This window comes from Adiantum capillus-veneris, chromosome 1, assembly GCF_014529385.1.
Source record: "Adiantum capillus-veneris isolate H3 chromosome 1, ASM1452938v2, whole genome shotgun sequence".
NCBI lineage: Eukaryota > Viridiplantae > Streptophyta > Polypodiopsida > Polypodiales > Pteridaceae > Adiantum > Adiantum capillus-veneris.
Genome location: NC_140931.1, coordinates 166,521,160 through 166,665,338, shown reverse-complemented (window position 1 = coordinate 166,665,338; position 144,179 = coordinate 166,521,160). Strand labels below are relative to the sequence as shown.

At 43.0% G+C, this 144,179-nt stretch overlaps 1 protein-coding gene across 1 annotated transcript; it reads right to left on the bottom strand.

The window, feature by feature from the left end:
• Positions 1-40,511: 40,511 nt before the first annotated feature.
• Positions 40,512-141,730, bottom strand: LOC147465966 (uncharacterized). Its single transcript, XM_086522978.1, has 5 exons — positions 141,488-141,730; positions 73,777-73,946; positions 73,419-73,691; positions 71,173-71,816; positions 40,512-42,993 (listed from the first exon to the last, which is right to left on the bottom strand). The coding sequence occupies exons 2-5, from the start codon at positions 73,939-73,941 to the stop codon at positions 41,268-41,270; spliced, it is 2,808 nt and encodes a 935-aa protein (XP_086379104.1). The 5' UTR covers positions 73,942-73,946; positions 141,488-141,730; the 3' UTR covers positions 40,512-41,267.
• Between the last annotated feature and the right edge of the window lie 2,449 nt (positions 141,731-144,179).

Below are 144,179 nucleotides of genomic sequence, written 5' to 3'. Positions count from 1 at the left end.
ACTCGTGGTTTAGAATATTATTGATTGCAAAGAGTATTGGAGTGAGTTTAGCAGTGCCATGGTGACACCAGTTCCTACCAAGCGGCTCATATCTCAATAATGGTTAAGCCATAGGAAAGTCCAAAAAGACTCCATTATTAAGACCATAGTTCTTGGTAGTGTCCCCCATACATTGCACGCATGCATGCCAACCAAGATAATAAATTCCCAGCCCACTTACCCTATTGCAATAAACAACTCCAACCTTTCATAGATTACTCAAGGACCATTCTTCTTGCACAAGGAAAGAGAAACCTTAGATATAATACCAATGTCAGAGAATCTAGTATTTTCTTTGTAGCACAACGATAGTAGATTATGAAAGGTGAGTTTCTCTTAAGAGGATTCTTTAGAAGAGAACTAGGAATTGAAATGGGATGATTTCATTGCACCAATGATACTCATTAAAACATTGAATCATGTACATAACTCAAAAAAAATAACAAATTTCAGGTTGAAAACTTGTTGAGGACTAGATTTTCTTGGAGCTGATCCCCCCTATGCATTATAATTCTCTCTCAAAGAGAGCTTTGATTACAACACAAGCTTATGCTCTTGCAGAGATTTCCATGAACCAAGAAGATGGTGAATTTCATGATTCGATGGTGTAATCCTCCTTCCTAATCCCTACACACCTCATCAAGGAGAAATAACTATAGGGTAAGAGGTAGATGAGGGTAATGATAAGAATTCTTAAGCAAAGAAGCAATAAGTTTTAGTATGGTTTCGGGTATGGTGTGGTGTACGAGCAAGTAGGGTGGTAATGCAAGGGGGTAGGTAGCAAGAGCTACATGTTTGATTGATGTACACTGCATCCAAAATGAGCCACCAATGCACATAGAAAATGAAGAGTAGTCATACAACTTGTGGGAACAAAAGTCTCTTCATAGAAGTCAATGTCTTTCTACTGTGCATAACCTTTTGTAGCCTTGTAGTGGTCGATCTCACCATCCGGCTTACGTTTCAACTTGTAAACCCACTTTGTACCAATGGCCTATTTTCTAGGAGAAAATATACATAAAGTCCATGTGTCATTCTCTGTATGTTCATCATACTCTAATTGCATGGGAGCCATCCAATTTTGTATGCTTCATCAAAAGAAAGAGGCTCCTCTTCATCACATAAATTAGAAACAGCCAAAGCATACCAATTTGATGCATAAGATGCATGGAAAGAACCAAAGCATAACAATATAATTCAAAAGATGCATGGCAAGGACCTGAATGAATACGACTAGACATAGGTGCATCTGGAGCCCAAAAAGAGCAGTTGGGTCACAAATCAGCACAAAATCTAGCTAAGAGGACACTGTATCAAAAAGAGAAACAGATAGGGACTAGAATGCTGACACTAATCAATACAACAAGAGAAAACCTAGTGATGGGAAGCAAGCACATAAAGTCACCACCAATCATGTGGTTGAACACTCCAGCAATCTGAAGATTTCTTTTCCAGTGTTCAAAGGTGGAAAAAGACATGATCCCGATGTGCATATTGAGGACTTTGAACAATATGCAGAACTTAAATACATTGAAGAAGATGAATGGGGGGAGTATTTTCCACAAACATCAAAGGAGGCAGCACAAAAATGGTATTACCATTATCTAGCTTGTCGTATGAGATCTTATAACAAGATTATAAAGGCTTTCAAACTAAAATACTCAAACAATAAGGGAGATGAGGATATTTTGTGTGAGTTGAAAAATTCAAGCAAGGGAAGTTGTTTGTCAGAAGCTATGATTATAAAGGCTTTCAAACTAAAATACTCAAACAATAAGGGAGATGAGGATATTTTGTGTGAGTTGAAAAATTCAAGCAAGGGAAGTTGTTTGTCAGAAGCTATGTCAAGAACCCCCTTTTGAGAAACGAATGAGAGCCTAGTTTTTGAACGGCTTCAAAATCAAGAAATTGAGAGAGCAGGAAGCCCCAACACCAACAAAGAATTCAATGATCTAGTGCAAAGAGCTTTGAAACTAGAGCAACAAGCAAACAAAGAAAAAAGGGCATAAGTAAGGGCAATCTAGTGAAGAACAAGTCTTCCACAGAAGAGGACTGCATTTCAAGCTCCAATTTGACCTCATTTGAAAGTAAATCATACGAGAAGGGGAAGGGAAAGAAGAAAGGGTCATGGACCAGGAGACTCAAGGAAATGTCCAAGAAAATTGTAAAATTTTCAAATACAAGACCTTCAGTCAAGAAGACAAAAGTCTAGTGCTTGAAGTGTAGATCCAAGGGCTGATGAATGTTCCCAGTGCACTTATTGCAAAGCCTATGGTCACGTATGGAATAACCATGGAATAAGAATTTATCACTTCAAGAAAGGTAAGGACCTACCAATGACTGCACTAACCAACCCTGAAGCACACAAGGTAGACGGGACCAATGGGTCCAAGGATAATGAAGCTAATACAAGTAATGGTACTGGCAGAGGGAGATATCAGGGAGGCACTGGTAGGGACAGAGGATGGGGAAATTATGAAAAAAAAAACTAAATGTTTATGAATGTGGCAAGTTTGGTCACTTTGTTTCCCAACCTAGAAGGTTTAAGCTAGAAACTCCATACTAGAAGGCACCAGAACCAGTGTCAGTCAGGGTGGTAACCCCAAAGTAAAGGGGTAGTCATTGAAGAGATCTCATAGGAGGAGGAAGACAAATAGACTATTGAGACCAGAGGTAGCAAGTACTGATTGGTTGTTTCCTATAATGGTAGTCCCTGAGAAGAATAGGAAATTGAGAGTAAGTGTGGACTACAAAAAATTGAATGCCCAGACAATTAAGGATGCTTTTCCATTACCATTCATAAATATGATGCTAGATGAGATTGCAAGAAGACACAAAATGTATAGCTTTATGGATGGCTATAGTGGCTACAATCAACTAAACATTGCACTTGAGTATAGGTCCAAAAACTACATTTATCACTAAATGGGAGGCATTCATGTATCTGGTGATTTCATTTGGGCTATGCAATGCTCCAGCAACTTTTCAGCAATGTATGATAAAAAAATTTAGTGAATTTTTACATAATTTTTTGGTCATCTTCGTGGATGAATTCATGGTTTCTTCCACTAAAAAGAATGCACTTATTGTGTTTGGAAATGGTGTTTGAAAGGTGCAAAGAGAAAAGGATCTATCTAAACCTCTTCAAGTTAGTATTCATGGTCTGGAAGAGACAATTTTTGGGATATATAGTGTCCTGGAATGGAATGGAAAATGATAAGATCAAGTACATTCAATAGGCGTTTGACTTGAGTTCACTTTTGGGATACATAAAATTCTATAGGAGTTTTTTTCATATGTTCAGATCCAAGGTATTACCTTTATGCAAACTAACCAAGAAAGGAAAGAAATTCATCTTGATTGAAGAATGTAAACAAAGTTTTTAGTGCTCAAAAAATGTGGTCAATAGGAAACTAGTACTTTGCCAGGCTAACTAGGATGTTATTTTCCATGTACATGTAGATGCTTCTGGCATGGCTATGGGAGCCATACTGGCGCAGCCTGATGGGAAGATAGACTACTCGGTCTACTTTGCCAGTTGTTGCAAGTTCTGTATAGCTAAATAGGGGTACTCAACAATTGAAAGAGATGCATTGGGGATGGCATTCAGTGCTACCAAATTCAGACATTATTTATTGGGCAAGCTATTTCACTTCTATATAGATCATCAAGCCCTTTTGTTTAATATCAACAAGGTTAGGGAATAACCTTGTTAGGGAAAAAGGTTATTTTCCATAAGCTAGGGAAAACACACTATGGAGCAGACTTTCTTTTCAAAAGCACAAAAGGTTGTCCAAAAACTTCATTGAGGAATGAGCCAATATATGTTGAGTTATTCCACACAATAGCTAAAGAAGAGCTAGACCCAAAATGGTAGGACGTTTATGATTTTCTTTAGCTGGGGAAGTTTTCAGATGACTGGTCCCAAAGTAAGAGGAAAGCACTAATCATAAAAAGACTGAAATTCACTATCATTACTGGAGCACTTTACAAACTATGCATTGATGGTGTGCTTCGTAGATGTGTGTCAATGAGAGGAAGAATGCAAGTGAGCACTAAATCTCATAATGGAGATATTAGAGGGCACTTTTCAATTGATCTCACATATAATAAGATCCTTTAGGCAAGATTATGGTGGCAAACTATGATGTTTGATGTTAGAGATTTCTACAAAATGTGTGATATTTTCCAGAGGATGGGAAGGCCAACAATAGCTGATATGATGCCATTGAATCTAGTGTATTCACCACTGTGAATTTTCATGAAATGGGATTTGGATTTTATGGGCCATTCAAGAAAGTAACTCCAAGAAAGAATAAATATATTATTATGGCAACTTGTTATGTATGTAAGTGGGTTGAAGTAAAGTCCTTGTCGGATTCACCACTAAATCAACAACTAAATTTTTGTATGAAAACATCATATGCACATATGGATGTCCACTAGAAATAGTTTTAGATCATGGAACACACTTTATCATGAAACTATTCAGATATTGACTAGGATGTTTTCAATAAAGCATTAAAAATCCACACCATATTATCCCAGGTACAATTGCCAAGCAAAGAGCAGCAATAAGATGATCAAGAAAATCCTCACTAAGATAGTTTAGAAGGAACTGCATAAGTGGGACACTAACCGTCAATTATCATTATGGGCCTATAGAATTGTCTACTACAAGGTCACTACTGGTATGACACCTTTCAAGATGGTGTATGGCACAAAGACAAAATATCAATGGAATTTTTTATTCCTAGTTTAAGAGTGGTAGTTGAATATGGAATGAACTTTAATCTTAAGTAGAGATTGGATGAGCTTTTATGATTGGATGAAATCATACAGAGGGCCATGCTATAACAGGAATTAGTCCATTAAAGGAGGAAGCACTAGCATGACCATAAGATATAGGTGAGAAATTCAAGAAAGGTGATTTGGCATTACTTTATCAGTCCAAGTTGGGACCTAAGAAATCAAATCTGAAAATAGCTTGGTCACGAACTTATTAGGCGGATTGGGTGGTGTGAAATGGTATAGTAAGACTCAAAGATTTGTCAGGGCTACTGCTACCAAGAGTATACAATGGGGCCAAGATCAAGCTATAATATGCCAGAAAAGAGGAAATTCTAGTAGAGCCACTACTAGAGGTAGCACCTAAATTAGGTAATGAACCTTTGATTTTTTTTCATATCAGACCAGTGGGGAGACAATTCTAGAACTAGTGCGGACTCAACCTTAGACTAGTCTCAAAGCCAATAAGCCAGTTCGAAACTAGTGGGACAATTTAGTCACATCAGCTAACAGTCACCAACGAAAAATAAATGCCACAATAATCAAAAGGATCTTGTCAGTAATAATGATAATAATGGGCCACTGCATGTGTGACACGTCACAAACTGTGCACATCATATTGAGAAGGCCGAGGAGTGGTGCATTTATGGCACGTGTGCGTATAACTATGTGAAGGTTGTGCATGTCCTCACTTTACTCAAATTATCCTATGCCACTTACATTGTAACCTACACAACCTCTTCAAGCTCGAAGCAACAGAAAATACCCTCAATAGTTGCAGATACACTACCCAAAACCCCTCTCTACTCTGTACGGATCTCTCACCACAAAAAGTAAGTCTTCTTCTAGCCAAACATATTTGTCTGAGTTGTGTATGTGCAGAAAGAAAACCTCATAGAAAATGCAAGACATTTTAGACACCATGACAACAAAAGCCAAGATTTTGAAAGCTTCTGCAGCAAAAGCCATAGGAGTTGTAGCACACAACAAGATTGTCAAATGTGTGTTTCAAAAGAAGGAGCAGACTCTGTTAAGGTTGTGGCACTTAGATTTTGTGGTAGAGGCCACAGCACTACCATTCAATGCAGGAATCACTCAGCAAGTGTTAGGCACATACCAAGTTGACAAGGGCATAGCAGTGATGAATTGCAAAACACTAGAACTGACACCTAGTGAGTTGGCCCACGTGTTCAAAACTCCAGATGCACCAAAACCCACATCAACCATAGCTAATGAGGTTAGCATATTTTTGGAAGAAGACGGTCAAGCCAAAAAGAAGAGGAAGGATGGTGCTCAAGGAATTCCAGTAGCAGCATTGGAATGCACTACATCATATAAATCAATTGTCGAAACCGTCAGTTTAAAGAATAATCCAACTTATCTGTCTTAAAAAAGTTGTTTGTCATGTTATTGGCTAAGATTTAGATTCCAAAAGCCAGTATCCACATAAGCCAGTTCTTATATACCAGCATAGTGCAACAGACTTCCAACGAAATCCAAAAATTTGTTTGAAGCCTTGTATGTTTGGTAGGTTTCTTTATTGGGCAGATTTGGCGCTAGTGCATGTTAATGTTTAGAGGATCCGGGATAAGGTGACCAAGGAGAGAGCACCAAGAATCACAGTAACATCCTTTGAAGAGACTAAAATAGGTCAAACAACCAAGACTAGAACTGAGCAAGCAAAGGACACTACAACAAAGCAATTTGAAGGCAAAGGAAAAGAGATGGTGAAAAATGGAGCAAAAAAGTTCCTCAACCCAGATAGAGACGGTGTCAGGGATAATGGATTTGCGAGGTGAGTTGGGTCAACACCAGGCTGCTCGCTATGGGAAATAAGAGAGACAAGATGCACAACATAAAGCAAAAGACTTTGACGACACCTTAAATGCTTGCGGTTAATGACACTTGTAAAGTTAAGAGAGTTTAATGCTCCCAAACTCGACCATGATTGCAAATTTTCCACTTATTCCTGCCACCAATAGAGCTTGTTGAAGCCAAAAGAAAATATATGGGAAAAAATCCCTACTTGATGTCCTTGTAGCACTAATGCCTTCCTTGCCGTATACATAATGCTTTAATCTCTCAAGTACGATAGAGAGAGGTTATCCTCTCTCCGTCTTGCCTTACTGCTCGTCATGCCATAAAACACCTCTTCCCTTTGCTATTTACCCTCATGATCACATGCCCTTGCTACTTCCTTATCCACCAAAGTCAAGAGAATGAGATAGCCGCCTTGATTTTCTTGTGTCCTCGTTACTCCTTTCCGTCAAGGACCTTGGTTCATAGCTGAGCTTATTGACCTTTGCTTGCTTCACTAAGTCGACAAAGAGAGACGGATTGTGAGTGAGCTTAGTTGAGCGAGAGAGAGAGAGAGAGAGACAAAGAGAGAGAGAGAGAGAGAGAGACAGAGACAGAGAGAGAGAATGATAATGTTTTACGACTTTGTATCCTCCTGCTCTTCTCTTCCCTTCCACCCAATATTTTCTTCATGCCTTTATTGATCATGACGAGAGAGATATATATCAAGCCCCTCAACTTGCCGAGGTTGAGAGAGAGAGAGAGAGAGAGAGAGAGAGAATTGAGGCCGAGTTTCCTCCTCCCTTCTCCTTCTTCTCGTTCTAGAGCTTGCTTCGATCCTCACTAACTGAAGAGCGAGAGAGAGAGAGAGAGAGAGAGAGAGAGAGAGAGAGAGAGAGAGAGAGAGAGAGAGAGAGGGGGGGGGGGGGGGAAGGGGGGGGGAGAGCGAGAGAGAGAGAGAGAGAGAGAGAGAGAGAGAGAGAGAGAGAGAGAGAGAGAGAGAGAGCAAGATTCAAGGCCGAGTTTCCTCCTCCCTTCTCCTTCTTCTCGTGCTTATTCCCCTTCCTTATCTTTCCCCGCTTATCTCTTTTAACAAAAACCCCTTTTCCCTAAGCAACGATGGCCCCATTGTTGCTAGGGGCATATGAACCTAAGTGATGATGTGGTAGGTTGCTAGATGGAGCAGCACGGAAATCACTGTGAGCAGCAGCTCCTTGATTGCTTATTGCCCTATTACATGCGCCGCATTCTAGAACCCAATCGATACCCAAAAACTCCTAGTTGGCACACTCACTGAGGCGACCAAACTGGTACAGAACAAGCCCCTGTGGAAACTTGAACTCCCAGTATCTTGGCAACCCGAGCTTCATTTGCTGATCTAAAAAGATGAGCACTTCAGGCCCATGCATTCACTTCATCCTTGATCCCTCATCTGCAGTTGCTCAATCCGGTACAGATCTGCAACCAATCCCAACTTCAAATTGGCATAACTTCTTCACCGTAGCTCCAATTGACGAGCCGTAAAGACAGGCCCATAGACCACCTTGAGAACTACAATTTTAATCCATAAAATTCATTTTTAGTCACCTCAAACATAATCACTTTTAGCATTAAAAACATTGGTTATCGCCCTTTTAAGCCGCATCTTGCATACATTTAGCATCAAACGTTGCCTCCTGCTATCAATCCTTAGCCATTGCTCCATATGCATATAGGCTTCAAAGAGGCTAAACTTGCATCCCCTGGCCCTTTTTCTCATTGTGGAAGCAGAGCGGCACAACAAGGGGGTCATCTAGCAAAAAGCAAAAAACCACAAAATTCCTAAAAGGATTTAAAGCCAGAGTACAAAATCCAACAAGAAGTAAGAAGTCTCTAGTAGATACAACCCAAAGTCAGGAAGGTGGGAAAACTCATACATGGACCACTGAAAAAGATAACACTGCTGAACAAGCCCAGACTACCACTGTTTAGCCAGCAGAGGATCACACCCACAGTTTTGCTCACACTCATCATTTTGTAACCATTGATTGTAATAAATGTCTTTCCGACATTGATTTTGATTTGAGCCATTCATTAAGTAACGGGACTCAATTGAGTTTCCAGCTTGTAATCCCGAAGTAATTTCACTTGCTGATGTAATTAGTTAGAGATGTTCTCACCTCCAAGGCTGAGGTATATAAGCCAAAGTTTTTGTAACCTAAGGAATTCAGATTATTAATCAAAGTGAGTTTTTGGAGCGCCGTGACTGTGTCTGAGAGAGAGTAAGAGAGAGAGAGATTCTTATCTACTTGCTACGCGAGCTACGGAGCCGCCATTGGAGAAGCGACACCGCCATTGTGTTAGCAACGGCGAGAGCTACGCACAGATACCAAGAGTACACGCTATCGGCTTCTATGTGTGGTAAGTTCCTACGAGCTTCGGTGTGAGTTTTCTTCCAACTCGTGTGTCGGAATGGAGCGTGCAGCATATCTATAGAACCACAACGAGTAGAGCTACACATTAGTACCATCGGGGTCAAGTTTTGATCACCTGTATTTTTCGGCCTGTCTTCATACGCGTTTACCACACGGAGTGGTTATAGGTTGATTTTGCAGTTCAAGTCTTTAGGTTGTTGTTCTTACCTAGTGAATAGACTTCCCCTTGAGTTTGAGATCGATTCAATGATTCTAGATCCTGTTTCGTATAGCATTCGTTCGTAGTACGGATTTCAGTCACTTGCGTATTTTAGTACTTAGATTTGATTTCCTTAGTAGTGATTGTCATCAGAAGGTCGAGTAGGTGATTTGACACCCACCTAGTTGTTTCCATGCTCCTACGGGTCAAGCTCCGTCCTCGTCTGACAAATTCTGTTGTTGGTTGAGTTCTCGCTATTTAGCTTCCGCTAGCGGCGTAACCGCCTTAACATTTGGCGCCGCTGTCGGGGACGAGAGCCCTAAGTAGGTGACCTTAGACTAATCCTACGAGGTGAGTTGTATAAACTACTTTGTATACTTTAGTTAGAAAAGATCTAGGAGTGGTGGACTCCAAAGATCTCGAGAGATACTAGGAAGTGGGGTATTCCTGGGTCTTCCGTGTTGACAGTATTTTTAGTTTAGCTTAGATTTGTTTGTTGTTTTGTTGGTGTTGAGTAGTTGTTGATAGAAGAAGAATTTGCTAGTCCGTGAGTGGCAGTGGATCTCTTTAAAATCACAATTACCAAACCCATTTTTGGATTAGGAATAGCTTAGGTAGGACTTCATTTGATCCTGATCTGGAGCTAGTAATCATTGGAGTATTTGCTTGATATGGTTGATTGCATGTTAGATCACTAAACCGTCGAGTTAGTAGTGAAACTTGCAATAAACAAAAGTCAGAGAAATTTTCTGTGTATCCGGGAGTTGCTGAGTACTTGAGAAAGCTTTATGAAGGATTCTGTGCCAAAAAAAAATTGGAAATCTGCAACTTTAGACATCATACGCGTATGATGTCTAAATGACCAAACAGAGACCAAAACAAAAATTTTGACTTTACCAGAGTGTTCAAAAGGGGGGTTATACCCTAATTTCAACTTAAAACAAGAGTATTAACACTCAAGGAAACCCAAAAAGACAAGTCGGAGTCCAAGAAACGCAAAGAATAGGAAATTTTGAATTCAGATCTTGTTTTTACATTCAAACCTGACAAAAACACTTGAAACTCAATTATAAACATTCGAGAAGGCTTAAAACCAAGAATAGTCCAAATCTGGGAAAAAAGACATCATACGCGTAGAATGTCTTTTAGCACATCCACTGCTTATTTTTGATATCTGACCTGACAAGATTGTTACAAAGACTGTAGAAAGCATAAATATCAAGTCTTGACCCAAATTGATGAAAAAGACATCATACGCGTATAATGTCTTTGACCTAATTTTGGACATATTTTGATACTTTGCCAACACAGATCCATTGTAATAGCTGTCTAGAGGTTATATTTCAAGTTTCATCCCATTTGGATCATAATTGACCCAAAACAAGTCAAAAGCGGAAAATTGCCAAGAAAAGCCTAAATTAGCCATAACTTGCTCAAACAGAGTTCAAACTGAATTTTGTGAGTGGACAGAGCATAAGGGGGCTACTGAGAGTGAGCATAACCAAAATAGTCCAAATCTGTGAAAAAAGACATCATACGCGTATAATGTCTTTTTCAGCATAACTGCAACAAAATTCTCACTTGATGAAACAGAAGTTGCCCAACTGACAAGATTAAACAATTGACCAAGTATCAATCAGTTTGGATCAATTCTAACCACAAAAACTTGGGAAAACAAATTGCCGAGACGGAAAAGTTAAAGTCCTTTAGGGGAATTGATGAATTTGAGATCGGGCAGGAATCTCCAGAATAACCAACCAAAACAAGGGGAACAAGCAAGTGTCATATCAACCGAGGGAAGTGTAAACCAAAGTTGGGTGCAACCATTAGAGCCGATCTTTGAAGGAAGTGTTTCTGATACTTCTTCGGAGAGATCTTACAAGATTTTCACCGAACACTTGGAACACTTGAACCTGAACAACAGAGAAAATATGGCAGCAGGATCATCAAACCCTCCCGCCACAATGAAGCTATTGTTCATAAAATATCAGTACGACAATGAGCAAGGTGCCAAGATCTACAAAGATGGAATGGACCGCTATTGTGTAAAGATAGAAGAGAGACCTAGTGAGTTCAAGGACTTAGTGCCTGTGAGCTATAGCGGAGATAGATATCTAGATGACGAGGGTACCATGTACTTGGTAGTCCTAAACCCTAACATTGTGGACAAGTGGGGATTGATGGGCACCAAAGCCAAAGTAGATGAAGAACTCGAGGAGAAAGCACCAATAATGAACTTCCCTGATGCGAGGTTAAGAAGAGAGAATGAAACTACAAGGATCAACACTGATAACATCTATGTGGGGCTATACAAATATAATAATGGGGAGCAAGATCTCTATTATAGATGTGAAGAACCCTACACCGGAGAGTTGACAGACCAAAAAAGACTTTATGTCTTTACCTACACAGAGGGATCGGAAGTGAAAATTGCCGCTTACGACAAGTATGGGAGGCAATACTCAACAATGGGCAAGAAAGAATTAGAAGGATATACATACTTTGGGGGACCACTACATCAGTATTATGTTACTTCTAGCTCACAAAGACCAGCACCAACAAATGGAGTGCAAAACCCAATGACAACAGGAGGACAAAGAACTCAGGTTGCTGACTCTTTCAGTCAACCTCAGTACTCGAAGCCCGGACCAATGGGATCATTACATTCCAGAGAGTCAATGGATACGAATCGAGGTAGTGCAGTTCCAATCCCCACATATACCACTCCAGGTCCAAGGTTCGAAGCGGAACCATCACATTTACCTCCTAGTAGTAGATTCAGGGCAGGGGAACCGACAAGGGTAACCCATGAAGTCCATGATGCTAGAGAAAGCTTTAGCCGGGACACAGGAGCAATGAGATTGGTAGCAGACCATAGACGTATGAGACCATCTCAAGTAGCGAAGTGTATGCCAAAGAAGTATGGTGGTTCAGGAGATCCGTATGCACATGTGTCACTCTTTAAGCAAGTCTTAAGAGCTGAGCAGATAACGATTTCCATACACAATACGAGGGATTTGGTCTTACTCTAGAAGGTACGGCATTGACATGGTTTCAACCACTGAACATAGGGGGATTCCATGACATTGACCATTTGCTAAGAGAGTTTGCTGAGGAATTCTCAAAACGAGGGATTAAGCACAATACGGTCTCACAAATATATGCTTTTAAACAGAGAGAACACGAAAAAGTGAAGGAAGCTTCACTTCGCTTCAAACAATACATTGAGAGATGTCCAGTACGTGAACGACCACAAGATGACAGACTATCTGTTCTCTTTATTGAGGGATTGAGAAACGACACTCTCAAGAAGGACTTGCACTTGAAAGCTTGTACAAGTTTCGAGCAAGTAACGAGAGAAGCATTGTACTTAGTGGATAACTGTACGGTTTATGGAGAGGTGTCAGCGGATACAGATTTTGCATCCAGTAGCTCTTCCTCCGTAGCGAGCGAGACTACCACTAAAAAGAATGTTCAAACAACAACCATGCCAAATGTAGAGCAAATGATAGAAGAGGCTCTAAAAAGGATGGCACCATACCAAAAACCATTGCCAAAACCACTGAAATGGTGTGCTATTGAACAAAAATGGACAAACCATCCAACAGAGGAGTGCTATTACAACAAAGGGTATGTAAGGGAGCGTCAGTATGCACCTCCTGCTCAATTAGCACACCTCAGGTACATCCAGTACCTCGATACCCAACGGGAAATGTACCAGGACCTATGGGGATAGAAAGACCGCAACCGGTATTGGGACAACAACCACCTTTACCAGGAGCAAGACCAGTGGGCATTAGATATGCACCAACCTTAGAGAATCAGGAAGAACAAGCCTAGTGCCTGTTCAAGCCTATTATGAAGAATCTGGTGCACACATGTCTCCAACTGTGTATTACCCACCAGAAGAACCCAAACAACCAGAACCATGGGGCATGATTGGGAATGTTGGAATACCAACAGTTACAAGTGCTTCTGATGAAGAGAGATACAATTTGGACGCAAGAACATTGATGTTCATAGCTCATGGAGGGTTAACAGGACAAAGACCATCCTATCCACAAAGGACGAATCAAGTGGGACCAAGACCAGCACTAGGACCCTGTTACAAGTGTGGAGGTGACCATCTGATGAATGTTTGTCCACATACGGAAATCATTAGAATTAACGCTTATTGCACTGAGTGTGGGGTTACTCACTTCATTGAGGATTGTTCAAAGAATCTAAACAAAGTGCAAAAGACGACGTTGAATATGCTAGAAACTATTCCTACCAGCAGTGGGTCTGAAAATGAAACTTTGATACCAACGCAAGTTGTTACTAGAGCTCAAGCTAAGAAAACCACTAGAGAACCTAAGAATGGAAAGTTAGCGACTAAAGTGGTTAGTCAAGGACCGCGGAGTCAAAAAAGCACATGGAAAGCTAGAAAAGCACGCATGAAGTTGAGAAAAGAACGTGAAGACGCTATTCTAGCTGAGGAACTAAAGCGAACTAAAGATAGATTAGAAAAACTTGAGAGTCAAAACTGGAAACGAGAGATGAGCCCGGAAAGAACGAAACAAAAGAGTATCAAAGAAACAACGATCTTAAGCTCAAGGGGATCAGTGCTAGTCGACAAAGTACACGAACCATTGGATGCTCTGATGAGAGCTTACGAAGCTAGATTAAAGAACAACCAAACACAAGAACAGAGGTGGATGACATACCCAAACGCGGAATTGGAAAAGCAGAGACTTGAAATGTGCCAGAGAATGATCGAGACTGCACAAGCCTTATTAGAACCACCAAGAGAAACAATGAATTGTGGAACAGAAAACCCAATTCAGCAAGAGACTATCATTTCACGGGTAGCTGAAAAGACTCCCAGTGCACAAAAGCCTGAAAATACACACAAGGATGACCACATAGTAATGAACACAACCGATCAGGAGATAGAGAGTTTTCATCCAGTCATACAGAGGTCTTACGGAAGAGATGAGGATTACAATGAATTTTGGAAACAAGTGAGAGAGGCAAACTTTGTAAACGAGCTAAGTTGCCAAGCTAATCAGACAAATTGGGAAAAGGACATCATGAATCCTCCCATAGTGGAATTTGAGGCAGGATCTCAAGTGGACTTGGATCTGCAATCTTACTGGGGAGATGGGGGCTCTGTTAGAACAATGGAGATCAAACCTCATTCATTGAAAACCTTACCTTCATACTTAGGAGAGTATGAAGCAAAATCAAAGATTAGAGCACTTCCCTCACGAAGAATTTCATCAGAAAAAGTCATGGACTCGCAAGGATTGATAGAGATCTTGTCAACACCAGTGACATGCACTATCACTCTAGCTGAGCTTTTGAGGCTAAGACCACATATGTGGACCACTGTAGGAAAATGCTTTGAGAAATTCGGGATAAAAGAACCAACATCGAGACTGAAAGAGGGTATACAAGAGCTGATCAAACCACAAAAGAATGCTAAGCCTGTACCCTTAAACAAGGTCGGAGAGTATTGCAAAGGTGAAGAGGGGAATACAACCTTACCAGTTGAATTCCAAGGCGTGAACACGATGGCAATACTAGACAGCGGAGCTGGGGTAGCCATTGCTACAAAAGAAATCTGGAAAAAATCGGGGAAACCAGCAATAAGGAAGACTAGGTTGAAACTCCAATTAGCAGATGGACACATGGAGAAACCTATGGGGTTATTAGAGAAAGTCGTAGTGACTTCTTGCGGCATTGAATACGAACATACTTTTGCTATTGTCGATTTTGGCAAGGAGAATAACTATGATATCATACTGGGAAGACCATTCATGAGACAGTTGAAAATGGTCCAGGATTGGGGCTACGATCACATATACCTGAGAAATATGGAAACCACTACACGTGTGAACCTGAAAGACCATAGCTACAAAGATGTGAACCGAACACCGGTAGAGGAGTTTGATTCAGCTACTTTGGCGGGATCCGAATTTCCAGCTTGGTTAGGTAAGCCCAAGGAGTTATGGATGTGTGGAGCCTCGAAATGTGGAAGTCTGAGGCGAGAAGAATATGTTTTAGAAAGGGCTATCGAAGACGAAACTTATATAGGAGAACCCTTTCCAGAGGACACGCTTGAACCATTAGAATGGACACACATTCTAGCAACCCTAGATGTTTGTGCAATTCCGGATGGTCCCACAACGAAATTTTGCGACAAGGACGGGTACGACGTGGTTCCGTACTTCATGTTGAGAACTGTACTCGAAAAAGAAACTGAAAAGAACGATACACTGGAAAAGGAAGATGAAGAAGAGGTGTTTCACGACATTCCCGATCATCCAGAGTGGGGAAATGAAGCAGACAACGAGTCAACGGACAATTCAAGCGGAAACGAAGAAACTATAACGGATGTCGATTTTATGATTTTCCGAACCAAACTAAACAACGCCAGAAACGCTATAGAGCAAAGAGAAAAACAAAGGGGGTTAGAACCAATCCGATGCCTAGAATAAGAGGAAAAAATCAATTCCTAATGCTAGTAAAGGCGAAGATTGTGTTAAGGACAAGATTTCTGGAAGAATGAGAGGCAATGATCAAAAGAGCTTACGAAAAGACAAAAGAAGCTCAAGAAATCAAGTTCAAAGGAATGAAACAAAAACTGAAACAGAAAAATCAGAAAAGAACAAGCGCAACAGAGAACACACGGAGTCCAAGTTAGAACGTAGAAACAAGTACAGAGAGCTCAAGAAAACTCTGAAAGAAGTTTGGACGACAGAAATTGAGAGTGGAGAGGACGAAAACGCCAAAATCAAGGAAAACATGGATGTTCCCTCTCACTATAGGAAATTCACAATAGAGGATAGGAAGGTGGTATTAACCCAACCTATTCGAGAGAGAAAGGAGAACGAATCTTATGACGGACCGGAGGATGCAAAAAAAGTTGATTTAGCAGCTCCAGGTGAGACACCTAGACCGGTGTACATAGCCACAGATTTGTCTCCAGGCGAGGAAGAGAGACTTTTGAGTCTTCTCAGAGAGTACAGGGATGTGTTTGCATGGTCTTATAAGGACTTAAAGGGAGTTGACCCATCGATATGCCAACACACAATCCCACTAAAACAAGATGCAAAGCCTAGCAGACAGAGACCATACACATATAATGATACGTTTGCTAAGCGAATCAAAGAAGAGATAGATAAGCTAATGGAAGCTGAATTCATATACGAGATTGAACACACCGATTGGGTATCTCCGATTGTGGTGGTACCCAAGAAGAACGGAAAACTCCGAGTGTGTGTCAACTTAAAGAAAGTGAATGCTGCAACAATCAGGGACAATTATTCCCTGCCGATAACTGATCATGTTCTAGAGCGTGTATCAGGGAAAACAGCATACTCCTTTCTTGATGGTTTTTCAGGATATAACCAGCTAGCCATAGCACCGGAAGATCAACATAAAACAGCTTTTGCAACGGAGTGGGGAATTTATGCTTATCGGGTTATGCCTTTTGGTCTAACCAATGCTCCCGCAACCTTCCAGAGGCTGATGACGCATGCTTTCAAAGAATACTTAAGGTTGTTTCTAGAAATATACATGGATGACTTATGTGTACATTCTCTTCTGAGAGATGAGCATCTAGAACACCTAAGAAAAGTATTTGAGAAATGTAGGACATATCGCATTTGTCTCAATCCTGAGAAATGTGTGTTTATGGTCCGACAGGGCAGAATTCTGGGACATATTGTCTCACAAAACGGAATATCCACGGATTTAGAGAAGATAAAAGTTATAGTGGATATGCCTAGACCAACCAATGCGAAACAAGTACAGAGCTTTATGGGACATTGCGGATATTATAGACGATTCATTTACATGTACGCTATAATAGGCCAACCACTTTACAGGCTAATAGTGAACTTTGAATGGACAGAGGAGTGTGAGGAATCATTCAAGAAATTGAAAGAGGCACTCATTACTGCTCCAGTCTTGAAATCACCAGATTGGGAGAAGATATTCCATGTGCATATAGATGCTTCGGCATATGCAATAGGATGCATTCTGGCTCAGCCAGAAGAAGGAAACATGGATTTTCCTATCTGTTACGCCAGTCGACAGCTCAACAATGCAGAGAAGAATTACACCACAACAGAGCGAGAAGGATTAGGAATGATATATGCTGTGAAGAAATTTCGGCATTATCTTCTAGCCAACAAGTTTGTGTTTTTTACGGATCACCAAGCCTTGCTCTACCTAGTGAATAAACCATGCAATACCGGGAGAATAGTGAGATGGTTCATTATCTTACTGGAATTCGACTTCACGGTAGTAGTAAAGAAAGGAAAAACACATCTTAGAGCTGATCATCTTTCGCGATTGACGAATGGAGAAGACCCTATAGGAGTAGATGACGACATGCCAGACGCGTACTTGTTCAACATAGAAATGATACCGAAGTGGTCTCAAAATGTCGTTAGCCTATTAACCTATGGAGGAGAGTTTGATAGAAGAGAATACAACCAGAAACATATTGCTATTCAGCAATCCAAGAATCTTCAATTGGTTGCAGGAAGGTTGTATCAATTGGGAAATGATCATGTTTTACGACTATGCATCAATCCTGAGGAATATAATATATATCTGCGCGAAGCACATGTTCAGGAATGTGCATTTCATTGTTCAAGAAGGAACACATATAGGAATTTGTTACAATTGGGAGTCTATTGGCCAGGAATGAAAGAAAGCGTACATGAATATGTCACTGTATGTATTGTATGTTCATCAAAACCGCCAGCAGAGTATTCGACATTATATCAGATAATGATCGCTCCGGAATGGAGTCAGTATATTGTTGAATATCTCACAAATAGAACTTTCCCAGAAGGAACGTCAAAAGCTCGTCAGAAATCTGTAGAGACAGAAGCTAGAGATTACGCTTTAATAGGAGATCAACTCTATAAGAGAGGTAAAGACAACCAGCTTAGGATTTGCGCATCAGAGTCTGAGTATGTGATAATCCTGGAGCAAGCTCATGGAGGAGTAGGTGGAGGCCATTTCTCAGGTGATAAGACAGCAAAACTTGTCTTAGCCGCAGGAATATGGTGGCCAACATTACATATGGACGCTGAGGAATACGTTAAACGGTGTGATGACTGTCAGCGGACCAAAGTACCACTTAAAAGAGATGATATGCCGCTTAGACCAATGATGGGGGCAAGAGCTTTTGCAAAATGGGGGATTGATTATGTCGGACCCATTTCACCTCCTGCATATAAGACTCATGCACAATACATCGTTGTGGCTACAGACTATCTAACAAAGTGGGTCGAAGCAAAGGCAACTCAAAAAGCAGATGCCAGGACCACGGCACAATTTCTATATGAATACGTCTTTGTACGATATGGATTGCCAATAGAAATTGTGAGTGATCGAGGCACACATTTTATAAATGAAGTGATAGAGATCCTTCTAGATGAATTCATGGTAATCCATAGGAAATCAGCCCCGTATCATCCACAAGCAAACGGACAAGCTGAAGCAACAAACAAAACCATATGCACGGTCCTTACGAAGATTGTATCTGAGTCGAGAACTGACTGGGACCAGAAGTTGCATTCAACATTATGGGCATATAGGGTAGCATATAAAACATCAATAGGAACGACCCCATATAACATGGTTTTTGGGCTAAATGCTATCTTACCAATAGAATTCTTGATTTCAACCTTAAGGGTGGCTAAGGATCTAGAGTGGACAGGGCACGAGCTTTCTGATAGAATAGATGACCTGGAAAAGCTAGACGAGCTTCGCCTAAAAGCAGTAGCTTCTATCTACGCTCAAAAAAGGCGACAAAAGGAATTTTTTGATAAGCATGTGCGGACTAAAGAGTTTAAGGTTGGGGACTATGTCCTAGTTTACACTCTGAAACAGCATGCTAAGAAGCTTAAAAAGCGAGGGATGGGACCTCTGGTGATTAAAGATCTATCACCAAGTGGAGCCGTCAAGCTTGCTACATTAGACGGAGAAGAAATGCCCAATTGGATTAGTGGATGCAGAGTGAAAAAGTATCTTTTGCCGCTAACCCAAGACATGCTTCTCAAAATACATCAAGAAAAGCTGCGTGTCCAGAAAAAGAAAAAGATTGTGGAGGAAGCGCAAGCCGAGGCGAAGGAAAGAATGGAGAAAAGAAGACTACTGCGTCAGAAACAGCGCAATGAAGGAGCAATACGAATAAACGCAGTCAGTATAACAGAAATGGATAATGACAAAGAAGAACCCATCATTGAATGCAAAGTAGGAACCAACCAAATCAAAGCCAGAGCACTATTGGATTCAGGAGCTCAAACTAACCTACTTTCACTCAGTTTGTATAGACAATTGACAAATGACACTAAATTACAAACTGCCAAGCAAGAGTTAAAGAGTTACTCTGAGAATTCAATCAAAACTGTCGGATGCACAGTTTTACATATACAGATTAACCAGTATGTGTATCCTCATATGTTTTACGTGGTTGAAGACCAAGCTACACAACATCCATTATTGCTAGGACAACCATGGCAGAAGCAATACAATGCAATGATTGACTGGAGTTCTAAATCAGTGCTTATCAAATACGAAGGTGAAAGTCAATCAGTTAAGTTCACCAAAGGAGCAGAGCCAACTCCAAAGGAAGAATCCAAGAACAAAGGTAAACAACAACCAAGAAAAAGAAGAAGCAATGGCAACCAAAAGTTTCTATACAACTGGATTGCTCTTCGACGAGGAACTCTCAACATTGGATAAGGAAGACAAGCAATAATATAACAGCTCAACCTTGGAAAAAAACGGAGTCAAAGTTGGTATGGAGACCAAAAAAGGTTGTGCCAGAGAACACAAAGGTGGAAAACAGAGTCTTCAATACCAGACAACAGAGTGATTCCAGACAATCAAGGACAGTGAAACAGATCTGGATTCCAAAGAAGTTCATGACGGCACAAAGCTATAGCAAGCAAATTTGGATCCCAAGGATTTGTAAACAGGAACTCCCTTCAGTACAATCCACGGAAACTCCTAGGTATTTCAAGGCGAGGAAATCAACACAAAGAACAAAGCAGGTTTGGGTCGCAAAGAGTTTGTGGCAAGCACAAGCGAAGCGGAAGCAGATTTGGATTGTGAAAAAGAACAACAAGGTAAAGAAGAATCCATCTACTGATTCTACTACCGCAGTGCCAAAACCAACCCAAAACCCGACCACCAATCCTTCAATCAAACAAAGAGCAGCTTTATTGGAAAGACTGTTGTATCATCACTCTACAATTGCATTGGGAACTTATGACCAAAACAACTACAATGCTTCGCCCACGGACACTTCATAGTCGTCCAGGAGGACTCAGACTAGGAGGGGGGGAGGTATACAAGTATACAAGAGCTACAAAGCAGCTACAAGCGACAAAAACAAAGAAAAACAAAAAATTATATTACAAGGGCAGTGTCTTACATGATTTTGCAATTTTTATATTTGATTGCGGATATTGATAATATTTATGCCCTTATATACCTTGTTTTGCAACAAGAAGAGATCAAATGATGAATTTGGGTCTCTAGACGTGTAGATATCACTAAATAAGAGTGTTTTTGGAGCTAAAAGGTGGAAAAAAGTGGTAATCCAAGTCCAGAAATCACAAATAAGTGTATATTCATATACACAAGGTTACCAGCTATTTATTGTGTATGTTTGGAATTTTTTGGCTTCAATTTGCTATTTTTCTTTATTTTTTATGATTTTCTTAATAAAAGTAAAAGAAAAATAAAAAAAGCAGGTGAAACGAGATCAGAAAAAAGAAAAGAATAGATGGTGATGATCCTAATGACAAGGGCAACTCATGGTAAAAATTGGGTACAATTCTGAAAAAGTTGCGGAAAGCCCGAAATGACAGAATTTTGGCAAAGTGGACAGATTTCTCAGAAACAGGTCAAACGGAGTCCAAATTGAGAAATTTCAAATCCTAAAGTGCATTTCACGACGAGATAGGAGCACATGTCAAATTTGGTAACAAGTGACCCGGGAAGTCCGAAGTTAAGTATTTTTCACATCGCTTTCAAGCTCATTTCCACTATTACCTTCTTGGAGAGAGCAAAGAGCACACAGGAGCATCCAACCTTCTACAGCCTTCTACGACTGCTACGAGAGCTCAAAGGACACCAGACATGAGAGGTAGATTCGTTGCCATAAGTTTTTGATGCTTATCATTAACTTTTGTCGCGAAAACTGGCCAAAACCAAGAAACAAGAGCAGACAGAGAATGCGGTAGAATGCTAGGTAGTGGCACAACCGCCTAACCAAACCTTGCAAGAACTTATAGGTGGGTTACCCTAGTATAGAAGATGGGTTTCTAACACTCAAAGCTCGAGAAAGAACGACTGGAAAAACCCTAGGTCAACAGAGCCTGCAAGAGGCAAACAGGAAAAAGTTGTCGAAACGACACAAAACTTCTCAGGAAGCTTAACAACATCGAGGGCAATGCAACCATGGAGTATCTCCACGTTTGGACCACCAAAAGTAGGTCGGAACAACTGATTCAGCTGCGGACACACAAAGTGTCATTTTGGCATAACGGTTGAAATTGACGACCGAATGAAATGAAACTTCACAAGCAGCTTCAAATATACATGGATGACTTATGTTTGCAAGCAAAACCCAAAAGAAAGCTGATTTACTTACCGATGGTGAAAAAGACGCTTTCGGGCAAGCAAATGGAGAAAGATGGAGAACGGGGAGCCAAAGTCAAGTTCAACCAAATAGATGGCTTCACAACATATCCAATGAGCTGGAAATGCAACTCTCCAGAAGAAAAGTTGAAGAAATTCAACCCCACGGCAAAGAGACGACTTCGGAGACTGAAATGCCTATAAGGGGGCTTTTTAGCTAAACAGATGACTTTTTAAGTTGAAAACTAGTTAGCAGGGCTTAGGGCACTAGCACAAAGCATTCTTTGCACAAAAAGACCAACATTTCAAGAAAAGACATCATACGCGTATGATGTCTCACAGCATGAATTTCACATCCATTTCAACATTTGAGTGCATAGCCTCATTCCACATGTTAATCACATCCTATGAACCAAGTATCATGAGAATTGGAGTTAGAAAACCCAAGGAAAACCAAAAAGACGCAAAGTAGGCCATAAAATTGATTTTTGGTCCTAATTTTGTCAAAATAACTCCAAACTCATTGAAACTTTGAAGGATTGTTGATTAACACATCTACAAGCTATCCGGAACCAAAAAGCACCATTTTGACACAAAAGACATCATACGCGTATGATGTCTATTTGCACTTACAGAGCCAAAACTGCTCAAATTGTCATCATACATCCATTATATATATCTATTACATGCTACATATGAAATTTGGAACCATTTGGTCAAGAGGATCACCCCATTAGCCCAATTGAGGGAAAATCCTTCACCTAAAGCCTATTTTTGGCCCAAATCCAACATACTCAAGTCCAAACCAAGATTTGAGTAGAGACAGTCCTTCACTAGTACATGGGGAGTCCACAGAACCAATCCCATGCAAAATTGATGAAAAAGACATCATACGCGTATAATGTCTCCAGAGCCATTTTTAGCCCAAAATCTATCCAAACTTCATAAATCCACTGAATAAGCCAAATCCAAGCTTATAGAGAAATTTGGTCCATAGATACACTAAAAGACATCATACGCGTATGATGTCTCACTATGTGATTTTGGCACCTCAGGGCTTCAACCACCAAACAGAAGTGATCTACATGCCATTTGAAAGTGAACCACCAAGTTTTATCCAATTTGGATCATAAAATCCAATTCCCTTTCAAAATTTTGCCAAGAGCCGGAACTGGACTAAACTGGCCAAAACTTGACCAAATGGGATCCAAACTCAAATCCAAGCATATGATAATCATGTATACACTATCAGCTACAAGCACAACCAATATGAAGTCATTTTGACACAAAAGATATCATACGCGTATGATGTCTCCAGCATGATTTTGAGCCCATTTTGCATATTTTTTCACCTACCTTGCATCCTTAGGCCCTGAATAGCTCATGTTTCAATTTTCAAGTCATTTGGATAGTTAAAAGCTTCATTTCGGCTTTCAGTACTAAAAAGACGCTAACTTCTGAAATTGGAGTTACAGGATCCATGGATTTCGCCAAGTCATCGGCAATGAAGAGAAAAAGACCGACAATCAAAGATGCTCTTGCAGAAGCGGAACCCTTTGACATTCCAACAGAAACCCTCAAGCCAACGAAAACTTGGGTGGAGGAAGCAGTATTGGAGAAAGAGGGAATAAAGATCTACCAGGGGACTTTCAGAGATCCTCAAGGGCAAGCGGTGGATGTACCATTGATCCCACAGGAATTGGTAGATTATAGCAGGTCAGAAGACATCAGCAGGTACCTGGAAAGGGCAGACTTGCACAGTTTCTTCACCTCGAGACCATCAGGTGTGGATACAAGAAGAGTGTACGAGTTGGCAACATCCATTCAGAAGGATGGAAAAGCCACATTGACAGCCATGGATGGAGAGAAAGTAGAAGTACAGATCACTCCACAGCTCATTGCAGACGCATTGAAGCTGCACAACAAAGGGAGCTCTGTCAGGGAAAGAAGGGAGGCCATAGAGGTCTATGGGCCCAAGAAACAGAATGCAACCTATGGAGATATGGCAGACCCAAGAGCGGCAACCCTTTGCCGACTGTACAACCAGTTTCTCCATGATTGCAGTAAAAGACCGCAAAAGTATACGACACCACCCCATGCCATTGCGACCACCATCACATGGGCATTAAAGAGCAATATGTCAAAAGAGGTGAATTACGCTCAACACATCCACGAGCAAGTAATTGCCATGCACAACGAGAAGCCAAAGTACATAGGAGGAGCGGAAATTCTGACGAGAATAGCTTATGAAGCTATTGGAGCTAGAGATCAGTGGCCAAAGGTTCCCTCCCAGAATGAGTGGCTTAGATTAGCCGACGAGGAGGAAGAACAGCCCGAAGTATCCAAGAGGGCATCCACAAGAGCACGCCGGAAACTAGAAGTAGTTTCAGAACTTGCAGAGGATGTGGACAAGCCGCTTAAGAAGAAAGTAAAGAAGAAGGTTGCTCCCAAGCAAACCAAAAGTCAGAAAGCGGCAAGAATGGAAAGACTAGTGGAGCAGTTTAGAGCGGAAAGAGCTCTAAAGGGTGACTTTGAAGAAAAGTGGGTGCCAGACCCCACTAAAGTCGGAACTAGCTCGGTCAGGCCACATATTGATCAATACGATCAATATATTAAAGCTTATGAGGAGTCAGAGGCTATTCTGGAGCAGCAACCTGTCGAGCCATACACTGAAGAGGAGGTACAGCAATTAAAAGCTGAGCTGAAAAAAGACGACAAGGGGAAAAGGAAAGTAGATGAGTCTACTAAGCCTCAAGAGATAGACGAGCAAGCCGACAAAGGGAAAGCCAAGGAAGCTGAGGACAGATATCCCTCTATGACTGATGTACCAAGCCCGAAGAAGACGGAAAAAATTGTGGAGGAGACCACAGTAGAGGTGGACACAGATGATTTGGAAAAGCCAGAGGCCGAGACCAAAGAAAAGAAGATAGATCCAGTTCAGCAAAAGAGAAATGATTATGAGGATCTGGTAGCTATAGGATACACTGAAGAAGAGGCCCTTGAGGCAGTTTATGGGATCACCCTACAAAAACAAGATGAACGGAGAGGGACGGAGGAAAAGACAAAGAGTAAAAAAGAAAGTGAAGAGAAACTGGACGAACCGAACGTACTAGAAGAGCCAAAGCCAGTGGAGGTGGTGGCAGAAAGAGCTTTAGAGTTGACAGATGAAGATGAAAAAGACATGCACATGGTGCATGAACTGCTCAGCAAGATAAAAGAAAGATCCAAGGCAAAGGAAGTAGAGATGGAGACAGCCAAACAAAGGGAAGCGGAGTTGCAGAGGAAATTAGAGAATTCTATGACTGAATCTGAAAGTCATAAAGCATCAATCTATGACGCGGAAAACGAGAGAGACGGCTTGATACTCCAGCTAGCCGAGGCTTCAAGAGAAGTAACAAGTGCACAGGAAGCAAGGGAGCGGATAGAGGATGACTTGGAGGCGGCTAAAGATGAGCTCATTGAGCTAAGGGAGAGAGTCGAGCTCCAAGAAAGAACAATCACTAGACTCGGGACTACCCCTAGAGCTAGCAGAGCAGGAACCGAACAAGAGGGAGCTATCGTAAGAGCTTTGGAAGACCAGGTCCGAAGCTTACAAAGAGAGCTAAGATTAGAGCAAGTGCAAAGGTTGCACATTGCGGAGGGATCATTGGCCGCAGAGGAGAGGCTCACATTAGAAAATCAAACACTACGGACAAAGAATGAGGCCCTCCGCAAACAGCTCCAAGATCTACAAGAGCAACAAAGAAGAGAAACAGAGACACCACAAGAAGAATCAGGTGAAGCAGCCATAGAGCTACCAGAAACTGGAGAGGCAAACACAATTGAAGATCCAGCCCCAGCTCAAGAGGTGGCCTCGACTTCAAGAATCTCTGAAGAAGAAGAACAAAGGCTCCATGACCAAATAGAAAAGTCACCAGAGGAGAGTGCCAAGGCAGAAATGGAATGGGAGAGGAGACTCCTAATCTCCATTAGACTTCAGGGACTAAACACAAAATTGCTCCATGAACAGTGGATGCAACCCAGCCTGCCTTTCCCTTTGATGAAATTTGAAGTGCTAAAGACGAAAAAGAGAATAGAGGAGGAGCAGTATGTCGCTCTTTACGAAGGCGACATCACAAAGGAGGAACAATCAAAGAAGATAGTAGATTCACAACCTAGATGGAGGAAAGGTTGGCTGAGCAAATACCCAGCCTACCTCATCTACTTGGTGGAGGCACCAAAGGAGATTCGGGAGGATGCAACCTTCTGCCCGGTGCCAAGAGTCAGAAACTGGAAAGAGCATGGCAGGATTGCAGAAAAGAAGCCAAATTGGCTTAATTATCCCAGGATGCCAGGACCAAAGGCAGAAGAGAGAATCGGTAAAGCCTACATGGTGAAAACCCTAACGCGCACCATCAAGCTCATTACTGGCTCTCCTAACCTTTCATGTCAGATGATCAAGAAAATCTGCAGGACTCTCTTAGCTTGCATTGAAGTGTTCGCGCCAGATAAAACCACGACCTCGAGTCTACTATCGACGGCCGACACAGTGACTGATATGATGTACGATCTTTCATTGCAGCCTTCTCCAAAAGTGTTACACCTCCTATACCAAAGGATTATGTTTTTGCCTAGCTTCCACATGCAAACATTCGAAGAAGCTTTCTACACCGGATTTTTCACCCACGAAAGCAAAATATTCGGCCCAACCTTGACCATCGGCAACCTACGATACGAATCATATTTGCAGATGCTCAAGACGACAGGACTTTATTGACCAAGCATAAAAGTCATGTCAGGGACGACATGAACGCGGAGGGGGGGAGTGTTGAGCCAGCAGAGGATCACACCCACATTTTTGCTCACACTCATCATTTTGTAACCATTGATTGTAATAAATGTCTTTCCGATATTGATTTTGATTTGAGCCATTCATTAAGTAACGGGACTCAATTGAGTTTCCAGCTTGTAATCCCGAAGTAATTTCACTTGCTGATGTAATTAGTTAGAGATGTTCTCACCTCCAAGGCTGAGGTATATAAGCCAAAGTTTTTGTAACCTAAGGAATTCAGATTATTAATCAAAGTGAGTTTTTGGAGCGCCGTGACTGTGTCTGAGAGAGAGTGAGAGAGAGAGAGAGTCTTATCTACTTGCTACGCGAGCTACGGAGCCGCCATTGGAGAAGCGACACCGCCATTGTGTTAGCAACGGCGAGAGCTACGCACAGATACCAAGAGTACACGCTATCGGCTTCTATGTGTGGTAAGTTCCTACGAGCTTCCGTGTGAGTTTTCTTCCAACTCGTGTGTCGGAATGGAGCGTGCAGCATATCTATAGAACCACAACGAGTAGAGCTACACATTAGTACCATCGGGGTCAAGTTTCGATCACCTGTATTTTTCGGCATGTCTTCATACGCGTTTACCGCACGGAGTGGTTATAGGTTGATTTTGCAGTTCAAGTCTTTAGGGTGTTGTTCTTACCTAGTGAATAGACTTCCCCTTGAGTTTGAGATCGATTCAATGATTCTAGATCCTGTTTCGTATAGCATTCGTTCGTAGTACGGATTTCAGTCACTTGCGTATTTTAGAACTTAGATTTGATTTCCTTAGTAGTGATTGTCATCAGAAGGTCGAGTAGGTGATTTGACACCCACCTAGTTGTTTCCATGCGCCTACGGGTCAAGCTCCGTCCTCGTCTGACAAATTCTGTTGTTGGTTGAGTTCTCGCTATTTAGCTTCCGCTAGCGGCGTAACCGCCTTAACAACCACTAGACCTGAGGAGAGGCACCAAGCCTTGGGACAGTGGCTCAAAGCCCAATCAAGCCTAGATGCGAGAGTACAGTAAAGAGAGAGAGAGAGAGAGAGAGAGAGAGAGAGAGTCGAGACTGAATTGCATTCTCCCTTCTCCTTCTTCTCATTTCAGAGCTCACTTTGCTCCTCACAAAGTGGAGAGAGAGAGAGAGAGAGAGAGAGAGAGAGAGAGAGAGAGAGAGAGAGTCGAGGCCGAGTTTCCTCCTCCCTTCTCTTTTCTCTCATGCTTATTCCCCTTCCTTATCTTTCCCTGCTTATCTCTTTTAACAAAAACCCCTTTTCCCTACGCAACGATGGCACCATCGTTGCTAGGGGCGTATGAACTTAAGTGATCATGTGGCAGGCTATTGGATGGAGCAGCACGAAAATCATTGGGAGCAGCACAAAAATCATTGGGAGTAGCACCAAAAGGGAGCATCACTGTTTGTTGAGCACTCTTTCTTCCTTGTTTGGCGTCATCCGATCCCTCTTGTGGCCGGCACGAGCTTCTCCTTGCCTCCCCTGCACCTCCCTCGCTGCATGCACCTCCATAGCATCCCATTTCCCCTTTGTTCACACCCTTATTAATTTAGGGCGGCCATACTTTTCTTACCTTGGATGGACCTCCTCCATTTTTTGCCTTTGGGAGGTCCTTGTCCAAGCTCGTCAAGAATCTAGATGCTTTTGTAAAGGCGCCACATTTGACATACATAACAACCAACGTGTTGCCCATAATAAGCTCTCTCTCTAGCCCCTTTTGTACAGTCTCTCCGTGTAATTCTCTTCCTCTATCTGAAGCCACCATGCTACTGCAGGCTTTCAGGCCACATATGAAAACATCTCTAGTGATGCCATCATGCCCCATCTGCTCAAAAAAAAAGTCAAGTGCATCCTTCACGCACCCAAACTCCACATATCCAGCAATAAACGCGTTCCATGAGACATTGTCTTGGTACAGAAGGTTGTAAAAGACCTTTTTTGAATCCTCTAGTGCACCACTTTTGGCATACATAATGATCAAAGCACTGCCTAACTCCGCATTTAGCATGCTCATCGACCAAGGAACTGCTAAGCACAACATTTAGACAACTTCCTCTCCTTTGGATCCGGTTAGAAAGCCAAATCTTCTTTGCCACAACTATGTTTGACATTCCTTGCATCACCTTTAGCATAAATATCTAGCAAGGCATTATTAAAGACATCATTTGGCATAATTATCAACTTGGTTCACATATCCACCAAAATATTGTTGTTGAGATCCATTATTGCCAACCAAGCACTGCCAATCACCACTTAAGGCATATATCTCAACCACGGTAGTGCCAAGCAAAATTCTGCCATCATACCTTGCTATCAATGCATTGCATGAGATGAAATTCTACACAAGATTCTCCTTGACCTCTTATTGCCCTATTACGTGCACCACATTCTAGAACCCGATAGACATCCAAAAACTCCCAGTTGGCACACTCACTGAGGCGACCAAACTCGTACGGAGCTTGAACTGCCAATATTTTGGCAACTTGAGCTTTGATTGCCAATCTAAAAAGACCAATGTGCACCACAAGATGAGCACTTTCGGCCCATGCATTCACTTCATCCCTGATCCCTCATCTGCAGTTTCCCAATATGGTACAGATCTACAAACAATCACAACTTTAAACTAGCATAACTTCTTCACCGTAGCTCGAATTGATGAAGGCCCGTAGACCAACTTGAGAACTACAATTCTTATCCATAAACTTCCATTTTTATTCAACTCAGACATACCCACTTTTAGCATTAAAAACATAGGTTATGGCTCTTTTAAGCTGCATCTGGCATACAATTAGCATCAAACCTTGCCTATCAAGCCCTAGCCATTGCTCCATATGCATATATGCTTCAAAGAAGCTAAACTTGCATCCCTTGGCCCTTTTTCCCATCATGGAAGCGGAGCGACACGACATCCATCCCCTCTGAACCTGCACATCCTCCGGCACGTGACAATCGTCTTTCCCTTGAATTTGCATCATCAAAAGCTTTATCAAACATATTGTCCGATGCATACATATCCTTTGTGCACCTATGTTTTCAAAACAATGCGGATTGTTGGCAGTTTTTGGTAGCCCTCCTCTTAGCGTCTCAACATGCTATCTACAACTATTTGACATGCAAATAGTTTGGCGTAGCCTCTCAAAACGCCTACAAAACACTAGAGAGGTCTGTTTTTTCCAGTGTCTCAAACCGCCCCTCTAGGTCAATATTTTTTGCAATGCCTTATGAGTAGTACCTATTAAAATGTTGCCTTTTGAGCAAGGCTTGCCAAGGTGGTGAAGAAAGAGCAATTTTTCACAGTTTTCTCAAGGTTTTCTCACCAACGGTTGGAGGAAAGAAAATTTTCCCAAGATTTTTAAAATGCTATTGTAAACTAAATGTTTCTAGGTGTGCTTCATGCCTTACAACTGGTGGAAATTCACAAGCTCTCACAGCATGTTAAAGCACTGGTACAGCATGGAGGATCTTTTGAGATACATCTAGAAAGAACCAATCCATTGATTATGAAAATTTGGATAATGGTTTGGATTTTTTGCATCCTAATATGCAGATTGATCCGAGGCATTTTTTATCAACTATAAGTGATATCTTAAAGGACCATGATGTTTTTTTATTATATGGGCATTTTGCATATTAGTTTACATGCACCACCTCTCTTGGATGTGTATGCCCGATATGTCAGTTTAGTGGTTCAAATACAGTTAGCAATGAGGCAAGTGATGCAAAACATGAGATCTACTTTGAGAGTGTGGTACAAGACTTTGGAAATTGTTTTTAGCAGTTCAGTGTCATAGATTTGTTCAAAATTTGTTTGTTATCAACACAACCATATATTTTTTTATCAAAGCCTTGTTTTAGCATATCAATTGTGTCAGTTATTGCCATGTCCCAAAAAATTTACCAAAAATTTTGTACAGGTTATAGACACTACCACATATAAGTGGTACAATCTCCCAAAATTTGTTCAGTCCTCATCCCATTTATAAACCCCTTCTCATGAGGTTATTGGGTAATTGTAAAACCCAAGGTTTGGCAGTAAACCAAAAACTCCATCTTTCAGTAGCTATTTTTACTTATACCCTATGTGTTTGAGGGGGGTTTCATTGTCATAGCACCAGGTTGTGGGTATACCAAAACCATTGGTTGTGAGAGAACCTAAAACTCATGGTTGATGAGTACACCAAAACACTCAAAGTGTCATGAGAATGGTGAGTCTAGTTTGGGCTTGAGGGGGGGATTTTTGGGTTTCAAGCCCATCACCTATGAGAACATGCCCATGCCATGCAAACGAGGTCAATTTAGTGGAGTCTTACATGACAAGTTTTCATTTATATATATTATAAAGGCTTTCCAAAAAATAACAATAGAATACACAATTAGTTCTAACTGTGTTGAGCTCTCTCTTCTCTCCCTTGTTTTTTGCTTTGCACGTCCCCAAGCTACCATGGTTCTCCACCGTCATCATTCACCATAGCGTGACCTATCAAAATCTTGACTCTTGACGATATATCGTGCCATCTTTGTAAGCGACCTGTTTTTTCTTTCAACAACACCATTTTGTTGAGGCATATGTGGGATTGTACATTGGTGTTTTATCCCATGCGTAGCTAGAAATACATTAAATTTATTAGACAAATACTCCCCCCTCTATCTGAACGGAGGGTGCCCATAGTACATTTAGAGACATTTTTAAACATAACCAACAAATTTTCAAAACACATGAACACTTTGAACGTAGATTTAAGTGGATACACCCATGCATTCCAAGAGTAATCATCAATGAAAGTCATGAAGTATAGAAAATTACTCAAGGATTCAATTTGCATAGGCCCACAAACATCACTTTGCACACATTAGAAAGAGAATGGGGTTTAGAAGGGCCTCTTTATTTGTTGACAGTTAAAGAAAGTCAAACCTTTGACAATAAGAAAGCAATCAAAGGACAGCTTTTGAATTCAAATAGGCAAAATTTTATTTGAATTCAAATTTATTCCCAAAAATGCAATTTAAAATCTAGTAGGTAAAACCATATCATGTAGCATATCTATGGAAATATCTGAGCTCATAAATTGACAATCTATAATCTTCGCTCAAATTTGAGATCATATGTAGGAGTTATGGAAGGCCAAAAATCATAAAATTATACATCTTCACCTTTTGAACACTCTTACACCTCCTTACACACCCACCATTTTTGTACACATGCCATGCACCTATTTATCAAAATGTTAATCACCTCCATAATCTCATGGCAAATAAAGAGGCCCTCCTAGACCCCAGCCTCTTCCTAATGAGTTGCTTCCTGCATGTAGCCCTCACTGAACCATCCTTTCAAAAATTTGAATGTTTCATCGTACCCAAAATACAGCCTTCACAAACATGCTTAGAAGGTGCTTCAAGAGGCGGCAAAGAAGCAACCATATCAAATTTCTACAAATGTAACAAACTGACAAAATTCAAATGCCCAAAACATGCATGCCAAAGTTTGGCATCCAAAACAACCTTTGAATCCAGAACTATATTTGAAAAATTCTACCCACACTTATCATACAAAGTGATCTTATACATTCCATGGAAGAAAATGCCAGATGCAATGATTTATCACAACTGAGATCATGAATTATACATATATCATCGACAAATTTGACAATAAGACCAAGTCTTACAAGTGTAGATATAGACAAAATGATTTTGATTCGTGGTACATAAAGTGCATCAGCAAGTGTGAAAGAACTCTGTCTATTGAGTTTGGAGTCATTTGAAGTTGATTTGCTACTGGGTCTGCATGTGGATGTGTGAAAGGATTAGAGGAATGAATCCAAGTTTCTGATAGATAGAACGCATATTGAATGTCAAAGTGGAGGTGTACTATGTTTAGACAAGAGATTGACAACCTCTTAGTGTGCCTCCATGCCCTATTCAACTCACTAACTTCGCAAGATTGACATTTTAATCTTGGTTTCATCTCTTTTTGACATGTAATAGGTGTTGATGTTATGGTCCCAAGACATTGGCGTTGTTGCCAAGGATTGAGGACCTAGACTAGTGTGAGCACACTCAAGTTCGACACGTTACCTTAAGTAGATTAGTAGATAAGATAGGTTAGAAAAGAAGATCAAGATTTTTGTGGTCTTCTTTTTGTGTGATTCTGGTGAGTTTCTTGCCGCAAGAGTGTTAGTTAGTTATGGTAAGTGTTTTAGACAGGTTTGGATCTTAGTGCAAGATTTCATTGACGATAAGAGTGGTAAAGCTTGCACTAGGCTAGAAAAATGCAAGAAAATGAAAAAAAATTCAAAGTTTAGTTAGGGGATTGTTTGTTGAGCATCTGAGCCTATTCTCAGTTGATTTCTTTTGTTATAGGAGTAGGGTAAGTAGACAAGTTTGACAAGTCCTCTCATCATTTTGGATTTGCATATCATTGAAAAGATGTTTTGTCAAAGTAGTGAAATCTCAAAGGGAGGATAGTGCATCTTTGAAAGTTGGTGATTTAGGACATAAAATGCATGTACAAGAGTATGGAATACACAATCAAAATTCTCAAAAAGTTAGTCATCGGCTTCTATGAGAGAAAATCATGATTTTCTCCTGTAGATAATAATTGGAGATAATTTTGTGTTTGATGCTTGACCAGTGTGTTTAACTTACTTGCTTACGTACATGAATGAAGTCTTGTTGCAAGTTGATTTATAGAAGGTGAGAAGGAGCCAATTAGGGGGGTGTCAAGAGGATTAACCACTTGTTGACTCCAAACAAGCTACATGCTGGTAGAAGTTACTAAAAGAGGGTTATAAAGACCATAAATCTAGGAAAAGGCTAAAAGTGCATTCTAGGATTATTCCTAGAAAAAAATTGCGTTTTCTCCCTTTTGTCAGCTTTGGAGCTTAGAAGTCTACAAGGTTGAGATCATGCAATTACCTTGACTCAAGAAGGCCATCCATCAAGTCCAAAGTGAATTTGGGCATCAAAAATGAGTGTAGAACCAAAAGTTGGCCTTTAGACCAGAGAAATTGTTTAAATTGTGCTTGTGGTCATATCAGTTGTTCAATTGGGGTAAAAAATGACAATGTACTCTTGAAGAAGCGTAGAACACTCTGGGATTGACCAAAGTTTGAAAAAGTGGTCAAAAGCAAGACTAAAAGGGAAAATCACAAAAATTTTCTTCAATTTTTGATAGACATGAAATTTTTGGCTAAGTTTTATACCAAGAGCCTATTTTAGGGTGAGAATCACATCCATCTTGTTGGCAATACAATTGGGTATTTTTTCAGTCAGAGTAGGGGAAAATTGTAATTTTCTCCTGAAGTTTATCTATCTCAATCATTTTGAATCAACCCTTGCACCAGAGGAAGACTTCAAGGTAAGGAACACACCAATAGAGTCAAATCCAAAAAAAAGTCCTTGTGCATGCCAATTTCCATCTGGAAAGTAGGCAAAAAGTGGGTTAAATGACCCCTAGAACCATCAGAAGGGTCTAAACCTTAGGATTGTTGCAAGATTGAGTTGTTGGGAGTGTGTGGTATGCATGTGAGAGAGTAAAATATATCAAAAGGCCTCTAGGGAGGAGAAAATCATGATTTTCTCCCACAGAGTGCAAGAAGCAAAGTTTTTTAGCAAACTTTGGCTCCACTCACTAAAATAAGATATGTAGAGCATTAATGGGTCTTGATGTTAAATAAAAATTATGCATGAATTCTTGTAGTTTGCTAAAGTTTTGTATACATCAGTTGTCGCTTGACATAATTTGACATAACTCCATCAGTGCTCTAGTTTTTGCTGAGTCTTGTAGAGGCAGGGAGATTGATGCACGAGAAGAATTGAAGTGTGAAAAAAGCTCCAAGGGATCCAAAATAATTATAGGTTATAAGTCAGGTTTGAAATTCCTAAATTGTTATTGCACATCCATCATAGGTGCTATGTTTGCAAAGACTTGGGAAACCTTGAGTTTTGAGAGAAAGTTGAGGTTTTCAATAATGGCATTGATAGTGGAGACCGATGTATTGATGAGAGAAAAGTTTCCTATCTTAGGACTGATAATCTTGATCTTGTAGATGCCATAAGAATGATCGGAACCAAAGATAAAGTCTAGAAAGAAAACAAGAGAACTCCACTGGAGAATGACCCAAGAGCTGTGGAAACGAGTTAGGGAAGCGAAAGATGGGAGCTTGACTCTGAAATCAGCACCAATCAAAGAAGTTCGATTTGACAGACCATCCATGAAACAAGATAAACAATTGTTGTATGGAGATTGGGGATCGGAACAGTCAGACTCTACAAAAGCTAAAACCTTGCGAACACTACCATCTTACTTAGGAAAGAATGAAGAGAAATCAATGGCCTGCAAAACAACAAAACTAGAAAGGAGAAGATAGATTTTGGATGTGACTAATGTAAAATCCATTATATCAACACCAATTCAATGCACAATCACTTTGGGTGAGCTACTGAAATTGAGGCTACACCTATGGGAAGTTATACAAACTACCATGGGAAGGATGGGATTAAAATGAGCATCTCAAATGAACCTGGAAAAATTGCAAAACGAAGCGATACAGACTAAACTTGTCAAGTCAATACCTATGAATAAGGTCGGAGACTATTGTAAAGGGAATGAGAAAAACACAACCCTTCTAGTACAATACAATGATGTAACAACTATGGCTATTTTAAACAGTGGAACAAGCATAGCCGTAGTAACCAAAGCTGTTTGGGAAGCCTGAGAAAAGCTAGCAATTAGGCAAACAAGAATGAAACTGCAATTGGCAGATGGACAATACAGAAACCAATGGGCCTACTAGAGAATGTGATAGTCACCTCCTGCGGGATTGACTATGAGCACACTTTTGCCATTGTAGACTTTGAGAAGAAACTCAATTATGAAATCATTTTGGGAAGACTGTTCATGAGACAGATACAATTAACCCAAGATTGGGACGATGATTATCTCTACCTGAAACAAGTAGGGGCAATCACTCGAGTGAACTTGAAGGACCGTGCTTACAAGGATGTCCTGAGGACACCAATACAAGAATTGACTATGAAACTTGTGGAGAAACTCAACTGTCATCACTCCAATTTGGATGTGTGGCTTCTCAATCGGGTAGTTTACGAAAGGAAGTCTCCGTTTTGGAAAGATATGTAAATGATGCAGATTATATACCAGACCATTCCCTGAACATTTGTTTGAACCCTTTGAATGGACTCAGATCCTTGCCACCATGGATGTATCTATTAATGAATCTACACCTACACACTTTTATGACGAAAAAGACTATGATATAGTCCCAATCCAAATGGTATCTATTGAGATTATCGAGAAGAAACATGTCTTCTCTAATCACTATTATGATGCTACAAACAAGTGGGAAGAAGAACTAATTACAACAGAGGGATCGGATTTCGAGAAGGAGCGGATAAGGGCCAAGCTTCTACTCAAAGGAGAGGAAGAAAGATTTTTTGAATTTCCAAACCAACACCGAAGACGCCAACAAAGATACCGGAAAAAAAAAGACCATAACTTAAGAAAGAAAACTACAAAACCGCCATTGGAAAACAAAACTCAATTCTTGATGAAATTGAACGCAATAGACTGCATAAAAGACAAGATAACTAGAAGATATCCAAATGTAGAGCATGCAAAGATACAAAACCAAACGAAATCAAGGTCGATTAAGCCAGATAAAATCAACGAGAAAGAACCTATGATGACAAAGATGGAGAAAGCAAAATAAAAAGAACTAAAACGAATGTGAAAAGAAGTATGGACTACGAAAATGAAATTGAATAGTGACAAATTAGAAAAAATCAGTATTCCAACTCATTAGAAGAAATGCACTTTACAAGACCGCAGGATCATTGTAGAGAAACCGTTACGACAGTCAATGGAACTGGGGAAGTCCTATGAAGGGACGGAGAATCCCAAACAAATTGACCTTGTAGAGCCTGGAGAAGAGCCAAAACCGGCATACATAGCCAAGGATATGTTGCAAGAAGAAGAGGAGATTTTCATAAGGGCGTTAAAAGAATACAGGGGTGTTTTTACATGGTCTTATAAAGATATCAAAGGGGTGGATTTTGCCATATGCGAGCATACTATCCCTATGAGAGATGATGCTAAGCCAAGCAGACAAATACCATACACCTATAATAAGACCTTTGCCAAAAAAATCAAGGAAGAGATAGAGAAACTCCAGGAGACTAAGTTTATCTATGAAATTTAACACACTGATTGGGTATCACCAATTGTAGTGGTGCCAAAAAAGAATGGAAAACTTAGAGTGTATGTAAATCTCAAAAAGGTAAACTCCGCCACCGTATGCGATAACTATCCTCTTTCCATCATTGATCACATGCTAGAATGAGTAGCTGGAAAGAAAGCCTGTAGCTTTTTGAATGGTTTCTCTGGATACAACCAATTGACTATCAAGCCCAAGGACCAACATAAAACGGCCTTCTCCATGGAGTAGAAAATTTTTGCTTATCGAGTAATGCCTTTCGGATTGACCAATGCATCGGCAACATTCCAAAGGCTAATGAGCCATGCCTTTAAGGAGTATCTGCAAAATTTCTTGGAAGTATATATGGATGATCTTTGTGTGCACTCCACAAAACGAGAAATTCATTTCAAACATTTATGATGTGTCTTTGAGAAATGTCGTCTATATAGGATTTGCTTTGAGTTCATGGTAATCCATAACAAATCTGTACCCTACCACCCTTTAGCAAATGGTCAAGCAGAACATACAAACAAAATTTTGAGCTCTATACTAACCAAAATTGTTAGTTCGGGTAGAACGGACTAGAAAATGCATCTTCACTCTGCCTTATGGGATTATCGAGTTTCCTTTAAAACAACTTTGAACACGACTCCTTTTGATTTGGTCTATGGCTTGGATGCAATATTGCCAATGGAATTCTTATTACCCACATGCAGAGTGACAACTGAATTGAAATGGAAAGAGCATGAGTTTTCAAAACGACTCCAGGACTTAGAACGCCTAGATGAACAACATTTAGCAGTCATTGCCCACATATACGCACAAAAACGAGAACAAAAATAATTCTTGGACTTGCATTTCTTGACTAAACTTTTCAAACCAAGGGATTTAGTCCTAGTTTACTCGCTGAAACAACATATACCTAAGTTCAAGAAAAAAGGACATGATCCTTTTGTCATTGCAGATGTTTCACTAAGTGGGACTATCAAGTTAGCCGTTGTAGATGGAGAAATCATGGAAAGTTGGATTAGTGGATGTCGACTCTGCAAATACAACCTTCCCTTAACTAATGAACTTCTGCAGAGAATGCATGCATCCAAGGAAAGGAAGCTTAAACGACAACAAATTATTGAGGAGACTCAAGAAGAAGCTCGCATTCGAGTTCTAAAACAAAAAGCTGCAAGACAACCTATTCTCCAAGTTGTACCACTCAATACTCTCCACATTCAACCCTTATTAGAGGATTAAGTCGAGACTAATGACGAGTGGCTGGATGGTCTTGATATGCGAATCAATGTGAATCTGAACGAGGATTACAAAGTCAAAGCTTTATCAGATTCAGGAGCCCGAGTCAATGCAATCAACTATTCGACTTATCGCAAAGCAACCACTCAACCACTTGAGTATTGTCGAGCCACGGTCAAGGGTTGCAACAAGAGTGTCACTCCTACTTTAGGGAAAATCAACTTGAATATTATGATTCATGGCTTCTCTTGCCCTTATACAGCGGAAGAGTACACACTAATGCCCATATGTGATCTCTCCCAAAGCCACCTCTCTTTGTAGTTGGGCTCTCGTCTCTCAACACTCATCATCATATCAACTTTTTTTAGGCATGCTCCCAAACTATGGTCTCCCACTAGATTGAGAGTGGGAAAAAGTTGTGAGTATTGTTGTGTATCGTCTCTATCAATATTCGGGTGAGCTTTGACAAGGGGAGTTTTGCTCTGCTAGAAGACTATGCAACTCTTCTATATACACTCCATTTCTCTCTGCATAAGTGGTATCTCAGATAACAATGTGTTGCATGATGAAAACTACCATTAGTGTAAGTAAAATCTACTGCCAAAGATATTTGAGCATGATCAATAGCCACTCCACCAGGTCTCGACGAGACTGATAAGTCATGAATGTATGGTATAAGTGATGTGGGAGCCAAAACATAAACCATAGTGCTAGCATTATGTCTATGAGGGAAGCAAGTGAAGGTGCCTAAACCGAGTATCTATCAACACCATTCAAAATAGCAAATCTATGTGATATGCCCATCTCAATCGGATATCTCCCATACTCTGTAAGTTCCTCAACATGCCCTCAGGTCCTAGAGAGCCCCATCTCTATGGAGTCTTAACTCTCTCAACATCTCCTTGAAAGTGTCAAAGAATGATGCCCAATGACATGATGTCCTAGCATTGAAATCCCCAAGTAAGATGACATCTCCATCCCTCGAGAACTCCCAAACGTCCTCATCTAGTCATGCATGGTGATTGCCCCTTGGGCGAAGCATAATGAGATGTGCTAGAAGGGAAGTAACATATGGCAATGTAGAGAGCTCTATCCTCCTCCGCTCTAACTCTAACCCACATATAGCAGGCACTCTCATCTCTACGAACCACCTAGATGATAGGATGCAACTCCTCCCAAAACAACAATGCTACCCTTGATATTGTGCCTGTTATGAGCCACTTACCTAAATGTGCCCTCCCATCTATATCCAATCACCCTAGGGAGTGTGTTCTATGGACTCTAATGCATCTCCGAATAGAAAATGATGTATTTCCTCTAAAGGAATCCTCGAAGGCCCCGATATCCAATTGTAATTAGTCGTTGCAATTCCATACAACAAGCCTTAGGTTGACACTATAGAAGGCGAGGTTTTGTCTTCTCTGGCAGCTAAGATCTCGGGCATGCATTCTTTCATGTGTTCTAGTAGAACGAGGTAAGATCATCTCCCAAGAAAATCCTTGTTTGCTTTAATTGAAAGGAATGATTAGAGCGCATTCCTTGGAGGTTCCTTGGAGGTTCCCGCATCACCTGCTCCTTTCTTGCCCACTCTCCATACTTCACTATGTTTTGGCTACATAATTCCTATACGTACAATGAGTCTTTTCACTTCCTTGTCCACATTGTGGGTGTCCTTGACACCAGTAACTTGTACATGCAAAGTACGCACTTTCCTCCTTTGCTCTTCCTCAATTGTCATGCTGATGATAGAGGTGGGCGTGGGCATTTCATGTTTACCTTTTTTGGCCACTTGGAACCCATTGGTCCGCTTCCTCTACTTGCTTTTTGGTGCGAGTGAGCACCTCTACCGATGAAGAGGTCTCTACCATGGATGGCTCGATTTCTCATCCTCCAAGCTTGGTCCAGCAGCACGCACGCACACGCACATGCACAGATGACATTTTGGGTGCTGATTTTGAGCCACAGGCCACAATGGCCTCTTTTGAGGCATGAATATTCTTCCTTTCTTAATTTCTCAATTCTTGTTTCAAAGGAGCTGCTTTACTTATGCCAAAGACCAGATATCCTTGCAAAAAGGCATCCCATTCACACTTAATGAGGTACAGTTTAAGCTGCTAACTAGCAAGTGCCATTCATTACAAGAAAACATGGGGTTTACTATGCAAGCATCACATAAGAACCAGACACGTGAAAATAGGAAGAACCTACTAATAGCAGCCAAACCTTTGCCTTGTTAATTTTGGCAGATTCATGTATGTCCCGTCAGTTTCATCTGATGAAAATTTGAGTGAAAGGAGATCCTTTCCTCCAACAGGACATCCCAAGATAAAACCATTTGCACAACCTCATGTTTCGATCCCACAATCAAAAAATTTGGCTCATTGCCTTTGAACCTTTGGTACATGTCCTGTTCATTCTGCAAAAAGGGCAGAATCAGCAAAGACGAATGAAAAAATTACTGAAAATCGAATAAGAAACCTTCCAGGGGAGAAAAATTACAAGCTCCCCAAGAATTAGAATGTGTATATGTATACCATAGAATAACATGCATAAATTGCATTTTCTAGATGATTACTGCAGGCTCTAAAATTAATAGTGCTTGTACAGGTAAGCAGCAGGATTGCTTGTTGATTAAAAGATCTCTTCAGAGCCCCCAACCCCTTCGAGCTTGGGATCTAGTCTTCCTCTGCAGATAAGGCAGCCCTTGCATATGAAGGCAGCCTTACTAGCTACATTAGTCTAATTTAGACTCAAATTGAACTGTACAAATTGGCATGCTGCTCAGCAAATGAATTATGGTTCATACGAGCTCAGGCTCTTTCAGTTGCAGTGCAGATACTTCAGTCTTCCAGGCCCAACGAAGTTTTAGGAGTCGGAGTTCAACATCAACGTGATGCTCGATCAATTCAAAATTCCCATAAAAATGAACCAAAACCACCTCAAAAGTGGTAAAACTTTGGGCCTTTGAATGACTGCCTCTTGGAGTGTCAAAAAGAAACCCATGCATTTCCCGCATAGGCCTCCATCATTCGCACCCGACCAGTGCCACCTCACAATTTGCATGCCTCGAGTGAGGTACACGCACACAGCCATGTATTCATCCTGCTCACAGCTTTAGACAAAACCCTAAGGAAAGCAATTTCTTGTCTTCCACATTCAGCTCATTCAGAATTTCTAACTTTCCAGGACTGACTCTATTGCGCCGCTTCATACAAGTTTGAAAGCCACCTGTGATTCCTATTTTTTCATCACAAGCAAAGAAGTCCTTGCCATTAATTACAATATCATCAAAAATTTCTGACGTCTTTGAAGTGCTCTCGCTACCATGTTCTTCTTTCAGCTCCACAAAGCGCTTTTGAAGTTGTGTTGCCACCTGAGGTTCACTGGGCCCAAACAAAGAATCTGAGGAGTCATCTGACTGAAATTCAGCTTCGTCAACTCCTGGCAAACTCAGAGATAAGCTTTTGAATCTTCTCTTTTGCTTGCCGTTACCGTATGGGGCATGACTCCAAATTTTTTGCTGCTTTATTGATGACAATGTAAGGTCAGCACCATAATCACCAGTTCTTTCCGTTGCCAGTAAAACATTTGGGCTACTGCTCTCTGCTCTGTCACAGCTCTGTTCCTCATTTAAGTGTTTTAATGCCAATTGAGGCACCTTAAGTTTAACATCAGGGGAGTCGGTCCTCTGCAATTGGAAAAAATCTCTTTCGGACCTCATGCTCATTAGGCCTTGTAAGCCCTCTTCTAACTCTGGGTCCAGTGAGCCACCATCTATATCTGTAGATCGATTGACATTATGTGCCTCTCTGTGACCATTCAGCAGGTTATGCCTAAGTATGTCGTAGTCCTCAATGACCTTCTCACAGACGCTCTCTTGTACACTACAATCATCATTACACTTTTTGCCACCTGTAAGCCGACTTCTCTTCTTGCCCACAGAAGTTCTTTTCCTTCTTGGAGCCTCTGAGAATATTCCAACGCTCTCGTGCTTTGAATTTTGCGAATATTTCTCTTTGACAGGAAAAGGTGTGGCATGCTCATTCCTCCCTTGAGAGAAGTTGGTTACTGCACTCTCACCCCGAAAAATGCGGGCTGCATCATCATAAGCAAGTGCCGCTTCTTCTTCCGTTGAGAATGTACCAAGCCACAACCGTTTACCTTCTGGAGTACGAATTTCAGCACCATAGGCACCCCATGGACGCCTGCGAACACCCACGAATTTTGAGCAACAAACACGCCTAGGCTGGGTTTGTAAAACTGATGCACCGTGTTGTTCTGCCTCTGTCTCCAGATTCAATGTTGTCTCTTCCCTTGCCTGATCACAGAATTTTTGAGCTAAACAACTGGGGCTAGGTGAGCCTTTTGTTTTGCCATCCTTGCCTTCCCCTACTGAGACGGCTTCATTTGCTGTGAGGTAGCTAATTCCCCTGATTTTCCCTCCACTTTTAATGCTCACAGAAGGAGGCTTCCACCCAACATAACGTAAAATGTTTTCTTTGTTAACCTTCATGGCTATGAGTTCCACTGTCTGAGTACCAAATTTGTTTATCCTTTGACAAGAGTGGCACGGTTGTGGAGCACAATGGACCCTTGTGCAACACCTTGATCCATCCATTGCAGCCTTCTCACAGATTACAGCCTCATCGCTAGAAGATTTTGAGCTCCTGCTTACCCAAAGATCTGCTTTTTCAGAAAAGTGATGAGAAACAGAGGTTGCCATCATAAGAGAAGAAAACGTCCCCAAAGCTGGAAGCAAGCTAGGAAAGTTTTTTCCAGAGTCGACTTTAGTTGAAACAGAACCATCAGTCTGCATATGTACTTGACAGAACCTGTGGAAACTTGCTGCATTAAATCACAGTCTCATTCCAATCAAGTAAGACAAAGATATGAAGGCAAGATTGCTAGAAGGCTTTGAGAAAAGACAAAATAGTGTGGTAGCATATTCCTAGTCATGAACACAAGTGCTTGCGTCTGCGCACACATGCAAACACAAGCTCAGATGCTATAGGTGAGATAGAGAAAGAAAGAAAGATCTTTTACCTCTATGAGAGACCGAAGTCAAGCCTATGAGAAAAATCAAATGTACATGTGTGTGTCCTCCATCTATTGGGAAAGGATAAAAGTACAAAGTAACAAAATGTTGTGGGAGGGGGTGATTCATGGGAGGTTAGGATGCGAGTTACATGGTGGGAGGTGGACGGCTGGTGGAGCTAGAATATTTTTAGCTACGGGTACAGATAAATGAAAATGATTTTCTTGCACACAGAAAGAATTTATGAATGTATTGGTACTAATTAATTATTTAAAATAGATGAGTAAATTTTCCAGTGCAATGTGCTAGCTGGAAATTTATCTGTGTCCGAATAGTATGATAAGCACAGTAACAAGGAGCGGGCGGAACGGAGGATATAAGTACCATAACGGCGTTCCAAGCATCTCCAACCGGGGAAACGGTGACGGGAACGGAACAGCGTTCCGGTTCGGGAACGTAACAACAGAACGGCATTCCAGCCGGGCGGAACGTGGTGGCAGATTTTGAATTTGAAAAGCAGCGGCAGAATTTGAATTTTAAAAAGTGGCGACAGTTTTGGGTAGCGCCCATTTCATTTGGGCTTTGGGGTGGTTCACACTAGAGATGTGTGTGTGTGTGTGTGTGTGGGGGGGGGGGGGGGGGGGGGGGGGGGGAGGGGGTCTTCACTCTTTTTTCCTATAAAAGCTAATCCTCACCCCTCACAATTTCATAGCCCTCACTCTCCCCCATTGCTACTTGAAGCCACTCTCTCGAGTCTCACCCTCCCTCTCAAGCTTCAAGCTTGAAGCCACTCTCGAGTCTCACTCTCACACCCTCTCTCAAGCTTGAAGCTTCAAGCCACTCTCACCCTTTTTCTCAAGCTTGAAGCCACTAACGCGCACAAGCGACATGTTGAAACTTGAAACATGCTTGAACATGATTATAATTGTCCAACTAGGTGTTAGAAGCTTGCCTTATAGTTGTTTCCTAACTTATAGGCTGTTTTGAGGCTAATGTCAGCGTTTTTTGGTGGACCATTCCGGCGTTCCCATTCCGGTCCCCGCCTATACGTTCCAGTACCGTTCCGGAGCCCCCCGTTCCCGTTCCAAGTAACTTTGATGATAAGTAGAACAATAGCCCGACGTAGTGGAGATCAATTCACAACAAGCACATGAATACGATGGTGTCCCTACTTCGCTCACAAAAGCTATAATTTAATATTTTTGCAGTGGCCGCCCAAGAAAGTGGCCGGCCGGTCTGCCGGACATAGTGGAAATATGTCCCGACGGGAGCCTACAGACTAAGTCGGGAAAGACATGAAATTGGCCAAGTTATTAATGCTCCAGATTGGCTTGAAAACCGGGTTTTAACGCTCGTTTTTAAGAGTAAAGTTTAAACCTTTTAAACTAAGTGACTGAGCCAATTTAAAAGGGGCCTAATTTAATAAACATTAAAAAAACTCAACTTCTAGCGTGAGAAATCTGCACCGAACCAGCTTGAGCAATTTTCGAACTCTCCCGCATGTAGCACCATCTAGTAAACTTTCCCTCCCTGCTTGGCCTTAAGAATGGAAGTGCTACTTATTGAGAGGGGTCTGCCAGCAAAACACACCTGCAAGAGCTCTCTCTCTCAGCACTACGCATAAACGACACTTGCAGATTGTCTTCCAACAATTGAAGCAGCATAAACTTCAAGTTACTGCTAGGAAGAGTAAATTTTTCTTGACCAAGATTTACTATGTGGGACATATAGTCTCTCATAATCAAGTACGCATGGACCCAGCAAAGGTTCAAGCTATTTCAGATTGGCCACAGCCTACTTCGGTTCATGATGCCCGAAGTTTTCTTGGCCTTTGTTCCTACTACAGACGCATTATTTTCCATTTTGCACATGTTGTTGCACCTCTCCACAATCTTACAAAGAAAAGATATCCTTTATGTGGGGTACTAAACAGAAGGAAGCTTTTGAAAAGCTTAAGAACCTTCTTACCCATGGACCAATCCTCATTGTACCTGATCTTCGAAAACCATTTGAAGTATATTGTGATGCTTCAAGAGATTGCATTGGCTCAGTTCTTTATTAAGAAGGCCACGCAATAGCTTATGAAAGTAGACGAATACGTGATGCAGAGCTTTATGCTTCCATCTATGAGAAGGGCAATTATTCATGCTCTCTCAATATGGAAACACTACCTTCTCGAAGACGATTTTACTGTCACAAAGTGATGACATGGCGGACAGCAGAAACCCTAATTTCTGCCAAAAACCCTAAAATTCCTGCAAACCCTAATTTCTGCCAGAAACCCTTTTTTTTTTTTTTTGGAAAATGATGAGCGACGCGAATTTTGCTTTTGCTTTTTTTTTATAAAAAAAAGAGAAAAGACTCTCTAAGAGAGAGAGAGAACTGATGCTTTTGATTTTAAAAGCTTTTGGGGCTCTGCTTTTGGGCATCCCTTGTAACCTTTAAATTAGTGGTGAGGGCCTCACTTCTCAAGGCATCTGGACGCAGAGTCTGAGAGTGAAACCCTAACCGCTCTCTTGTACTTTGATGATTGATTAATATAAAAAGAAATACCGAAAGGGGCGCCAGTCTTTGGGGCCAATATCTCTAGGCACGGAACTCCGCCGGGCCAGTGCAAATCTATTGTGATCTGTGAATTGTTTTGAAGTGGTTATTTGGTGCTGTCGCGGTTGATTCTTGACTTGGAGTGTCCAAGTCTGTTACAGTGGTATCAGAGCACGGCCGATTTCTCTTCTACGGGAAATCCGATCCCCGAATTTTTTTCCGCGGCACCTATGGCTTCAGGCAATGATCAGTCGACTCCCTCTGCATCTGGAGATGCGGGCTGGGATCACAACGAAGATTCTGACAGAGAGTATGGCCCGCCTCGGCCTACTCAGGCGGAGCAAAGAGAGATGGAGCGTCGTCAATTGATTGGCGATGCAACAAAGATGATGCTCAATTTTGCCAAGGACCCAAAGATGGCAAAATATATGAACCAGACCTCTTTGAAAGAGGTACAGATGGAGTGGCAGAGAACCACAACACCACTCCCGAAACCCGCTCTCAAGAAACCTTCTGCCTCCAAGAAAATATACGGAGCAGGAACTGGAGAACGTGGTTGATGCACGGATTGCTCAGCTTTTCGACGTGCAAAAGAAAGATAAAAAAGCACGGCAAAAAGCAGAAGAAAGGCACTGACTTCCCGGGATATTTGGGTCGTCGGTTGACATTTGACAAGGCAAAGAAACGGAAGAAGCGTGTTCGATTTGAAGGAGTACCCAATTCTTCTTCTTCTTCTTCTGACAGTTCTTCTAGCTCCTCGGATTAGAGCGAAGAAGACAGAAAAAGCAAAAAGCGAAGCAAGACACAGAGCTTCGGAAAGGGCAAGAAAAAGGCAAAGAAGGCTACATCTCGCCCAGAGACTGACAGTTCTACTGAGGACTCGTCTACAGACAGCTCAGATTCCGATGACGGAAAGTTTTATGCGAACAAGAAGAATTTTTACAAAGCCAACCTGTATGACTTTCTCGAAGATAAAAGCAAGAAAGTCCGAGAGTTTAAGGAAGGTGGCCACTAGATCAAGTTTGATACTTTTTCAGGATACTCGGATGCTTCGAAGGCTGTGTCTTTTTTCAGCAGTTTGACATCGCTTTCGCGGGAGGACGCTATTCAGAGCACTCCAAGATTCGGAGAGCTGCCTCTTACTTTAAGGGGAATGCTCGTACTTGGTGATCCACGCTTCTATTAAGCAAGACTGTGCCAGTTACATGGCTGAAATTCAAGAGGCTTTTTATTTCTTCTTGGTTGACTCAAGAGTTTGAGCGAGATATACGAGCTGCTTGGAACCATCTCCGGATGACCAAGAGCGATACAGTGAATTCTTATTGTGAAAGATTCTGGAGCTCTTTTCTACCCGCCTCTTCATTCAAGAAGATCTCGTTCAGAGAACAGATTGAGCGGTTTACCTTGGGTTTACCTACAGAGATCCGAAATCACTCCTTGGAACAGAAGTCAGCTTCTGTTCAGGAGTTGATGAGTCATGCGAAGCGGGGCTTTGCCATTCACTCTAGCAGTCTGGCCTACCCCACAGATGAGGCCATGACACAACGAGCCGAATAGACTTCTGGGAATGAAAGTAGAAAGAAAAAGAGCAACCCAGAGAAAAAAAAAAGGATGCACGACCCAAGCTTACTCATGAGGAGAGAGCTCGCTTCATCAGAGAGGGGAAGTGCTTTGGATGCGGGGAACATGGACATATTTCCGCGAAGTGCCCTGATAAGGCACAGAAAGAACAGAATGATAAAGACGACGACAAGTCTGAGAGTTCGAGAGCAGCTGAGGAATGTGGCAGAAAAGACAGATAGAAAAGCAAAACTGGTACCACATGGCGTGGGACCTGCACCGAATCTAATGAATGAAAGTACAAACTTTGCCGCTTTCGGGGCAAAGTGAAGGATCAGAAAGCTCTTTTGAAGGAGCCAAGGCCAACTTCTTTTCACTTGGAATTGGCGGCTCGATTTGGAACTACGCCCGACAGACTGACGCCACAGGCGGAGGTAGTTCGACTGGCACCCGGATGGGATGTTGCCATTACACCGAGCATTGGCAAACTTCGTTTGCAATGACAGGGGTGTTCAAGGCACGCAAGTGACGTTATACTCATGATCCCTTGGTACCACAAGAACTACGCCGTGGTTGACTACCGGGCCGAGAAAGCGACTTTATAAATGAAGGGCTTAGAGATTGTACTTGATGAACTTCAGTTTCTTACTCATTCTTTTGGGAGAGAACTGAACGCTAGATAAAGGTTGAATATGTTTTGACCTGATCAAAAGAACGCCAAGATTTTTCTCTACACTCATGCCGATTACTTTTCAGAGGGCCTGAAGATCAGACCGTTGATCTGATACCTGGAAGCACGCCACCGAATCGGCCACCTTACCGTGTGAGCCGAGTACAGAATGAAAAGATTATGAACCCACTGAAAGACCTCTTGGAAAAGGGTCTTGTCCAGCCTAGTACTTCACCGTATTGCTCTCCAGTGTTGTTGGTTTTGAAGAAAGACAGATCTTGGAGAATGTGCATCGATTATAGCACTCTCAACGAAATCACCATCAAGAACAGATTTCCGATTCCTAGGATCAATGATATACTCGACAGGTTACACGGATCCTCGTGCTTTAGCAGGATTGACTTGAAGAGTGGATATCATCAGATCAGGATAGCGCCAGGAGATGTCTACAAGACAGCTTTTCGGACGACTTTTGGGTTATTTGAGTTTTTGGTGATGCCTTTTGGCTTAACCAATGCTCCTGCGACATTTAACCGGATGATGGATAGGATTTTTCGAGAGTACAGGCTTATTTGTTGGCACTTTCTTTGACGACATCATTGTTTTCTCGAAGAATGAGGCAGAACACAGAGATCATCTGCTTCAAGTCTTTCAAGCATTACGAGATCACACGCTAGTGATTAATGCAAAAAAAAAAAAGTGAATTTTTTCCTAACAGAGATACACTTTTTGGGACACATTGTGTCAGCAGCAGGAGTGCAAATGGACCCGGCCAAGATAGAGACTATCCGTGATTGGCCCGATTTGAGGAATGTCCATAAAGTTGGAAGCTTCTTGGGACTGTGTTCGTACTACAGGCGGTTCATACGAAAGTTTGCAGAGGTTGCTTCCCCTTTGCATACCTTGACACAGAAAGGAGTACCTTTTTCGTGGGGACCCACAGAGGTGACTGCCTTTCAGACATTGAAAGAGAAATTGACTACGGGACCTATTTTGACTTTGCCGGACTTGCAGAAGTCATTCGAAGTATATTGTGATGCTTGTGGTCGTAGTCTGGGTGCGGACTTGATGCAAGAAGGCCATGTCATAGCTTACGAGAGCCGTTTGTTCTCTAGGCCGGAGATGACAGCACAGATCTATGAGAAAGAGCTTTTGGCGGTTATCCATGCTCTTACTCAGTGGCGGCATTACCTACTCGGAGCGGATTTTACTGTCTTTACAGACCATCAGATTTTGCGCTACTTCTTGTCACAGAAGCAGCTTTCGGAAAAACAGATGCGGTGGGTGAACATCTTGTCACAGTTCCACTTCCAGATTGTCCATGTGCAGGGACAGAAGAATGTGGTGGCAGAAGCTTTGTCTCGGAAACCGTTGGTTCTGGCTATTTCCGCGATACATCATAGGAGCTTCGAGGATATGGTCGATTAGTATGCCACAGATACAGGTTTTGCAGATATTTTCACACGAATACGAGATGGGGAGACAGTAGCTGGCTACTCCCTTCGGGAAGGCTACTTGATGAAAAAGACTATGTTGTGCGTTACACAGCCGTTGAGGGAAAAGGTTATGACTGATTGCCACTGTCCACCTTTTACGGGTCACCGCGGCATTGCTACCACCATGAAAGGGGTAGAGAGAGATTTCTTTTGGCGGAGACTGAAGAAGGATGTGGAAGAGTTTGTGCGCAGTTGCTTGGTATGCCAGAAGGTCAAGTTTGACAGGCATAAGGCACAGGGATTGTTACAGCCTTTACCCATACCCACCCGCCCCTGGGAAAATATTGAAATGGATTTCATTTTTTTTTATCTCTCGAGAATACAGAATGATCACGATGATTTTCCGATTACATGGCACGCCTGAGACGATTGTCTCCGACAGAGACCCCAGATTTATGAGTTTGTTTTGGAAGGCAATTTGGGAGAACATTGGCACGTGGTTGCAGTTCTCGTCATCGTTCCACTTGCAGACTGACGGGCAATCTGAGATTGCCAATTCAGTGATTTTAGATTTATTGAAGTCTTGTATCTCGCATCAGAAGACTCAATGGGAAAAGAACTTACCTTTGGTGGAATTTGCCTACAATAACACGATACACTCTTCGACGGGGAAGACGCCATGTGAGATTGTTGAAACTGCTGCGAAGGTTCCATCCTTCCTGAGCACGAAAGATTAGATATTTGAAGCGGATGAATATTCGCGAGATTTGGATACGACTTTTGCCAAGGTTCGCGAGACTTTACAGAAGTCTCAAGAACGACAGAAAAAGGCAGCGGATCGCCATCGTCGCGACTTGAAACTGAAGGAGGATGATTGGGTGCTCTTACTTTTGAGAAGGCACGCCTAAGAAAGAAAAAGGGAAAGGAGAGGCTTTTTCCAAAGCTTAGTATGTGATACTACGGACCTTTCCAGATTACTGACAAGATAAATGATGTCTCCTTCCGATTGAAACTGCCAGATACTTGGAGGATTCACAATGCATTGCATGTGAGTCTCTTGAAACCTGTTAAGGGTGATGTGCCTGATGATGGGGAGCCTGATGAGCAACCCAAAGTGGAAGAAAACGAGGAGATCCTTGTTCCTGAACAGATTTTGGCACATAATGATACGAAGAAAGGTAAAGTCCGAAGGCGGTTCTTGGTTTAGTTCAAGAACTTTCCTGCATTTGATGCGAAGTGGATGGAGGAGGAGGACCTAGCAGATACTCCTTGGATTGTGAAACTTTACCTCGATGTTTTGGTTTAGCATAGTCTACTCCAAACGGAACCCAGAAACTCAGCTTGGCCGAAGATCTGGTGCAGTGGGATGCACAAGAGGGGAGTTACTCCACTCCTTTGTCAACAGATGCCTCGATTTTGATACTAAAGTCACTGATGTCTCTTTGAGCTTCAGGGATACTGAGAGCTAACAGTATTCTGCTGGATGACTTTATGAAATGGAATTCTTGATTATGATACTGATTTGTTCTTGACTTCTTGTGAGTGCAGGAACTGATAGACGAAATGACTGCAGCATTTTGGTCTGATTGATCTCGAATAGACATGGTTGCAATAGGGGTTAGTCAATCGGACATCGATGAGGTCCCGATTGGACCTAGATGTGATTGCTAGCTACATTGCCGATAAATCATGGTCTAAGATCCGAATGAATGTTGAATGTCATGTGATGTCCTGTGATGTCTGGTGATGTCCTGTGATGTCGTGTGATGTGACTGTCGATTTTGTACATGTGCTAGATGTGTGTTCCTAGTACGTAGGTACTAACAGTCAGTGTCTGCTAAGACGGTTTATGGCTTTTGTCGGTTTTGCAGGCGTAATCGCGGTCGATTACAATGCTTTCAAGAGGGGGGTATGTCACAAAGTGATGACATGGCGGACAGCAGAAACTCTAATTTCTGCCAAAAACCCTAAAATTTCTACAAACCCTAATTTCTGCCAGAAACCCTTTTTTTTTTTTTTGGAAAATGATGAGCGACGCGAATTTTGCTTTTGCTTTTTTTTTATAAAAAAAAGAGAAAAGACTCTCTAAGAGACAGAGAGAACTGATGCTTTTGATTTTAAAAGCTTTTGGGGCTCTGCTTTTGGGCATCCCTTGTAACCTTTAAATTAGTGGTGAGGGCCTCACTTCTCAAGGCATCTGGACGCAGAGTCTGAGAGTGAAACCCTAACCGCTCTCTTGTACTTTGATGATTGATTAATATAAAAAGAAATACCGAAAGGGGCGCCAGTCTTTGGGGCCAATATCTCTAGGCACGGAACTCCGCCGGGCCAGTGCAAATCTATTGTGATCTGTGAATTGTTTTGAAGTGGTTATTTGGTGCTGTCGCGGTTGATTCTTGACTTGGAGTGTCCAAGTCTGTTACATTTACAATCAAGACAGATTCTCTCTCAACGTAAGTTGTTTGAGAAACAGATGCGGTGGGCCAATTTTCTCTCCGTATTCCACTTTCAAATTCTACACACTTCTGGATGTAAGAATGTAGTTGCAGATGCTCTTTCCCGACGGCCCCCAAGTAAATGCTATAACGAGCATACATCATCAGGAGTTGGAATCTCTACCCGAGATGTACCTTGACGACTCCAATTTCGGTGAAATCTGACAACAGCTACAAATTGGTACTGAAATTTTTCCCTACTCTATTAAGAATGGTTATCTTTATTTTCATCAAGCTCTCTGTGGCACGACCACTTAGAACAAAGGTGATGATGAAGCCCATGCTTCTCCTTACGCAGGCCATAGAGGTATAATGTCTACCATACAAGCCTTAGAAAGATATTTTTATTGGCCAACACTACAAGCTGACATAGATACATACATTAGAGAATGTGTACCATGCCAAAAGGCTAAGTATGATTTCCATAAAACTCCTGGCCTAATTCAACTCGTACCAGGACCCTAAGAAAATATTGCCATGGATTTTATAATGGATTTTCCACAAACCACGAATGGAAATAATGCAATTTGGACTATTATAGACAAATTCGGTAAGCAAGATCATTTCATTCCAGTAGGAAAGACCATCAAAGTTGATCACATGACCAAGATCTTTCGGGCTCGGATTTTTAAGCATCATGGTATGCCCAAAACGATTATCAGTGAGAGACCCACAAATGACCCTAAGAACTTAGGAACTAAGCTGAATTTTTCTTTAGCTTATCATCCTAGACAGATGGACAAAGCAAAATCGTTAACTCCACAGTCCTAGACATTTTAAAGTGCTATATCTCGGATAATCAATAGGAATGGGAGAGGTATCTCCCTCTCGCAAAATCTGCCTATAATAACACTACACCTCTACTAGAAAAGCTCCCTTCGAGGTTATTTACAGCAAGCCACATCTTCCTCGAATCCTTCTCATCAAGGATAAAATATTCACAGCTGATGAATTTGTTCGAGACCTAGATACCGCAAATGAAACACGCTATCCGTAGATCTCAAGAAAAGCATAAGAAAGTATGGCTACGAGTGCTGTCACGATTAGATGCCACATTGGACGAAGATTTCATTTGTCTCGCTCTGTCCGACAAGGATGTCTCTCTGCACCTGACACTTGCAAGGTCTTGCTATGCCACTAAATGTCTCACTAGATTTGTTGAATGAGGAGTATGTAGATGACACTTTTCTCTTTGCAAGTTATGACACACACTTTCGACAATTTACAGGATGCTCTAGTCACAAGATGGGCACCACGTGCCAATAGAAAAGAACAGACTGAACCAACTTTTGAACAAACCTTTAGCACTTCAATAACAACTGAACTAAAAGAGAGAGAGCACACGCGACACAGAGTGGCGGAATTCCACCCCAGAGAGTATTGGCCCCAAACCTTGGCGCCCCTTTCGGTATTATTTTATATTACATCCACACAATACAAGCCGGATTTCCAGACTCTGCACCTTCTCCAGGAAGCATGCCAAAGAATGAGCCCATGGCCTCATATTTAAAGACCATAGGCCCAAAAGCAATTTACATGAAAAACCTTCAAACTCAAAAGCATCTGGTCCAAAAGCAATGCCCAAAAGTTGCCAACGTAAATCACGAAAATCCGTACAATTGCCACGTCAACAATCAATGCAAAACGCAAAAAGACGAGAAGTCTGCCACGTCATCACGTCAACGTGAAATCCGGGTTCCGTACAACTGCCACGTCATTAGACCAACGCAGATTGCGGATATCCATACAGTTGCTGCCGCGTCATCAACTCCACGCGACGCTCTGCGTGTGTGTGTGTGTGGGTCTTGCTTTATTTATATGCCTTTATGTCACTTGGGCCCCATCGGACAAGGTCCCATAAGTTGGCAGGACTTCTTCTTCTGCTGTTGCTTGTTCTTCTTAGGGTTTAGGCCCCTCGGCCGTGATCTGAAGATTGGCTCAGTGACTTGACATGTTAACAGTTTGTGACATGCACTCATCAAATGGCACAAGTCTTTTGGTTTCCTTGTAGAAGTTGATGGGGATTGTCAATGGGTTGTGTAGGACGATTTCACATGGGTGCCCAGAGGACAAACTTACAGATACTTGGGTTTTCATGTTGGCATTGATGTGTCCTACAAGTAGCAGCTTAGCAAGGTTTATTACTACATCTTGCATGAATCTTCACTTTAGAGTCATGGCACATCAGCTCTGCCTAGTGCGTAATGTAACGGGATGGCACCACATACCAACTGAAAAAGAACAGACTTAACAGACTTGTAAGCACTTCAAACAACTGAGTTGAAAGTAAGAGACTTCACACGAGACAATGAGTGGCTAGTTCCACCCTAGAGTGCACTGGCCCCAAACTGTGGTGCCCCTTTTGGTGTTTTTTATATTGCTTCAATGAGGTACAACTCCTATGGCTCTGCTCTGCATCTCCGACGAGTACAATGCCAGAGTAAGAGCCCATAGGTCTTATTTAAGGCCCTTTGCCTACCAAAAGTAGTTACATAAAAACCATCACTTCTAAAAGCATTTGGTCCAAAAGCTAGCGTCCCCAAGGGCTATCCGTACAACGCTGCCACATCGCTAGTAGCCAACGAAAATTGCAAAATTTCATGCAGCTACCACGTCACGAATCTTTTACACAATTTGTGTGTGTGATTTGGCCCCATCGAACATGATGCAATAAGTTGGGAGAGTTAGAATTTTTAATCCTAACCCCTTATTTGTTTTCGGGCGTGGCAAAACTTTACAAGTTGGTGAGGACTTCTTCTTCTTCTTCTTCTTCTTTTGCTAGGATTTAGGCTCCTCGACCAAGATCTGCAGGTTAGCTAGGGTTAGGCTCAAGAAGTCCTACGAAATGGGAATATAAATAAATATATAAATAGACTTAGATATAGCCTATATTGAAAACTTAATAATGAACAATTCTCATCAACCATTATATACACTTGTGACTTGTGACCATGGACTTGACTATTCGGGCTTCAAAGTTCGCTTCACAACAATGATACATCATACAATCAATTATTAATTATTGATGTACCACGATTCACATCAAGAGTTAAAGTCTAAAGACCAAGGCAGACTTCCATTTGAATAAAAGAGTACAAATTGCTGTCCACATAGTCGCATGTGGCATGAAACATGAAAGGAGAATACAAAAATGATTGCAAGAGTCTGTATGTGTGTGGTGGTTGAGGGGGTTGGGGTGGGTGGGTTGTAACTATGTTAGAATTTGTAAATAGTTAATTTATTTGCGAGAAAAGAATTATCTAATTAGTTGTGTGCACATCAGAATAGATCTAGCAGTTCTGGGGCCTCAAGTGCGCCCAAGTTTGCGCTAGAGCACCTCAGGGAGATCCTAGCAGAAAATACCATGAAGCCTTGGTGATTTGGAAATCGGGTCTTCAATGAAGGGGTAGATAGTAGCCTCAGATTTTAGGCTCAGAAAATTACGCACGCTAGTGCAAGCACAAGAATGAAATGGGGTCCTTAGAACAACAGTAACCCTAAGGCTTGAATTATTTTTACGATAAGTCAATTAAATTATTTTGAATGGTTTGTGATGGACCAAATGGCCGTACAAGTGCGAACAGGTAATGCCAGAGCACTATCGGTACGGCATTGTACTGAGGAGCAGCTAACATTTCATTAGTAGCATCTGTGTGTGCAGTTGTGAGTTAATTTGCACATTTCATTAATAGCCTACGGACTTTTAAATGTGAAAGTTGAATGGTTTTAAAGTTATTAAGTGTGCCACTTGGCACACTTACCAATGCAAACTACCCCTCTCACTCACTCTCACCCTCTCTCTCTTTGTCACAAACGGGAGCGCATAACAATATAAAATATACTCAGATAAATAGAATTTATCTCTTAATATTGAAGCCAAAGGATATAGAGAGAAATAGATAGAGAGAGAGAGAGAGTGAGAAGATCGACACGGTACTGGGGACCAGAAGATGGGCTGATCCCCCCCCTTAAAGAGAATTCTTTATTAGAGAGAATCTTTTTACAAGCACAAGAACCGGAGAAAACCCCTCCGTTCTAAATCTCTGACTCGATGGTCGTTCCTTCCCGTAAGGGAAATCCGAGACAAGCTCTCAATCCTTTTTCCGTCTGTACTCGGAGTTGAGACTCCGCAGACAATTTCCGAACTTCCCAAGCGTAGGCCGAAGCCTTCTCGCTTCTCCTTCGCGATGAAGTACCTGCAAACACACACGCAAACACGCGACAACAATTCGTATGGCGAATCCACAATAGATTACTGCCGCTCTTACGCAGGAAAAGCGACTTCCGTGCTTCGTAGTCTCGCGCGATCTCTCGTGTCTTCTGGCGGCAGAGTCTTCTCTTGCTGGCGTTGGTAACTTCCTTTTCAATGAGGGCATGTGGTGCTTTTATAGCTTCTTCGCCACGGCACGAATAGCTGCTCGCGTAGAGATCGCGGCCGGGTTTTTTTCATATTTTTTTTTCAAAAAAAATTGTTTTCGTTGTTCTACCAGAAAAAGAGAAAGAGAAAATGCTGGCTGATCTGTTGCCTTATTTATCGGATGGCTGTCCACTTATTAAATGGGCGGCCAACGTATTTTAAAATAGTCTGAATCTGCCAAAAACTCAATAAAACCTTATAAGTTAAAAACAATGCTTTCACAGCACTTCCCAGGCGTCCCTGGATGCAACCACATGCACAAATGCAATGCAGACATAGATTCCTCGCGGGAAAGCGTTTGCTCTTCCCGGAAAACTTGTTCAAATTTTCCGCTTTTTAAGAAAAGCTTCTCAGAACCCATCTTTATTCTTGTGCTTGCGTCTTTACGCGTATTCCTCTTTCCAGTTCGGATTTCCTCTAGACTATGGATATCCCCTTTCTGATGCACCCGTCACCCACCTTGTGACGCATCAGGAATACCCATCACCTAGTCCTTTTCTACCGAACTTACGGTACAATCTCCTTCACGATTCTCTATGTCACCCATCCTATGACGCATCAGAGATGTCCGTTCCTGGATGGTCGGATACTTCTTTACTGATGCTCCCTGTCACCCATCCGTTGTGACACATCAGAAGTACCCGTTCCTGATGGCCTTACAGATATTCCCTTTCACAGTGCTCCTGCCAGTACTTTGAATGACGCACTAGGGATACTCTGTACTCGGATGTCTCCAGTGAGAAAAACCCTCTCACTTAAAATTCCAATAATTCATTTAGAATTATTTTCTTGGTGTTCCAAGCGAGAAAACCCTCTCACTTATAAATCCAATAATTCATTCAGAATTATTTTTCTGTCAAATAAACCCAATTTAGCAACACTCTTCTGAGCGCCCCCTCTTCCTTCTGGCTTGATAAGAGCCCCCCCTCCCCCTCTTCTCAATGTTGGCAGTGTTCCTATCTCCCCTATTGTGAGTATGCTCTACGCATTGGAGCCCTCCATGGAAGCTTGAGAGCAACCCCTTGCAACATATGTAGTGGCCTCGTCCTCCCATTGTTTAGAACAAGGGTTCTCATAGCCATAGCCAACTTTTAGTGAAGTTTCATCACGAGAAGTTGCAACAGGCACTCTCTTCGTAGAGTGTGATGGCTGTAAATTCTCTGTTTTCAGCCCCTAATCATCTCTTTTAGGGTGAATTTCAGCAACATAGAATCTAGTTCTTCTCTACCTACACTACGCGTACACAAAGTTTGGTGCGATTCCATCGCAAAAAAGATCTCTATCTCGGCTTTGGAAGGTGCTCAAGTAACATTTTCAAGTTGTGTAGAAAATTACAGCAAGCATTTGTGTGCCTTTTTGCGTGTTTCTCCCTTGTTTTTGTTGCAGGAATGATTATGCATAAAGGGACACAGTTAGCAGAAGGTAGACTCTCATTTTCGAGAGCTTCCGTTGAGTTTTGTGGAAGATAGACTCTTGTTTTCAAGAGCTTCCCAAAATCTCATAGCAGAGGAAAAATCCTCTCAGTATTTAGAGAGTAGCTCTCGCACTCTCTCAGTCAGAAGCAGAAAAGAAAGAATAGAGGATGGGCTATTGCTCCGTTCCTGTGCTTGTAAAGATTCTCCCTTAGTAATAAAGATAATCTCTTTATGGGGGGGGGACCAGCCCATCTTCTGGTCCCCAATGAAGTGTCTCTCTCTCTCTCTCTCTCTCTCTCTCTCTCTCTCTCTCTCTCTCTCTCTCATTCTCTTGAGTATTTGAAGTACAATTAAAGGTCAGTTTACGCTTCCGAATTTTTGTGACAGTGGTATCAGAGCAAGGTCATCTCTCTTTTTTAAGGGATTGACGACTCTTGGCAGACTGCAGAAATGGGAGGACGCGAGATAGAGTTTTCTCTCCTTCATCAACAAGTGGCAGAGTTGCAAAAAGCTCCCCCCCATCCAGAAATCCAAAAGATTCTCCATACTCTTGAGAAAGAGAAGGAGAAAGTGCTGATGGGGTCGGGAGAAATCCCGCAAAACCCAAACCGAAGAAAGATCCTTTAATTGGAACTTCCCGCACGCACGAGAGGCAGAGGAAACCTCGAGAACGTCATGTGCGGTTTAATCCAAAGATTCAAGAGCAGGATCCTCTTGATTCTTCTCAGTTTTCTTTTTTGAAGGATCTGGATGACAGTCGCTCCAGAAGACATGTTTCTTGACGATCCGTCGTAGCAAGAAGTGCATTCAAGGGAAAGGACTCCTGTCCACAAGGAGTCTAAGCATAGAAAGAAGGAGCACCATAAGAGGAAGCACCACAGGCAGAAAACATTCAAGTCAGGAGACACAGATGTAAAATTCGATCAAAGCTTCGCCTTGTTGTACATGAAAGGCACCGCCAGCAGTTGGTGGTTAACCCTGATCCTAGAAAATCACAAACCCCAAGATTGGACTGTTTTCAAGAAGGACTTCTATGCACAGTTCCTTCCTCCGGACTATGAGGAAGAGGTAAAGAAAGAATGGAATCAACTCTCACAGTCAGAAAGCAAAACTGTTCCACGCTATGTGGATAGGTTTTGGGACGTTCTCTTGAAAAGTCACTCCATTCAAGAAGATTGAAGATTCGAAGAAGATGCGCAAATTTGAAGCAGGATTGCATGAAGCCTTGCAAAAGGCTATGAATCTTTACCCTCGAGGTAACTTGTAGATACTTATGGAATCTGCTCGCATAGCTGATAGAATACATGACAAGGGTACTCCCAGGAAGATGGCCTATCATGCCAAGCAGAAGACTCTCCGTGAGCAGCCTAGCTCTACTTCTTCTCAAAAGAAGAAAAGAACCGCCTCCGAAGCAGAAGCAAAGCCAAATCAGCCCAAGAAAGGGAAATATCTCTCTCCTGCTGACTTGAACCTACATCAGCGAAGGAAGATGCTTCAAGTGCGAACAAATTGAACATATGAAGGGTGATTGCCCTACTAAAGCCCCGCAAGCACCCTCTTCTAATGCAGTCCCAGATGTACAGGGGAATACAACCAAGGATGGAAAAGAAAGAGCTCTTATCAAAGCATGGGGTAGTATCAACAACCAACGGGCTCTTATTTCGTTTGATCGTGGCAGTACAGACAATTTCATCTCTACAAAGCTAGCTGATGACCTGAATTTACAACCCAATCGTTTTGGAGTTTCTATTCAAGCACAATCTGCTTTCAAAGGGCAGAACTCCAGCTCTACTCCAATCATAGGGAAGCTCAATTTACAGGTCGACAACTACAAAGATCAAGAGTCTTTCTTATTAGCTTCACTTGAAGAATGTGATGTCATCTTGGGAATGCCTCGACACTACAAGATGCATCCCATTCCTGACTATGTTCGGAAAACTTTATCCTTTGATCATAAAGGAAAGGAATATCTTGTACTTGCGGATGCAGGTGATTGGCGTATCCCCATCGCCAATCACATTGCAATCAAGAAAGTAATGAGAAAGTGTGTTTCTGCGTACTTAATTTTTGCAAGAGAGAGAGACGAGTCTGCTTCACAACTTTCTTCCTCTTTAGAGCAAAAAGGAATTAAGTTATTAGAAAGTTTTAAAGATTGTTTTGCAGATGAACTTCCAAATGAACTCCCACCTTCTCGACCTGAGGATCGTACGATTGATTTGATCCCAAGAAGTTCTCCTCCAAATCAGCCCCCTTATCGAGTTAGTCTAATGCAGCAAGAGGAAATCCTCAAGTAGGTTAACGAACTTTTGGAGAAGGGCTTAATAAGGCCTAGTACTTCTCCATATTGTTCACCAATCTTGCTAGTACAGAAAAAGGATGGCACATTCCGCATGTGCATAGACTATAGATCTTTAAACAAGACCACAATCAAGAATCGATTCCCAATCCCTCGATTGATGACATCCTTGATAAGTTACAAGGAGCAAGTGTCTTTAGTCGTATAGACTTGAAGAGTGGGTATCATCAAATCCGCATAGCTCCTCAGGATGTGCATAAGACTTCATTCAGAACAACCTTCAGGTTGTATGAATTCTTAGTGATACCTTTTGGACTCACTAGTGCACCAGCCACATTCAACAGAATGATGGATAGAATCTTTCACTCATATAGAAGATTTACATAAGTTTTCTTCGATGATGTCTTAATCTTCTCAGAGACGGAAGACGAACAATATAAGCATCTCGCATTAGCGTTTGAAGAATTACGCAAACACAAATTATTTGTGAATGCTAAGAAGAGTGAGTTCTTTCTAAATGAAATCCACTATTTGGGCCATATAGTATCTCACAACCGGGTGAGAATGGACCCTGATAAGATTCAAGCAGTTGTAGAATGGCCTACGCCAACTACAGTACATGATGTACGAAGTTTTCTCGGCCTGTGTTCCTATTATCGGCGTTTCATTCGAGCCTTTGCCGCCATAGCAAGTCCCCTCCATGATCTGACAAAGAAGCGGATTCCATTCCATTGGGGGCCTGGACAAAAACAAGCTTTTGACAAGCTTAAGTATCTACTTAGTCATGGACCTGTTCTCACCGTCCCTGATCTTCGCAAACCTTTCGAGGTATACTGCGACGCATCTGGAGATTGTGTAGGAGCAATTTTGAACCAAGAGGGTCACGCCATAGCCTACGAAAGTCGGCGCTTTAAAGATGTAGAGTTGCATGCTTCCATATATGAGAAAGAGCTAATGGCAATAATTCATGCTCTTTCCATTTGGAAACATTATCTGTTAGGAGCTGAAAACAGATCATCAGAGTCTTCGCTACTTTCTCACACAGAGAAAGTTATCAGAAAAGCAGATAAGATGGGCCAACTTTCTTTCAATGTTCCATTTTCAGATTTTACACACTTATGGAACAAAGAATGCAGTTGCAGATGCTCTCTCCAGGCGTCCAAAGATCAATGCACTGACAATAATTTATCATAGGAACTAGAATCTCTCAATGAGATGTATCCTCAAGATCCAGACTTCGCTTAATCTGGGCAGATCTTCAAGCTGGTCACTCAAGGCCACCTTATTCCATTAGGGATAATACACTATATCGTCAACAAGCAATATGCATAGCTCAGCCCTTACGACAGAAGGTGATGGATGAAGCACATAATTCTCCTTATGCCCGTCATCGGGGAATTGCTGCTACCACTAGTGCCCTCGAAAGATATTTCTTTTGGCCAACACTCCGTGCGGACATTGAAAATATGTACGCGAGTGTTTAGTCTATCAAAAAGTGAAATATGACAGACATAAAGTTTATGGCAAGCTTCAGCCACTCCCTATGCCTAACACGCCATGGGGAAAGTATTGCCATGGATTTTATTACGGATCTTCCTAGATCCAAGAATGGAAATGATGCAATCTGGACTATAGAAGACAGATTCAGTAAGCAAGACAGATTCAGTAAGCAAGCACAGTTCCTTCCAGTTAAGAAGACAATCAAGGCTGATCACATGGCTAGAATATTTCTAGCTCAAATTTTTAAACATCATGGGTTGCCAAAGACTATTGTCAACGATAGAGATCCTCGCATGATTAGTCTAATTTGGCAAGCATTATTCGAGAACTTGGGAGCTAAGCTTGATTTCTCATCAGCTTATCATCCCCAAACAGATGGTCAAAGCGAAATCGCTAATGCCACTGTTTTAGACCTCCTCAAGTGTTATGTTTCGGAAAGACAATCCGAATGGGAACAGTACTTACCGTTAGTTGGGTTTGCGTATAATAATATCATACATTCCATAACTGGTAAAGCTCCCTTCAAAATCATTTATGGGAAGCCACTCTTACTTCCTATTATGGTTACCAAAGAAAACATCTTCGCCGCAGATGAATTTGTGCGCAATATTGATATTGCCTATCAACAAGTAAAGCAAGCGATTCTTCGTACTCAACAGCAACAGAAGAAAAGCAGACAAGCACAGAAGGAATCTCAATCTTGAAAAAGGACAATATATCCTACTAAAGTTTGAGAAAGCTAGATTGAAAAAGCGGGTCGGAAAAGAGAAAGTTGTTAAACTTTTCCATAGATTTTACGGCCCTTTCAAGATTACAGATAAAGTCAATGACGTGACTTTTAGATTGGATTTGCCTCCTCATTGGCGCATCCATAATGCTTTCAATGTAAGTCTCCTCCGACCATATGTTGGACCTCCTCCAGTGGCGCCAGTACAAGAAGATCCTCCAGAAGTCGAAGAGACTGAGGAAAGTCTTCACCCTGAACAGATAATACACCACTCTAACAGACAAGTCCGGGAGCCTACATCGAAAGTATTTAGTCAAGTTCAAGAATTACACCCCTTTAGATGCAAAGTGGATGACTAAGTCCGATCTCAAGGACTACCCAGACATCTTGCACACTTATGTTAATGCTCTACAGTTGAGGTCAACTGTTTAGAACCAAGAGGGATGTAACTATGTCAGACTTTGTAAATAATTAATTTATTTACGAGAAAAGAATTATCTAATTAGTTGTGTGCACATCAGAATAGATCTAGCAAATCTGGGACCTCAGGTGCGCCCAATTTTGGGCTAGAGCACATCAGGGAGATCCTAGCAGAAAATACCATGAAGCCCTAGTGATTGGGAAATCGGATCTTCAATGAAGGGGTAGATAGTAGCCTCAGATTTCAGGCTCAGAAAATTGCGCGCGATAGTGTGCAAGCACAGGAATGAGATGGGGTCCTTAGAACAACAGTAACCCTAAGGCCTGAATTATTTTTACGGCCTCAGGATAAATCAATTAAATTATTTTAAATGGTTTGTGATGGACCAAATGGTCGGACAAGTGCGAATAAGTAATGCCAGAGCACTGTCGGTACGGCATTGTGTTAGGGAGCAACTAACATTTCATTAGTAGCATCTGTGTGTGCAGTTGTGAGTTAATTTACACATTTCATTAATAGCCTAGGGACTTTTAAATGTGAAAGTTGAATGGTCGTGTGCCACTTGACACACTTACCAATGCAAACTAACCCTCTCACTCTCACTCTCACCCTCTCTCTCTTCTTAGCGTCCCCTCTTCCTTCTGGCTTGATAAGAGCCCCCCCTCCCCCTCTTCTCAGTGTTGGCAGTGTTCCTACCTCCCCTATTGTGAGTAAGCTCTACGCATTGGAGCCCTCCATGGAAGCTTGAGAGCAGCCCCTTTCAACATATGTGGTGGCCTCGTGCTCCCATTGTCTAGAACAAGGGTTCTCATAGCCATAGCCAGCTTTAGTGAAGTTTCATCACGAGAAGTTGCAGCAGGCACTCTCTTCGTAGAGTGTGATGGCTGTAAATTCTCTGTTTTCAGCCCCTAATCATCTCTTTTAGGGTGAATTTCAGCAAAATACACATAGAATCTAGTTCTTCTCTATCTACACTATGCGTACACAAAGTTTGGTGCGATTCCATCGCGAAAAAAGTCTCTATTTCGGCTTTGGAAGGTGCTTAGGTAACATTTTCAAGTTATGTGCAGAAATTACAGCAAGCAGGCGTGTTTCTCCCTTGTTTTTGTTGCAGGAATGATTATGCATAAAGGGACACAGTTAGCAAAAGGTAGACTCTCATTTTCGAGAGCTTCCGTTGAGTTTTGTGGAAGATAGACTCGTTTTCGAGAGCTTCCCAAAATCTCATAGCAGAGGGAAAATCCTCTCAGTATTTAGAGAGTAGCTCTCGCACTCTCTCAATCAGAAGCAGAAAAGAAAGAATAGAGGACGGGCTATTGCCCCGTTCCTGTGCTTGTAAAGATTCTCCCTTAGTAATAAAGATTATCTCTTTATGGGGAGGGACCAGCCCATCTTCTGGTCCCCAATGAAGTGTCAAGCTTTCTCTCTCTCTCTCTCTCTCTAAATTAAAAGTCAGTTTACGCTTCCGTATTTTTGTGACATGGGTGGTATGTAGTGGACTCTGGGAGGTATGCAGAGTTTACCGTGCAACAAAATTCGAAAGCGGCAAGAAGACCCCCAAAAATTAAAATGGCCGAAAATGTGTTTCTGAAAAGCAAAAATGGCAGGAAAACGTTTCGCCCTTTTGCATGTGTCCGAAAAGGCGTTTGGTGCAAATATGTTACACCCAAGGTTGCCTCTCCAAGAGCTGCACTACATTTTGCCATGGACATGGATTTTCCATCTCTTCCATCTTCTTAGGCACCTCCTAAGCCTCCAACTTCACCCCCTACTGCACCTGCACCCTCATCACCCTTTCCTCTTTCTCTCCCACCTTCACCCCTTATGCTTATACCTCCTCCTTCTCTCTCCCACCTTCACCCCTTATGCTTATACCTCCTCCTCCTCTCTCTGCTGCCACCTCTCCATCTCCATCTCCATCTCCACCTCTTCTTTGTGCTCTACCATCTCCCAATGTTCCTCGCTCCTCCATGGTTAGTGTCCTCGCACCTGGCATTTCATGGTATATTGGAGATTCTCCTGGTTGTATGCTGGTACGACTTTACATTCCGTGTTTTTCTGTTGGCAAACCCCTCCCAACAGGTAGCGCTTCCATTCTTAAGGCCAAGCAGGGGAGGAAAGTTTTCCAAATAGCATTGCATGCACGAGAGAGAATTCGAAAATTGCTAATATTTGCTTGTTGCAGATTTCTCACGCTAGAAGTTGAGTCTTTTATACGTTTATTAAATTAGGTCTCTTCAAATTGGCCCGGCCACTTATTTTAAAAGGTATTGACACCCAGTTTTTTGGCCAATCTGGAGCGTTAATAAATCGGTCGAATTCATGTCTCGCTCTACACTTAAAAACGTATTGACACCCGGTTTTTTGGCCAATATGGAGCGTTAATAAATCGGCCGAATTCATGTCTCGCTCTACTCAATCTGTCGGCTCCTGTCGAGATGTATTTCCACTGTGTCCGGTCGGCCACTTTTTTGGGCGGCCATCGCCAAACTATTAAGTTATGGCTTTTTTGAGCAAACTAGGGACACCATCTTATTCATGTGATGTGCCCAATTACTGTTCTATTTATCATACTATTTGGACAAGGATAGATTTCCAAACGGCACATTGCACCCGAAAATTTACCCGTCTATTTTAAATAGTTAATTGGTACCAATAAATTTATTGTGTGCACAAAAATCATTTTCATTTATTTGTAGCCATAGCTAATAATATTACATTCCTCTAGCTTCTAAATAGTTGTCCTCAACTGGAGGGCTTCGTGATATTGATGCAGGATGTTTGGAAAAACTTGCAATTCTGATTCTGTCATCCATTGAGCATCTAGAGGAGAGTAATTCTTGAACTTTACTAAGTACTACGATGAGTTCTTCTAGACTTCAGTTGGCGCTCCTGATAATAAATAATCTGATCTGGAAGAAGTATTTCTTCAGTTTCATCTACTTCAAGGGGATCTTCTATAAGTGGTTTTGCAGGAGGTTCACCAACAAAAGGTCGTAGAAGGTTCATGTGAAAAGCATTATGGATTTTCCAAGTCTTTGGAAGATCCAATCTAAATGCAACGTCATTTATCTGTTCTGCAATCTTAAACGGGCCATAATATCTGTTGGAAAGTTTTACAACTTTCCCTTTCTGATTGCCTGTTTCTTAAGTGGCTCTTTGTCAAACTTGAGAAGAACAAATTGTCCTTCAACTAGCTTGAGATCATGACGATGCCTATCCGCTACGCTACAATGTTGGAACTCTTGAAATCCATTGCAAGGGGAAGCCCATCATTTGCATAGTGCCCTCCAAAAAACCCCAATCAACTCTATCATAGGCCTTCTCAAAATCGAGAAGCATCATGGCTACTAGTTGTCTTGACTATCATGCCCACTCAACTACCTCATAAAAGATGAAGATGTTGTCCAAAATGTATCAATCTTGCACAAAACCTATCTGTGAAACATGGATGAGATCAAGCAAAAACGGTCTCAAAAACGTACCAATCATGAGAGCTAATATCTTATACATAAAAGACACGAGAATGATCGGCCTCCACTGTCTGAGGAAAGATGCATCCCCGCCTTTCGGTATAAGAGAATAAGGCCCAAAGCCCTAGTGGCAGGCATCTCTCCTGTACCAAAAAAATGTTGTAAACCAGAGAGCATAACAGGACTAAGCACATCCCAAACCTACAAAAAAAGTACAAACCCATCCTCTCCACGGACAAGAGGCACCATCAATACCAACCACTCCATCATGCATCACTAAACTATGACGCATAGACTCTGTAACCACTGGCTGGACATGAGACCAAACCTCCTCTCTGGCATGCAAAACACCATCAGTCAATCTGCACTAAGCAAGAGCTCAAAATAGTCTTAAGCTATGCCCAAGGACCTCATCAACATCTAAGTGCAAGCTCTCTGTACAATCACAAAAGGCCCTAATAGAAGTCCCCATGGGATGCTCCTTGAAATATGCAAAGAAATACATATCCATCCTATCTACCTTAGATATCCATGTCAATACCAAAAAATGATAGGAGAATTCAGATGTTTCTGTTAGAACGTGACTAATAGTCTCGCTAGCAACAATCACGCACTTCCCCAAAAACCCCTCTTGAAAACTCTTCCATATGTCTAGACGCGTATGCATCCCAAACGGTCATGTAACTCTCTCTCCCTGCAAAACAGAGCTCGTAGCAACATCCCAACCGCCTGTCTGTAAGCCTGAAAAGACACAATAATGCATGCGACCAAATGAGATGTTGGGTCTGTATATTATATATTATATATATATATATATATATATATATATATATTGACAGAGACACTAGAGGATGCAATAGCAGAGGCATACCTACACATTGAGCCTGGACAACGTGACGTTCTGGGAGCATACCCTAGAAAAGTTGGTATGATGCAGAGTGTAGAGAGACCAAAGCCCGACTTGAGATGGAGGTACTTCTAGGAGTCATTACTCACAAGCAATCACTGATTGCCTCTCGACATTTGGTATGACATAAGAAGAGGGTGTTTCTAGCTTGTCTAAAGCAGAATTTATATCAGTTGTGTTTGAGCCAGGATTTAGGCAAGGCATGGCCACTCTTCATGAGCACTCTCCCCCACCACTCATCACTTCTATGGAGGTATGGGGTCAGTATGTGTCATCCCTCTACACAATCTTGAGGCAACCGCCTCTTCCAAATCCGCAAGAGCCATGCCCACACACATGTGCTTTCTTTACCGCCAAGATGGTAAAGAAATCCATTGACAGGTCAAAGACCAGGAGAGCATATGATCACGATGGCCTGATAGTGGAGCATTTTATACATGCCAGAGATTTGCTTGCAGTGCTTAGTGATGTTCAATTGTGCCATGTGTGAGGGCCTACCGGATGTGTAATGTGCAACGGAAGTGAATGATGGTGTAAGCTCAGGATGAGTGATCAATGAGTGCCCACACACATGTGCTTTCTTTACCGCCAAGATGGTAAAGAAATCCATTGACAGGTCAAAGACCAAGAGAGCATATGATCACGATGGCCTGATAGTGGAGCATTTTATACATGCCAGAGATTTTCTTGCAGTGCTTAGTGATGTTCAATTGTGCCATGTGTGAGGGCCTACCGGATGTGTAATGTGCAACGGAAGTGAATGATGGTGTAAGCTCAGGATGAGTGATCAATGAGTGCTCAAGGTTCCTTTTACTTAGCGGAAGGAAGAGCCTTCCTTACTTAGAGAGAGAATGTGTAATAAACAAAACAAAGAGAGTGGAAACAGTGAGTGCAAGTGCATGAGAGTGCTAGAAAGAGAGAAGAGACGACACCAGATGGGGTCCCAAACCCCCCTCCAAGGGTCCCCCCCTCTCTATTGCTAGAGAGGACTATGCCAACGACGACGATCGGTCGTGGCGACAACGATGGCGAGGTTAGAGCTGAAAATGCAAAACACTAGGGCTGATGCCGGCTGAAAACTGATCGTTGGTCTAGGGCCGAATTCTGCAACTGTGCCGGCGGCGGCAACGATGACGACGACGATGCTATGCAAAACGCTGGTAACTGAAATCTGAAAACGCTGGCTGATTTGGGGGCAATGGGCTGAGTTCCGGCAAGGATCTGCTGTGGGAAAAGGTGTTGCGCTGCGAGGCCAAGGGCGTTGATCTGTTGAGAGGCTCTCTGTTTTGCTCCTCTGCTGAAAAATGCCAACGCTAGGGTTCCTTATATAGCCGAATTAGGCTGAGTGCAGTATGGATTTAGCCCCCACGCTTTGATAAAAAGTCACATATTTATAAATAAGTGCAAGAGGTGGTTCAAATGCACTTTGAGCAAAAAAGGGTTCATGTGGAGGAAAATGCTCATGCTAGGTACTGATGGGTTGTGCAATCAGAGGGTATGCAGCTACTCTAAGTGCCTAGACATGCACGCAGCAGCACAGCCTGCGTACAAGCTCACAAGGGTGCCAGAACACTTCCTAGGCTTCCTAAACCCTAGAAATAGGTCAGCTTGTCCACATGCACATAGGGTTAGATGTGCACGTGACAAGATGCTTGGAGTTTGTCCACTATCGTACCTATCTTCAAGTCAGGAACCATATGGAGCCTAGGAATTACCGCACTATCATGATTGGACACACATTGGCATGGTTGTACGCATCCATCTTTGAGGAGCAATTGATTAGCTGGGCAGAGAGAGAGAGGGCATACGAGCAACAGGACATGCGGGTTTCAGTAGAGGTTTCTATACTCTTGATCATATTTTGACACTCAGAGCCATTATTGAGGAGGGGAGATCACGTGAGCTATTGTTGCTTTGTGGATTTCCGCAAAGCCTTCAATATAGTAAGTACCCAGAGCTAGATTGATGCGCAGACTGCAAAAGATGGACGTACCCAAAGAGTTGATTTGGGGGATCATGGCTCTATACAAGTCAGTAGTGGGGCATGCATGCACTCCACGGGGGGATTTGTGATGTGGTCCACTCCACTATTGGGGTGAAACACGGCTGCCAGCTATCCCCTGCACTATTTGGCATGTATGTGGATGAGGTTGCTGACTACATTGAGAGGGATGGTGATAAAGGAGCACAATTGGCAGGGACATGGATGCCACTATTGTTATATGATGATGATATTGTGTTGATTTCTGACTCCCCGGAGGGGATGCAACGTCATTTAAATGCTTTGTACACATTTGCCCACCATAGTGTATTGTCTGTTAACCTAGGAAAAACCAAGGTTATGGTGTTTAACACCACACCACAGTGGGTCAGGAGGTCAACACCCAATTTTACATATGGTCACAAAACGGTGGAGTATACAGATGCGTACACCAGTCTTCAGTGTACCGGTATTTTCATTGAGGAGAGCAACAAAGACTAGATTGACGAGAGCTTATGCAGCCTTGAGAGGATTGGAAAAGATGTGTTCGCAGGTTCAGTTTCAGGAACCTCGAACAAAGCTATGGGTTTTTGACACTCTAGTGGCTTCAGCTATGCTTTATTGGGTTCAGATTTGGGGACCATAAGTGGACCACAATGGCAAATCTGGTAGCATTGATGGATGGAGATGTATGGAGAGGCCTCTAGTCTCTATGATCCCTCGGTTGTTTTGGGCTAAGGCCTCGGTGCCACATGAGATTATTCGCACCGAGCTAGTTGCCCCCCCCCCCGTAGTTGAGGTCCTTACTAGATCAGTTTCCTTCATGCATAATTTATGGGACCTCCAGTAGCAAGGGGACGGCACCACATGCCAGCGGAAAAGAGTAGATTGAACAACTTTAAGCACTTCAAATAACAACTGAACTTAAAGAGATGCACGACACGAGACGGGGAGTGGCGGAGTTGCACCCCGAGAGATCATTAGCCCCAAACCTTGGTGCCTCTTTCAACATTTCTTTATATTACCTGAACTTGGTACAATGCCAGTACTCACGCTCTGTACCTTCACCCAGAAGAGTGCCAGAGAATGAGCCCTCTGCACATATTTAAAGGCCATTGGCCTTGAAAAGCAGTTACATGAAAAGCTTCAAATTCAAAAGCATCTTGCCCAAAAGCTACCAACGCAAACTATGGAAATCCATACAATCTGCCACGTCCACAATCAACGTAAAACACAGAAATCTGTTACAAGTCTGCCACGTCAGCATGTCAACACAAAATCGAGAGATTCGTATAGGTCCACCACGTCATCAATTGCCACACAAGAGATTGTGTGTATGTGTGCGGTTTTGCTTAACTTATATGCCTTTAGGTCACTTGGGCCCCATCGGACGGGGTCCCATACGTTGGTGGAAACTTCTTCTACTTCTTCTGCTACTTCTTCTTCTTAGGGTTTAGGCCTCTGAGCCAAGATCTGTAGGTTAGCTCCGTTCTTCAGTGGCTTGAACTGTCAACAATTTGTGACATCCCCGATATCCTAGGTCGTTGGTTTCCAAGAAGTATCTCATCCAATGAGTCTCATTCCAGATCGGAACTCTTGATATCCTGGGTCATTGGTTTCCCAGAAGTATCTCATCCAATAAGGTATATTCAATGGTTGGCACATCACAATAAGGTATATTCAATGGTTGGCACATCACAATAAGGTATATTCAATATGTGCCACACATCACAATAAGGTATATTCAATGGTTGGCACATCCAATAAGGTATATTCAATGGTTGGCACATCACAATACAGCACGAATGCTCACATATGCATGTTACACGACATAGAAACATAAAGCCGCCGATGAACACTCCCCCCGCAAATGTGTGGTTAATTAAAACAAGGGAAGGCATGATTCGTGAAAGGTATGTGTGCTGGCATACTAGGCAATTCATGTGTTAACAACGTGTAGACATGGTTAAGTAGGCTATGTTTGCCGGACATACTACAGAGCCACGTGATCACTCTATGTCTTGTGTCTATCTGTTGTGAGTATTTATGTATCAATGAATGAGACACACACACACACACACACACACACACACACACACACACACACACACAGAGAGAGAGAGAGAGGGCAGACCTTGTATCAAAAAGATTGAGACACACAGGAAACCCACATCTTGCCTGGGTCTGCTCTTCTACAAAGTCACATTGCTTGTAAGGAGCCAGAGAATCCTCTAATATATGTAGCATACAGAACTTAAACCCATGTAAGACATAAAGGTGGCAAGGTTCCTTTGCATATTGGCAATACTGGGCTTCATACTTTCTTTTCTTGTTGAAGGTTTTCCCTGCTGTTTCCACAACATTTGCTTCCCCTCTTTTGAGCATCATTGTGTCGGCATCTTCATGACAAGGAGTTCGCTTCCTGTCATCTGCCTGCAGCTGAAAACCTTGCTCCAGCTTTCTGTGATTCTCTGTCAAGGAACTGAGGAATGAATCCGTATTCTTTTTTAAATCAGAAGCCTGTCCCTTCTGAGTTGACAAAGGCCTGTGAAAACCATCGTTTATGCTCGATGGTCCTTCCATAGGAGAAGATGAGCGTGATGAGCTTCTAACAGACTTTGACCTTCTACGCCTTGAAACCTTGTTATCGTGTGACAGAAATGCCAACGGAGACATGTCAGAGTTATGCTTCTTGCTGCCAACCAAAATCTGAGGTTCTTCATTACCGTTGTTATTATTAACATCCTTTGCAGACACACCATCTTCTGGACAAAGAGCCTAGTGATCACAAAACAACAATAAGAGCAAGCCAAACATCAGCTAACAAAAAAATTTTAAAAATCGTCCAATATCAACAAGCTGAAGTCTTCACAGGGGCCTCAAAAGGCAACAAAATGACTCTTGAGGGGTCATGAGAGTTAAAAAACTATTTTAAAAAGGTAAAAACTCATAATAATATGCGGCAAGGGGAGAGAGAGAGAGAGAGAGAGAGAGGGTAGTGTTTAAACGAAAACCTTTTACTTAACCCTTAATATAAAGGGTAGATTTACAAAAATTAAGCTATTAATTGCTATTTATGATTAAAAGGGGGCAAACTTCAACCATAACAATTAAAGTACAAAAAATAGAAATGGATAATTATCATGTTTAATTGAAAAATTACTTACAAAGCTTAGATATTCACATTTTAAAAAACTTTGAGTTAGCAATTGTTTTTTAATGCATTCTTAAAGAACCTCATTAAAAGGGTTTTAAAAGCTTGCCTTCTTACAATGCATCTTGCTTATCTCATTTGCCATGGAGGCCCTAAAGAATCATGTATGTCACTATATAAAAGTACTAATTCACAAAAAAAGCATCCAAACATGTTGAAGAGATTCTTTCAAAACTAGTTAATGTGTCTGAGGAGATGTATGTGTGTGTACATATATATATATATATACATACACATATATATATATATATATATATATATATATATATATATATATATATATATATATACACATACATATATTATACATACGTACGTACGTACGTATATATGTATATATATGTATGTATGTATATGTATGTATGTATATATGTATGTATGTATATATGTATATGTATATATATATATGTATGTATATATGTATATGTATGATGTTTGGTTTAACATTTTACAATATGAGATGAAATTCGACATTAACCAATTTTTGGCATGTACAAAGGACAGTGCCTTAACTTGCCTCCTCTTTTGCCTTGACTAAAAAGAACTTTGTATTTTTTGGCTCTTATTGGATACAATTAAAAATCAAAACCCTTCACCACATGTCTTAATTTCAAACACAAATTGGGAGAAAAAAACTCCTTTCAAATCATCTAAAATGTAAAAGTGAAGGGTCTAGAAAATGAAAAGCTTCTTGCCATTGGGAAATGAAAAGACTTTTATTCTATATAAAGGGGTGGCTTTGTCTATATGCAATGTGCCAGGCTTTTGTGGAACTTAGTTTACTTTCTTAAATTTAAAATGATTTGTGGTACACAAAAAACAATGCAACTTTTGGGAAATTTCATTTGAAAGGACATGATTTCTTTCTCAATTCTCCTCAAGACTTAAATAAGGCTCTTCAAAGGGACACCCGTCTAGCAACAAAAATTGAACAACCTTCGTCCATACGGATACTAAGGCCTTTAGAGGCCAAAAAGGAAGGTGCTAATCTGTGTGTGCAGTGCATACATACACAAACCTGACTATGTGTTTACACTTGAATGTAATTGTATGCATTATATAGCCTGACACTAGGCCCAAATCCATCCACACAGTTTTAAGTCGTTGTATATGTCATGCTTGTCAATGCATGTGTATATATATGCAAGCACAATAGAAAATCTTACCATGCCAGAGTAGCCTTGTCCTGAACCAAAATTAGTGGAAATGACCTGAACTTTCAAATGGTCAGCTGCCAGAATTTCAGCAATAAACACATCTCCATCTTTGACATCATGATGAGACACAAATGCAGGCCAGCCTCTTGTAAACGCAAGCCTCCTTCCTGATTGCATGTAAGCAATCCAATTGACTTTCCAAAAAAGACCACAATTGTCTTCTAATACAACTTGCCCTTCTGACCCTGTCAAGTATTTGCTCATAAACGTGACAGGGAGAGCCTGAATCATGAAATAAAAGCCCATGGTAAGAATAAAGCATGCATCTTTCACTGCAACATTATGCAACATTTGGAGCAGATTGTACCATTCGTCCTGCTGAACCAAGGCATCTCTTTTGTATGGCCCTTGCAAACGAAGGCTGCTTTGTAACTATATCCTTAACCAAATCCGTTACTAGCTGCCTGTTGGGACTTATGAAACCCTCTCCAATGTAAGGTGTAAAACCAGCTTGCTCAACATCAGACCCCATGCAAGCTGAACAGAAAATTCATGGAAGGAGTTCCAGATAAACAGAAAGTTCCATATTAGTGACAAAATGCCATAAATAAACAAAGCAAAAAGCTTCAAGGTATAATTACTTTGCCGGGTAACATTAGAGAATGCCATAGTAGTACAACAGCTAGAAACAAGTTCAATCAAGGTCCTACAAGTTTACTGAGTCACACATGGACTGCTTGATATACAAAGACAAAAAAAGGCATGCACGTAGTGAAGCCCACATAAACTGCAGATAACCTAAAATTGCGCATGTAAAAACAAGAGAAGCATGCTGATTGAGCCCTATTATTATTTTGGAGTCGGATACTGTAGGAAGATGCTCTGTCATTTTAACCTAAAGGACCCAACATCAGAAACTCTCTGGTAGTCAGCTCAAGACTGTCCTCTTGCACTGCATAGTGATTTGAATCCCTATGCGTTTGAACTACACAAATGTATTTTTCCTTTTTCCATTTGTTAAGGTCTCTCTCTCTCTCTATTTGGGACAATTCCATGCTGAGTGGTTAAGTGATAACACATTTGAAACATGGAGTTTCCTTGTTTGCTTTTGTAACGGGCCAACACCATATGCCAAGCAGGAAATCCTTGATACAAACTTGAGCACAACTGGAGCGAAACAGTAAAAATTTCACACTTATACTATAGACAATACGGCAGAGGTACAGTTCCCCTCAAAGAGTGTTGGCCACCATACAAGCACCCCTGGCGGTAAAAGTTTAATGATATTAACCACCAACAGTTGGTACAATCATCGAGTGAGACCACTCGTGATTCACCACAATCTGAGTTCCAACCGGCACCATGGCCACATACTTATAGGTTCTCGGCAAAAAACAATCTACTAGGAAATTTGCTCAAAATTGCGTAAAAATATGCGACGTCATTAAATCTGTACAGCCCATCACATCACCTACTCGTACAGCCCCAAGATTTCCACCACGACCTGTGGACGGCCATACAGTTGACACATCATCAGTTTGGGGTTCTCTCACTTTCTCTCCACCATCCGCTCCGTCTTCTCTGCATCTTCTACTTGGCGGAGCCATGATACATCACAGGGTTGTCGCATACCCCCATCTTAAAATGGTCCTCGATTACCCAAGTCAAAACCAAAACTAAGAAACATATGAACAATAGCTTGTTTTGTTGTGAAAAAAAGACATGCAATCCACAAATAAAGTCTATGCAAGCACTGAACGATAGGCCATTTACTGTCACAATAAGTGTGCAGAACAAGTACTAGAAAACAGTTCAATGTAATAATCGGCATGGTTCTCGACCTTCGTCCAACAGTTCCAAGTAGCTGTCATACATCCAGCCACTAAGACAGGTTGAGCATGGAAGGGGTCCTAAAAAACATCCAACCGTTCAAAGTGACTGTAATAATAGGTCCTGGAATATCATCCAACCGTGACGTCAGGTCAAGCATGGAAGGGGTCATGGATAACATCCAACCATTCAAAGTAACCTCCATAATGGGTGCTGGAGCCTAGAATACCACCTAACCATTACACCACGTTGAACATGCAACAGGTCCTAAATAACATCCAGCCATTATAAGTGACGATAATAACAGGACTTGTGTCACAAACTGCTAACGTGTCAAAGCCCTGAAGAATGGAGCCAACTTGCAGATCCTGGCCGAGGGGCCTAAACCCTAAGAAGAACAAGTAACAAAAGAAGAAGTCCTACCAACTTATGGGGACCCGTCCGATGGGCCCCCAGTGACATAAAGGAAGTAAAATAAAGCAAGACCCACACACACACTAACGCAAAAACTGATGACGTGGCAGCTGTACGGATGCTCCGCGTTTTGCGCTGATTGCTGACGTGGCAGTTGTACGGAATTCCGCAAAACGTGCTGGCAGCTTTTTGGCATCGCTTTTGGACCATAAGCTTTTGAAATTTGTAGGCTTTTCACTATAACTGCTTTTCAGGCCAAGGGCCTTTAAATATGAGGTTAGGGCTCATTCTCTAGCATGCTTCCTCGAGAAGGTGCAAAGACTGGAATACCGACTTGTACTGTGTTGATGCAATATAAAGAAATACCGAAAGGGGCGCCAAGGTTTGGGGCCAATACTCTCTGGGGTGGAATTCCGCCACTCCATGTCGCGTGTCGTCTCTCTCTCTCTCAGTTCAATTGTTATTGAAGTGCTAAAAGTCTGTTCTTTTCTGTTGGCACGTGGTGCCCATCTTGTGATAGTGGTATCAGAGCATCAAGCGTATGCTTTTCTGAAAGCACACCGGTCTTACAAAAGAGCAGACAGAGCCATTGGAATTTTTACTTGAATTTTACTTGAAGTATCTTCGGGCCCCAACCCTGGACTTATTAGGGACTCCCACCCTTACTTCATCGCGCATCGGACGCGCTCGCACTTTCATCGCTCTGTCTTACAGGGCATAAGCCATAAAGAACCCAATACATAGAATTCATGGAATCAACAGAATATTTGCAGTTTTTGCTCAACGAGCTTCACGACATTCTTTCGCGGCACCCTCTTCCAATGCTGCAAAGTTTTCGAACTACATGTTACCCCCTCTGATGCCCCAGGTGGTACCTCCACCTCCGCCATCAAAAAGTACGAGAGCTTCCAACCGACAACCTTCTCAGCCGTCTGTTTCGATCGGGGGACTCTTCAAGAATATGGTGCAACCATCTGACCCTGATCCAGCGCAACCGCCATAGCCACCACCTACACCACCACCCCCACCAGGCTACAATGGTTGGAGCCCATAAGGATACCCTTATTATCCATACCCGGGATATGCGCCTAACCAACCCAAAGTTTCAAAGATGGCGGCACGACAGTCAAATTTTTACTTTTTCCGGGATGAAAGATTGCAAGAAAGCATTGCAATTCCTATAGCAATTCGACAACATCTATGCTTTGGGGAACTATACAAAAGAATCCAAGATTTCTCGAGCAGCGAGATTTCTTAAAGATAATGCTATGCAATGGTGGAATTCAATCGCGACACAACCGCATTCTCCAAAGACCTGGCAAGCTTTTAAGACAGTTTTTGCACGTAGTTACATGACTTCGATCTTTGAAGTCCGGATTTTGGTAGAATGGGGCAACTTGAAAATACACGTCGAGAAACCTTTGGTTATAGTCGTCCATGGTTTCGATGGCAAGCGGTGTCCTTCTTTAAGTTCATTTCCTTGGACGACCAATGCGAGCGCTACACCATTGGACTACCATCACCATTGCAAGAATATTGTCTCTCCAAGCAAGTCTCTACCATGCAAGAGCTTATGGACCATGCCGTGGTCGGCTACAAGCTCGTGAAAGGAAAGTTGGAGTTTACCACAGAAGAACCTCCGGCCACTAACCAGAACTCCCGACAAAAATGGACAAATTCTCGAGAATCCGTGAAAACCAACCTTAATGGCCTCGTCTGACACAACGTCAACGAGACGCCTTGATGCAAGAAGGCCGATGCTTTGAATGTTTTCAAACAAAGCATACGTTCAATACATGTCCTGAGCGAGCCTTGACGTCCTCAATGCAATCTTCTGCTCCCACGTCAGACAGACCCCCTCGATGCAAAAGGGCAAGCCAATTGTTCTCAAAGTTCGGTTGTCCAAACAAAGCCCTGAATGACCTCTCTAGTTGTTTTCTAGTTAGATACTTTTGAACATTGTTTGAGAAAGTATTGTTTGAACTTTGTTTGAAATGGATGCTATCTGTTTTAAACCTATCTTGGTGCCAATTTGAATTGTTTGACTCTGGTTTTAAATATTGGTTTCAATGATTGGTGATTTTACTCCTGGGCGGAGAAGTGAGAAATACTGTTTTGATATTGTTTGAACCTCGCAACGACGCAGGCCAATACTTCGGGAGCGTTTCGTTGTATGTTTGAAAACCTCGAAACGACGCAAGCCGATGTCTGGGGAGCGTCCCGTTGTATGCTAGAAAACCTCCGAACGACACAAGCCGATGCCTAGGGAGCGTTTGGTTGTATGCTTGAACCTCCAAGCAACGCAGATTGCGGTCTGGGGAGCCATTTGGTTGTACAAACCTCTGAGCTCATGGCCCGGACCTTTTTAGGTTATTTATGGGGGGAGTGACGAGGTAGTCGTTGAGTAGCTTCATACCGCAGACTGTTTGTCGCGCTTAGCGGCGCTGTTTGTTGTGTCTAGTAACATGCATATGTAAGCATTTGTGTTGCATTGTGATGTGCCAACTATTGAATATTCCTAACTGGATGAGATTGCCTGGATATGTAATTTTAGTGCATCGACACCCGTGGAAGATCAATGCGGTATGGGTGTGATGGCTAATTTGACTATGCCAGCATATCAACAGTTCCGATCTGGACGAAAGGAAAAGCCAACTCCTTGATCAAAAGAGCCGAAAGGAGAAGCGAACTCCTTAACAAAAAGAGCAAACCGATTGTCCCTCGAAAAGACCCTCGGAAATTTTTGAGCTAACTTGAGTTGTTTTGCAGATATGCTATAATCGCGGACAATTACTTTCTTTCAAGAAGGGGGGATGTCACAAACTGCTGACGTTGCAAAGCCCTGAAGAATGGAGCCAACTTGCAGATCCTCGCCGAGGGCCTAAACCCTAAGAAGAAGAAGTCCTACCAACTTATGGGGACCCCGTTTGATGGGGGCCAAAGGAAGCAAAATAAAGCAAGACCCACACATACACTCACGCAAAAACTGATGACATGGTAGTTGTAGGACGCTCCGCGTTTTGCGTTGATTGATGACGTGGCAATTGTACGAAATTCTGCAAAACGAGTTGGCAGCTTTTTGGCATTGCTTTTGGACCAGAAGCTTTTGAGTTTTGAAGGCTTTTCATTGTAACTGCTTTTCAAGCCAAGGGCCTTTAAATATGAGGTTAGGCCTCGTTCTAACTTCTCTGGCATGCTTCCCGGAGAAGGTGCAAAGACTAGAGTACCGGCTTGTATTGTGTTGATGCAATATAAAGAAATACCGAAAGGGGCGCCAAGGTTTGGGGCCAATACTCTCTCGGGTGGAATTCCGTCACTCCGTGTCGCGTGTCGTCTCTCTCTCTCTCAATTGAGCTGTTATTTAAGTGCTAAAAGTCTATTCAGTCTGTTCTTTTCTATTGGCACGTGGTGCCCGTCTTGTGCCAACCTGAAACAACATCCAATTGTTACGTAGGGTCAAGCACGGAGGGTGTCATGGATAACATCCAACCATTCAAAGTATCTTACATAACAAGTGCTGGAATACCATACAATTGTTACTCGGGTCGAGCATGGAACAGGCCCCAGATAACATCCAACCGTTCAAAGTAATTGTCATAATAGGTCCTTGAATACCATCCAACGAGTACGCCCAGTCAACTATGGTATGCGTCCTAAATAGCATCCACTTGTTCAAAGTAGCCGCCATAAGGGGTCCTTGGCTACCATCCGACTATTATGTTGGGTCTAGACCACTTAGCCACTGTGTCTCAAGCAAGTAAAACGAAACCGCTTTCGCGGCTCATAAGACTGTCTAGGAAGCATCAATAACCATGTCACATGTCTGAACTTCTCAAAGCAAGTCTCATTAATTTCAACAACTCCCAACAAGTTTAAACAATAAATCCAAGCAAATTCTCCATCTCTATATGCTTCAAATATGCTTGTATGCTCATTAATCTAGGTATAAGAAGGCTCTTTTGTAAACAAGCAACATGAGTATCCGGAAATAACAATCAAAGATACATTAAATAATTTTGTAAAACCCTAATTTTCCACTAAGGACCCTAATTTTTTAAGGTGGTTGAGATTAAAAACCATTCACGTCAACGTATAGTTAACAGAATCAACTTTGGCTTTGCAGCAACTTCAAATTCTCAACCGTTTCGAGAGGTTTTTAAAAGTTTCTAAAACACAAAAAAGAGTCAAAAATCTTGCTTTTCAAGCTTTTAAAGCAAAAACGACCATATTTAGCCATGAAAACGATTTGTAGATATTCAGATTTTGCATGCTCCTCTTCACAATTGATCAAACATGTCAAAACGGAGCTTCTTACATCCTCTCTATCTTACATATATCAAATACCTGTTAATCTCCATAGGAATCTTCTCGATGGCTGTCACGAGGACGTGGCAACCACTAACCTTGGTTGTTGGTTTCTTTCCCTTGTTTTTTATTTACTTTTTGGGACCCTCTTTTTGAAGTCACAAATGACCAGACATTGTGTGGCCAGTGTGAAAAGGCCCAATGGCCAAGAGTTTCACCCGTAGTCAGGAAGGGCAGGTCACCATGAGATGGTCGAGCCAGTCGGCACTGGAATCCGAGCAGTAAAAGGGTGTCTAGGCTCAGTTCAAAGTCATTTAGGCCCCTCGCTACACTTATAAGTTGGTGGGTTCGCCATGAGATGGTCGAGCCAGTCGGCACTGGAATCCGAGCAGTAACAAGGTGTCTAGGCTCAGTTCAAAGTCATTTAGACCCCTCGCTACACTTATAAGTTGGTGGGTAGTAGGAAATTAACTCAAAAGAGGCAAAGTGGACACTTGGTGGCTACAGATGATTTTGCCAAGTCTGCATGAAGAGGGGGCGCCAAAAATGAGAGAGGGGGCTGATTTTTTCCCATTAGTGACTACAGAGTGTGCGTGAGTAGTGGGTGCAGGTTTCACAGCTTTAATGAAAAGCCTGCCTTCTGTAGCGCAATGATTCCGCTCTCGTGTATCTCTCTCCCCCTTTGAATACACAAACGTGACGCACCGCTCGATGGCTTTTCATCTGTATGTACAATTGTGTGGGTTCATGCACAATTGCCGAGGCAAGAGCCACTTGCACAGACACTGCATTAGATAGTTGCTAATCCCACGCAGGTACAGGTGAATTCGGAGAGATTTCACGCAAGAAATCTCGTTTGATAGCCATACAGGTGCAAGAGCTCAAGGGCTTGCTACGGATGTGACCAGCACGCGAAATGGAGCCCAAAACAGTGAATTACAGCCTGCTATGTATTTTTCACACGTTTAGGGTTTTGGACCTAATAGATCCCTAATACCCCCAAGAGGTCCGACGAAGCGAGGGGATCGTTGTATATGCGATCTAGTGCATTTTCGGGGCAGAAAACAGAGATTTCAGCGTGCTGCAGATTCTCGCCAAGATTGGGAAAGTGCCCGTATGCGCCGGGAACGTCATCCAATGCATGGGGATTTTGTCTGTGAAGTTTCCTAGTAAGGTTATGCTTCCAAAATCGGGCCATAACAGGTCTTTTTCAGCCCTGATTATGCGGGACAGCTCGTAGGAATCGCAGGTTTTATCCCGTTTTTTATAAGAATAAAGAAATACTGAAAGGGACGCCACTCTTTGGGGCCAACAAGTTGTCGGCCTCTGCTTTGTAGCGCTCTAGCTTCCAAGCCGTGTGTGTTTGAAGTGTTAATTCCAATCACTAGATTATTTGCAAAGTTTCTCTGTGTCCTAAAGCCTAAAGTAAAGTTTCAGGTGAAAGCCAAAGTCTACCGCCCTACGGGCCGGTTTCATGGTTCCGTCGCCGGGACAAAAGCACTTTTTCCTCAAGAACTCAGCCTCGGTTGGTTTTTGGTAAAGACACGGAGTACAAGAGCGCGGGATTACACTATGGACGACAAAGGGAAAGACGTTATGGAAGAGGGTTCCTCTTCGCAAGACAGGCAAGAAATTCCTACATGTTGGCGAGAGTTCACGGCCACCCCTGACTGTACCTTTTGTTGATGTGAATGCTCCACATGTGCAGGGCTTTACGACTGGGCAACTAGAAGATGATGCATTCAGGACTCAGTTGGTTGCCGCTGTGAATGTGTTTTCTCAACCGGTGCAAAACCAAAGGTTTATGGATTTTTTGCAAGTGCCACCAATGCCACAGCAGACAAGGCAACTCACAGAGCCAATAGAGCTCATTGAGGCTCAAGCCCAGGTACTTCATGCGTCCCAATAGGATAGGGAGCACTCGCACGTTGCGGAGTCAGGGGCTCCAAGACAGGTTCCTTCCATCCATGAACAGGTGGTTAGGACGCCAATTCCACAGGTTTTGTTAGCCAGCCCGCAATCTTTGAGAGTCCACATGTTGGATTAAATGGACAGGGAACCAATTTCGAGGCAATGCATCAGTTTTTTCCACCACCCACGGTACATCCTAGGTATTTGGGGGATCTCTGTTTCAAAGTATGGCTGATTATGCGCCTAGAAACCAGCAATATAAGCCAGAAACAGTGTTGGGGGTATGCAAGGCATGATGCCGAACCCCATGTATGGTAATATCGACATGCAACAAGGCTTTCATAGCAATCAGGGCCAATTTGGAGTGCCACAGGGCAATTTTGGCATGGCTGGTTTTTCTAGACAGCAACCAGATATGGCACTTATGACGCAAAAGTCAATGGCCAAGGAATGCCGATGATCCCGACTTCAGTGCCCACGTTGCAAACAATACCCTATGACAATTTGGGAGCACTAGATATAAGGTGCAACGAAGTGATGTTGATATTGCTCAAGATGAGTGCTCCGAACTGTGCTCAAAGATTCCTTTCACTTACGGAAGGAAGAGCCTTCCGATCTTTAGAGAGGGAGTGCAATGATCACAAACAAAGTGAATGCAACTGTGAATGAAAGTGTTGAGAGTGAGAGGGAGAGACAGATACGACACCAGATGGTTCTCAAACCCTACTCCAAGGGCCCCCCCTCTATGGCGAGAGAGGTCTGTGCTAAAGATTGCACAAATCTGGTACAATGGTTTTGAATGCTAGAAGAGGCTAAGTCGATGAGGGCGGCGACGACGAAGATGACGACGACGACGGCGATGGCAACTAATGGCTGAAAGCTGAAAATTCTGTTGTAGAGCTAAGTTTGACAAAAACGCTACCTGATACTACTGAGGGCTGGAATTTGACTGAGCGACAAGGCTGAAAAACTGATCGCTGTCATGGCTGAATTCTGGCACAAAACGCTGGGGTTTCCTGCCTGAATTTTGAGGCTGAAAACGTTAGTGATCCTTGGCTGAAAACGCTGATGACGGTCTGATGAAACGCTGATGATGTCTTGCTGAAAACACTGGTGAAGTCTTGCTGAAAACGCTGATGATGTCCTGCTGAGGAGGGAACACTAGAGTGCCTACTGCAAAGATGCCTGTGCTCTCTTCGATTCTCCTGCTTTCTCCATGCGCCAAATGCCTTGCTTTTATACTCCCAATAGGTTGGGTCAAGCAGCGATTAGAGAGTTCCACGACTGGCCTTTTTATAAATAAGTTAAGGTCACTTATTAAAGTAACCATAAGAGGTGGTTCACATGCTGTTAAAAATGGGTGCTCATGTGGTGACTTATGCACATGCTAGGTACTGGATAATCATGCTAATGATCATGGTTGTGCAATCAGAGGATATGCAACTACTCTAAGTGCCTGGACATGTACGGCTTGCTCACAGGCTCACAAGGGTACCAGAACACTTCCTAGGCTAACCTGAACCCTAGACTTGGGATAGCTTGTCCACATGCACATAGGGTTAGATGTGCACATGACATCCCCTCCTTTTAAAGTGAGGTACTAATACCGAGCTGCATGGCTTCCTTGTAGGCTACCAACAACTCTGGATAATCTCTGAAAAATTCTTCATCGACCCACACTGCCTCGTGGGTTCCTCGACCCTTGAACTTCAAAAAATACTGTCTGACTTGCTTCTTCAAGCCATGGCGAAACCGATACAGCAACACTTGCTCCGGCTCCATAACATCGGCTTCGTCAATAATCTCTGATTCTTCTTCTTCGGAAATGTCCTTTGGAGGTGTACCCTAAAACACTTTCAACCAAGAAACATGGAAAACGTTGTGCATTGACCATGAGTTAGGCAATTGTAATTTCACAGAAACCTCATTCATCTTTTTAATGACAAGAAATCGACCCTACATTCTGAAAGACAACTTAGGACACTTCTTTCCAACTTGTTTAAGACGTTGCTCCATGATTCTCAAATAGACCCAATCCCCTTCCTTGATAGTAACATCAAGCCGATAATTGTTAGCCTATCGTGAGTAAGACTCCTGAGCCTTGCTTAGCCGAAGCTTTATACTCTCAGAAATCTCATCCAACAACTGACTTTCAACATTGGCATCAGGAAATTGACTGACCAAGCGAGTCAAAAGTGACTGGAACGGACGGCCAAATGCTACCTCATACGGAGTTCTACCAATGACATAGGAATAAGAGTCGTTCAAAATTGCTTTGACCAATGGGAGATAGAGCTCCAATGAGATTGAGTAACAGACTTGGACACCCCAAGTCTAGATTCTGCCGTGACACGAAAGAGGATCACTTCAAATACTTCACAACTTTAAAATTCACAGTTCAATTTGGTCGACAAGGCCCGGCGTAGTTCCATGCCAAGAGAGATTGGCCCCAAAGACTGACACCCCTTTCGGTATTTCTTTTATATTAATCTTTGAACGAAGTACAACTCCCGCAAGGACCTCTGCTTTCAGACTCTACGTCCAGATGCTCTGTAGAGTGAGGCCCTTAGGGCTCTTTTATTCTTACAAGGGATGCCAAAAGCAGAGCCCCAAAAGCAATTAAACTCAAAAGCATTCAAACTTTAAAAGCTTTTAAAATAAAGCAACAAGCCCAAAAGCAAACTAATCCCAAAATCTTCCCAAAAAGCATCAACGTGATTTGCGAAAGTCCATACAACAGCCAACGCAATTTCCGGCCCTGCCGCATTAGCACCATACGGCCTGCCATGTCAGCATGTCAGCGTGATTTCTAGGGATCTGTACTGCCACGTCAGCAATTGTCCGTATTGGATTGCCACGTCAATATCTGTGTGTGGGTTTGTCTGGGGACCTGCCACATCACCAGTTTGTGACATACCCCTCTCTTTAAAGAACTGTGATCGTCCTCGATTATGCCTGCAAAACAGTCAAAAGCCATAAACTGTCTTAGTAGACACTGACTGTTAGTATCGATACACTAGACACGACACATCTAGCACATGTACAAAGACGACAGTCACTTTACTGCACAGGACATCACATGACAAATCACATTCAAAAATCATTCCAAATCTCAAACAATGACTGCCAGCAACGTATTTAGTAATCACATCTAGATCCATTCTGGACCTCATTGATGTCGGGTTAACTAATTCCATTTTGCGATCATGTCTATAGAGATTTTTTTATTTATTTTTTTCGACTCAAGCATTGTCGTGTGCAAGTAGTCATTCACTTCAGGCACTGTCGTGTGCGAGAAATCTTTCACCTCGAGCACTGTCGTGTGCGAGAATCTGTCGCCTCAAGCACCGTCATGTGCAAGAAATCTTTTCCAAGAATCTCAATCCATCACTAAGTTCATATTGAACAGAGTGGTCTAGTCATTCATTCCATTGAATCAATCGTGATTCATGATTCGTTATCAGGTTCTTTCAAGAGCTGTCATTGCTCAATCTCATTCTTAATCCTGCTCTTTTTTATTCCATATTCTTTCAAAAAACATCAATTATATTCAAAATTCAAAATCATCTTCCAAAAAGTCTTGTTTCATAAATCCATAAAGCCAAATAATGCTAATTCAAAAAGCTATTCTGGAACGAGTATCATCTCGTTCTGCTATTCTGTCAATGTGCCAGTCATTCTGATTCTTGTGTCCTTTTGGGACACTTTGTAGCGATAGTCCTTGTCCTCCACATTCAGAACACTTCCCTGCTTTGAAATATTCATCTCTTTGGTCGTCTGTCAGTGAAGGTCATCTATCTCTTTGTCGATTGTTTCTGCTATGACTTGTTGAAAGTTATTCTGATGGGTAAGTCAATTTACCCGAATGTATAGCAAACCGGCGCTTCGCATGTCCAATCAACTGTTGTATAGACTCGAACTTCTATTCGAGAATATAGTCTCAAATTTCTTTAGAAAGCCCATAACTAAATCGTTCAATCTGCTCCCTGAAACTAATCTTCTTAAAGGATGAAACGGGTAGAAAAATTTCCCAAAATCTTTCACAATAAGAAACCAATGATTTTGTCTTGACCATCCGAACATGGTTCCAATCAATAATCACGTCTCATTTGTATTCTTGTGTGAACCATAAAGAAATAAAGAGTCTCTTAAATTTCAACCACTTTGTCGACGCTTGTTTCCTTAACAACAGAGTGGACCACCATGTCCGTGCATTACCTTTCAGAAAGGATGTCGCCCGTCTGATCTTGGAGTGCTTAGCAGCCTCCAGAGAATGCTATGTCAAACTGTTGGATAAAGGCTAAAGTCTTGGGAGCGTCTCGAAACCCTGAAAAGTGCTCAAACTTTACTGCTTGTCCTCCCTCCTTGAATTCTTTGGGCTTTTTACCCTTGTTGTCGAGGAAATCATATTGATTAGCTCTGTAAAAATGCTTTCTTTTGGCATAAAACCGGTGATCGTCAGAGTCCGAATTGTTGGAGGATGAGTACTCGATAGAATTGTCAGAAACTGAGCAAGATTTAATTTCTTTGTTTTTTTATTGCCCTTTCCAAAGCTTTGCTTTTTGCTTTGCTTTTTCTCTTTTCTGTCTTCTTCGCTCAAATCAAAAGAGCTAGAAGAACTGTCAGAAGAAGAAGAAGAAGAACTGGGTAGTCCTTCAAATCACACGCGCTTCTTCTGCTTTTTGTCATGCTTTTTGGCTTTATTGTTCGCGTCCAAAAGTTGATTGATCCGTGTATCAACCACCTCTGCCAATTCTTGCTCTGTAAACATCCTCGGAGCAGGAGGTTTCTTGAGTGCCGGTTTAATGGGTGGCTCTGTGGCTTTCTGCCACTGGGTGTGCACTTCGTCGAAGGATTGCTGAGCCAAAAATTTTACAAATTTTGGATCCTTCGCAATGTTGACCATCATCTTTGTCGCGTCGTCAACCAATTGTCGACGTTCCATCTCTTCAATCTCCACCTGAGTAGGCCAAAGTGGGTCGTACTCTTCCTCTGATTCCTCATGAGAATCTTCTCCGCGATCTCCTCCCGCATCCCCAGATGCAGAAGAAGTCAACTGATCTCCGTTAGAATCCATAAGTGTCGCGAGAAAAGGATCGGATTTCTCGATAGAAGAGAAATCGACCGCGCTCTGATACCATTGTAACAAACTTGGACACCCCAAGTCTAGATTCTGCCACGACACGAAAAAGGATCACTTCAAATACTTCACAACTTTAAAATTCACAGTTCAATTTGGTCGACATGACCCGGCGTAGTTCCGTGCCAAGAGAGATTGGCCCCAAAGACCAGTGCCCCTTTCGATATTTCTTTTATATTAATCTTTAAACGAAATACAACTCCCGCAGGGACCTCTGCTCTCTCACTCTACGTCTAGATGCTCTATAGAGTGAGGCCCTTAGGGCTCTTTTATTCTTACAAGGGATGCCAAAAGCAGAGCCCCAAAAGCACTTAAACTCAAAAGTATTCAAACTTTATAAGCTTTTAAAATAAAGCAATGAGCCCAGAAGCAAACTAATCCCAAAATCTTCCCAAAAAGCATCAACATGATTTACAAAAATCCATACATCAGCTGACGCAATTTTTGGCCTTGCCACGTTAGCACCGTACGAACTACCTCGTCGGCATGTCAATGTGATTTCTGAGGATCCGCACTGCCACGTCAACAACTGTCCATATTGGACTACTACGTCAACATCTATGTGTGGCTTTGTTCGAGGATCTGCCACGTCACCAATTTGTGACAGATTGTTGGACTTTAGAACATCAAAAGCCAAATGATCGTAAATTTTCGTTTGACAATCTGACTATGGATGAAAAGCGGATGAAAAATTTAACTTGGTGCCAAAATTTTCAAAGAGAGCTTGCCAAAAATTTGATGGGAACTTAACATCCCTATCTGAACATTGACTTCGGCAAACCAGAGAGGGGGTACTAATGCTTAATGGACAACCGTGCTACATCTTGTGCAGTGATTGTGGCCTTACAAGCAATCAACGTGCAAAATTTGTTGAAACGGTCAACAATTGTCAAAAATTGAGTGTTCCTTGAATGCAAACTAGGTGGAAGGTTAGTCACAAAATCCATAGAAATGTCCTGAAAGGGCCCGTCGTAAAAAGGCAGCGGTTGCAAGAGACCTTGCTGCTTATCCCAAGGAGATTTCACTTTTTGACAAACGGTGCACTATGTGACATAACGAAACACATCTTTTCGCATCTTAGGCCAATAAAAGAATCTTTCTATTTTTTCCAAAGTGGTATTCATTCCCCTATGCCCACCCATGAGAGAGTCATGAGCATCATGCAATACGGTTGTCCTGAGCGAAGGCAACACACATACAGTGACAAAAATACAACAAACCTTCACGAATGAGATAGCTGACGGGCCCTTGGCGAGCAAGGGCCTGCAACCATTGCTTACCAAACTTGGAATCGGCAAATTGGTTCTTCATGCTGTCGAAAGAGACACCCTGAATAGAAATTGTGGATCTTGACTCAAGAGCCAGGATCCGTCCTTTGAGACTTAACGCATCTGCAACAAGGTTAGCTTTACCATGCACATACTTAATCAAACCACCAAATTGCTCAAAAAATTGTGACCATCGTGCTTGGCGATCACTCCAATGTGCACTAGGCATATAGACTTTGCCACTTGAGGGCTTGATGATCTGTGCGAACTGTGAACTCTCTACCGTACAAAAAATGCTTCCAATGCTTGAGAGAGTGAATGATAGACAAAAGTTCTTTGCCATACACTGAATAATTCTTTTCGGCACTATTTAACTTCGGATTGAGAAATGCAACTGGACGACCATGCTGCTGAAGCACTGCACTTATAGCCACATTGCTCGCATCCATCCATACCTCAAAGGGGTCATTCCAAGAGGCAAGGATGAGACTGCGCTTCTGTCACCACAACCTTGAGAGCCGAAAAAGCCTCAAGGGCTGCCTCAAGCAAAACAACACGTTGTCGGCGAGTTTTCACACCTTTCAAAACATATGTCATGGGTGCGGCAATGCGCGCAAAATTCTCTATGTGCGAACTATATGCTTGACATAACCCAAGAAAAGAACGCACATCGTATGCAGTTTTGGGCAAATCCCAATAACGAACTTGTTCAAGATCAACCTTGACATCTTCTACAGAAATGATATAACCCAGATAAGTAGATTCAATGCGAAAAAACTTAAACTTCTTAGCTGCAATACACAACTGACACTCATCTAAACGGGCTAAAACCTTTTCAACGTGCTTTTCATATTGTTCCCACGATGCAGAGAAAATGAGAATATCATCAAAAAGATAAAAAAACACACGCCAATCATATTGCCAAAACGGCCTACCATGAGACGGTTGAATGTACAAACGGCACCTGTCAATCCAAAAGACATAACCACATACTCCCATTGGCCACGCTCTGTGCGAAAGGCGGTCTTGTAGATATCGCCTTTAAATATCCTTACCTGATGGTATCCACTTTTGAGATCAACCTTTGCCCCATTGAGCCTATCTAGGATATACTCAATGCGAAGCATCAAAAACTTGTTCTTGACACTCATCTTGTTCAAAACCTCGTAATCAACACACAAACGAGACGAACCATATGTTGCTAAATAGGCTATTTTCTTATTTTCTCCAATAATTTCTTTTTATTGAAATGAAGATATTTAAAGATGTGCACTTAAACCGTAAGGTTAGGAACTGTAGATCTACTGAAATTATTAAAAGCCATTAGGAACGGAAAACTCTAATGCGTCATATGATGAATGACATTAAGCATCGCGAAGGGGTTTTACCATTAGTTCGGTAGGAGAGACCGCGAAGCGAACATTCCTGATGCGTCACGTGATGGGGGGACGGAAGTATCGGAAAGTGAATCTCTCGTTGGTCTGGCAGGAAACCCGAACTGGCAAGAGGAATACGCGTAAAGATGTAAGCACAAGAATAAAGATAGCGTCTGAGAAGCTTTTCTTAAAAAGCGGAATATTTTAACGTGTTTTCCGGGAAGAGCAAACGCTTTCTCGCAAGGAATCTATGTCTACATTGCATTTGTGCAAGTTATTGCATCCAGGGACACTTGGGAAGTGTTGTGAAAAGCATTGTTTTTAACTTATAAGGTTTTATTGAGTTTTTGGGCAAGTTCAGACCAATTTTAAAATATGCAGACCGCCCACTTAATAAGTGGACAACCACTTAGAAGCCACTCAGAAAATAAAGCAACAAAACCAGCCAGCGAATTCTCTCTCCCTATTTCGGGTAGAACAGGAACAACAACAACAAAAAAACCGTCGCGATCTCTACGCGGACAGCCTCTGCTCAGCTATTCCTGCTAGCTATAAAAGCACCACATGCCCTCACTCAGAGGAGGAGTTGCCAGCGCCAGCAAGAGAAGACTCTGCCGCCAAAAGACGCAAGAGATCGCAAGACTGCGAAGCACGGAAATCGCTTTTCCAACCCAAGAGCGACAGGTATCTATTGTGGATTTGCCATACAAATTGTTGTCCCGTGCTTGTGTGTGTGTGTGTTTGCAGGTACTTCATCGCGAAGGAGAAGCGGGAAGGCTTCGACCTACGCTTAGGAATTTCGGGAACGGAATTTGGAAATTGTCTGCAAAGTCTCGACTCCGAGTACAGATAGAAAAATGATTGAGAGCTCATCTCTCGGATTTCCCTTACGAGAAGGAACGACCATCAGGTCAGAGAATTAGAACGGAGGGGTTTTCGCCGATTCTTGTGCTTGTAAAAAGATTCTCCCTAATAAAGGATTCTCTTTAAGGGGGGGGGGGGGAGGGGGGGGGGGGGGGGGGGGGGGGGGGGCAGCCTATCTTCTGATCCCAAATACTGTATCGAACTTCTCCCTCAACTCTGTTTAGTTAAAAGATTATTTATTTTCATCTTGTTGATAATTCGTGTGCGCTCCCGTTTGTGACAGTGGTATCAGAGCTCGGATTCCTCTCTTTCTCTGCAAAGAAGGACGATTCTGGGAAGAAACGGAAAGAGCCATGATAAGCCACGGAAGAACCGCTGAAGACGAACTTCAACAAGTGAGAGCCCAACCCGCAGAATTGCAACAACTCATTTCGTTGCCGGCTGTCCAATAAGCTCTGGACGGAACCAAGAAGCCACAAGGAACGGATGTCGATGGGCGTCAAGAAAATCCTGTTGATGGAAGTAACCCACAGGTGGATGGTGCGGAAAGAGGTCGAGACGCACAAGGGATCTCCGGATCAGGACAAACGGCCTTCCAAGAGCAAGGGCCAGGGAAAAGAACTCTCTGCTTAACGAAAACAAGGATGTCTCTATCTCTTCTCCATCATACTCTCCTGACTATACTACTACATCTACTTCTCATACACTATCTAAATCTTCTCCCAAGAAGAAAACTCCTACTACTTCCCTGCATACTACTAAAGAGAAGCCCCTGTTGAAGAGGGATAACCGCAGACGTCACCGCAAGATGCGGTATTTCAAATCCTATGACAAGGATGTGAAGTTTGATAACTACACAGGACGGAGAGATAACTCCAAGGCACTGTCTTTCATCAAGCAGTTTCAAGTTGCTTTTGCCAACGGAAACTTCACTGAAAATCCCAAGTTGCGTCATGTTGGGATGCATCTCAAGGAGACTGCAAGCAATTGGTGGCTAGCCAAAATTCTGGAAGGTACTCTGTAACCGGCTTGTTAACTTCAAAAAGGGCGGTAGACTTTACTTCAAACCATGATTTAGCTTTCACCCATTATTAGTCGTCTATTCTACCTGTGCTATAATGACACAAGAGAGGGGAATGGGATACACATGCTAAAATGCATCTGTATGCAAGTCAGACACTAGATTGGCCCTTAAATAGGCACCCCTTTCGGTATTTCTTTATTCTTTGAGAGGGTAAATTTACAAAGTAGAGTCCTGGGAATCCTTTGTCTATATCCAACTAGTACCACTTGATTTGGCCAAATTTCGGCAACATAACAACCCCAAAACTTGCGCGAAACCAATTCCCCTACTGGAACTCACTTCCATTGGCATAAACCCTCTGATTCCAACTCAAAAAGAGCAATTACAGCTCGCTGGAATTTCTGGTTTTTCACTTGTTTTGAGCCCCAACACTTCCAAGAAGTGTTCTCTGACCATTGGGCACTGTTCCCAATGCATCTGGCATCCATACGGCTGCAAAACAGTAAATTTCAGACTGCTGTATTTTCTGGTTAGGACATGTTTTTTATCTAATTTCAGTTGTCAATTGTCCCTACACTGTTCCCAATGCCTTGGACTACGTGCCCCTTGATTCTGGCATGATTCCGAGCACAAAACAGTTCCAAAACAGCCCAAATCAGCAATAAAACAATGCTGATTTTTGTGTGTTTACTTGAGAGGTTATCACCCTCTCGTTGCCCTGCTTTGGAGTAGCAATTAGCTACTCCTGTTCCTGTTCAGGGAGGCTCTTGCCTCAACAATAGAGCATCAAACCACAAGACTGTACATGGTCAATCTGATGAGCCCACTAGAGGGACATAACCATAAAGAATAGGGAGAGAGAGAGCAGTGAGAGGTGTGCAGGTCATGACATCCTGCACCTCACTGTACATAGAGGGTAAGCCAGCACTCCATTGAAGCTCTCCAACCTGTGACAGTACTCAAAAACGAGCTCACAGCTGAAAATCACGTTTTTGCCTTCTCTTTAAGTAGTAAACCGGCCTCAGAGTGCCGAGTGTCACTCATTTGTGTATTTTCCCGCTTTAGACCCTCGGGTCTAAAAATATCTCACCTGTAGCCTCTATTGACTTGGCCACAGAGTAACAAAATGATCCCCATGTCAAACTGCACGTAATGACACGAAGACATTTTGCCGTCCAAAAATAGCAGTCCCTAAAATTTCGGAGTTTCTGCCATTACATTCTTCTAGGTCATCTGACCCTCTTTGTACACTGCAGCCACACCCAGAACTGAAATGTAGCCTATGCAGCAAAGGATTCCGCTTTGGCTGGCCAATGACCCCACTTTGGCTAACCATAGTCCTTGTCCAACCTTAGTGCTCTTTAGCCCTCAGGAGTGGACTCTCTCTAAACAGTTCCACACTGGCTATGCAATGCAGGACAGTTAGATTTCCAGAGGGGTGTTTCCAAAAGGTAAAACAAACGAAATTCCCCAAAGAAAGAGAAAATAAACAAAAATGGAATTGCCACTGGCTGGTGACATACCCCCCTCTTGAAATCTCAAACGTCCTCGTTTGCACCTATGTCGTACATGCTTAAAGTCAGCACTCAGGTGTCCGAACACCGTGTCGACACATGTACAACACATACATGCTCACAGTCAACACCTCGTTGACACATGTATTGCCTGCATGTGAACCCTGTCCCAATGACATAGTGAAAGCGTCACACTCTGCCATTGCTTTGAGTCCATAACTTTCCAATGACAAAATGGAAGCGTCACATTGTGACGCTGTCTTTTAGTACACGTTGGATCCAGTAACCTTTCGAGCATACCCAAACCAACACTTTAATAATGCAGTTACACGTGCACTCTTCAATAGAAGTAATTGTTGTACCCTTGACAAGCTGACAAGAAATACTCACTTCTATAGCACTAAACAAACTTTTGGACATTCCATAAGAGCAATTGCCAAACTGACAATCTGTACAGCTCTAACATTCATGTAACATGCACTTCATTTGAGCTCACTGTAAGTAACATGTACATCATTTCTTTCAGAAGCCATTGTCACACTCACAATCCATGTAGCTCTGAATCTCAAGGGATCAAGGTAGGTTGCAAATCAAGGTTTTAAGTTCCCATACTTTTAGTGACTCTGCAAGTTCACTTTTTTCCATCCACTTGACATCCAAAGGTGAAAAGCTTTTGAACTTTACCAAACAGCACCTTGCAACCTTACCTTTTCTTTTCTTTCTTTATGTGCCAAAATCTGTTCCGGGACCAAGATCTCGTCAAGTTCCTCGACTTTCGGCTGATCTTCAGCTGGCATATCTTCTGGCACATCACCCACATAGGGTCTGAGAAGACTCACGTGAAACGCATTGTGAATCTTCCAACTCTCAAGCAATTTCAACCTTTATGCAATATCACTAATTTGCATATTGAGCATCGAAAACAATCTTTCTCTGCTCTTCATCTTGATCTTTGGAGATTAACCTGTGATCTATCCTTATGTTGTCACTTTTATTGGGCTGAGAATTCTCTTTTTGATCCAATTTTGGCAACATAACTGTAGTAGAAACCTTCACAACCAAAAATCCACATATCCAAGTGATTATCCACGCATAATAGAGCACTTTTACAAACCTGTCCTGGAAATTCAGCACGCTGAATTCTCTGTTTTTAGCTCCTAAAATGCTCCACATCACTTGTATTACTGTCATCTAGCTTCCCCGAAGCTCTTGGGACAAAAAGGCATCAAATAGGGTCAAAACCCTAAATCTGTAGAAAAATACAGCAAGCTGTATTTTCTTCTTTCGAGCTCTGTTTTGCGTGCCAATCGCACCAATTCGTCGCATTTGATCTTCTGCATCAGTAGGACTACTTGCCCTTTGATTTACACGAGATTTCTCGCAAGAAATCTTGTTAAATCATCCTGTACATGTTTTGAATTAGCCTTTAGCTAATTCGGTACCTGTATGAAATCATTCCAAGTGGAAGGAGTCTGTCCTTGTAACAACAGTGTATTCCACCACTGACTTGCTTTTTTTTTTTTCAGAAAAGTGGCAACTTTCCTGACTTTAAATGCTCCTTCCAACAAATGCTTTGTCAAACTGTTCGAGGAAAGAGAAAACCTTTGTCCTCTCATCAAAGCCATTGAATGTGTCAATGGACACACTGATCATCTTCTTTGTATGGCTTTAGCTTATCCATTGACTCCAAATTGTCAAAAGAGACAGTTTGCATAATGGGTACACCTGTGGGAGCCATCTGTACTCCCTGGCCAGTAACATGATGTCTAGGTGTCATATTCACTGATGGGATTGAAAAACCAACCATACCCAAGTTGCCTTGTGACACCCCAAACTGACCTTGTGTGCCTTGAAATCCTGGGTGCAAACCAATGTTTGCATACATGGGGTTGGGCACCATGCCTTGCATACCCCTAAACACTGTTCCTGGCATGCCAAAACTGTCTTGAACTTGATGTGCTAATGATGAAGATTGTATGAACCCCATAAATCTTGGATTCTCCATCAATTGCTTGAACATGGTCACAACAGTAACAACCTGCAAAGCTTTCTTTGCTTGGCCTGAACTCTTGCCAATTTCATATGCAGTTGGAATAGGCTGTCTATCCTCTGAAGAGGAACCCTCTTCCTTGTTGCCATCCATCCTGTATCCAAAGAAAGACTCGTAGCCTTTCTCACTTGTATCCAAAGAAAGACTCTCGTAGCCTTTCTCACCTGTAAATCCAAAGAAAGACTTGTAGCCTTTCTCACCTGTATCCAAAGAAAGACTCTCGTAGCCTTTCGCACCTGTAAATCCACTCGATCTACTTTCAAATTCTCTGTGTTTTCAAGGTCATCCCAAACTCTCTTTGTGTCACCCAAACTGACCAAAGCTCACTTTTTAAGGAAAAAGTGATTTAATCCCGTCGATGGAACCATGTAACCGGCCTGTTAACTTCAAAAAGGACAGTAGATTTTACTTCAAACCTTGATTTAGCTTTCACCCATTATTAGTCGTCTATTCTACCTGTGCTATAATGACACAAGAGAGGGGAATGGGATACAAATGCTAAAATGCATCTGTATGCGAGTCAAACACTAGATTGGTCCCTAAATAGGCGCCCCTTTCGGTATTTCTTTATTCTTTGAGAGGGTAAATTTACAAAGTAGAGTCCTAGGAATCCTTTGTCTATATCCAACTAGATACCACTTGATTTGGCCAAATTTCGGCAACATAACAACCCCAAAACTTGCGCGAAACCAATTCCCCTACTGGAACTCACTTCCACTGGCATAAACCCTCTGATTCCAACTCAAAAAGAGCAATTACAGCTCGCTGGAATTTCTGGTTTTTCACTTGTTTTGAGTCCCAACACTTCCCAGAAGTGTTCTCTGACAGTTGGGCACTGTTCCCAATGCATCTGGCATCCATACGGCTGCAAAACAGTAAATTTCAGACTGCTGTATTTTCTGGTTAGGACATGTTTTTGACCTAATTTCAGTTGTCAACTGTCCCTACACTGTTCCCAATGCCTTGGACTACGTGCCCCTTGATTCTGGCATGATTCCGAGCACAAAACAGTTCCAAAACAGCCCAAAATCAGCAATAAAACAATGCTGATTTTTGTGTGTTTACTTGAGAGGTTATCACCCTCTCGTTTCCCTGCTTTGGAGTAGCAATTAGCTACTCCTGTTCTTGTTCAGGGAGGCTCTTGCCTCAACAATAGAGCATCAAACCACAAGACTGTACATGGTCAATCTGATGAGCCCACTAGAGGGGCATAACCATAAAGAATAGGGGAGAGAGAGAGCAGTGAGAGGTGTACAGGTCATGACATCCTGCACCTCACTGTACATAGAGGGTAAGCAAGCACTCCATTGAAGCTGTCCAACCTGTGACAGTACTCAAAAACGAGCTCACAGTTGAAAATCACATTTTTGCCTTCTCTTTAAGTAGTAAACTGGCCTCAGAGTGCCAAGTGTCACTCATTTGTGCATTTTCCCGCTTTAGACCCTCGGGTCTAAAAATATCTCACCTGCAGCCTCTGTTGACTTGGCCACAGAGTAACAAAATGATCCCCATGTCAAACTGCACGTAATGACGCGAAGACATTTTGCCGTCCAAAATAGCAGTCCCTAAAATTTAGGAGATTCTGCCATTACATTCTGCTAGGTCATCTGACCCTCTTTGTACACCGCGGCCACACCCAGAACTGAAATGTAGCCTATGTAGCAAAGGATTCCGCTTTGGCTGGCCAATGACCCCACTTTGGCTAACCATAGTCCTTGTCCAACCTTAGTACTCTTTAGCCCTCAGGCCTGGACTCTCTCTGAACAGTTCCACACTGGCTATGCAATGCAAGGCAGTTAGATTTCCAAAAGGGTGTTTCCAAAAGGTAAAACAAACGAAATTCCCCAAAGAAAGAGAAAATAAACAAAAATGGAATTGCCACTGGCTGGTGACATACTCAAGCTAGAACTTGGGCTCAATTCAAAGCTGAATTCTATGAACAATTTCTTCCACCTGATTTCGAGAAGGACATTCGAAAGGAATGGGACTGGCTCGCCCAGAAGGAATAAGAGAAAGTCACGGCTTATGTTGACAAGTTTTGGTCGGTTCTTCTAAAATTTACACCTTTTATGAAGATTTCCGACGAGGAAAAGATGCCAAAGTTTGAAGCAGGTCTTCAACCACCGCTTCAGAAGAGTATGAAGGTGTACCCACATGACACTCTTTAGTGGATGATGGAGTCGACAATCATTGCCAAGGATTTACATTCCACTGGTACCCCCAGACAGATAGAACATAGCACATACCGTGCAAGGCAAAGAGCGGTCTATGATGACCATGGCAAACAAGGCAAAAAGCGTTCCCCAGAGGACCCGGATGAGCCTAAGAAGCCAGAGGGTACCGGAAAACAGCTTAAGTACCTCACGCCGAACCAAGTACAAACCTTCAAAGAACAAGGAAGGTGGTTCTACTGTGGTGAAAAAGGACATATGAAACCCGACTGCCCTGTTCGGCAGCAACGGCAGGGACAAGCATCTTCGAAGGAAGAACAATCGAAAAAGGAACCCGCTCCACCGAGCTTGAATTCCATTCCTGATGTACAAAGGAATACAAAAACCGAGAAAGGGAAGCGCCAGCTCCTTTAAGGCTGGGGATATGTGAATAACCAACGGGTGCTGATCCTCTACGACCCTGAATCGACGGACAACTTCATCTCACTGGAATCTACAGAATGCTTGGGCCTTATACCGGCTCAGCTTAACTTCGATCACTTCCGGATCGGCATTGAGGGGTTGACCACCAATGCAACTCCCGTGCAAGGACAACTCAATCTCCGGATTGGTGAATACAAGGACCGCGAATGCTTTTTGATGGCTCCTATCGAGGGATGTGATATCATCTTGGGTATGCCATGGCATTACCATATGCAACCGGTCCCAGATTATGTAGAAAAGACACTCGCTTTTGAGCATGAGGGCAAGAACATTAAAGTTTTAGCTGATGCAAGGGATTGGCTATTACTTATTGTAAGCCATATCTCCATTAAGAAGGAAATAAAGAAGTGCGTTTCTGCTTACTTGATTTTCCACGTGAAAGAGATAAAACTAATGAGGGTTCGCTCTCTAGTTTGGAAATTAAACGTTTTCAATTTCTTGAAAAGTATAAAGATTGTTTCACGGATACTCTACCAAACAAGCTACCTTCGGAATGTCCAGAAGATCATCGCATTGACCTCGTACCAGGTAGCTCTCCCCCAAAACCTACCTCCTTATCGTGTTAGTCTTGCTCAACAAGAGGAAATTTTGAAGCAAGTCAACGAGCTTCTAGAAAAAGGTCTAGTTCGACCAAGTACTTCGCCTTACTACTCTCCAGTTCTACTGGTGCAGAAGAAAGACGGCACGTTTCGAATGTGCATATATTACGATCTCTAAACAAGATCACTATCAAGAATCGCTTTCCGATACCCCGGATTGATGATATTCTTGATAAGTTGCCGAGAGCAAGCATCTTTAGTCGCTTTGACTTAAAAAGCGGGCATCATCAAATATGCATAGCCCCTGAAGATGTCCATAAGGCTGCCTTTTGCACAACTTTTGGACTTTATGAATTTTTGGTAATGCCGTTTGGCTTGACCAATGCTCCTGCCACATTCGATCGAATGATGGATCGAATTTTCAGCCCACACCGAGCTTTCACAGGAGTGTTCTTTGATGACATACTCGTCTTTTCAAAGACCGAGGAGGAACATTGGAAGCACTTGGATATAGTGTTTCAGGGATTGCGAAAGCATGAGTTGCATGTGAATGCAAAGAAGAGTGAGTTCTTCCTCACTGAGATACACTATCTCGGCTATATAGTCTCACAGAACCAAGTGAAAATGGATCCCGCAAAGATCCAAGTCGTGCAAGATTGGCCAACTCCCACTATGGTACATGATGTACGAAGTTTTCTGGGATTGTGTTCTTACTATCGGAGGTTTATCCGAGGCTTTGCTCAAGTAGAAGGACCACTTCATGACCTAACAAGGAAAAAGATCCCTTTCAGGTGGGGATCGAGACAACAAGGTGCCTTTGGTAGGCTAAAGTACTTATTAAACCATGGACCTCTTTTGATAGTGCCAGACTTAAGGAAACCATTCGAGGTTCACTGCGATGCTTCAGGTGATTGCATCGGTATAGTGCTTAACCAAGAAGCCCATGCAGTGGCTTATGAAAGTAGACGACTTAAGGATGCAGAATTGCATGCCCCAATCTACGAGAAGGAACTTATGGTTGTGATCCACACCTTGTCTACCTGGAAGCATTATCTTCTAGGAGTGATCGAGATCCTCGCATGACAGGCAACTTTTGGCGTGCCTTATTTGATAACCTTGGCACAAAGTTGAATTTTTCTTCTGCATATCATCCTCAAACGGATGGGTAGAGTGAGATCACTAATTCCACAGTATTGGATATGCTGAAATCTTATGTGTCAAGAAGACAGTCTGACTGCAAGAAGTATTTGCCCGTTGTTGAGTACGCGTATAACAATACCGTGCATTCATCTACGGGGAAAGCACCTTTTGAGATTCTCTATGGTAAGCCTTTGCTTCCATCGATCCTTGTCACTAAGGATAAGATTTTCGCATCAGACGAGTTTGTCCGAGATTTCGACACGGCCTATGTAACAAACTGCTGACGTGTCGACCTACTGAAGAACGGAGCTACCGGCCGACGGGCCTAAACCCTAGAAGAAGAAGAAGCAACAACAGATTTTTGAAAATGGCGTAGCTGCTGATGACGTGGCAAATTTTTGAAAAATACGTTGGTTGCGTCATGACGTGGCAAGCTGTACGGATTTCCGTGTTTTGCGTTGGCTGATGACGTGACAACTGTACGGATTTCCGTGATTTACACTGGCAACTTTTGGGCATTGCTTTTGGACCATATGCTTTTGAGTTTGAAGACTTTTCACTGTAAACTGCTTTTGGGACCTAAGGCCTTTAAATATGAGGTTAGGGCTCATTCTCTGGCATGCTTCTTGGAGAAGGTGCAGAGTCTGGAGTACCGGCTTATACTGTGTTGATGCAATATATAGAAATACCGAAAGGGACGCCAAGGTTTGGGGCCAATACTTTCTGGGGTGGAATTCCACCACTCCGTGTCGCGTGTCGTCTCTCTCTCTCTCTCTCTCAGTTCTATTTTTATTGAAGTGCTAAAGGTCTATTCAGTCTGTTCTTTTCTATTGGCACGTGGTGCCCGTCTTGTGACAACCTACGAGCAAGTTAAGAGAGCAATTTTGCGCTCTCAAGAAAAATATAAGAAAGCTGCAGACAAGCACAGAAGGAATCTGGACTTAACAGTCGGTCAATTAGTCTTACTCAAGTTTGAAAAGACTAGACTAAAGAAACAAGCGACTCATAAAGGGAAAGTGGTAAAACTTTCCAATCGCTATTATGGGCCGTTTAAGATAATTGACCAAGTGAACGATGTGACGTTCCGATTAGACTTACCATCTAATTGTAAGATCCACAATGCTTTCCATGTTAGTTTACTCCGGCCATGTGGGACCGCCTCCAAGTCAGCCTATTGCTGACCTCATGAGGTTGAGAAAACGGAAGAAATACTCCAACCGGAGCAGATCATTCATCATCAGGAGCGGATACTTAAGTCCGAGAAGATTACACAGAAGTATTTGGTAAAGTTTAAGAATTATTCTACTCTAGATGCTCAGTAGATAACCGAGCAAGAATAGCATCCTATCCGGAGACTTTGGAAGGATATATACAAGCACTACAGTTGAGGACAATTGTTTAGAAGCCAGAAGGATGTTGCTAAATGGACTATTTTCTTATTTTCTTATTTTCTCGAGTAATTTCTTTTTATTGAAATTAACATATTTAAAAATGTGCACTTGAACCGTAAGGTTAGGAACTGTAGATCTACTGAAATTATTAAAAGCCATCAAGAACGGAAAACTCTGATGCGTCATATGATGAACGACATTAAGCACTGCGAAGGGGTTTTACCGTTAGTTCGGTAGGAGAGACCCGGAAGCGAATATTCCTAATGCGTCACGTGATGTGGTGACGGGAACATCCGAAAGGGACTATCTCGTTGGTCTGGCAAGAAACCCGAATTGGAAAGAGGAATACGCGTAAAGACGCAAGCATAAGAATAAAGATAGGTTTTGAGAAGCTTCTCTTAAAAAGCGGAATATTTTAACGAGCTTTTCGAGAAGAGCAGACACTTTCCCGCGAGGAATCTATATCTGCATTGCATTTTTGCAAGTGGTTGCATCCAAGGACGCCTGGGAAGTGCTGTGAAAAAAGCATTGTTTTTAACTTATAAGGTTTTATTGAGTTTTTGGGCAAGTTCAGACCAATTCTAAAATATGCCGGCCGCCTACTTAATAAGTGGGCAGCCACTTAGAAAATAAAGCAACAAAACCAGCCAGTGAATTCTCTCTCCCTATTTCGGGTAAAACAACAACAAAAAAAAAAAAAAAAGAATCCCCCGCGATCTCTACGCGGCCAGCCTCTGCTCAGCTATTCCTGTTGTGGCCAAGGAGCTATAAAAGCACTACATGCCCTCACTCGGAGGAGGAGTTGCCAGCGCCAGCAAGAGAAGACTCTGCCGCCAGAAGACGCAAGAAATCGCGAGACTACGAAGCACAGAAGTCGCTTTTCCCATGCAAGAGCGACATGTATCTATTGTGGATTCGCCATACCAATTGTTGTCCCGTGTTTGTGTGTGTGTTTGCAGGTACTTCATCGCGAAGGAGAAGCGGGAAGGCTGCAGCCTATACTTGGGAATTCCGAGAACGGAATTCGGAAATTGTCTGCAAAGTCTCGACTCCGAGTACAGACGGAAAAATGATTGAGAGCTCGTCTCTCGGATTTCCCTTACGGGAAGGAAAGACCATCGAGTCAGAAAATTAGAACGGAGTGGTTTTCTCCAGTTCTTGTGCTTGTAAAAAGATTCTCCCTAATAAAGGATTCTCTTTAAGGGGACCAACCCATCTTTTGGTCCTAAATACTGTGTCGAACTTCTCCCTCAACTCTGTTTAGTTGAAAGATTATTTATTTTCATCTTGTTGATTATACGTGTGCACTCCCGTTTGTGACACCATCCTTCTTGCAGACAAATAAAATAGGAGCAGCAAAAGGACTACACTAGGACGTATGCATCCTCTAGCCACCAACTCCATGAGTTGCCGTTCTAATTCTTCTTCTTAGGTCTTGTTCAAACGGTAGGGAGCCTTACCGACTGGTTGTGCCCCCTCCGTGGGTTAGATGCGATGGCCCTCCGGCCGCTCGGGAGGGAGACGGGGTGGAAGATCATCCTGCAAAAAGAGGTGCTCATACTTGGTAAACAAACTTAAATACCTGCTTGGAGCCTTGAGGCTCTGAGTAACTAGAGAGGCATAGATGAATGCCGCTTGTGCCCTCTTCGTAATTCACGCTTCGCGTGCACATGAGAAATGAGGGGTAAAGAATGAAGACCCTCCTCACCACGAATGATCATGGGAAAGTCACTTTTGGCATTTAGAGTGAGCGTATTGTCTGCCCAATCGATAAGAGGGTTATGTTCACGGAACTTTCTAATGCCCAAAATCATATCATATCCTTACAAAGAAGAGACAACAAATTTTCTCCGGAAGGAAGCTTGCTGAACAGTGAATGACACCCTTGTATAATGAGAGAGTCCATACCGAGAGCGAAGCCCGACACCTCAAGAGGAGTCGTCTAGCTAACCTCTAGGCCGGCTCTCTCTACAAGAGTGTTAGGTGCAACGGAATGAATGTAATCTGCAGGTTTAGGGCTGAAAAATGAGGTTTCTTGGGGCTGAATCTGATACTCTTTAGGGGCTGACTTTGCAGGCTCTTCATCGCTGAAAAACGTTGCTCATACCTGCTGAAAACGCTAGGCCAAAATTGATGTCGATGATGGCTTTTACTAACGCTACGCTTAGGCTGTTGAAGAAAACGCTAGTGATGGGTCTTGCTTGGAGGGAAGTCCACCAAGGTCTTGTTGGAGAAGTTGCATGCTGAGCTTGGTTCCCGTTGCCTCTTCTGCCATTTAGTGCTAGTCTAAGTTTACTTATATACAAACTTACCAAATTTGCCCTACCTACTTTCCAACAGAAGTCACTTAAAAATAATAAGTGAAAAATGTCAAAAATAGGTAAAATAGGCTAAATGCACTTGAAATTTCCCGTGAAGGATTCTGATGGAAATGCTGATGATCATGCTTTGTGCAACCAGAGGATATGCATCTACACGAAGTATCTAGACATGCACGGTCTACGAACAGACTAACAAAAGTGCCAGATCACTTCTAAATCTAGACTGACTGGACTGACTGAACCCTAGTCGTGCTGTAGCTTGTCCACGGACACAGGGTTGGATGTGTCACGTGACAAAGAGAGGCACCAATGACATGCCTGAATCAAACAATATAACAAAACGTTGACCCTTCCCATGACCATAACATTTAAAGAGAGACTCATCAATGTGTGTGTCAAAGACATATGACGAATCAAATTGGTTCACAAAAGTGCTTGTGGTAGTTGTTGGTGCTTTGGGTTCTTTAGGTGGTGTTGTCTTAAGACAAGCCTTCTTTATATGACCCTTGACGTGACATTGATAACATTGACCTTCCTTTGCATAAGTGATTTGTTCTTCTGGCGTTATGTATCCTCCTATAATTCCTTGTGCAACTTTTCCATATGGGGTTAGCTTAGGTTTAGCAGGTGTTTTAGCTTTACCCTCAGATTCATTTTGAGAGATCTTTTCCGAAGGAGTAGAGGAAGATGGGTTAGAAGAGTTACCGTTCTTACCGTTCTTGCCGTTTTGTGGGTTTTGAGAAGTCTGCGAGGTACTGTGAGAAGGCTTGTTTTCCTTAGGCTTTCCTTTGTTGTGCTTCATCTCCTGCGCGAGAGTAATCGCTACCGCCTTGTTGAGATCTTTTCAGTCGAAGACTTCGACATCGAACTTAATATACTTGTCCAACCCAAAAAGTAATGCCTGTTTGCGCTCATCATCCAAATTGCATAATTGGGTGCCGAGCTGCAAAACACAGTTAGAGAAAGACATAATTGGCATACCATTTTGCTTGAGATTGCGCCAATCTTCTTTCAATCGCGCAAGGTACTGAGGTGGCATAAACCGCGCCTTGAGCTTGTCTTGAAAGTCAACCCAATTGAAAGAAAGGGGCACGTCTTTCTCGGCTTCCTCTAGGTGCACGGCCGACTATGCTTCTTGCCATGCGTGATACCAATTAATAACATCACCGGCAAGATACATGGCTACCGTCAAAACTTTTTTATTCCTTGTTTTCTTAGTTGTCGCAAAGTAAGCATTAAATTGGTGCAACCAAGAATAAATAACATTATCTTACCGTCATATTTATTACTGAACGTCAACTTCTCAGTGACTGGGTTGTTGGAATTTGCATCTCTACTTGTGCTACTTGATAAATCGCCAACGTCTTTGAGTGGCTCGGGCTTCAAGGTGAATACCTGTAGGACCAACTCTTGCATGCGGTGATCTCTCTGCGCGTCACGCTCTAACTCCATAACTGCTTGCTTTTCTTCGGCCGCTATAGGTAGAGCTTCGCATGCTTGCTCGCGCTCAAGCTCCATAGTTGTCTTTCTTTCTTCGGCCGCTATGCGTTGAGCTCTTCGCGTGCTTGCTCGCGCTCAAGCTCCATAGCTGCCTTTCTTTCTTCATGATCGCGATCCATGGCGACGCGTTGCGTCTCTTGTTGTAGCGTCATGTCCATCATCGACATGACCAAAGCCTCCATAGAATTTGGTGCAATCCGTGGCGTAGATGGGGATGGGGGAGGATCGGGGAACAATCCTCCTGGTGTAGAAACTTCTTCTTCTCCAACTCCACTCTCATCACCTTCACGCAAAGTATCCATTCCGCTTCGGGTGATGACCATACACTGAGATTTTCGGTACTTGGGTTCTTGAGGGACTTGGGTTCTTGAGGCTCTTGGGTTCTTGGGTTCTTAGCTTTCAATCGGTGTTTGAGAAGGCTTTTCTCTTACCCGAGCTCGACTCTTCCCTGCAGGCGCACCCCTTGGCGGCTTTACGCTCACACCAAAGTTGCTTTTTCCCACCTCATGTCGATTGGCCGGCCGCTAAGTGCATGGTCCGCTTTCAATGACTGAAAAGTGGAACAAGGGAAGACTGGACAAGCCCTTTTTTCTTGGGTTACCTGCAACTCTTCAAAAACACGAATAGGAATCGACATACCCAAGTGGACTTGGGTTACGTGCAACCACAACAAGCAAAAAAAAATTTGTGGTTCTTTCCTTGAGTGATACAAAACATTACCAAAAAGCTCTGATACCAATGTAAGGTGAAACGGAATTGATGTTGATATTGCTCAAGATGAGTGCTCCGAACTGTGCTCAAAGGTTCCTTCTACTTACGGACGGAAGAGCCTTCCGATCTTTAGAGAGAGAGTGCAATGATCACAAACAAAGTGAATGCAACTGTGAATGAAAGTGCTGAGAGTGAAAGAGAGAGAGATACGACACCACACGGTTCTCAAACCCTCCTCCAAGGGCCCCCCTCTCTATGGCAAGAGAGGTCTATGCTATAGATTGCATAAATATGGTACAATGGTTTTGATGCAATGGACTTGATGCTATGGTGCTAGAAGAGGCTAAGTTGATGAGGGCTGTGATGACGAAGACGACAACGGCAATGGCGACTAATGGTTGAAATCTGAAAATTCTGTTGTAGAGCTAAGTTTGACAAAAACGCTACCTGATCTGCTACTGAGGGCTGGAATTTGACTGAGCGACAAGGCTGAAAAACTGATCGCTGTCTTGGCTGAATTCTGGCAGAAATCGTTCGGGTTTCCTGGCTGAATTCTAAGGCTGAAAACGCTAGTGATCCTTGGCTGAAAACGCTGATGACGGTCTGCTGAAACGCTGATGATGTCTTGCTGAAAACGCTGATAATGTCTTGTTGAGGAGGGAACGCTACAGTGCCTGCTGCAAAGATGCCTGCGCTCTCTTCAATTCTCTTGCTTTCTCCATGCGCCAAATGCCTTGCTTTTATACTCCCAATAGGCTGGGTAGAGCAGCTATTAAGAGAGTTCCACGATTGGCCTTTTTTTTTTAAAGTTAAGGTCACTTATTAAAATAACCATAAGAGGTGGTTCACATGCCGTTAAAAATGGGTGCTCATGTCGTGACTTACGCACATGCTAGGTACCAAATAATCATGCTAATTATCATGGTTGTACAATCAGAGGATATGCAACTACTAAGGCCTGGACATGCACGGCTTACACACAAGCTCACAAGGGTGCCAGAACACTTCCTAGGCTAACCTGAACCCTAGACTTGGGATAGCTTGTTCACATGCACATAGAGTTAGATGTGCACGTGACACTGGAAAAGCCAAAAGCCTACAAAGAAGGTGGTGCAACTGTGAAGTTTGACACTTTCAAAATTCAGCGGCTTTGAGGATAAGGCAAAGGCTCTTACTTTCCTCTAACAGTTTGACGCAGCTTCTGTAGGGGAGGGAATTTTACAGAGGCCTCTAAGGTCAGGAAAGCTGAAACTTTCTTGAAAGGCAATGCGCTTACATGGTGGACGACACTGTTGATGCAAGGATAGACACCCGCCACATGGGTATACTTCAAGCAAATGTTTGCATCTACATGGCTGTCAAATGAATTTGAAGCCGATGTCATGACGGATTGGCAGCAACTCACTACGACTACTTGCAAGCCTACAGAAGTAACTTCCTAAAGTGTTGCTCTCAGTAACCTCCTACAGGTTTGTGCCACTTACAGAGCAGATTGAGAAGTATTGTTGTGGGCTGCCTAAAGGGCTTCGAGATTACTGTACAAAGAACAGAGTGGCTACCCTCACTCAGCTTATGGAAGTTGCCAACACTAGTCTTACCTTGTTGAAGAGAGAGAACATTGGGTTTCCGAGCAACGTGAAAAGGGGGCAACAAAAGAAAAATATAGCAAAGAAGCCCTTTGTGAAAACGGCACTTGAAGTGTCACAAGGGTCAAAAAAGGTAAACAAAGACAAGGATTCAGCCGAGACTTATGGAGCACAGGCAAAGAAATAGAAAAGGAAGCATTTTGTGCGTAAGTCGCACGAGGAAAAGAAGGTCTTGATGGTTGAGAATAAATGCTTTATATGCGAGCAACCTGGTCACTTTGCTACAGATTGTCCCCAAAGGAAAAGACAAACTAACTCAAATAATAAAGAGGACAAGAAAGGAAAGAAGCACAAGCCCACGGCAGGTTTAGTGCCAGACACCATATGGTGGGTGACAGGCCAAGCACGGATGTTAGCGAGTTATGCAAAGCATGGGGTAAAGTCAGAGATCAGATGGCACTTATTTTCTTTAATCCAAGTGCCAAAGCGAACTTTATCTCACCACAGTTAGCTATGAAGTTGGGCATCAGAGCTGAAGAGATGGGGTACATTGCAGAGGCAGGGTTGGCATGTCCTAACCACTCAAAGTGTGTTACTCCCATCATTGGAAAGTTGCGTCTGCATATTCAGTCGTATGTAGACACAGAAGAGTTCTATATCCTGTCATTGGAAGGGTGCAATGCACTGTTGGGAACTCCGTGGATGTTGCAAACACATGGCGTGCTGGATGTCTTCGACAAAAAGATCACCCTTCAACATTAGGGGTAAAACTCATGTTTTGGATGTAAAGCTCAAACGGGAGTCTGTCCCTATTGTATTTGCTTCAACTATCACTTCTGTAATTAAAAATCATCTTTCTGCGTACTTGATTTTTACACGTGATGTTTCAGATAGTTGTCAATCAAATTTATATGTGTTAGATAAAGAAAGGTCGACTATTTTTCTAACTCGTTATCGTCTTGGTTGCCGCCGGAGAGGCTTGAGAACCATGCGATAGATTTGGTGCCAGGGTGTAGCCCACCAAACAGACCTACCTACAAGGTTAGTGTGGCTCAGCAAAAGAGATCATGGACCAGGTTGAGGAGCTTTTAGAGAAGGAGCTGATTCAACCTAGTTCTTCACCTTTTTGCTCCCCAGTGCTCCTAGTGCAGAAGAAGGGTGGCTCTTGGCGCATGTGTATTGACTACCGTGCTTTGAAAAAGAATACCATCAAGAACAGGTTTTCTATCCCAAGGATTGATGATATTCTTGACCGTTTAGAGGGTGCTGCAATTTTCAGCAAGATAACCTTAAGAGTGGGTACCATCAGATTCGTATAAGGCCAAAGGATGTGCACAAGACTGCGTTTAGAACGACATTTGGTCTTTATGAGTTCCTAGTGATGCCATTTGGTCTTACAAATGCTCTTGCTACGTTCAATAGGATGATGGACCGGATTTTCCGCTCGCATCAACAGTTGTTGACACATTCTTTGATGACATGATAGTCTATTCGAAGAATGAAGAGGAGCATAGGCGTCACTTGACCATTGTGTTCGAAGAGTTGCACAGTCACAGGTTACTTGTCAATCCTAAGAAAAGTGAATTCTTCTTGGAAGAGATCCACTTTCTTGGCCACAGAGTGTCAAAGGATGGTGTCCAAAAGGATCCCGCAAAGGTTGAAGCTATTAAGACATGGCCAAACTTGAAGATTATGCACGATGTCTGAAGCTTCTTGGGATTGTGCTCATATTACAGAAGGTTTATCAAGAATTTTGCACAGATAGCTTCACCTCCTCACGCTTTGCAAAAGAAAGAGGTCACTTTCAGATGGACCCAAAAAGAGATTTCAGCTTTCAGTCTCTTAAAGGAAAAGTTGACGTCAGATCTCATGATTGTTTTACCCGATCTTAGAAAGTCATTTGTGGTCCAATATGACGCGTATGGCAATAGCATCGAAGCAGTGCTAATGCAAGATGGACGGGTAGTAGCTTATGCAAGTAGAATTTTGCAAGGGCCAGAGAAGACTATGCAAATCTACGAGACAGCTTTTGGCCGTCATTCATGCGCTTTCTAGTTGGAAGCACTACCTGTTAGGTGCTGATTTTGTTGTCCAGACAAATCATCAGACCTTGTGATATTTCTTGACACAATCAAAGCTATCCGAAAAGCATATGCGATGGGCAAACATTCTTTCTATGTTCCACTTCCAAATTATGCATGTGGAAGGCAAGAAGAATATTGTGGCTGATGCTTTATCAAGAAAGCCACAAATTTCAGCTGTGTCAATTCCTTATCATCATGACCTTGATGACATGAAGGAACAATATGCTACTAATGAAGATTTTGCAAGGATCTTTGAACAATTGCAAGATGGGCAACGCCATGAGCACTACCCCCTCAAGGATGGCTTTATGATGATGCATGGTAGACTATGTGTCACTAGGCCATTGCAATGGGCTTTTCAATTTTCTAACCCTCTTGAATATATGGTCTGCATACAACTTTTGGTGGATGTTATTACACTTTTGTGGCTGATGCATTATCAAGAAAGCCACAAATTTCAGCTGTCAATTCCTTATCATCATGACCTTGATGACATGAAGGAACAATATGCTACTAATGAAGATTTTGCAAGGATCTTTGAACAGTTGCAAGGGGGCAACGCCATGAGCACTACCTCCTCAAGGATGGCTTTATGATGATGCATGGTAGACTATGTGTCACTAGGCCATTGCAAGGGCTTTTCAATTTTCTGACCCTCTTAAATATATGGTCTGTATACAACTTTTGGTGGATGTTATTACACTTCTGTGGCTGATGCATTATCAAGAAAGCCACAAATTTCAGCTGTGTCAATTCCTTATCATCATGACCTTGATGACATGAAGGAACAATATGCTACTAATGAAGATTTTGCAAGGATCTTTGAACAGTTGCAAGATGGGCAACGCCATGAGCACTACCTCCTCAAGGATGGCTTTATAAGGATGCATGGTAGACTATGTGTCACCAGTGTGTGACTACTATCTATCCTTTTTGTTGATTTCTTTCTTATTATCTATTTACTTTCACTTTTTGGAAACACCCCTCGGGAAATCTAACTGCCCTGCATTGCATAGCTAGTGTGGAACTGTCCAGAGGGAGTCCAGGCCTGAGGGCAAGAGAGAACTAAGGTTGGACAAGGACTATGGTTAGCCAGAGTGGGGTCATTGACTAGCCAAAGTGGAATCCTTTGCTACAGAGGCCACATTTCAGTTCTGGATGTGGCCACAGTGTACAAAGAGGGTCGAATGACCTAGAAAGATACAATGGCAGCATCTCCTAAAATTTAGGGAACTGCTATTTTGGGACCTGAAAATGTGTTGGCGTCATTACCTCTCGAATGACAAGGAAAACATTTTCTTACTCTGCCGTGAAGTCAGCTGGGCAACCGGTTGGGAGATTTTTAGGCGGCAACCCCGAAACAGGAAAATGCTTGTAAATGTGCCAAGTGGCACATTCTGGTGCAATTTCCAATGCAAGAAGGAAGTGGCGCAGAATTCTAAGCTGGGAGAGGCTCATTTTCAGATTTTGTCACACGTTAAGAGCTATGGAGTGCTTGCTTTCCCTCTTATGCACAGTGCGGTGCCAGGAGTGATGCCCTGCACGCTACGCACTGCCCACTCTCTTCCCTTTGGCAGTATGTTATGCCCCACTAGTGGGCTCTTCATTTGATCAATGTACAGTTGTGTGGGTTCATGCGCGATTGCCGAGGCAAGAGCCTCTTGCACACGTACTGGATTAGCTAGCGGCTAATCCCCCGCAGGTACAGATGATTCGGAGAGGTTTCACGCTCGAAATCTCGTCCGATTCAAAGGGCAAGTAGCCCTACAGATGCGGGAGCTCGAGGACTTGCTACGGATGCGACCGGCACGCAAAACGGAGCCCGAAACAGTAAATTACAGCCTGCTGTGTATTTTTGCAGGTTTAGGGTTTTGGCCCTAAACGGACCCTAATACCCCCAAGAGGTTCGGGCACGCAAGGGGAACGCTGTACAGTCGATCTGGCGCATTTTCAGGGCTGAAAACAGAGAATTCAGCTTGCTGCAGATTCTCGCCAGGTTTTGCAAAGTGCCCGTATGCGTCGGGAAAGTCATTTAATGCGTGGGAATACTGACCGTGAAGGGTTCTAGTACAGTTATGCTGCCGAAATCGGGCTGGAACAGTGGAAATTCAGCCGAGTTTGTGCGGGGCAGCTTGTAGGGAACCACAGCGTTTATTTCCCTCTTTTGAACAATAAAGAAATACCGAAAGGGGCGCCTCAGTTAGGGGCCAATCTAGTGTCGGTCTTCTCATACAGGTGAATTCTAGCATCTGTATCCCATTCCCCTCTCTTGTGTCACTATAGCGCAGATATAATAGACGACTAATAATGGGTGAAAGCTAAATCAAGGTTTGAAGTAAAGTCTACCGCCCTTTTTGGATTGAAGAGGCCGGTTTCATGGTTCCATCGACGGGATTAAATCACTTTTTCCCATAGAAGTGAGCCTTGGTCAGTTTAGGCTTGAAGACACAGGCGATCATAGACCAGACACAGGGAATTGCAATTATGGCTGACAGACCAGATGATGTGACTGAAGAGGTTTCCTCTTCACAGGGTCAACAGACACATGAAGTGGGTGAGTCCTCAAGACCACCACAGACAAATGATGATATATTCAGAACCCAGTTGGCTACTGCTGTGGCTATGTTCACACAAGTAATGCAGAATCCGAGGTTTTTAGCCTTTCTGCAACCTCTTGTTCCGTCTCAGCAAGTTGCGTCACTGGATCATATTCAAAAGCCTGTTAAGGCTCGAGCATAGGTGATTCATACTGCACAGTCAATGGAAACACCTGTACACTTGACGGAGAACATGCAGTCTCCACAACCTGTGCCTAAGGTGCAAGATGAGGTGGCTGAGATGCCAGTCTTTCAAGCTGTACCAGTTCAGCCCGCCACCTTTCAGCCGTGTATAGCTGGTTCTAATGGGCAGGGAAGCAACCTACAGGCTATGCAACAGGTCTTCCCACCACCTTCAGTACACCCTGGCTATTTTGGAGGTGGATCGGTATTCCAGAGCATGGCTGGTCATGCACCTGGAAATCAGTTTTACACGCCAGGAACAGTGTTTGGGGGTGCTCAAACGATGATGCCTAACCCCATGTATGGTGTCACGGGCATGCTACCAGGGTTTCAGAGCACTCAGGGCCAATTTGGGATGCCACAGGCAAATTTTGGTATGGCTGGAATTACAAATCAGTAGCCAAATATGGCATTTCCAGGTCAAGTTAATAGCGGCCAAGGAACACACATGAACCCTAATAGTGTTCCCATGTTTCAGTCACTTCCATATGACAATTTAACGCCGCTGGACAGGCCAACTCCGTACAAAGAAGGTGGCAAAGGTGTGTCTTTCACGACATTTACAGGGTTTGATGACAGGAAGAAGGCTCTTTCATTCCTCCAGCAGTTTGATAAGGCCTATACAGGGGGAAACTGTACAGAGGCTTCAAAGGTCCGCAAGGCAGCCACTTTCTTGACAGGGAATGCGGGACAATGGTGGACAACTTTATTGCTTCAAAGGCAAGCTCCGTCCACATGGATTTACTTCAAGTAGATTTTTGCAACAGCCTGGTTATCTGATGACTTTGAAGCAGATGTCATGACAGAATGGCACCAGCTTAATGCTGCCACTTGCAACAATCTGGATAACTACAATCGGAAGTTTTGGAAAGCTCTACTTCCAATAACTTCCTATAGGTTTGTGCCATTGACAGAACAAATTGAAAAATACTGTTGTGGCCTACCTAAAGGATTGAGAAAGTACTCTACGAAGACAAAAGTCACTACTTTGATGCAGCTCATCGAGGTAGCAAACACTAGCAATGGTTTGCTCAAGGAAGAAGATTGTGAATTCAATACTGGCGTCAAGGAAGGATCAGCCAAGAAAAATTCAGCGAAGAAGTATGTTTCCAAGGAGGTTCCTATAGTGACTCAGGAGCCAGCCAACGCAGGGAAAGGCAAAGCTTCGGCTGAATCAGAAAAGGTATCATCGAAGAAATGGAAAAGATGTTTTCCTCGCAAGTCAGAAGAGCAAAAGAAGGTCCCGAGGACAGAGAACAAATGCTTTATATGGGAGCAGCCTGGCCACATTGCTTACAATTGTCCTACAAAGAAAAGGCCATCTGATTCTGATGACAAGACAAGAAAGGAAAGAAGCCCATGCCTGGTCTAGTGCCAGATATGGTGGGTGACAAGCCAAATTCAGATGCAAGTGAGCTTTGCAGACCATGGGGAAAGATCAGGGATCGAACAGTGCTCATCCTCTTTGATCCAAGTGCCAAAACCAACTTCATTTCCCCAGAATTGGCTTCAAAGTTGGGAATCAGACCTGAAGAGATGGGGTATACAGCAGAGGCAGGTTTGGCATGTCCTGGCCATACAGGGGCTATGACACCCATCATTGGAAAGTTGCGTCTACATATCCAGTCCTATGTAGATGCTGAAGAATTTTACATCATGCCACTGGACGGATGTGATGTATTGTTAGGTATTCCTTGGTTGTTTCGTGTACAGGGAATCATGGATGCCTACAACAAAAAGATCATTGTACAGAGCAAGGGAAAGACTCACATTCTGGATGTAAAGCTTAAAGGGGAGTCTATTCCCACTGTATCAACTTCTGCTATTACTTCTGTAATGAAAAAGCATCTTTCTGCGTACTTGGTTTTTGCACGTGAAGTGTCAGATTGTGATGAATCAAATTTATCTGTGCTAGATAAAGAAAGGTCAATGTTTTTACAACAGTATAGTGACTGTTTTTCCGATTCATTACCGTCTCAATTACCGCCAGAGAGACCCGAGGACCATGCGATAGATTTGGTGCCAGGCAATAGCCCACCAAATAAGCCTCCGTACAGGGTTAGTGCGGCTCAACAAAAAGAGATAATGGGCCGAGTACAGGAGCTGTTAGAAAAGGGACTGATTCAGCCCAGCTCATCTCCATTCTATTCCCTAGTGTTGTTGGTGCAGAAAAAGGATGGCTCATGGCGTATATGCATCGACTAGCGAGCACTGAACAAGAATACCATCAAGAATAGGTTCTCTATACCTAGAATTGATGATATTATGGACAAATTAGAAGGAGCAGCTATGTTTAGCAGGATAGATCTAAAGAGTGGGTACCATCAGATCCGCATTAGGTCAGAGGATGTGCACAAGACTGCTTTTAGAACGACGTTTGGCCTTTACGAATTTTTAGTGATGTCGTTTGGTCTCACAAATGCTCCTGCTACGTTCAATAGGATGATGGACAGAATTTTCCGTCCACACCAGCAGTTTGTTGGTACATTCTTTGATGACATGATAGTCTACTCAAAGAATGAAGAGGAGGATAAGCATCACTTGCCCATTGTGTTCAAAGAGATACGCAGTCATAGGTTGCTCATCAATGCAAAGAAAAGTGAGTTTTTTCTGGAAGAGATTCACTTTCTGGGACACATTGTCTCAAAGGATGGTGTCAGAATGGATCCTGCAAAAGTTGAAGCGATCAAGTCATGGCCAGATTTGAAGACGGTGCACGATGTCCGAAGTTTCTTGGGACTATGCTCCTTTTACAAAAGGTTTATCCGAAATTTCGTTGAGATTGCTTCACCTTTACATGCTCTTCAAAAGAAGGCAGTCACCTTTAGATGGACACAGAAAGAGATTTCAGCTTTTAATCTCTTAAAGGAAAAGATGACTTCAGATCCAATCATTGTGTTGCCAGATCTTTGGAAGTCATTTGTGGTCCAGTGTGATGCTTGCGGTAGTAGCATTGGTGGAGTGCTAATGCAAGATGGCAGGGTAGTAGCCTATGAGAGCAGAATTTTGCAAGGGCCAGAGATGACCATGCAGGTCTATGAGAAAGAGTTACTAGCTGTGATTCATGCGCTCTTATGTTGGAAACACTACCTGCTGGGTGCAGATTTCGTTGTCCAAACGGACCATGAGACCTTGCGATACTTCTTGACACAGACAAAGTTATCTGAGAAGCATGTGTAGGCAAGAAGAACGTTGTGGCTGATGCCTTGTCAAGGAAGCCACAAATTTCAACTGTGTCAATTCCTTATCATCATGAACTTGATGATATGAGGGAACAGTATGCAAATGATGAAGATTTTCCAAGGGTCTTCGAGCAACTAATGGATGGACAACGTCATGAACACTATCTTTTCAAAGATGGGTTCATGATGATGCATGGCAGATTGTGTGTCACAAAGCCATTGCGACGCAAAGTGATGGAAGAAAGTCATGTCCCACCGTATGCAGGGCATCGTGGTATCGATGCTACAGTTAAAGTGGTTGAGACATTCTTCTATTGGCCTACATTGAGAAGAGATGTGGATGCCTTTCTGCGAGAATGCCTAATATGCCAAAAGGTCAAATTTGACAGGCAAAAGGCACCAAGGTTATTGCAACCACTACCTATTCCAGATAAACCATGGGAAAGTATTGCTATGGATTTTATCTTTGATCTTCCGAGAACGCAGACAGGAAACGATGGTATTTGGACTATTATTTGCAGATTCAACAAACAGGCCCATTTTATTCCTGTCAGGAAGAAGATAAAGCCAGATCAGATGGCACGCTTATTTATGAGCAATATTTTCAAGTATCATGGCATGCCACAGTCGATTGTTAGCGACCGTGATCCACGCATGACAAGTTTGTTCTGGAGAGGCTTATTTGAGAATATGGGCACCACGCTCAAATTCTCTTCGTCATTTCATCCTCAAACAGATGGGCAGTCACAAGAGGCAAATACTACTGTCCTAGATCTGTTGAAGTGTTATGTGTCAGAGCATAAAGGAAAGTGGGAGCAGTATTTGCCATTGGTGGAGTATGCATACAATAATACAGTGCATTCATCAACTGGCAAGCCACCCTTTGAGATAGTTGAAGGTGGCAAGAAAGTTCCTCCCATACTGCATACAAAGGACAAGATATTTGAAGCAGATAAGTATGTTCAGGACATGGATGAAATGTACAAGAAGGTCAAAGTGGCCTTAGAAAAGTCTCAGGCAAAGCAAAAGAAAGCAGTTGATCGTCACCGTCGTGAAGTGGTATATTCACTTGGTGATTGGGTGCTTTTACGCTTTGAAAAGGCAAGGTTAAAGAAGATGAAGGGCAAGGAAAGACTGTTTCCAAAGCTCAGCATGTGTTACTATGGGCCTTTTCAAGTATGCGACATAATCAGTGATGTTGCATATAGGCTGAAATTGCCTGACAGTTGGAAGATTCACAATGTGTTTCATGTGAGTCTTCTCAGACCCTATGTGGGTGATGTGCCAGAGGATATGCCAACTGAAGATTAGCCGGAAGTCGAGGAACTTGACGAGATCTTGATCCCAGAACAGATTTTGGCACACAAAGAAAGGAAAGTGAAAGGCAAGGTTGCTAGGCGTTACTTGGTAAAGTTCAAAAACTATCCACCAATGGATGCTAAGTGGATGGAAGAAGGTGAACTTGCAGAGTCACCAACTGTGTTATCACTTTACCTGGAAGCCTTCGATTTACAACCTACCTTGACCCCTTGAGTTTAAAAGCTACTTAGATTGTCAGTGTGACAATGGCTTCTGAAACAAATGATGTACATGGTATTTAAAGTGAGCTCAAATGAAATACCTGTTACATGAATGTTAGAGCTGTACAGATTGTCAGTTTGGCAATTGCTCTTATGGAATGTCCAAAAGTTTGGTTAGTGCTATAGAAGTGAGTATTTCTTGTCAGTTTGTCAAGGATACAGTAATTGCTTCTATTAAAGAGTACATGTGTAATTGCATTCTTAAACTGTCGGTTTGGGTATGCTCGAAAGTGTTACGAGATCCAACGTGTACTATAAGACAGTGGCAAAATGTGTGGCTACCATTTTGTCATTGGAAAGTTAGTGACTCAAAGCAATGGCAGAGTGCGCAGCTACCACTATGTCATTGGGAAAGGGTTCACACGCAGGCAATACATGTGTCGACCAAGTGTTAAATACACGAGGGTTGACAATGAGCATGTATGTGTCGTACATGTGTCGACAGGTGTTGAATACATCAGTGTTGACTGTGAGCATGTACGACATAGATGCAAACGAGGACGTTTGAGATTTTAAGAGGGGGGTATGTCACCAGTGTGTGACTACTATCTATCCTTTTTGTTGATTTCTTTCTTATTATCTATTTACTTTCACTTTTTGGAAACACCCCTCGGGAAATCTAACTGCCCTGCATTGCATAGCTAGTGTGGAACTGTCCAGAGGGAGTCCAGGCCTGAGGGCAAGAGAGCACTAAGGTTGGACAAGAACTATGGTTAGCCAGAGTGGGGTCATTGACTAGCCAAAGTGGAATCCTTTGCTACAGAGGCCACATTTCAGTTCTGGATGTGGCCGCAGTGTACAAAGAGGGTCGGATGACCTAGAAAGATACAATGGCAGCATCTCCTAAAATTTAGGGAACTGCTATTTTGGGACCTGAAAATGTGTTGGCGTCATTACCTCCGGAATGACAAGGAGAACATTTTCTTACTCTGCCGTGAAGTCAGCTGGGCAACCGGTTGGGAGATTTTTAGGCGGCAACCCTGAAACGGGAAAATGCTTGTAAATGTGCCAAGTGGCACATTCTGGTGCAATTTCCAATGCAAGAAGGAAGTGGCGCTGAATTTTAAGCTGGGAGAGGCTCATTTTCAGTTTTTGTCACAGGTTAAGAGCTATGGAGTGCTTGCTTTCCCTCTTATGCACAATGGGGTGCCAGGAGTGATGCCTTGCACGCTACGCACTGCCCTCTCTCTCCCTTTGGCAGTATGTTATGCCCCACTGGTGGGCTCTTCATTTGATCAATGTACAGTTGTGTGGGTTCATGCGCGATTGCCGAGGCAAGAGCCTCTTGCACAGGTACTGGATTAGCTAGCGGCTAATCCCCCGCAGGTATAGGTGATTCGGAGAGGTTTCACGCTCGAAATCTCGTCCGATTCAAAGGGCAAGTAGCCCTACAGGTGCGGGAGCTCGAGGACTTGCTACGGATGCGACCGGCACGCGAAACAGAGCCCGAAACAGTAAATTACAGCCTGCTGTGTATTTTTGCAGGTTTAGGGTTTTGGCCCTAAACGGACCCTAATACCCCCAGGAGGTTGGGGGACGCAAGGGGACCGCTGTACAGGCGATCTGGCGCATTTTCAGGGCTGAAAACAGAGAATTCAGCTTGCTGCAGATTCTCGCCAGGTTTTGCAAAGTGCCCGTATGTGTCGGGAAAGTCATTTAATGCGTGGGAATACTGACCGTGAAGGGTTCTAGTACAGTTATACTCCCGAAATCAGGCCAGAACAGTCAAAATTCAACCAAGGTTGTGCGGGGCAGCTTGGAAAGAACCACAACGTTTATTCCCTCTTTTAAACAATAAAGAAATACGGAAAGGGGCGCCTAAGTTAGGGGCCAATCTGGTGTCGGTCTTCTCATACAGGTGCATTCTAGCATCTGTATCCCATTCCCCTCTCTTGTGTCACTATAGCGCAGGTATAATAGACGACTAATAATGGGTGAAAGCTAAATCAAGGTTTGAAGTAAAGTCTACCGCCCTTTTTGGATTGAACAGGCCGGTTTCACTATGTGTCACTAGGCCATTGCAATGGGCTTTTCAATTTTCTGACCCTCTTGAATTAACATTTTCAAGAAAAGGAACGGTCAATAAACCTGCACGCACCGACGTATATGGTCTGTATACAACTTTTGGTGGATGTTATTACACTTCGGTTTGGGCATCTAGCACTACAAGGGTGTAGATGTAGGTTAAGGAAATCTAATGTGCCATTGCCCGCAAAAATCGAATTCCTGGGCTGGGAGATGTGCAACAATATCACCCGGAAACTTCCCCCCTGCCTAAATTATTAAATTTTAAGTGACTTATTTTTAAGGTCATGTCAAAGTCATCGCTTGACCCAAATAAAATAAACCTCTTAAGGCCTAACTTGATAATATAAAGGAAACCAAAAAACTGTACCTAGACTCAATTTGCAAGCGTAAGAACTCGCGCACACTCTGTCACAAAGTGATGATGTAGCATGCCCAACTCTAAGGAAAATGACCAAGTGGACAAGAGGAACTAAACCTTGAAGGACTGAACCCTAAAAATGTGTGGCCGAGGAGCCTAAACAGAAGGGGTTAGGGTTTTAATAAAAACCTAGCCCTACCCAACTTGTGGAGCACCGGCCGAGGGGCCTAAAATCCTAAAAACATTAAAAGCTAGAACTCTGGCTGATTTTTGCAAATTGCGTTGACAATGATGACGTGGCAGGTATACGGATTTCCAAGTTTTGTGCTAGCTGCAGTTTTGGCATGCTTTGGCAGATGCTTTGGATAAGAAGATCTCGGAGGTCGGCTCTCAAAACGCTCCAAGGTGTGAAGAGTAACATCTTACTTGAAAGGAAATGCACAAACATGGTGGTCTACTCTGTTGTTGCGCAGAGAAGCACCTAAGAAGTGGGTAAAATTCAAAAGAATTTTCATGTCACGTGACACATCCAACCCTATGTGTCCGTGGACAAGCTACAGCATGACCAGGGTTTAGTCAATCCAGTCAGTCTAGAATAGGAAGAGATCTGGCACTTTTGTGAGTCTGTTCATAGACCGTGCATGTCCAGACACTTAGATTAGATGCATATCCTCCGGTTGCACATGGCAGGATCATCAACATTCCCATCAGAATCCAGTCGAATCCATCAAGGGAATTTTCCAGTGCATTAAACCTATTTTCCCTATTTTTAACATTTTTCACTTATTTATTAAGTGACTTTTGTTGGAAAGTAGGTAGGGCAATTTTGCTAAGTTTGTATAAGTAGAAACCTAGCGCTAGCACTTTCTGGCAGAAGAGACAGCAGGAGCACCTTGCTCAACAGGCAACTTCTCAGCAAGTCCCCCCACATCAGCAGAGCTAGCGTTTTTGCATCTGCAAGGACCTAGCGTTCTCATCCACAGGTAGCCTTGGCGTTTTGCAGTTGCAGATCAGCCCTAGCGACAGCAAGACCAAGCCGATCACTAGTGTTTTTGCATCAGCACAGCATTCAGCCCTAGTGTTTTTTGGGACAGCAAAGCACCTAGCGATTTGCAGTTCCTCCGGGACGGAATCAGCAGAAGAATCAGCGTTTTGCAATTTCAATAGATAGACTCCGCAGTACAACCCCCTAACCTTACATTGGTATCAGAGCTTTGGCAGTGTTCTGTATCACTCGAGGAAAGAACCACAAGAACCACAGGATTTTTATTTTTTTTTGCTTGTTGAGGTCGCACGAACCCAAGTTCACTTGGGCATATCGTGTTTTTGAAGAGTGACAGGAAACCCAAGAAAGAAGGGCTTGTCCAGCATCCCCTTGTGCCTCTTTTCACTCATTGAGAGCGGACCATGCACTTAGAGACCGACCAATCGACGTGAGGTGAGAAAAAGCAACCTTGGTGTGAGCGCAAGGCCGCCAAGGGGTGCGCCCACGGAAAAGAGCAGAACTCGGGTGAACAGATTGCAAGCGAAAGAAGAACCTCAAGAACCGCAAGAACTCAAGAACCTCAAGAACCTCAAGAACCTCAAGAACTCAAGACCCTCAAGAACCCAAGAACCCAAGTTCCTCGTGAACTTGAGAACCCAAGACTGCAGTGGATGGTTTTCACTCGAAGCGGAATGGATACTTCGCTTGGAGGTGGTGAGCATGGGAGTAGCGAAGAAGAGTTTTCCTCACCAAGAGGTTTTTCCAACCCTTCCCCATCTACGCCAAGGATTGCACCAGGTCCTATGGAGGCTTGGTGCAAGACGATGATGGACATGATGACAACGTGGCACGAGCAAGAATGGCAACCATGAAGCGTGAGCGCGAGCAATTACGCTTGGAGGCCAAAGAATTTGATCGCAAGTACGCAGAAAGAAAAACAGATTTGGATCGCAAGAACGTTGTTCATTCTCCTCTCTCATTTCTAATGTGCAGGCGAAGATTGAAGAGATTCGGGAAAAGGAGACTCTCTTAGTCTCTTCTTCTCCCAAGCATGACACACAGAATTTGCATGATGATTTGAATGACAAGCATGATGATTTGCACGATGATCAAGATGTGATTTCCCACAAGCATAATGATTTGCATGATGATCAAGATGTGATTTCTCACGGGCATGAAGATGATGTGATTGTTCACAAGGATGATGTGTTAGTAGATACTTTTTCGACCGAAGCTAACCTCGTTGCAGATTCGATCAATCACGAAGAATCGATCTTGGATTTCGAGTCGAAGTCCACCGCACAAACCCCCTCTCCCCCCCCTCCCCAGGCAGATTCGATCAAACACGACGAACCGATCTTGGCTCTCGAGCCTAGGTCCAAAGAACCCTTACAGGAAGTATTATGTGTTCGAATGATTCGTCGCACGCATTGTACGAGTGTTTCATTCATGATTGTTTCCCGTATTTTAGTCACCGTCCTTATGTGATCCCTTTTCACAGGCATGCCATATTGTACGTTGAGCACGATTCACTCATGAATGAGCACGAATGTATGCGGATCTCTCATGAAAAGATGAAATGTTTGCATTCAAGGGATTCACATTCAATGTCTCTTTCTTGGCTTGACACACTTTCAGAAAGAGCACAAGAAAGTATGAGCACCAAGCATCGGCATTTCCATTGTGAATTGCCACAGTTGATTGATTTAGATCAAAAAGACAAGATTCTATCTCATAGTTTGCGTGTGTGTGGTGAACGGTTTGGCACTCCGTCTATTTGTTCATCTACATTGCATGCACAGTCTTTAAGCAAGACGAGATTTTTTCCAGTCACTTTACATGGAATAGGTATGTTCATGTTTTTGTGTTGGAAGTGGTTTCAAGGATTTTCAGCCATGGAGACTCTTGAAGAAGGTAGAACTGCGTCCATAGACAAAGTTGAAGCATTGAAGGAGCTACCAATGACTTTGTGTCGCTTTCGACGCAGGCCAAAGAAGAAGACTTTGCAGACCTTTATGAAGTTCCAAGTATCGCATGACCCACACATCAGAGTGGGCTGGCGAAGAGTCCTTTCGACGATTCTGGATGTTGTTGGCGATCTCCCTCGACGCCATACCGTTCGGTACAAGTACCTGAAACCGGCCTGTTCAATCCAAAAAGGGCGGTAGACTTTACTTTAAACCTTGATTTAGCTTTCACCCATTATTAGTCGTCTATTTTACCTGTACTTTCAAGACACAACAAAGGGGAGAGGGATACAGGCTGCTAGATTGCACCTGTATGAGTAGACCGACACCAGATTGGCCCCTAACTTAGACGCCCCTTTCGGTATTTCTTTATTGTTCAAAAGAGGGAATAAACGTTGTGGTTCCCGACAAGCTTCCCCGCACAAACTCGGCTGAATTTCCACTGTTCCGGCCTGATTTCGGCAAGATAACTGTACTAGGACACTTCACAGTCAGTATTCCCACGCATTGACTGACTTTCCCGACACATACGGGCACTTTGCAAAACCTGGCGAGAATCTGCAGCACGCTGACTTCTCTGTTTTCAGCCCTGAAAATGCGCCAGATCGCCTGTACAGCGGTCCCCTTGCGTCCCCGAACCTCCTGGGGGTATTAGGGTCCGTTTAGGGCCAAAACCCTAAACCTGCAAAAATACACAGCAGGCTGTAATTTACTGTTTCGGGCTCCGTTTCGCGTGCCGGTCGCATCCGTAGCAAGTCCTCAAGCTCCCGCACCTGTAGGGCTACTTGCCCTTTGAATCGGACGAGATTTCAAGCGTGAAACCTCTCCGAATTCACCTGTACTTGCGGGGGGATTAGCCGCTAGCTAATCCAGTACCTGTGCAAGAGGCTCTTGCCTCGGCAATCGCGCATGAACCCACACAACTATACATTGGTCAAATGAAGAGTCCACTAGAGGGGCATAACATACTGCCATAGGGGAGAGAGAGAGCAGTGCGTAGCGTGCAGGGCATCACTCCTGGCACCGCACTGTGCATAAGAGGGAAAGCAAGCACTCCATAGCTCTTAACCTGTGACAGAGACTTGCAAAATGAGCCTCCCAGCTATAAATCACGTTTTTGTCTTCTCTATAAGTAGTAAACTGGCCTCAGAGTGCCAAGTGTCACTCATTTGTGCATTTTCCCGCTTTAGACCCTCGGATCTAAAAATATCTCACCTGTAGCCTCTATTGACTTGGCCACAGAGTAACAAAATGATCCCCATGTCAAACTGCACGTAATGACGCGAAGACATTTTCAGGTCCAAAAATAGCAGTTCCCTAAATTTTAGGAGATGCTGCCATTGTATCTTTCTAGGTCATCCGACCCTCTTTGTACACTGCGGCCACATCCAGAACTGAAATGTAGCCTCTGTAGCAAAGGATTCCACTTTGGCTAGTCAATGACCCCACTTTGGCTAACCATAGTCTTTGTCCAACTTTAGTGCTCTCTTGCCCTCAAGCCTGGACTCCCTCTGGACAGTTCCACACTAGCTATGCAATGCAGGGCAGTTAGATTTCCCGAGGGGTGTTTCCAAAAAGTGAAAGTAAATAGATAATAAGAAAGAAATCAACAAAAAGGATAAATAGTAGTCACACGTTGGTGACCTAGAAAGATACAATGGCAGCATCTCCTAAAATTTAGGGAACTGCTATTTTGGGACCTGAAAATGTGTTTGCGTCATTACCTCCGGGATGACATGGGGACCATTTTCTTACTCTGCCGTGAAGTCAACTGGGCAACCGGCTGGGAGATTTTTAGGCGTCAATCCCGAAACGGGAAAATGCTTGTAAATGTGCCAAGTGGCACCTTCTGGTACACTTTCCTCATGCAACAAGAAGTGGCGCTGAATTTTAAGCTGGGAGAGGCTCATTTTCAGTTTTGTCACAGGTTAAGAGCTATGGAGTGCTTGCTTTCCCTCTTATGCACAGTGCGGTGCCAGGAGTGATGCCCTGCACGCTACGCACTGCCCACTCTCTCCCCTATGGCAGTATGTTATGCCCCACTAGTGGGCTTTTCATTTGACCAATGTACAGTTGTGTGGGTTCATGCACGATTGCCGAGGCAAGAGCCTCTTGCACAGGTACTGGATTAGCTAGCGGCTAATCCCCCCGCAAGTACAGGTGAATTCGGAGAGGTTTCACGCCAGAAATCTCGTCCGATTCAAAGGGCAAGTAGCCCTACACGTGCCGGAGCTCGAGGACTTGCTACGGATGCGACCGGCACGCGAAACGGAGCCCAAAGCAGTAAATTACAGCCTGCTGTGTATTTTTGCAGGTTTAGGGTTTTGGCCCTAAATGGACCATAATACCCCAGGGAGGTTCGGGGATGCAAGGGGACCGCTGTACAGGTGATCTGGCGCATTTTCAGGGCTGAAAACAGAGAATTCAGCGTGCTGCAGATTCTCGCCAGGTTTTGCAAAGTGCCCGTATGCGTCGGGAAAGTCATTTAATGCGTGGGAATACTGACCGTGAAGGGTTCTAGTACAGTTATGCTGCCAAAATCGGGCTGGAACAGTGGAAATTCAGCCGAGTTTGTGCGGGGCAGCTTGTAGGGCACCACAGCGTTTATTTCCCTCTTTTAAACAACAAAGAAATACCGAAAGGGGCGCCTAAGTTAGGGGCCAATCTGGTGTCCGTCTACTCATACAGGTGCAATCTAGCAGCCTGTATCCCTCTCCCCTTTGTTGTGTCTTGAAAGTACACGTAAAATAGACGACTAATAATGGGTGAAAGCTAAATCAAGGTTTGAAGTAAAGTCTACCGCCCTTTTTGGATTGAACAGGCCGGTTTCATGGTTCCATCGACGGGATTAAATCACTTTTTCCCATAGAAGTGAGCCTTGGTCAGTTTTGGGCTTGAAGACACAGGGGATCATAGACCAGACACAGGGAATTGCAATTATGGCTGACAGACCAGATGATGTGACTGAAGAGGTTTCCTCTTCACAGGGTCAACAGACACATGAAGTGGGTGAGTCCTCAAGACCACCACAGACAGATGACGATATATTCAGGACCCAGTTGGCTACTGTTGTGGCTATGTTCACAGAAGTAATGCAGAACCCGAGGTTTTTAGCCTTTCTGCAACCTCCTGTTCGGTCTCAGCAAGTTGGGTCACTGGATCATATTCAAAAGCCTGTTAAGGCTCGAACACAGGTGATTCATACCGCACAGTCAATGGAAACACATGTACACTTGACGGAGAACATGCAATCTCCACAACCTATGCCTAAGGTGCAAGAACAGGTGGCTGAGATGCCAGTCTTTCAAGCTGTACCAGTTCAGCCCGCCACCTTTCAGCAGCGTATAGCTGGTTCTAATGGGCAGGGAAGCAACCTACAGGCTATGCAACAGGTCTTCCCACCACCGTCAGTACACCCTGGCTATTTTGGAGGTGGATCGGTATTCCAGAGCATGGCTGGTCATGCACCTGGAAATCAGTTTTATACGCCTGGAATAGTGTTCGGGGGGCTCAAACGATGATGCCTAACCCCATGTATGGTGTCGCGGGCATGCTACCAGGGTTTCAGAGCACTCAGGGCCAATTTGGGATGCCACGGGCAAATTTTGGTATGGCTGGAATTACAAATCAGTAGCCAAATATGGCATTTCCAGGTCATCTTAATTGCGGTCAGGGAACACAGATGAACCCTAACAGTGTTCCCATGTTTCAGTCACTTCCATATGACAATTTAACGCCGCTCGAGAGGCCAACTCCGTACAAAGAAGGTGGCAAAGGTGTGTCATTCACGACCTTTACAGGGTTTGATGACAGGAAGAAGGCTCTCTCATTCCTCCAGCAGTTTGACAAGGCCTATGCAGGGGGAACTTTACAGAGGCTTCAAAGGTCCGCAAGGCAACCACTTTCTTGACAGGGAATGCGGGACAATGGTGGAGAACTTTATTGCTTTAAGGGCAAGCTCCGTCCAAATGGATTTACTTCAAGTAGATTTTTGCAACAGCATGGTTATCTGATGATTTCGAAGCAGATGTCATGACAGAATGGCACCAGCTTAATGCTGCTACTTGCAAGAATCTGGATGATTACAATCGGAAGTTTTGGAAAGCTATACTTCCAGTAACTTCCTATAGGTTTGTGCCATTGACAGAACAGATTGAAAAATACTGTTGTGGCCTACCTAAAGGATTGAGAAAGTACTGCACGAAGACAAAAGTCACTACTTTGACGCAGCTCATCGAGGTAGCAAACACTGGCAATGGTTTGCTCAAGGGAGAAGATTGTGAATTTAACACTGGCGTTGGTTTTTGCACGTGAAGTGTCAGATTGTGATGAATCAAATTTATCTCTCCTAGATAAAGAAAGGTCAATGTTTTTACAACAATATAGTGACTGTTTTTCCGATTCATTAGCGTCTCAATTACCGCCAGAGAGACCCGAGGACCATGCGATAGATTTGGTGCCAGGCAGTAGCCCACCAAATAAGCCTCCGTACAGGGTTAGTGCGGCTCAGCAGAAAGAGATAATGGGCCAAGTACAGGAGTTGTTAGAAAAGGGGCTGATTCAGCCCAGTTCATCTCCATTCTGTTCTCGAGTGTTGTTGGTGCAGAAAAAGGATGGCTCATGGCGTATGTGCATCGACTACCGTGCACTGAACAAGAATACCATCAAGAATAGGTTCCCTATACCTAGAATTGATGATATTATGGACAAATTAGAAGGAGCAGCTATGTTTAGCAAGATAGATCTAAAGAGTGGGTACCATCAGATCCGCATTAGATCAGAGGATGTGCACAAGACTGCTTTTAGAACGACGTTTGGCCTTTACGAATTTTTAGTGATGCCCTTTCGTCTCACAAATGCCCCTGCTACGTTCAATAGGATGATGGACAGAATTTTCCATCCACACCAGCAGTTTGTTGGTACATTCTTTGATGACATGATAGTCTACTCAAAGAATGAAGAGGAGCATAGGCATCACTTGGCCATTGTGTTCAAACAGCTACGCAGTCATAGGTTGCTCATCAATGCAAAGAAAAGTGAGTTTTTTCTGGAACAGATTCACTTTCTGGGACACATTGTCTCAAAGGATGGTGTCAGAATGGATCCTGCAAAAGTTGAAGCGATCAAGTCATGGCCAAATTTGAAGACGGTGCACGATGTCCGAAGCTTTTTGGGACTATGCTCCTATTACAGAAGGTTTATCCGAAATTTCGTCGAGATTGCTTCACTTTTACATGCTCTTCAAAAGAAGGCAGTCACCTTCAGATGGACACAGAAAGAGATTTCAGCTTTTAATCTCTTAAAGGAAAAGATGACTTCGGATCGAGTCATTGTGTTGCCAGATCTTAGGAAGTCATTTGTGGTCCAGTGTGATGCCTGCGGTAGTAGCATTGGTGCAGTGCTAATGCAAGATGGCAGGGTAGTAGCCTATGAGAGCAGAATTTTGCAAGGGCCAGAGATGACCATGCAGGTCTATGAGAAAGAGTTACTGGCTGTGATTCATGCGCTCTTAAGTTGGAAACACTACCTGCTAGGTGCAGATTTCGTTGTCCAAATATCATCAGACCTTGCGATACTTCTTGACACAAACAAAGTTATCTGAGAAGCATATGCGATGGGCAAATATCTTGTCCATGTTCCATTTTTAGATTGTGCATGTGGAAGGCAAGAAGAACGTTGTGGCTGATGCCTTGTCAAGGAAGCCACAAATTTCAGCTGTGTCAATTCCTTATCATCATGCACTTGATGATATGAGGGAACAATATGCAAATGATGAAGATTTTCCAAGGGTCTTCGAGCAACTAATGGATGGACAACGTCATGAACACTATCTTTTCAAAGATGGGTTCATGATGATGCATGGCAGATTGTGTGTCACAAAGCCATTGCGACGCAAAGTGATGGAAGAAAGTCATGTCCCACCGTATGCAGGGCATCGTGGTATCGATGCTACAGTTAAAGCGGTTGAGACATTCTTCTATTGGCCTACATTGAGAAGGGATGTGGATGCCTTTGTGCGAGAACGCCTAATATGCCAAAAGGTCAAGTTTGACAGGCAAAAGGCACCAGGGTTATTGCAACCACTACCTATTCCAGATAAACCATGGGAAAGTATTGCTATGGATTTTATCTTTGATCTTCCGAGAACGCAGACAGGAAACGATGGTATTTGGACCATTATTTGCAAATTCAGCAAACAGGCTCATTTTATTCCTGTCAGGAAGAAGATAAAGCCAGATCAGATGGCACGCTTGTTTATGAGCAATATTTTCAAGTATCATGGCATGCCACAGTCGATTGTTAGCGACCATGATCCACGCATGACAAGTTTGTTCTGGAGAGGCTTGTTTGAGAATATGGGCACCACGCTCAAATTCTCTTCGTCATTTCATCCTCAAACAGATGGGCAGTCAGAAGAGGCAAATTCTACTGTCCTAGATCTGCTGAAGTGCTATGTTGAGTACATCACTGTTGACAGTAAGCATGTACGACATAGATGCAAACGAGGACGTTTGAGATTTCAAGAGGGGGGTATGTCACCAGCGTGTGACTACTATCTATCCTTTTTGTTGATTTCTTTCTTATTATCTATTTACTTTCACTTTTTGGAAACACCCCTCGGGAAATCTAACTGCCCTGCATTGCATAGCTAGTGTGGAACTGTCCAGAGGGAGTCCAGGCCTGAGGGCAAGAGAGCACTAAGGTTGGACAAAGACTATGGTTAGCCAAAGTAAGGTCATTGACTAGCCAAAGTGGAATCCTTTGCTACGGAGGCTACATTTCTGTTCTGGATGTGGCCACAGTGCACAAAGAGGGTCGGATGACCTAGAAAGATACAATGGCAGCATCTCCTAAAATTTAGGGAACTGCTATTTTGGGACCTGAAAATGTGTTTGCGTCATTACCTCCGGAATGACAAGGGGAACATTTTCTTACTCTGCCGTGATGTCAACTGGGCAACTGGCTGGGAGATTTTTAGGCGGCAACACCTAAACGGGAAAATGCTTGTAAATGTGCCAAGTGGCACCTTCTGGTGCACTTTCCTCATGCAACAAGAAGTGGCGCTGAATTTTACGCTGGGAGAGGCTCATTTTCAGTTTTGTCACAGGTTAAGAGCTATGGAGTGCTTGCTTTCCCTCTTATGCACAGTGCGGTGCCAGGAGTGATGCCCTGCACGCTACGCACTGCCCACTCTCTCCCCTATGGCAGTATGTTATGCCCCACTAGTGGGCTTTTCATTTGACCAATGTACAGTTGTGTGAGTTCATGCGCGACTGCCGAGGCAAGAGCCTCTTGCACAGGTACTGGATTAGCTAGCAGCTAATCCCCCCGCAGGGACAGGTGAATTCGAAGAGGTTTCACGCCAGAAATCTCGTCCGATTCATAGGGCAAGTAGCCCTACAAGTGCGGGAGCTCGAGGACTTGCTACGGATGCGACCGGCACGCGAAACGGAGCCCAAAGCAGTAAATTACAGCCTGCTGTGTATTTTTGCAGGTTTAGGGTTTTGGCCCTAAACGGACCCTAATACCCCCAGGGAGGTTCGGGGATGCAAGGGGACCGCTGTACAGGTGATCTGGCGCATTTTCAGGGCTGAAAACAGAGAATTCAGCGTGCTGCAGATTCTCGCCAGGTTTTGCAAAGTGCCCGTATGCGTCGGGAAAGTCATTTAATGCCTGGGAATACTGACCGTGAAGGGTTCTAGTACAGTTATGCTGCCGAAATCGGGCTGGAACAGTGGAAATTCAGCCGAGTTTGTGCGGGGCAGCTTGTAGGGAACCACAGTGTTTATTTCCCTCTTTTGAACAATAAAGAAATACCGAAAGGGGCGCCTAAGTTAGGGGCCAATCTGGTGTCCGTCTACTCATATAGGTGCAATCTAGCAGCCTGTATCCCTCTCCCCTTTGTTGTGTCTTGAAAGTACAAGTAAAATAGACGACTAATAATGGGTGAAAGCTAAATCAAGGTTTGAAGTAAAGTCTACCGCCCTTTTTGGATTGAACAAGCCGGTTTCAACCTGCATGGTCATCTCTGGCCCTTGCAAAATTCTGCTCTCATAGGCTACTACCCTGCCATCTTGCATTAGCACTGCACCAATGCTACTACCGCAGGCATCACACTGGACCACAAATGACTTCCTAAGATCTCGCAACACAATGACTGGATCCGAAGTCATCTTTTCCTTTAAGAGATTAAAAGCTGAAATCTCTTTCTGTGTCCATCTAAAGGTGACTGCCTTCTTTTGAAGAGCATGTAAAGGTAAAGCAATCTCAACGAAATTTCGGATAAACCTTCTGTAATAGGAGCATAGTCCCAAGAAGCTTCGGACATCGTGCACCGTCTTCAAATGTGGCCATGACTTGATCGCTTCAACTTTTGCAGCATCCATTCTGACACCATCCTTTGAGACAATCTGTCCCAGAAAGTGGATCTCTTCCAGAAAAAATTCACTTTTCTTTGCATTGATGAGTAACCTATGACTGCGTAGCTCTTTGAACACAATGGCCAAGTGATGCCTATGCTCCTCTTCATTCTTTGAGTAGACTATCATGTCATCAAAGAATGTACCAACATACTCCTGGTGTGGACAGAAAATTATGTCCATCATCCTATTGAACGTAGCAGGAGCATTTGTGAGACCAAAGGGCATCACTAAAAATTCGTAAAGGCCAAACGACGTTCTAAAAGCAGTCTTGTGCACATCCTCTGATCTAATGCGGATTTGATGGTACCCACTCTTTAGATCTATCCTGCTAAACATAGCTGCTCCTTCTAATTTGTCCATAATATCATAAATTCTAGGTATAGGGAACCTATTCTTGATGGTATTCTTGTTCAGTGCACGGTAGTCGATGCACATACGCCATGAGCCATCCTTTTTCTGTACCAACAACACTGGAGAACAGAATGGAGATGAACTGGGCTGAATCAGCCCCTTTTCTAACAACTCCTGTACTTGGCCCATTATCTCTTTCTGCTGAGCCGCACTAACCCTGTACGGAGGCTTATTTGGTGGGCTATTGCCTGGCACCAAATCTATCGCATGGTCCTCGGGTCTCTCTGGCGGTAATTGAGACGGTAATGAATCGGAAAAACAGTCACTATACTGTTGTAAAAACATTGACCTTTCTTTATCTAGCACAGATAAATTTGATTCATCACAATCTGACACTTCACGTGCAAAAACCAAGTACGCAGAAAGATGCTTTTTCATTACAGAAGTAATAGCAGAAGCTGATACAATGGGAATAGACTCCCCTTTAAGCTTTACATCCAGAATGTGAGTCTTTCCCCTACTATGTACAGTGATCTTTTTGTTGTAGGCATCCATGATTCCCTGTACACGAAACAGCCAAGGAATACCTAACAACACATCACATCCGTCCAGTGGCATGATGTAAAATTCTTCAGCATCTACATAGGACTGGATATGTAGACGCAACTTTCCAATGATGGGTGTCACAACCTCCGTATGGCCAGGACATGCCAAACCTGCCTCTGCTGTATACCCCATCTCTTCAGGTTTGATTCCCAACTTTGAAGCCAATTCTGGGGAAATGAAGTTGGCTTTGGCACCTGGATCAAAGAAGACAAGCACTGTTTGATCCCTGACCTTTCCGCATGCTCTGCAAAGCTCACTTGCATCTAAATTTGGCTTGTTGCCCACCATATCTGCCACTAGACCAGCCATGGGCTTCTTTCCTTTCCTGTCCTCCTTGTCTTCAGAATCAGCTGGCTGGGCTTCTGTCCTTTCCTGTCCTCCTTGTCTTCAGAATCAGCTGGCCTTTTCTTTGTAGGACAATTGTAAGCAATGTGGCCAGGCTGCTCACAAATAAAGCATTTGTTCTCTGTCCTCAGGACCTTCTTTTGCTCTTCTGACTTGCGAGGAAAACGTCTTTTTCATTTCTTCGATGGTACCTTTTCTGATTCAGCCAAAGCTTTGTCTTTCCCTGCATTGGCCGGCTCCTGAGTCACTTTAGGAACCTCCTTGGAAACATACTTCTTCGCTGAATTTTTCTTGGCTGATCCTTCCTCGACGCCAGTATTGAATTCACAATCTTCTCCCTTGAGCAAACCATTGCCAGTGTTTGCTACCTCGATGAGCTGCGTCAAAGTAGTGACTTTTGTCTTCGTATAGTACTTTCTCAATCCTTTAGGTAGGCCACAACAGTATTTTTCAATCTGTTCTGTCAATGGCACAAACCTATAGGAAGTTACTGGAGGTAGAGCTTTCCAACACTTCCGATTGTGGTTATCCAGATTCTTGCAAGTGGCAGCATTAAGCTGGTGCCATTCTGTCATGACATCTGCTTCAAAGTCATCAGATAACCATGCTGTTGCAAAAATCTACTTGAAGTAAATCCATGTGGACGGAGCTTGCCCTTGAAGCAATAAAGTTGTCCACCATTGTCCCGCATTCCCTGTCAAGAAAGTGGCTGCCTTGCGGACCTTTGAAGCCTCTGTACAGTTTCCCCCTGTATAGGCCTTATCAAACTGCTGGAGGAATGAAAGAGCCTTCTTCCTGTCATCAAACCCTGTAAATGTCGTGAAAGACACACCTTTGCCACCTTCTTTGTACGGAGTTGGCCTCTCCAGCGGCGTTAAATTGTCATATGGAAGTGACTGAAACATGGGAACACTATTAGGGTTCATGTGTGTTCCTTGGCCGCTATTAACTTGACCTGGAAATGCCATATTTGGCTACTGATTTGTAATTCCAGCCATACCAAAATTTGCCTGTGGCATCCCAAATTGGCCCTGAGTGCTCTGAAACCCTGGTAGCATGCCCGTGACACCATACATGGGGTTAGGCATCATCGTTTGAGCACCCCCAAACACTGTTCCTGGCGTGTAAAACTGATTTCCAGGTGCATGACCAGCCATGCTCTGGAATACCGATCCACCTCCAAAATAGCCAGGGTGTACTGAAGGTGGTGGGAAGACCTGTTGCATAGCCTGTAGGTTGCTTCCCTGCCCATTAGAACCAGCTATACGCTGCTGAAAAGTGGGTGGCTGAACTAGTAGAGCTTGAAATACTGGCATCTCAGCCACCTGTTCTTGCACCTTAGGCACAGGTTGTGGAGACTGCATGTTCTCCGTCAAGTGTACAGGTGTTTCCATTGACTGTGCAGTATGAATCACCTATGCTCGAGCCTTAACAGGCTTTTGAATATGATCCAGTGACCCAACTTGCTGAGACGGAACAGGAGGTTGCAGAAAGGCTAAAAACCTCAGATTCTGCATTACTTGTGTGAACATAGCCACAACAGTAGCCAACTGGGTCCTGAATATATCATCATCCGTATGTGGTGGTCTTGAGGACTCACCCACTTCATGTGTCTGTTGACCCTGTGAAGAGGAAACCTCTTCAGTCACATCATCTGGTCTGTCAGCCATAATTACAATTCCCTATGTCTATTCTATGATCCCCTGTGTCTTCAAGCCCAATCTGACCAAGACTCACTTCTATGGGAAAAAGTGATTTAATCCCGTCGATGGAACCATGAAACCGGCCTGTTCAATCCAAAAAGGGCGATAGACTTTACTTTAAACCTTGATTTAGCTTTCACCCATTATTAGTCGTCTATTTTACCTGTACTTTAAAGACACAACAAAGGGGAGAGGGATACAGGCTGCTAGATTGCACCTGTATGAGTAGACCGACACCAAATTGGCCCCTAACTTAGGCACCCCTTTCAGTATTTCTTTATTGTTCAAAAGAGGGAATAAACGCTGTGGTTCCCTACAAGCTGCCGCGCACAAACTCGGCTGAATTTCCACTGTGCCGGCCTGATTTCGGCAACATAATTGTACTAGGACACTTCACAGTCAGTATTCCCACGCATTGACTGACTTTCCCGACGCATACGGGCACTTTGCACAACCTGGTGAGAATCTGCAGCACGCTGAATTCTCTGTTTTCAGCCCTGAAAATGCGTCAGATCGCCTGTACAGCGGTCCCCTTGCGTCCCCGAACCTCCTGGGGGTATTAGGGTCCGTTTAGGGCCAAAACCCTAAACCTGCAAAAATACACAGCAGGCTGTAATTTACTGTTTCGGGCTCCGTTTCGCGTGCCGGTCGCATCCGTAGCAAGTCCTCGAGCTCCTGCACCTGTAGGGCTACTTGCCCTTTGAATCGGACGAGATTTCAAGCGTGAAACCTCTCCGAATTCACCTGTACCTACGGGGGGATTAGCCGCTAGCTAATCCAGTACCTATGCAAGAGGCTCTTGCCTCGGCAATCGCGCATGAACCCACACAACTGTACATTGGTCAAATGAAGAGCCCACTAGTGGGGCATAACATAATGCCATAGGGGAGAGAGAGAGCAGTGCGTAGCGTGCAGGGCATCACTCCTGGCACCGCACTGTGCATAAGAGGGAAAGCAAGCACTCCATAGCTCTTAACCTGTGACAGAGACTTGCAAAATGAGCCTCCCAGCTATAAATCACGTTTTTGCCTTCTCTATAAGTAGTAAACTGGCCTCAGAGTGCCAAGTGTCACTCATTTGTGCATTTTCCCGCTTTAGACCCTCGGGTCTAAAAATATCTCACCTGCAGCCTCTGTTGACTTGGCCACAGAGTAACAAAACGATCCCCATGTCAAACTGCACGTAATGACGCGAAGACATTTTTAGGTCCCAAAATAGCAGTTCCCTAAATTTTAGGAGATGCTGCCATTGTATCTTTCTAGGTAATCCGACCCTCTTTGTACACTGCGGCCACATCCAGAACTGAAATGTAGCCTCTGTAGCAAAGGATTCCACTTTGGCTAGTCAATGACCCCACTTTGGCTAACCATAGTCTTTGTCCAACTTTAGTGCTCTCTTGCCCTCAAGCCTGGACTCCCTCTGGACAGTTCCACACTAGCTATGCAATGCAGGGCAGTTAGATTTCCCGAGGGGTGTTTCCAAAAAGTGAAAGTAAATAGATAATAAGAAAGAAATCAACAAAAAGGATAAATAGTAGTCACACGCTGGTGACAGTACCTCACTTTGAAAAGGAGGCGATGTCACGTGACACATCCAACCCTACGTGTCCGTGGACAAGCTACGGCATGACCAGGGTTTAGTCAATCAAGTCAGTCTAGAATAGGAAGTGATCTGGCACTTTTGTGAGTCTGTTCATAGACCGTGCATGTCCATACACTTAGATTAGATGCATATCCTTCGGTTGCACACAGCAAGATCATCAGCATTCCCATCAGAATCCATCAAGGGAATTTTCCACTGCATTAAACCTATTTTCCCTATTTTTGACATTTTTCCTTATTTATTAAGTGACTTTTGTTGGAAAGTAGGTAGGGTAATTTTGCTAAGTTTGTATAAGTAGAAACCTAGCGCTAGCACTTTCTGGCAGAAGAGACAACAGGAGCACCTCGCTCAACAGGCAACTTCTCAGCAAGCTCCCCCACGTTAGCAGAGCTAGCGTTTTTGCATCTACAAGGACCTAGCGTTGTCATCCACAGGCAACCTTGGCGTTTTGCAGTTGCAAATCAGCCCTGGCGACAACAGGACCAAGCAGATTACTTGCGTTTTTGCATCAGCGCAAGATTCAGCCCTAGCGTTTTTGGGACAGCAGAGCACCTAGCGATTTGCAGTTCCTCCGCGACGGAATCAGCAAAAGCATCAGCGTTTTCAATTTTCAGCCCATAGACTCCGCAAATCAAGTCCCGAACCTCGCAGATCCGCAGCAGTTCCTCGCCACACGGTGAGATCCATCAAGGTTTACAGTTTCAGCGTGGAAAATGCAGATTTCAACATCTGTGTTTTCAGCGCGTCGTCGTCGCCATCGACATCGTCACCGACATAGAGTCAGAATTCAGCAAATAAAGGTTTGCAGATTTCAGCCCGTCTCGTCGTCGCCCTCATCGTCGTCGACATCCTCGGCAAGTCCAAGCATTGTAGAGATTTGTGCAATCAATAGTAGACCGCTCTCGCCATAGAGAGTGGGGCCTTCGGAGGAGGGTTTGACAACATTCTGGTGTCGTATTCTTCTCTCTCTATCTCTCAGTCTCATGCACCGTGTTCACCACTTTGTTTGTGTCCATTGCACTCTCTCACTAAAGGAACGGAAGGCTCTCCCTTCCGTAAGTAAAAGGAACCTTGAGCACAGTTAGGAGCACTCATCTTGAGCAAAGTTCAACATTCATTCTGCTCCACCTTACATTTCGCTTCTGCTTGAATAACATAAGAATATAAAGAAGATGTCATCAGGGCTTGGCATCATTTGAGAATGACTAAGAAAGATACTTTGAATGACTACTGCCAGAGGTTTTGGATACTTATTTGCGAGTGTCCTCGTTTGGAAGGGTCACTTTGAAGGACCAGATTGAGCAGTTTCGTTATGGTTTGCCAAAAGAGATTCAACGATATTGTCTACAACAGGAGTCCTACTCGATTCAGAGACTTATGGCACATGCCAAGCAAGGTTTTGGTATGCACACCGGCTCATTACGGACAAGCATCAACAAGGCAAGAGTCTTCCGATGAAGAGAGAGAACCAAGGGAATCGATTGAAAATTTATCAAAGGATTCTGTAGAAGTAAGGGAATTAGATGATAGTGCATACGAGGGTTCCGACGAAGCAAGAAAATCTACTTCCGATAATTGAGGTGCCAATGGACACGAGAGGCCACGGGGCTACCAACAATTCACAAGGCACAAGAAAAGAATAGAAAGGTAAGCTAGGTCCACTGGATAATCTGGTCAATGGACCTCGATGCAAAGTGAATGGAGGAGGAGAACATCGCAAATTCTCTTCAGAGAGAATTGCACCTTGAAGCTTTTGGATTATTAAGCAGTGTCTATGTCAAAAGTTAGCGATCAGAAGGTTGAATCTGGTGCGGTACGGACAGCACGAGGGGAGCCACTCCACTCCTTTGTCATAGATTGCCTAGATTCAATAAAGTCACTGATTTCACTTTGAGATTTTAGGGGCGCTAACAGGATGATAATATTTTGCAAAATGACTTTATGAAAATATGTGCACTTAATTGGATATATTCTTGATTAAATTGAAGACATGTGCTCTTTCATGTGTGTATGGTTAGAGACATGTGGCGAAAGATGAAATGTCTGCAACATTTTGTTTGATGAATGATTTGAACTTACTCATCTAGACATCTACAGGAGATCAACAAGATCTGGATGTGATGGCTGAGAACTGAATGAGAAGATGTCTATCTAGATGAGATCACTAGAGACTGTTGTGAGTGCATCAAGAGTTCTAGAAGGATGAGATGGTTGCACAGTGATCTAGGTTTATCAAGAGTTCCGGACCGAACCAAATGAGATGGCTAAATTGAATGATTGAAACATGGTGTTGAGTGTAAACTAAATATGTGATTTTGTGAAGTGCATGCTATGTGGATGTAATGTCTTGTGGGGATGGTCATGGGCATGGTTTGCTTGCTTGAAATGTGAAAAGAAAGGATATGAATCTGATAGTAACCACATTTAGTAGATCAAGACATCAATGAAAAGATCAGAACGGTCTGGATGTGATTGCTAAACAGGTTACAATGATCATGGTTCGTATCTGAGACTCTCGACTAAAATGTCATTGATCAATGATTGATGTCTTTGTAAAAGTGCTGGATTGGTGGCGTCTAGTGCATGGGTACATAGAGTCGGTGTCTACTAAAGAAAGTTTCTATCCTTTGGCTCTATCTTTTAGCTGTTTTGCAGGCATAATTGAGGGTGATTACAATTCTTTCAAGAGGGGGGAATGTCACAAAGTGATGATGTGGCGTGCCCAACTGGAAGGAAAATGGTCAAGTGTACAAGAGGAACTAAAACTTGAAGAATTGAACCCAAAAAGTGTGGCCAAGGGGGGCCAATTAAAACCTAGACTTATGGGGCACCGATCAAGGGGGCCTAAAATCCTAAAAACATCAAAAGCTTGACCTCCAGCTGATTTACGTAAATTGCACTGGTAGTGTTGACATGGGAGCTGTGCGGGTATCCGCATTTTGCGTTGGCTACAGTTTTGGCACTTTTCGCATGCTTTTGGTGGCAGATGCTTTGGGTTGTTTGCTTTTGGATCAGAAGCTTTTGGGGCTTTGCTTTTGGGCATCCCTTGTAAGTTTAAAAAAGCCTAGAGGACCACTCTTCTGCAGAGCATCTAGACAAGAGTCTCCGAGAGAGTTGGACCCTCGAGAGTTGTACTTTGCAAAGAGTAGAAATATGAAAGGGGCACCAGTCTTTGGGGCCATGCGTCTTGGCTTAAAACTCCACCGTGCCATGTCGTCTCTCTCTCTCTCTCTCTCTCTCTCTCTCTCTCTCTCTCTCTCTCTCTCTCTCTCTCTCTCCAACTTCAATGATTTTGTAGTTTTGATTTGTGTGTGGCAATTGATTTCTCACTTGGAGTGTCCAACGCTCCCTTCTGCTACAACCTGAAGGCGCTCTTGCAACCCCATCTGTGATCCTCTTGTGTGCCCTGTCACCTTCAACGCTGGCTCTCTCTGCTGTCCATCACCACCTCATCACCCACATTCGTTTTCAGCCCTAAGTTGGCTCCAGATTGCTACACTTTTGTCACATGCACATCGAACCCTATGTGTATGTGAGCAAGCTAACTCCTACTCTTAGGGTTTAGGACAGCCTAGGGAGTGTTGTGGCACCCTTGTGAGCCTATACGCAAGATGTGCCCTATAGAGTAGTTGCTTACCCTCTGATTGCATTGTCTGATAAGTGCAAGCACTCGAGAGTGTTCCCACGTAGTCAACGAATATCTGGCCTAGGTAGTTGCCGCATGTTAAAAACCTCTTATAAAACTTATTAGCAAGTGCATTTTCATAAAGTCGTGGGGCTTTCTAGTTGCTTGCTCGACCCAAGCTTTTTTGCATATATAAGTGGCCCAAGGGGTCCCTTCTCAAGCACAGGTCGGTATCCGTAGTATAAGCACCAAGCAGCACCTTCATCTCCCTCGAGTTTTTGCATCAGCCCAACGTAGCCTCATCAACGTTTTTGCACCAATCAGCCAGCATGTAGTAGATATCCATAGCCACAACAGACTTCAGCCCTAGTGTCACGAGACTATGACAAGGACTAACTTTATTTGTTGGTTTCCTTCACTTGTTGATTTTTATTTGATTATTGGGACCCTCTTTTTTGAGCTCACAAATGCCCAGACATTGCATAGCCATTGTGAACACTGAAACGGCCGATGGCCGAGAGTTTCACACGCAGGAGTCAAGGCAAGGCCACCATGAGATGGTAGGGCCGATCGGCGATGAAATCTGAATAATAAAGGAGTGGCTAGGCTCAAATAAAGTCATTTAGGCCCGTCAACAAAATTTCATAAGTTGATGGGTACTAGGAAAATAAACCAAATGGGCAAACCAGAAGGAGAGCAACCTCCAAGCCAACACACATCCAAAAGGCTCATGCCAGCTAGGTCTCCCTTGTCTCATGTAGCGCGATGATTTGCTCTCACGCATCTCTCTCCACTTCACACATATGGTACTACCCCACTAGTTGGGCTACTCATATGACCATGGAAAATTCTATGGGTTTTATGCGTGTTTGCCAAGGCACGAGCCTTCTTAACAAGAACCAGATTAGTTATTTGCTAACCCCCCACAGGTACGCACAGTTCCATCGTGACAAATTGCGAAAACAAAGAGTTTTCTCTCTTGAAAACTCGTCCAATCCACAGGGGATCTATCCCATTGCGTGAGGGAGCTCTTGAGACACACGTAGGCATGTTTGCTCTGCTCAAAACGAGCCTGCTGTGTTTATTTGCAGGTTTAGGGTTTCGCACGTAAAGTGCAAGATAACACCAAGGGAGCCTCGGGGAAGCCTTGGGGGTGCTTATACAGGGCTTTGGGCACCTGACAGTGACCAAACAGAAAATTACAGCACGCTGAAATTCAGTTATAGCTCACCGAAAAGCTTCTAAAATGCTCCTACGAGGCGGAGACACTCGTTTCTTAGACTATGGGCCAGTTCTTCGGTATTTTTCAGTATAAATCCGGGACACATGACAGAACACTATGCACCTCCATGGTGGTCCACACTGCACTCATCCTATATGCCACCTTAATGTAAAGCTAGTACGCACAGAGCACCATCTAGTTTGTACTTTCTTTGGGAGATCAGCTTCATTGGGCATCCCAAAGGTGTCTGGTACACATTATGCAATTCTTTTCACCACAAAATTACACACACACACACACACAATCACATCCTAAGGTACAGGCCCCTTCTATGTATGCTTTGTGCTGCTAAGCAGTGGCATGTATGCACAACCCTCAGGTGCTTACCTTGCCTGGTTAGCTGAAGGTCCCAATACAGCCGAAGAATGCTTTGCTTCAATCAGATCATTAGTGGTGCGTATGCACAGAAATAAGGGTGCTTGCCTTGCCTGACTAGCTGATCATCCCAACACAGCCAAACAACACTAGCTTCAATCAAATAAGGGTTTGAAAGGCTCAACTTTCTCATTGTGAGTCACTGAAAGCTCCTTGTCTCATTTCAATAAAAATATCCAGCTTATACCGTGTGGCATGTCAAACATGCAATGCATGGCATGATCTAGACTTCACACCTCAAAAGTAACTCTAACTACATGAAGCACTTACCGTTTCCCAGGTAAGACAGCCAACACCTATTGCCAGAAATTGGAAATATTGATTACATTAGCCAAACCTTGTGCTTTTATCCTGTGCTCGTTTTCAACCATTGACATAATGATAAGAGTACTAGAAATGAATAGCGTGCAGACCAAAAATACACTCACCTCATACACAAACTATTCGATATCCCTGCCTTTTAGTTTTCTTACACACCATAACATGCAGCTGACAGCGAGAAAATCTTCTCCAAGCCAAAATGTTAGATTTTCACTCAAAGAGTCAATTGGACAACAAGATAAACTAAAATGTTTTTAAGAGCACATTGATAGTTTTCAAAAGCCCCGGGGGTTAGCTGTGCAACAACTCTGTGATAGATTCTGGTGCATCCTTTACGAGGTACTTATAGTACAGCAAGGACTATGCTTTGACAACAAAATAACCACAGTGCAATTCATTGCCAGAAGCAGCTTGTAGCCAGAAGGCTAGCGCCTCCAGTTATAGTTGCAGACAAACGGCGGCACCCTGATATAATCGTTACACTACCCGCTGTTGGCCCCTTGCCAACCTGTAGAGCATATTTACAGCTACTCTTCCAATGCAAACCGTCTGTCAACATCTCAACTAATCTTGCACCCCGGGAAGGATAAAGGCTCTGCTGCGCCCTTATGTTGCAGACAGAAAGGGTGTGATAGAATGCACCAACACCACATTTGCTCGGATCACGAACAAATCCAATGCGATTACGTGAGGATTACATGAGACACCGTAAATGTGAAAGACGATGCCGCTAGCTCATTGCTCACACTGCAAGAGAGCCAGAGCTCCAACTACGAGCAGAGCTCTCACAGCATGAATGGGGATCTGCCTCATCCAAGGACAAAGAATACGTACAAACCAAGGATATGCACTGTGTAGAGGAAACAGGGCAGTTCTCCAAAACCATGCTAAGCGCAGAGTGACAAAGTGCGGAAAGAGAGGAGGGAGGAGGGAGCAGATTAACCTGTAGATGGGTTTCACATGCGATGCAGAAGGCAGAAAGCCGATGGCGATGGTGGTCGATGAAGACCTGCAGGGAGCGGAGAGGCGTTGCAGGGGGGCGGAGTGGCTACCGCTGCACGGCAGCTCTGCTTCAAAGAGCTGGTGACGAGATGGGCACGTGAAGACAAAGGGGGGAGAGAGAGAGAGAGATGGATTGGCGCGTCACTGGCGGAGTTGCAATTCCCGCGTCTCGAACTTCGTTGTCCACCCTTGCTGGGGCGCCCATGCAACGAAGGGCTGTATCACACAGACAACACCGGTGAAAGCAACAAAAATCGTTAGAGGAGTAACTCATAAATGAAATCCCTCTTAGTGGAAGCAGTTTCATAATTATGCACGTGTTAAGTCTGCAAAAATTAGATAGTGGTCATAATAACCTGGTTACTAATGATAAGTAAGGCGGCCTTCCCTCGCTTGCAATAAGCAACAGGTCCATCATGGCCATACATGGCACATGTTTCTACATCAACTAGCATATGCAAGTTTTTTGTGTGCTAACTGCAAATGGACTAGTGAGCGGCACGAGTATACCGATCTTCATTAGATTGTTGTGTTGGTGTGTACAAGGTAGTCGTTTGTGTTGAAGTTGCTTGATAGGTCATGGCGAGATTATTCATACAACTATGCCAGTTTTGGCATAGTTACAAAACCCCATAGTTTTACTATACCCACAGATGCAACTCACATGACAATGAATGAGGCATTTTTATCTAAAAAGGGACTACTTAAATGATTGTTATGCCTTGTATGACTATTCCCTTAATCAATGACTTTGTTGTCTATTTGTAAAACATGAAGAACACAGTAGTCTAAATGTGACCCCAAGATTGTGTCTTTGCAGAAGAGAGTTATTGGTGCTATCATGTTCCTAAAAATATCTCATCTCGTTCTAGTGCATCAATGTTACATGGCCAATAAACGTATTTTTTCTTTTATTTATAATCTCATCCCCTAATCACATGAATGAGGAATATTTAATCATACGATTCCCATTCTTTTTTAACATGCCCTTGCTAATTGCATTGTCAAGGAAAGGGTTTGTATTAGTCCATGATTTGCAAATTTTTTCTAACTTTCTTGCTTCTTCATTAATTGGTTATGTGTTAAATTTAGCTAGGGAAGAAAATACATGAAATTCACTATACAAAACTAGTTTCTCATTCATTGTCAGCATCATTTTATAAGTACGGGAATAATCATTGTTACAATGGAAGACCATTTTATAGGACTTAATTATATACATGACACCAAATAGTTTTGTTAAAGAATACATGCTTAGTATGATGTATATCAACTCTTAGAACCTTATCAGTCTTCTTGTCAAAGATTCCATTAATTGTAGTGCCTAATGTCGATAGCATCATCAATCGGCTCTTCTTATTGTTGTGTCTCTTCTTTTGTGCTATAGGAGTAGGTTTCTCAAGCTCCATTTTGTAGTTTTTAAAGCTTTGAGTATTTTAGCTTATAGATGATAGATCCTTGGTCAACATCCTAGAGTGGTTTTTTTTTTTGTCTAGATTGGTGTTGCAAGCATGTATGCAGGCACAAACAAAATTTGGGAGCAATGGATTACCCCCATAACTTGAACATAATCAATATAAAAGTTTTATAACATGATCACATAACCATTAGAAGAAACACGCAGAGAGAGAGAGAGAGACGACATAGTTTGAGGGTGAGAATGGCCAACCCCCCCATCTCCCCCATAGGGCTTTTTGTATTACATAAGCTTTCAAAGAAGCTAAAGACAATCATGATACATCAACAAGACATCAACTTTTCTATAAAGTGGCATTTTCCTATTGTCAAAACAATGGCCTTCTTTGATGAAGCCAACAATTTCGGCCTTCTCTAATTAAAAACGTAGTCTAACGTAGTCCTCTTTCATCTTCCTTCTTTGACATCTCTTCTTCCTCCTGTAGAATCATCACAAAAACACACACAACTCTTCAAGAACATGTGCATGCTTCTCTGTAGAAGAGTTTTACTTACAGAGTTACATGCATGGTTCATACATGACAAATTGCTTCTCCATGGTCTTCTCCAAGATTGGTGAGCAAAGACGATGCTACAAAAACTATAAACATTAATAAAAAATCAAAGTGGTACCATAGATGCACAAAGCTCAAAGAGATCCATAGCGGAGCAAATTAGCTACAAAGATGTGTGTGTGTGTGTGTGTGAGAGAGAGAGAGAGACTTTTGAAAGGGGGAAACCTTGTTGTGTGGGCTATGAGTAGCCTCTTGTGAGCCAATATTTCGTGTTTTTTGCCCTCTTCCACTCCTCTATTCCAAAAGTGTTTATCATGAAAGTTGTAGATCTTACCGTTTCTAGAGAAGATGGCGGGTCGCATTTAGAGATCGTCTCTCTGCCGTGAGATATTTTATAAATAGTCCCACCATGCCTCCTTTTGGCATTCCAGCCAGTTCTGGACCTTTCCTTTAGTTCTTTACTCACTACTTTCCTCTTGAGGAGTATCAACCACTCCTTCTTAGGAGGTGTGTAGGCATGGATAATTAAATATCCTCAAGCCATATTCAAGCTAGCCCACGTCGCCCTTTTATGGGCATTCTTGCAAACTTTTGGGGGCATTCAAGACCCGTTTTTTTATTCAATCCGGTCTCGTAAAAGCATACTTGGCTCCTTTTTAGCTG

Coding starts and splice junctions, on each gene's coding strand:
- LOC147465966 (XM_086522978.1), bottom strand. CDS start 73,941: ATGGGGTCTGATGTTGAGCAAGCTGGTTTTACACCTTACATTGGAGAG. Junction 71,817..73,418: donor GACAAGGCTACTCTGGCATG/GTAAGATTTTCT, acceptor TGTGATCACTAG/GCTCTTTGTCCAGAAGATGG. Junction 42,994..71,172: donor CTCAATCTTTTTGATACAAG/GTCTGCCCTCTC, acceptor AAGTTTCCACAG/GTTCTGTCAAGTACATATGC.